Source organism: Phacochoerus africanus, chromosome 15 (genome assembly GCF_016906955.1).
Source record: "Phacochoerus africanus isolate WHEZ1 chromosome 15, ROS_Pafr_v1, whole genome shotgun sequence".
In the NCBI taxonomy this organism is placed as follows: Eukaryota; Metazoa; Chordata; class Mammalia; order Artiodactyla; family Suidae; genus Phacochoerus; species Phacochoerus africanus.
Window position 1 is genome coordinate 59,954,495 of NC_062558.1, and position 143,433 is coordinate 60,097,927.

The 143,433-nt window shown below is 47.5% G+C and overlaps 3 protein-coding genes across 4 annotated transcripts; 1 reads left to right on the top strand and 2 right to left on the bottom strand.

Annotated features, from left to right (window-relative positions):
* Positions 1-1,112: 1,112 nt before the first annotated feature.
* GNPAT (glyceronephosphate O-acyltransferase) lies at positions 1,113-37,540 on the bottom strand. The gene is made up of 16 exons (XM_047760016.1): positions 37,413-37,540; positions 28,366-28,548; positions 20,487-20,663; positions 17,876-18,005; positions 13,952-14,079; positions 13,565-13,640; positions 12,636-12,787; positions 12,388-12,518; positions 10,348-10,571; positions 7,433-7,675; positions 6,003-6,082; positions 4,983-5,123; positions 3,759-3,858; positions 3,586-3,679; positions 2,776-2,837; positions 1,113-1,586 (listed from the first exon to the last, which is right to left on the bottom strand). The coding sequence occupies exons 1-16, from the start codon at positions 37,488-37,490 to the stop codon at positions 1,543-1,545; spliced, it is 2,043 nt and encodes a 680-aa protein (XP_047615972.1). The 5' UTR covers positions 37,491-37,540; the 3' UTR covers positions 1,113-1,542.
* Positions 37,530-52,995, top strand: C15H1orf131 (chromosome 15 C1orf131 homolog; the record flags this gene model as incomplete). The annotated part of the gene is made up of 7 exons (XM_047762659.1): positions 37,530-37,848; positions 40,096-40,442; positions 48,400-48,456; positions 49,444-49,539; positions 49,670-49,756; positions 50,792-50,844; positions 52,421-52,995. Coding segments are annotated over 7 exons (1,098 nt in total), but the record flags the coding sequence as incomplete, so codon positions are not given.
* Positions 52,996-63,063: 10,068 nt separating this feature from the next.
* TRIM67 (tripartite motif containing 67) lies at positions 63,064-100,281 on the bottom strand. 2 transcript variants are annotated; one of them, XM_047760838.1, is made up of 12 exons: positions 100,161-100,281; positions 99,526-100,034; positions 99,235-99,462; positions 79,718-79,813; positions 77,379-77,501; positions 76,255-76,365; positions 74,670-74,829; positions 71,799-71,944; positions 68,663-68,801; positions 67,193-67,496; positions 64,608-64,770; positions 63,064-63,226 (listed from the first exon to the last, which is right to left on the bottom strand). In XM_047760838.1, exons 1-12 carry the CDS (start codon positions 100,279-100,281, stop codon positions 63,161-63,163), a joined length of 2,166 nt encoding a protein of 721 aa, XP_047616794.1. In that variant the 3' UTR covers positions 63,064-63,160. The 2 variants fall into 2 exon arrangements, with proteins under 2 accessions (XP_047616794.1, XP_047616793.1); XM_047760837.1 differs by having other exon boundaries at positions 99,235-100,281.
* Positions 100,282-143,433: the final 43,152 nt, after the last annotated feature.

A 143,433-nucleotide genomic window follows, 5' to 3' on the forward strand; every position in this document is an offset into this window, starting at 1 on the left:
TCACATCTTACAAGTGTTTCTTTCTTTCTTTTTATTTATTTATTTATTTTTAATTTTTTTTTTGTCTTTTTGCCATTTCTTGGGCCGCTCCCGGGGCATATGGGAGGTTCCCAGGCTAGGGGTCTAATCGGAGCTGTAGCCACCGGCCTATGCCAGAGCCACAACAACGTGGGATCCAAGCCGAGTCTGCGACCTACACCACAGCTCATGGCAACGCCGGAGCAAGGGCAGGGACCGAACCCGCAACCTCATGGGCAGGGCAAGGGCAGGGACCGAACCCGCAACCTCATGGTTCCTAGTCAGATTCGTTAACCACTGCACCATGACAGGAACTCCCCTTACAAGTGTTTCTAAGCCACTGTATATGTTGAGCCCTGCTGCTGTGGACTGAAGGAAGCCCTCAATTTCAGACAGTGACACCCTAATCCCCAGTGTGAGCTTATCTGGAGATGGAGCCTTTGGGAAGTAATTAGGGCCAGATGGGGTAACAGGGGTGGGGCTCTCATCTGACGGGATTAGTGCCCTTACAAGAAGAGCCACCAGAGACTGTTCTCTTTCTAGATGCACAAAGACAGTGGCCCAGGAAAGAGGATTCAGAGTGAAAGCTACCTTAGTGGCATCTTGGCCTTGGACTTTCAGCCTCCATAACTGTGAGAAAACCAATTTTTGCTGTTTACACCACCTACTCTGGTTATTTTATCGTGGCAGCTCAGGCAGACATCTGCCTTTCTTTTTCATGTCACTTCCCACAACTCCGTTTCGGCCACAGTGGTCTTTCAGGTCCTTCGGAACCAACCCCAGGACATTTGGTCATTATTCTCTGGCAGGCTCCACCCCTCTGTCACCTCAACCCCACACACAGAGGATGACTGGCTCCTCTCATGCTAACCTCTTAAACGTCACTGCAAGGTGTGGCCGGCTGTCAAGATTTTTACTCTTCACCCAACTTATTTCAAACTTTTCTTCCCCTGAGTCGTTAACCCTATTTGTGATTCATCTCATCACTTCTCTCTGTTGCACACTTTTTCTAATTCAGTTTTACTGATTAAGGCCCTTGGGTGGCAAAATGTAATGTGAGATAGCAACGCCGTAATATTTCTCTGTCAATCAGGTACTTGTGAGAGGCAACTTTAATTAAAGCCAAGGAGTGTAAGTTAAGCCCTTTCCAGGAGTTTTCTCAGCCAGAGCCTTCAGAGATGATGCTGTGCACTTTAACTCACAAGTCAACAGAAGACTTTAACACGTGTCATAAGTTGAAAAGTGTTCGTTAACAGGAGCTGGGCTTTGTTTTTCCAAACATGTTTCCAAAAGGCTATTTTATTTTAAAACACACACAAAGTTGGATACAAATGCCTTTTAAACCATGGTGAAGGAGAGGATTTCACTGACTGCTTAAGCTGATCATCTCTTCCTCTCTCCCGAGTCCGCTGTCCTCGAAGCCTTATGAAGGACAAGGAGATGGGTCTCCTCCTTTGCTGCCTTGTTTGTTGTCACACGAGGCTTGGATGATGGACCAATTTTTCTGGAACCACTTGGCAATCATTAAAGCTTTGCAGTTACTGGTTTTCCTATGGGTGTCTTACAGCCTTAGGTGAAAAGAGACAACTCATGAGATGACATGGAGTCTACCTTCCCTATACAACTGCTCACGCAAGAGAAACCCCTGATCCTTGCAGAGTTCTAGAGGCTCCAACACCTAGAGAAAGCACCAACAGAGACACCAGCACCCTTTGCAGCAGCTTCTGAAAGAGCAAGGGCATGGCCAGCACCCCCGGCTGGGGCAGAGCCAGAATTCCAATCCATTCAAGTTTTCTAAACTTCAAGTCCTGTATGTTCTAGTGGGTTCGCACTCACACATTTGCCTTCTGAGATTAAGAAATGAATTCCAGGAGTTCCCGTCATGGCTCAGTGGTTAATGAATCCGACTAGGAACCATGAGGTTGCAGGTTCGATCCCTGGCCTCACTCATTAGGTTAAAGATCTGGCATTGCTGTGAGCTGTGGTGTAGGTCGCAGACGAGGCTTGGATCCTGTGTTGCTGTGGCTGTGGCATAGGCCAGCAGCTACAGTTCCGATTGGACCCCTAGCCTGGGAACCTCCGTATGCTTCGGGGTGTGGCCCTAGAAAAAGACAAAAAAAAAAAAGGAAATGAATTCCATCATCCCTAGAATGAAGGTTTTGGGGTCTGTTTTAGCTTCATGTCTCTCTTACCAGATTCAAATTCAGTTTTTTCTTTTTTTTTTTTTTTTTTTTTTGTCCTATTAGGGCTGCACGTGAGGCATATGGAGGTTCCCAGGCCAGGGGTCCAATCGGAGCTGTAGCTGCCGGCCTACGCCACAGGCACAGCAATGCCAGATCGGAGCTGCACCTGCAACCTACACCACAGCTCAAGGCAATGCTGGATCCTTAACCCACTGAGCGAGGCCAGGGACCGAACCTGCAACCTCATGGCTCATAGTCAGATTCGTTTCTGCTGTGCCACGACGGGAACTCCTAAAATTCAGTTTTTTGTTTTTTGGTTTTAAGAAAAAAAGTTCGCAGGCTAGGGATTGAATCAGAACTGCAGCTGCCAGCCTATGCCATAGCCACAGCAACAAAGGATTTGATTTCCTTAGTTTCCTTGAGAAATTGCTATGTGATAGAAATGGCTCTCTGAATATATTAAACTCTACTCCTGTTCATCTCGATGAAGTGTTTGGTGCCATACTTTCTTGTTTTACTATATGTTGATAAATACAATGTGAAAATCCACCAAATTTTATTAAGCTGTACTTACCAAGCATTTCTTCTAACTTTGTTGCGGCAGGTTCATTCACATTAAACACAGTATCACTATTTCTAGGAGAAAAAGTAACAAGCTTCCTTATAGCATAAACTAGGAGGAAAAGACAATTTTCATTATTTATACAGTAAGACTACTTTTAAATAGTCTTTCTCAAGACCAACCTTAAATAGCTGAATATATAAGGTGCATGTGTGTGTATGCGTGTCAATACTGTGTGTATAGTACATATATTTTTATATACATAAGAATACACACACACACACACACAAACACTACAGGTCCCCACAAATCTTTCTTATAATTAACCTATAAATTTCAATATTAGGTCAAAGCCAAAATGCTGGCCTAAAGCACTTCCTTTCTTAGCTTCGATATAATTTTTACTCAACCATATAAAATTTGCATGGTGGAGTTCCCATCTTGGCGCTGCAGAAACAAATCCGACTAGGAACCATGAAGTTGAAGGTCGGATCCCTGGCCTTGCTCAGTGGGTTATGGATCTGGTGTTGCCATGAGTTGTGGTATAGGTCGCAGACGCGGCTCAGATCCTGTGTTGCTGTGGCTGTGGTGTAGGCTGGCAGCAACAGCTCTGTTTAGACCCCTAGGCTTCGAACCTCCATATGCCACGGGTGCGGCCCTAAAAAGACAAAAGACAAAAATAAAATAAATTTGCATAGTAACGCATGGTGAGCTGACTCAGCAGGAGATGGAAGAGTGAGGCACAGTGTGACGGTCACTAGGTGAGACACTCCCACGCCTCTCTCTGGACCTGAGGCCCGTGGTACCGTGCACAGTACTTACACCTTCTTCTTGTCCACCACACCGAACCGCACAAATGCCGCTAAGGCGTTCTTCTGCACGTCGGAAGATAATACATCGTAACATTGCGAGATGCCTAAAATTGGGGAAGGGAGAGTGAGTAGACTAGTCTCTTCTTAACTGTGGAAATCACTAACCACAGGGCTTTAACTCACCGTGATCGAGAAGCTGACTAGTGAATTTCCTAACTTTCACCAGGTACTGTTTCTCAGTGAAGGAGTCTTCTTCTTCGTTCAGGAGGTATTTGCAAATTATCTGATTTTAAGAGGGAGGATGAGAGGAACAGAAAGGGGAAGAAAAAGAGAAAAAGATAAACAATAATTTTACCCTGCCCCTTCTAACAGCATGATACTATATTAGAGCAGAATAAAGACACCCCCACCACCCCAGCACCTCCAAAGATTTGAGTATAGAAAAGTTGCGGAATTTTTAGATCTCTCTTGATCTTATATTACTTTTTAGAATTAGAAAAAGAAAGCTGGAAATAATATTGACATTATCAAATGTCATTATAGTTTTTCACTTTTACAAAGTGCAAGTTCAGTAAATTAAGTAAATTTCTATTTCCTTAACGTAACGCTGCTTAGGAAGAGAGGGGCCAGAGTTTTTGCAGCTTTTTTTGCTCTGAAAACACCTGGCAACATGCTAGGCCCTAAAACACTGATGATCTGCACTGTAGGAAGGTGCTCAAGGCAGAAGCAGCGTTCATCCAGTACTACTAAGTGTCCGACTTGGTGCCAGGAGGCTGACAGCGGGTCACTCATGGCCCTCAGCCCTGCTGTGCAGGAAGCTGGTCCCGGTGCCTCTGAGCAGCATTTGGAGGGAGGTCACAGGGCCCTCTTCTGGCAGATACATATGGGTCCTCTCGAGGCTACGCCTCACACTCCCTGACTCCCCTGGAATCCCCACACAACTCCTCTGGGCACAGACACCATCCCCTCTCTGCACCTGCTCCTGAGAGCTCTCACTCCTTCAGATATTTGCACTTGAACTTTTTCCTTCTCTTCCAACATCACCACTTGGTGGTAATATAAGTAACTGACTTTACCTGTCATTTGAATTCTTAGTTTATTGCATACCTACTGTGTACCTTACTACATGCTAAGAACAAAAGACGTAAGATACAGTCTGCAGGTGTTGGGGTGTAACTGTGCTCCTGGCATCATAGAGCTGTTACCCTCTCAGGCCTGTGACAGACCAAGGTCCAATGTAAGGGAGCAAGGTTTCACCTGAGAGGGGAAATCATCCATCCTAGTCACTAATCTCTCTAGCTGTACCATCCACCTGGGGAAGACACTTGCCCTTCAGACCAGAAATAAGTACACGGTGGAAATCTAAGCATGAGAGGGTGAAGGCAAACTTGCAAAAGATTTACACACCTGATAAGATTCCACAAAAGGTTTAAAGAGACCTATTAAAAATTCTAACAAAGCGTTTCCTTTTTCTGTAACTAGGATGTCCCTTGTCGTCACTTCTATGGCCTCACTTTTAGAAAGCAGGTAACAGCCTTCTTCAAAGTCCTGGAAGGGGAAGGGAGAAGACAGAATGCATCCACCAATTCATAACCGAGTCAACAATCGGCTGTGAGGCTCAGGATACGCAGCCATGTGCTCTCAGAACAGGAAAAAAAAAAAAAAAAAACCCAAAAAAGAAAAAACACCAGCTATTTCCACAACCCATCCCAGATGGTTCTGGCTGTTAAGAGCCAGAGAAGCATGGTGCCAACACTCAAAACGTTGAACTTTGAATACAGCAAACATGTGGAAAACTGATAAGCCTTAAAAATCATGACCCGGGCGATAGATTTCTTTCATTTCGCACAGCCGTGCTCCTCACATTTAAGTGAAAGTGCGTGCAGCAAGTCTGAAAAATACTGAGAATCATGCTGCACTCAGAGACAGCTGTCCTCATTGCCTACTGAAGAAATCTGCGCCCCTCAGCTCAATGACAGACACCTAGCCCATGTGTGGGTCCTGGCACTGCCCTGCCCCCCGGGAGCCGGCAGGCCAGCTCTGGGAACCCGATCCCTTACCACTGTCTACACTCCCAGGCAAGACCAATGTTCTCTCATCTCGAAGCAAAAGGCCCAACTCATTCCGACAAGTTGTGCTGGAAACTGTGTGCTGGTTGGTAAATGCACAACATAACAGAGTTGGTTTATTTACAGTGGCTGCATTAATGGTTCAAAGATGGGGTTCCTCTCACCAAATGATCCCTAAATTATTGATTAAACGTGACTGAGAATTAAAATAGGGTGTGCTGAACTGTGTGTGAGCACATTTTCTTTAGTTCTGCCACAAGCAGCCTTGAAGGAAGGGAAAGCACCCTTGTGAATCCAAGCCCAATGTCTCCAGAACTCACCCCACAAGCACACCTGCTCTCTGGCAGCAACGACTTACCTTCAGTGCATTTCCTGGCAGAAAGATGAACTCATCTGAAAACACACTGCATAGGAAGCGAAAGCAACTGTAGACATCCTCTGGAAATAAATTCATTATATAAAATTATAACTGCTTTGTAAATGTCCAGGGGGTACCTGGAAGTCCGTGGTACTCTAAAATGCAGTATATACATATATATAGATAGATTAGTTCTCATCCCTGCCACATGAATAACATGTTATTCATGTGGCAGGGATGAGAACTAAGGCCCCAAAGGAAGCTAGAACCAATCCAGATTTTACCTACAGAGACACCATCGTTTCAATGGTGGAGACTCAATTACAACCAGGCCTCTAAGCAGTTGGTCCGGTAATGAGCAAGAGACCACACTGCCCAGAAGCCAGGGTCCTTCGTTTTCCCTAAATAATGGTTCTCTAGCAGAGAAGGAAAGGAGCGGCTATTTATTCCCTCCCACACTCACGTTTGCTGATGTCTGTAACGGCTTTAGCACCAGAACCCACTGGCACACAATAACAAACTACTGCTTATCCCTCGGACACTGGGGCAACCCTGCCCATTGGCTATAGACCTCTTTCATCTTTCCAACACGTGCTATGAATTTTCTCATCACAAAAACACAGACATATGGGCACAAATGGTTACCCCCAATTTCAGGATGTTCACAACACTCTAGAAGACCACATATGTTGAATCCTGATGTAAGAAGCCTCAGAGAGAACTAAGATCATGATCTGAGTTTTCTGTGTCCTGAACTAGGTTATCTGACCTCCCTGGGCCCTGGTTTCCTCATTCATAAAACCCTGGATCCCTGAGGTTCCTTCTAAGGCTTAAAGGTCTGGAGCAGAGCTCAGTGTGGCTCAACTCTGGCTTTTCCTTGCAATTATCTACAGAGCTTTGAATAACAAAAACAAAAACCACATTGGCCCACACCCCAGACCAATGGAATCAGAAACCTTCTGGGGTGGAGCTCAGCCTCCCATAACTCTCAAGTGCAGCCTGGGTGGACCACCCCTTCCCCCTCCCCTGCCCCACCCCCCCAGCCTCGACCACAGGCCTTCATGGAGGAGCTATTTCACTCACTGTGAAGTCCTCAAAGGACAGCACTCGCATATCTGTGCGGCCACTCACCTGCCCATCTGCTTCCGAGGGAACTGACCCCAGAACAAGAGCCCCCGCCCGAGAAAGGCAGCGCTGTACTCTAGCCCCAGATCCTTCCTTAAGTAAGTGGGAGCCCAATTTTCCTTATTTATAAAATGAGGGATTGAGACTAGACAGCTTCCCAGGTCCCTCACGGTTCCCCAATTCTAAGCAGACGGCCCTTCGCTGGCCTGGGGTCTGCACACCACAAGGCTTCCAACACTGTTCCCTACATGGAGCTGAATGGCCAGGACTCTTCTAGAATGCAAGACCACACTCCCGATGGTCACCTTTACGGAACCCGGGTGTCATCTGCAGTGCCACGGCCACTAAAGAAGGTCGGACAAAGACGTTGAGCAACTGGTTCCTGTAAGCCGAGCACATGAGGAGGGTGACATGCTGGAAAATCAGTCCATCGACCACATCTGTGGCTCCAGAGTCCACTTTCAGAGCCACCTGGTCTCTGAGGAGGCTGACAATGTTGGAGTGCAGAAGGATGCTGGACTGGACAACTTCCTCAGCAGGTTCACTGTCTGCAACAAAGACAATTCGCTCAGGCAAACGGCCAAGAAATGGTAGGGGTTGCTGTGGGGGATCTTAGGCCCAGTTTGAATCAACGCCAGTGACCCAACACATTTATTTTCAAGTGCCTGGTCCTGGTCTTAGGCTCTATCCATTGAGGTCATGATATCATAGGTGAGGAATAATGTATGCATTTATTTATTGCTTCTTTAGGGCTGCACCTACAGCATACGGAAGTGCCCAGGCTAGGTGTCAAATTGGAACTGCGGGCCTATACCAGAGCCACAGCAACACCAGACCTGAGTGATGTCTGCAACCTACACCACAGCTCATGTCAATGCCGGATCCTTAACCCACTGAGTGAGGCCAGGGATCGAACCCGCAACCTCATATGGATAGTAGTCGGGTTTGTCACCACTGAGCCACATTGGGAACTCCTGTGAAGGATATTTTAAACACACCATTTCATAACAACTCTAAGGACGTAGAACATACTTTCTTATCTAGCCCCAATCTGTCAGCCATTCTGAAATGCACTTCAGTTCCCACACTGAACAACCACACTTCCTTAGGAACTGAGGGTATCCAAAGGTTTTGTGATAGCAAGTTACATGACCAGAAAATCACATGTGTGTGAACTTAACAATACTAAGATGAGAAGGCAACACCCCCTCCCCTGCTCAGACCAATTCCAAGATGTCAAGGATGTCGCTTGGCAACTCTGCAGGTAAACCACAGGGCAACCCAAGAGGGGCTATGTCAGCATCAGGTCGCCCCCAGCAGAGGATTGCCAAGGAGGTGTTCTGGTTCCCTACATCAAAGATGACTGAGGGAGTTCCCGGCATGGTTCAGTGGTTAACGAATCCAACTAGGAACCATGAGGTTGCGGGTTCGATCCCTGGCCTCCCTCAGTGGGTTAAGGATCCGGTGTTGCCGTGAGCTGTGGTGTAGGTCGCAGGCATGGCTCGGATCTGGCTTTGCTGTGGCTGTGGTGTAGGTTGGCGACTACAGCTCCGATTGGACCCCTAGCATGGGAACCTCCATATGCCACGGGTGTGGCCCCAGAAAAGACAAAAAGAGAAATAAAAGAAAAAAAAAGATGCATACGGAAGTGCCCAGGCTAGGTGTCAAAGAAGTGGACCCATAACAGCTCCTGGCAGGTCATCCCCTGACAATGCACTGGCTGAGAGATAGCCAAGGATTTAGAATTAGAGAAGTGTAATAAAGATAGTATATTTAACACATACCCTTGGCCAGGGAAGTAATTTTACTGTTACCTGAGCCAAGGAGCTGGCTGACAGGTGTACAAAGCAGGCACACTGCTCCAGCTGGGCAACATGTCCTTTGCCTGCTGTCAGACCATGGCAATCCTGGGAACAGATGCTGATTCATCTTCCCTGCTGGTGACCAGCACTTAGCTGGGTGGCACTTCTGCGGGTAATTCTTCCTAAGCCTCTCCGCCTCCCCCTGCTCCGCTGCCACTCACCTCAAGCCCCGCAAGTGCTCCCCTGGGCATACCAGCCTTCCAGCTTGTCCTGCTGCCTCTGGTCTCTCCCACTGTGGTCCATCTTTAAAGCTGAGACCAGGTGGTTTTCTACAGGCCAACCCGTCACCCCTCCCTGCCTAAGATGCACAAATGCTCCCAAGACCTAGAGACGCCAGTCCAGACCTCAAGGCCTTTATGATCCAGCTGCTATCTGTGTCTCCACCTTCCATCACTCCCTTCCCAGACCCAACATTCTAGCATTACCCACCACGTGCAGGTCAAGGGGTGCCCGGTGCTGTCCTGACTCCTACAACTGCAGGGCTCTACCCCATCAGTCATCTGGAAGAGCTCCTGCCTTCCCAACAAGACGGGTTCCCAAGTTACATGTACGAAATCCTCCCTGAGGCGGGCCTTTCCTTCGCGCTGCAGCGCGGCGTAGTCTCAGTAACCCCCTGCAGTCTGAATTTCTATGAACCCACTCTTGTAGTTTACACATCACCACCCAGCCCTGTCTTCGACAGCCCAGCAGCGGCTACACCTCGTTCACCTTCGTACCCCTGGTACTCCCCAGCAACCACTAGGTGCTCAGAATTTAATGAGTGCACGGTAGCTACTTGACCATCAGTAATTATCTGGTCTTAGAAAGACGGCATGTCCACCTGGAGTTTCTGCAATTTTCAATCAAAGAGACTGAAAACAACTTAAGCGAACTATTGCCATATACGTCCCAAACTCCCAGCACAGCATTCATAAAGCCAGGGAGGTTTTTACAAGATTGCTATTCTCAGAGGCTCATGTGAAGTTCTACAAGACCAGCCGGTTAGTCCTTACAATCCAGTGAAGCAAATGAGATGCAAACATAATGTGGTAAAAAGAGGGAGGTAGAAAGGGAAGGCTATGTGGAGTGCTACCAGATTCATCATTTACCCCCTCCCTACGAGGTACCTGGGGAGGGGAGGCACTCAAGTCCTCTAGCTAGTCCGCGCCTCCCAGGGAGGAAAGACGTGTGAGCAATTGTTCTCAAACAAGCCACATGCTGCGCTCCATGCCCGACAGTGATAAGGACACATTAGGCTGTCTTTCTCTGAGCAGGCTTTGCTCAAAGTCCGTTTGAGCTTTTCATGGCTAGGCTACAACTTCTCCAAATGAAGGAATAAAAAAGCAAGCCTTCTCATCATGTACATTCCATATACGTACCAGGCCAAGTGACAAAGCCTCCAAAGGCCTGGGCTAAGCCTTTCAGCCACAATGTCTTCTCCACCAGAGCATCAAAGTCCATGGATGGCCGGTTCTGAAGCAGAACAGCAACTATTAGTGGCCATGGGTTGAGAACCAGGTTCTGAATCTGCAGAAGCTGCATTTTGTAGGCCACTTCAGTGACAAAGGCATGCATGTCTTCTGACTGTTTCTGAGGAATATATCTAAAAGGAAGAAAAGGGAACAACAGATTACAGTTCTGTTACTCAGACACATGTGAACGGAGAGGGAATGCGAGAAGACAGACCCTTTAGAAGGCCTCTCACACTTTCCATCAACTGAATTCTCTTGGGTGACACTGCAAGGACATACCTTCCCTTTACCATATTCAACTCGAGGGTATGCTCTTGAGAGGTGACAAAAAACACTCAAGGTAACAGGGTTCTACTATTCCTTTCCAGGACCAAAAAAAAAAAAAAAAAAAAGAAGTACCCCAAACCAACACCACTTGTGTTACTTTGTAAACAGGAGATATCATTTCTTCTATGAAAACTGATGCCTCCCCCACAGAATAAATCCATCGTTTGTGAACACGTCTCTTGTATACCACATGCATCAGGTTATGACGTGCCTTGTGACAACCGCTAGTGCCTGCTCTGGGTGGGCTGTACAGTTTGCCTGATGGCCACACTGCCCTTCTGAGAAGCTTTAGGGCTTCTGCCAATACTGCCAGGTTCCTTGCCTGATGGATCCCTCGCATGTCATCACCAAACATTGAATCAGATGCTATCGGTTACCTACACAGAGCTGGCTGGAGCAAAGAGAACACGTGACCTATGACCAGCCACATAATAAGGCGACTTAACATGAATGCCGTAGCCAGTGAGGACCCCCTGTAATAGACAAGTGGCTAACCCAGGTTTAGATCTACAGGGTGAAAGTGTATGGCTGCAAAATGCTAACATCTGCTTCTGACGGTGAATGAAGCTGGAAGCGAGGGCGCCACTAGCTGCTGATGCTTCAGATAAAGTGCGAATGATGCTGCATCACTGAGGCCTGGCTGGGCAGATGCTTGTCTCCCTTACTTCCCTGGATGTGGTGTATGTCTCCTCATTAAGAAAATCCAAATGGGGACTTCCCTGGTGGCCCAGCAGTTAAGGTTCCAGCATTGTCACTGCTGTGGCATGGATTCGATCCCCGACCTGGGAATTTCTGCATGCTGTGGGCGTGGCCAAAAAATAAATAAATTTTAAAAAACCCCAAAGTGTATCTGTACCTGCATACTAAAAAAACCTGACACTCGGAGTTCCTGTTGTGGCTCAGTGGTTAACGAATACAACTAGGAACCATGAGGTTGCGGGTTTGATCCCTGGCCTCACTCAGCGGGTTAAGGATCCGGCATTGACGTGAGCTGTGGTGTAGGGTGCAAATGCGGCTCGGATCCAGCATTGCTGTGGCTGTGGCCTAGGCCGGTGGCCACAGCTCCGAAAGATCCCTAGCCTGGGAACCTCCATATGCTGTGGGTGCAGCCCTAGAAAAGACAATCAATCAATCAATCAATGAACCTAATACATCTTCTTGCCCATAAAACTATACTCTTCTTGGGAACAGAGACTCACTACTATTAAACAATCCTTTCTAGTATTACAAATAATATGTAGTACATACTCTGGCTGGCCTACCAAGAGAGCTCAATAGTTCCCATACATGCGCTTGTTGACAATGGCTTATTTTTTCCCACTTTCAGTTACTAGGATACTGGCTAGGGGGCGGATAGGCTGGGAACAGAAATCAAGAGGAGCATTTACTGCTCAGAGAGTAGGCAGTGGATTTCATGTGTTTGAGCATAGTCTGCCTTTGCATGTTTAACATATATATCCCCACAGCTGTCTGGTGAACATATTTAACTGAAGCTTTCTGCTTCTCTGGTATGTGATCTCAGATAACCAAGTTTCAGCTCTAGAAGTGGTTGACTCAAGGGTCACAAATGACTCATTCATCCCTGTTTCTATGTCAGTTATGAAGACGCAGGCCTTGCACCTGGGCACCAGGTTGTACGGGCTCCGGCTCATCCTCCCAGCTGCCAGAGACCGAAGTGACACAGGGTCTCCAAAGTATATGTGAACGTTTCCAAACTTTTCAGAGAGAATCCTTCTGGCTTTCAACAATCCCTAATAGCATCAGAACAGGGAAAAAGAAAACAGGAATACATTCAGAAATTAGTTGATGCGCAAACTAGCATTTTCCTCAAATCCCAATAACATCAAGTTGGGCTATCCTTTACGTACAGTTGTAGACTCTTTTGGCTTAGGGACCCCTAGAAGCTCATATGCATATAGAGTTTCTTCCAAGATCCTATCATAACTGATGCTGATTGGGACAAGGTAGGTATCAAAAACTTCTCTTTTAAAAAATGGTTCCATCACAATATTCAGAAGACCTGCAAACATAGGGAGAAATGGTTTTTCTTTTTCTTTTTTTTTGGGTGGGGGGTTCTTTTTAGGGCCACACCCGAGGCATATGGAGGTTCCCAGGCTAGGGGTCAAATAGGAGCTGCAGCCACCCAGCCTACACCATAGCCGTAGCAACGAGGGATCTGAGCCGCATCCGTGACCTACACCACAGATCATAGCAATGCTGGATCCTTAACCCACTGAGCGAGGCCAGGGATCGAACCTGCGTCCTCATGGATACTAGTCAGAATCACTTCCATTGAGCCATGATGGGAACTCTGAGAAATGGTTTTTCATACACATTTTAAAGCAGAGCAGGAGTTCCCGTCGTGGCTCAGTGGTTAATGAACTCGATTAGTATCCATGAGGATGTGGGTCCAATCCTTGGCCCAGCTCAGTGGGTTAAGGATCTGGCATTGCCGTGAGCTGTGGTGTAGGCTGGCAGCTACAGGTCCGATTCAACCCCTAGCCTGGGAACCTCCATATGCCACTGGGAACCTCCATGTGCCACAGGAGCGGCCCTAAAAAAAAGGCCAAAAAAAAAAAAAAAAAAAAGCAGAGCAAACAAGAGGACATAAACAGGAAGATACTAAAAGCATGTACATTGTATTCTAAGCCCATAAATATAAACAATTAAACTTAAAGAAACACTTATAAAGAAAAGAATATCTTGCAAAAAAAGGGTCAAGTTCTATTCAGCAGCTATGACACTGCAGCCAAGGCCTTTGGGTTTGTATTCTTCCTCCAATCTGTAAGGAACCTACCAAATTTAGGAGTCAATGTCTTGGCAGAGCGGCTTCTTGTCCCTTCGAGGAAAAATTCAACAGGAGCATAACCATTCTTTAAAGAGAAAACACAAACAAACAAAACAAAACACAAAACCCATTGCCTACTCTCAAAGTGAAAAATCCTTCCTCTGATTCCTCTTCCCAGCCCCGTTCCCCAGCCCTCTAAACACACTGCTCAGAGTGAAACTTCAACAAGAGAGTCACACAGAGAAAACAGACCACTGACGTTCTGCGCATTCCACAAGAAGAAAATAAACAGCCAACCAGCCCATTCAGAAGTGGAGAATTTAAATAAGGCCTTAGAGCAAACTTCAGTGAACAGAAAAGGCAGCTTGAAAGTACTTGGCAATCATCTGCATTTACCCGTAACATAGTTTTCACGTATTCAGAGAACACGGCCCAGTAGAGTCTATTGCCACCAAAGGTGCGCCGCATGAAAAAGGCCCCTGACCTGCGCAGCAGCTCACTGACCATTTTCATTCCCAGGAAGTCTGCAAGAGAAGGAGTGGTTAATATTTATTTGCAGACCTTGAAACTTTCTATAAATATCTCAACTCAAATTGTATTAGGAGATGTCAGGTATGTTGGGCATCCCTAATCTTAAGAAGAAACATCTAACCGAATTATGGAACAGAAGGGCCCCTGGGCAGGTGCCTGCTGGGAGGTGACCCTGGCATCCAGCCTCCTCAGTCGCCTCTGCATTTACAACCAGACTAGCCAGAGTCTGGGGCCTGGGCAGGCAACATGACAGTCTTAACCATGTCATTGTGCTGATTTCTTTAGCCAGCTGCTGACCTTGATGACACATCAACATACATCCTCCATGCTCTGGATGGTCAGGCCCAACTGGCCCTCACCATTCCTTTTTATGTGTCAGGTAAAAAACATCAATCTTCTTTTAGTGGCACAAATTTAAAAAGAAAACCAAATCCAGAATGAGAGAAAGAGGCCCACTATCATTTTTTTTTCTGTTTTTTTTTTGTTTGTTTTTTGCTTTTTAGGGAGTGCCACACCCCCAGTATATGGAGGTTCCCAGGCTAGGGGTCCAATCGGAGCTGAAGCTTTGGCCTTCACCACAGCTACAGCAATGTGGAATCTGAGCTCCCTCTGTGACCTACACCACAGCTCACAGCAACGCCAGATCCTTAACCCACTGATCAAGGCCAGGGATCGAACCCACAACCTCATGGTTCCTAGTCAGATTCACTTTTGCTGCACCACGATGGGAACCCCTCTACTATCAGTTTTGAGATAGTTCTTCCTTTCCCTGTCCCCTAATTTTCAAATAACTTCATCACGTATCTATATAGATGGAAATGTTTTCAAAGCGCTTAAGTCCCTGGTTGTTTTTACTTTTCTGTTTTCTACGTTTATTCGTGAAGCTGTACACTTGAACCTCAGCTTTCCTGGCTGCCTCATAAAGGAGACGATCATTTATTTCCCTTAGTAACTCTACTTTTAGGACTCAATCCTACAGAAATAAAAGCACCAATACGAAAATACACTAAAAACTTGTGTGTAACAGCAAAACTACATTATGATACCCTCATGAATGTTACATGGCAATAAAAATGTTAGACATAACTTGGAACCTTACAAAAGTCACACTACCTACAAAAAAAATAATTCAAGATAGATCAAAGACCTAAATATAACACCTAAGACTATAAAGCTCAGAAGATAACATAGGAGAAAAGTTTATTGACATTGGATTTGGTAATGATTTCTACAGGGGCAGGGGGGAGTCCATGAGGGATTGATTCCAGGACTCCACATGGACACCAAAACCCTTGGGTGCTCAGGTCCCTTATATAAAAGGGCACAGTGTTTGCATATAACTTAGCACGTATACATTATTTATTTTGGCCGCACCCACGGCATGCAGAAGTTCCCGGGCCAGGGAATGAACCTGAGCCACAGCAGTGACAACGCCAAGTCTGTTAACCACTAGGCCACCAGGGAACTCCCTATACATTTTTTAAAATCCTCGTATACTTTAAATCATCTCAATTATATTACTTTTAATTCCTAACACAATGTAAATACTCTACAAATAGTTTCATGTGAGTGGCAAATCCAAGTATTGCTTTTTGGAACCTTCTGGAATTTTGTTTTGGAATATTTTGGATCTGCAGTTGATTGAATCCGTGGATGTGGAACCCAGGAACACAGAGGGCAGACTGGGTATCAAAACTGAAAACTTCTGCTCATCAAAGAATACCATCAACAGAGTGAAAGTCAATCCAAGGGATGGGAGAAAGTATTTGCAAATCACACATCTGAGAAGGGGTTAATATCCAGAACATATAAAGAACTCCTATAACTCAGCAACAAAGAAAACACACAGCTCAAAGGACCTGAACATTCCTCAAAGATATAGAATTGGCCAAAAAGAATTGAAAAGATGCTCAATATCACTAATCACCAGAGAAATGCAAATCAAAACCATGATGAGATACCACTTCACAACCACTAGGATGGCTATTATTAAAACCAAAACCCAGAAAATCAGAAAATAACAAGTGTTGATGAGGATATGGAGAAATGGAACCCTTGTGCACTGTTGGTAGGACTGTAAAATGGTGCAGCCACTGCAGAAAACAAGTGGCAATTCCTCGAAAAACTAAAAATCAAATTACTGTACGCATCCTCTGCGTGTATGCATATATATACCTGGAAGAACTGAAAGCAGAGACTCAGATATTTGCACACCTGTGTGCACTGCAGCACAATAGCCAAAAAGTGGAAGCAACCCAAGTGTCCAGGGATGGATGAGTGAATAGAAACAATGTGGAGGAGTTCCTGCTGTGGTGCAATGGCATCGTCAGTGTCCTTACAGCGCTGGCATGCAGGTTCAATCCCCGGCCTGGCACAGTAGGTTAAGTATCCAGCACTGACGAAGGTGTGGTGTAGGTCACAACTGCAGCTCGGATCTGATCCCTGGCCCGGAAACTCCATATGCTGCTGGTACGGCCAAAATAGGGGGGAAAGGGGAACATTATTGAGCCTTAAAAAGGAAAATTTTGATATAAGCTACAATATGGCTGAACTTTGAGGACACTGTACTGAGTGAAATAAGTGAGCAACAAAAGGACAAATCCTGTTTGATACCACTTATAGGAGGTACCTAGAGCAGTCAAATCCACAGAGATAGAAAGTTGAATGGGGGGAGTTCCTGTTGTGGCGCAGCATAAACAAATCCGACTGGGAACCATGAGGTTGTGGGTTCCATCCCTGGCCTTGCTCAGTGGGTTAAGGATCTGGCATTGCTGTGAGCTATGGTGTAGGTCGCAGACACGGCTTGGATCTGCCAGCGTTGCTGTGACTGTGGCGTAGGCCGGCAGCTGTACCTCCAATTGGACCTCTCATCTAGGAACCTCCATATGCCGTGGAGGCAGCCCTAAAAAAGTAATTAGTTAATTAATTACTTAATTAATAAAATAAAAATTAAAAAAAAAGTAGAATGGGGTTGCCAGGGGTTTGGGGGGGAGAACAGAATGAGGAATTTCAGTTTTGCAAGATGAAAAGATTTCCGTGGATGGATGGTAGTTACAGTGGGTAGCACAACAATGTAAACATTGTTTACATTGAATGCACCCTGAATGCACACTTAAAAATGACTAAGATGGTAAATTTTATGTTTTGCATATCATGCCACAATTAAAAAAAATAAGTAAAAAGAATGTCAGATTTATTTATTGACTTAGAGAGATAGCTACTGCTATATTGTCAAAACAAAGAAATAAACAAACAAAAATATCCACCCGGCAGGTAATACATATAAGTAGTATAATCTCATTTTTCAACCACACCTCCAAGCCCTATGTGCTTACGTCTGTTAAGGCAGAGTGAAGTACAGTATAGAAGGGTATAATCCAAACTATTAAACACTGGGACTGGACTGGAAGGAAGAAGGGAGAGGCAATTTTCCTCCTTTTCTCCGAATGCAATGGTATTATTAAAATCATACCAGTGACCACTTTTTTATAATTAAAAAAAAGTAGGGAGTTCCTGCCATGGCTCAGGGGGAAACGAATCTGACTAGCATCTATGAGGATGAAGGTTCAATTCTTGGCCTCACTCAGAGATTAAGGATCTGGCGTAGCCATGATCCGTGGTGTAGGTCGCAGACATGGCTCAGATCTGGTGCTGCGGTGAATGTGGCATAGGCTGGTGGCTACGGCTCCAATTCTACCCCTAGCCTGGAAACCTCCATATGTTCAGGTGCGGCCCCAAAAAGACAAAAAAAATAATAATAATAAAATAAAGTAGAAAACCAATGCATACCCATTCCTGCAGCTATGACCGGCACAGGTAATTCGTAGTTGTATAAAAGGAAAGACAGCATCAGGAAGTCAATGTAACTTCTATGACTGGGCAGCAGAACAACGGGATGTTCCTGGATGGCCCGCTGTAGCTTTAAGACAAATGGTACATTTTGAATAATTTGAGCTTTCATGTTATGAAAATCGTATCTTAACTCAAGAAAACAGAAGACTGTGTAGATGTACACAGGGAGCACTAATGTTCTTCTGCCTCCCCTACTACATACACAACACTTATTTCAGAGCTGTGGTTAAATAATCTCACATAATGCAAGAATGTTAGAAGTGTAAACTGTATGGATCATAACAGCAATGGAGACGATCACTAACGTATATTAATCAGGCACCATATTAAAAACGTTCCAGGCCTTGTTCAATACCATGTATTTGTAAATAAGCCCTAAGCCTGAACTTCCTTGTTTGCAACATGGTCCTGCCTCTAAGAAATGGTGGAGTTAGGACTGGATCTAAAGTCAGTGTGAATTAAAAAGTCAACTGTTAACCATTGCACTAGACTGACTGGTGGTCTTCAGTAAGACAGAACCAAACTTCTCCCAGGGAGATTAGAACATTAGGAATTGCTAAGCCAAATGAAAGATAGGTATGTCTCTATGCACCAGCCTCACTGCCAGAGAGAATGGATGCCATGCCGTTGGGAGGGATGCATCTGAGCTCCCCAATGTGGTCCTCAGGTCAGTAACCTCTAATTACTCACTATGCAATGTGCTATCTGTCCCTCTGAAATCTACATATATAACCAACTGAGGCAAGGTGGTCTGTGATCCATCAAGACATGGCCAGCCATTGCCACAGCTGTGGCTCAGGAACTTTATTCAATATGCCGTTGGTGCGGCCAAAAGAGAGTAATTTTTAATAATTTTTTTCTTTTTTTGGTCTTTTTGCTATTTCTTTGGGCCGCTCCCGCGGCATATGGAGGTTCCCAGGCTAGGGGTCGAATCGGAGCCGTAGCCACCGGCCTACGCCAGAGCCACAGCAACGCGGGATCCGAGCCGCGTCTGCAACCTACACCACAGCTCACGTCAATGCCGGATCGTTAACCCACTGAGCAAGGGCAGGGACCGAACCCGCAACCTCATGGTTCCTAGTCGGATTCGTTAACCACTGCGCCATGACGGGAACTCCTAATAATTGTTTTAATTTAAAATAAAAAACATGGAGTTCCCGTCGTGGCGCAGTGGTTAACGAATCCGACTAGGAACCATGAGGTTGCGGGTTCGGTCCCTGCCTTTGCTCAGTGGGTTAACGATCCGGCATTGACGTGAGCTGTGGTGTAGGTTGCAGACGCGGCTCGGATCCCGCGTTGCTGTGGCTCTGGCGTAGGCCGGTGGCTACGGCTCCGATTCGACCCCTAGCCTGGGAACCTCCATATGCCGCGGGAGCGGCCCAAAGAAATAGCAAAAAGACCAAAAAAAGAAAAAAAAAAAGAATAAAAATAATCTTCAGAGGGAAAGCTCTTCCTTTCCAAAAAGAGTAAATTATTAAATGACAGGAGTGACGGAATTTAAAAAAATCATCATTTGGCAATCATTAGAGTAACAGCTGATTCAAGCAAAAATCGTCAGTGGGTATAAAAACTAGAAGAGGAAAGTAAGATGAAAAACAGGACAATGAACCATTTTTAAAGTCTCTCTTCCCAAGATATTTACGAATTACAGAGGAACAAAGAGCAGGCAGATGGTGGGGAAACCTGGCAGATGGCACCGTAACCAAATGACAAAAGTGCCCTTCACCAGGACGGGGCAAAGAGACGCCATGTGCTACTGGTTTGATACAATGGGGAGGATACAACCTGAGCCTAATCGAGAAAACATGAGTCAAACCCAAATCAAGGGACACCACAAAATAACTAGTCTGTCTCCTTCAAAAGCAAGAGCATGAAACACAAACCAAGACTAAGGAATTGTTCCAGATTAAGAGTCTAAAGAGATATGGAAGCTGAATGTAACACAGGAGGTAGGACTTTCTTTTCCTATACGTGATACACCTGGGACAATTGGTGAAAGATACATAAGATCTGCATTACCAGCATCCTATCAGTGTTAATTTGTTGTTTTGATAATTACACTATAAGAAAAGGTTCTTGGTTTTTTGGTGGTGGTGGGGTTTGCTTTTGCTGCATCCTCAGCATGTAGAAGTTCCTGGGCCAGGGATTGAACCCGAGCCACTGCAGTGATCCAAGCCACAGCAGTGACAAGCTCTTGGTAGATCCTTAGCCCTTGGCACCACAAGGGAACTCCAAGAACATTCCTGTTATAGGAAAAACACACCAGAAAGGTGTGTGAGGAAAGGAAAAAGAAAATGTTGTAGGTGAATCTATAGAAATGTGTTTTACTACTTCTGTAACTTTGGTGCACATGTGGTATTAGATTAGTCTATAAAGTCTGTAACCAAGTGACGAAGTTAGTTCTGAGGTCTGAAGGTCTGAAGGTGAAAGCTCAGGCTGGAGGCCGCCTGGTGACTGGGGCCTGCTCATTTAGTGTGAGGTGAGATGCATGAGGGCTGATTAAATCAGGAGGGAGCGAAGGAGAGTCTCTTAACAGAGCGATACTCACTTTCTGAATACCTTCTTCATTTACACACACTTTCGAGAAAATCTGTTTAAATATTTTGCTCAGGGCAAAGGCGAAAAACCGAATGGCTCCCAGATGCAGTTTGTGGCTCATCTCATCGAGGATCTCACAGGCCTCTTCTTGGAGGACCTCCACAGACTGGAGGGATTCCCTGCAAAGCTGAAAGGAAGAGGGAAAGCAGGGACATGTTTCGGAAAAAGAAAAGTCAACATTCTTCCTGCTCAAATCAGTATGACCAGTTCCAAATGACCGATGTTATACATGTTTTCCTCTTATTTTAAACTGACATAATGCAAGCTTCCACCCAAATTCTCTAAAATAAGTTGCTGCTCAAGATCTAGTACTCTAGAACCTATACTTAGCAGTTACTTTCAGTGGACTGCTGCAGCTCTTTGTCTGCTTGCTCCATGCTCCTAGGAGGTAACATCCAGGTAAAAACATAGGAGTCTACTGAAATAACTATCCACTGTATCAGACATGCAGAACACTGGGAATCAGTGACACCCAAGAGCTCACATGGACTGTTCCCCCCTCACACGGCACACAACACCCCATCTGTCTGTGCAGAGAACAAAATGCTGGCTGTGTGCTGGGACTGCCAATGCCTGGAGGGGAATAAGTCAGGTTCTGTCCTCAAACTAACTGGACCTTTTTTTTTTTTTTTTTGGCTTTTGTCTTTTGAGGGCCGCACCCATGCCACATGGAGGTTCCCAGGTTAGGGATCTAATTGGAGCTATATAGCTGCCGGCCTACACCAGAGCCACAGCAACGCCAGATCCGAGCCACGTCTGCGACTTACACCATAGCCCATGGCAATGCTGGACCCTTAACCCACTGAGCGAGGCCAGGGATGGAACCCGTGTCCTTGGAGTTCCTAGTCAGGTTCGTTAACCACTAAGCCATGATGGGAACTCCCACCTGGATCCTTTAACTTCCCCCTGAGCAAGCACCTTGAAAAAGAGTGAGGTCTATATGATAAATAATATTTATCCTTCCCACAGGCGAGTGCTCTGCTTTGGGAAGAGGGGATGCTGGAGTTACCTGCAGCAAGGGAGTGGCTTCCCTTTTTCAAAAAACTGAAGTGAAATTAACATAACCCATGAAATACCATTTCAAAGTAAACAGTTCACAAATGTTGCAGAGTGATCCTCTACCTAGCTCCAGATCTTGACTTTAAAGGGGCAGGCCCAAGAGTGTGGGACTAGGATAAACTGTTTCCTCTGAATCTGTACTCCCTTATTTGACTCAGAGCTCATCTGAAATAGTGATATAGCAAGAAAGGTTCGGTAATATGGTCAGAACAGAATCCAAACTGAATATAAACAGACTGAAGACTGAATGAACAGAGGTGGGGAAATAGACAGTGGCTACAGAATGAATAACTGAGAAGTCTGAATGAGGAGGAGAGAGAGGATTAACAGTTAAGGCAAAAATGCTTTACCAAGTTGGAAAGCCTTGGATCTGTTTGTGTTGGACTGTTTGTTTTGTTTTATTTTTTTGCTTTTTAAGGACACACCCATGGCATCTGGAAGTTCCCAGGCTAAGGGTCGAATTGGAGCTAGAGCTGCGGGCCTACGCCGCAGCCACAGCAACGCAGGATCCGAGCCGCATCTGCAACCTACACCACAGCTCACAGTAACACTGGACCCTTAACCCAGTGAGCGAGGCCAGGGAATGAACCTGCATCTTCATAGATGCTAGTCAGGTTTGTTGCCACTGAGCCATGAAGGGAACTCTTGTTTTGTTTTGTTTTTGTCTTTTTATCTCATTCCATCTTTTAAAATTATAATAAAATATACACAACATAAAATTTACCATTTTAACCATCTTTGTGTACAGTTCAGTGGCCTTGGACTTGATTATAGGCTAAAGGGAAGAGGTCAACAGAGAAAGGCTGAAGACAGGGAAAGGGAGAGGATGCCTGCCAAAGGTCTCAGAAGAAGTTGAAAGGGATGGATGGCTTCAGGATAGACACAGGCACATCTCAACCAGGATAGTAGAGGCCCTGTCTCAGGCCCAGACTAAAAAGCACACGTGAAGAGGGTGCAGACATGGATCCATTTGAAGACATGGAATGGTAATTGGAGAAAGATAATTTCTAATACTTTTCATTATCCCAAAGGAAAAAAATAAACTGGTCTGCTAATGGAAAGAGGGGTAGAGTCTATAAGCTCGTAAGGCAACATGAGGTTTGGGAGGGCTGAGGAGAAGGGAGAGGACTGACTTAAGAGGGGGTCCTGGGAGTTCCCGTCGTGGCGCAGTGGTTAACGAATCCGACTAGGAACCATGAGGTTGTGGGTTCGGTCCCTGCCCTTGCTCAGTAGGTTAACGATCCGGCGTTGCCGTGAGCTGTGGTGTAGGTTGCAGATGCGGCTCAGATCCTGCGTTGCTGTGGCTCTGGCGTAGGCCAGTGGCTACAGCTCCGATTGGACCCCTAGCCAGGGAACCTCCATATGCCGCAGAAGTGGCCCAAAGAAATAGCAAAAAGACCAAAAAATAAATAAAATATAAAATAAAATTCCTATTTAAAAAAAAAAAAAGAGGGGGTCCTGAGTCTGGAGACTACTGACCTGCCAGCTCTGCCCATCCTCCCAGGAGCAGCCAGGGACTTGTGACATGAACAGAGAGGCAGCTGGACAGCAGACAGGGGCATGGGAGAATTAAGGACACTGGTGAGACAGTTACATAGATCATCCTGACAAAGGCTGGGGAGGAAGAGCAGGCAGAAGTGGACAGAGGGAGAAGGGAGAAATCCAGAGACTGGCGTGAAGGATGGATTTCAGGAAAGAAGCCTGGGAGAGGGAGTACGTTTGGGAAACTAACAAAATAGTGCAGGCCAGAGATGGAAAAGGCCCAAACGATGGTGATAATAGGTGCTGAAGAGAAGGGTAAGGGCAGAATGAGGCTTAATTTTGTTTCAGGCCACAGAATGGATGGTGGGATCATTCTCCAAAAGAGGGAACCACCCACCAGGGCAGAAGGCGGTGCGGTGCAGGGATTAAGAAGTCAGATACGTGGAGTTCCCATTGTGGCGCAGCAGAAATGAATCCGACTAGGAATCATGAGGTTGCGGGTTTGATCCCTGGCCTCGCTCAGTGGGTTAAGGATCTGGTGTTGCCGTGAGGTGTGGTGTAGGTCGCAGGCGCGGCTCAGATCCTGTGTTGCTGTGGCTGTGGCGCAGGCCAGTGGCTACAGCTCTAATTAGACCCCTAGCCTGGGAGCCTCCATGTGCCTCGGGTGCGGCCCTAAAAAGAAGACAAAAAAAGACCCCCCTCCAAAAAAAAAAAGAAGTCAGATATGTGAATTTTGGGTGCTCTTGAGACATATAAATTAGATGACCAGCAGGGAACAGGACTGTTGAAGATAAAAGTCTGAACCCCAATAATCTAGCCAAGACTAGAGATTTGTTTGGGTATCAGTAGACTAGAGAACTGGAACAATAAAGAACAGATAAAATGGATCAGGGACAGAGTTTCCTGGCAGCACAGTGCATTAAGGATCTGGCATTGTCACCGCTGTGGCAGAGATTTGATCCCTGGCCCAGGAACTTCTGCATGACATGGGCATGGCTGAAGAAAAGTAAAATTAAAGGATCAGGGAAACTGTAGGGAGGAAGAGAGAAAGGCTGAAGATGCAATCCTGAGAAACACTGGCAGAAGGAAGAACTTACAAGACATTAAAAAGGAAGCTCTAAGAGGAGAACCATCACATATGTGTGATGCCACAGATGTCAAGGTAAGCGACAGCACAGCATAACTGCCAAAGTGGGAACCAAAAGGGCCCCTTGTCCTGGGTCGCCTAGAGCCCCACAGTAAGCATTACTGGGTGAGGCACAGCAGTCCTCCGAAACCAGGTGTGAAGAGGACATCCTACACTTCTGAGGAGTCAGGAGGAGGGAACAGGAGCATGAAAAACAAAGAATCCGTGGCCAGGAGAGGACATCCTCCAGACAGGAGAGGCCTCCAGACAGGAGAGGCCTACGCCAGCTTGGGCGGATGGGGAAGGCTGAGGGGCAGGTACGAGACCCCTGGGGACAGGGTGGAATTGGGCAGATGAAGAGCCCAGGGACCAGGCTGATGTCAGAGAAGGGGGCATCTCCAAGGCCCTGGGAGAAAGCAGAGAAGCGGAAAACGACCTGACCTCGTATTCTAGGCAACTGCCCAAGGGCTATCCTGTCCCTTCAGACCCTCTCCCGGGAAACTTAAGACAAGCCACACTCTCGGGACACCTCCTCCCAGTCTTGTCCCTCTCCAGTCTGTCCTCCACATGGCACACCCAAGCACTCTCCTGAACACGGAAGCCATCACAGCTCTCCCTGGCTAAAGCCTGCCAACAGCTGCCACTGTGTTCTGTGACACAAGGCAACCTGAGATAGAGGGGTGGCTGCAGAGCTGGGAAGAGACAGACAAGCGCTATTTTTAGGACAGCAAAGCGGCAGCTCTCAGTGACTGACACAGCACGTAAGAGGAGAGCAAGATGCTGGAGATGGCATCCAGGTATGGGTCTGAGCAACTACCACACAGGGGCCACTCCTGGAGGAGGGAAATCTGGGTAGTGTACTTCACAGGGCTGGGGCAGGAGATCAAAGAGTCTGATTTAGACATCCTGAACATAAGTGCTTTGGGATTTTCCGAGTGGCTATTCCAGGAGATGTATAAAAATATGTGTATGAAATTCAAAAGAGATCTGGGTGGAAGCAATAAATCCTAATCTGTATGATTTACTCTATTAATACACATTATTACATAGTAATATTACAATGCAGAGACAGCAGCCTAAGGAAGGTACAATTCTGGCAATGAGTAAAAGTGCCCAGAGAGTGGGTAGAATGAGAAGTGGGCAGAATGAGAAGGGCCAGAACAAAACCTTGAGGAACAACAGCATGTCAAGAGACAGGCAAAGGAGGAGAGGCCATAAAGACAACTGATGGGTAATCAAAGAGATGTGGTGGGTGAGGAGAAGAGAGGGTCATGGAAAAAAAGGAGAGCGTGGGCCAAAAGCTCTCAAGGATTCACAGGAGGTTGATTTCAGCCGCAAGGAAGGAAGTCATTCACAATCCCAGGAAGTGCTACTACAGCAGGTGGAAAGCAGATTCCAGTGAGCTGAGTGGTATGTGAAGGGTGAGAAGGAAGGACAGCAGGCTTAGAAAACACAGCCAACTTCTTCCAAAAGTGGAGCAGAAGTGGGAAGAGGAGGTGGGCAGTAAGCAGAGAAGGAGGTCCATTTAAGCTGGAAGAGAAGTACGCATGTCCAATGCTGATGGTGAAGAGCTGACAAAGAGGAAGAAGTTGAGACAGAAGGGAACAGACAATAGAGCAAGGCCCTTGAGCAGGAGCAAGAGGTGGGATTCAGAGGAGAGGTGTAGGGATTAAACCCAAACAGTAGGGGATCCGTCTTCCTTGTTAATAGGCGAGAAGAAGAAAATGACAAGTATTAGATGTAGGTAAATGAGTAGCCTGATCACAGGAAGCTGAGCAAGTTCTCACTTAACGGTTAAAATGTTGTGAAGTTGTAAGGAAAGTAAGAGAAGGAAGTAGGGCTGGAGGTTCAAGAAGGATGGGGCAACTAAAACTGCCATTCTGGAGACAGGGAGAGAGCTCACCAGGGAAACAGAATTACTGGGTAAAACAGCCCAATTGTGCTGCATAATCAAGAACAGGTGGGAGTTGCTGTCGTGGCTCAGCAGTTAACAAATACAACTAGTATCCATGAGGATGCAGATTTGATCCCTGGACTTGCTCAGTGGGTTAAGGATCTGGGGTTCTGATTCGACCCCTAGCCTGGGAACCTCCATATGGCATGGGTACAGCCCTAAAAAGACCAAAAAAAAAAAGAATTTATAACACTTCAAATCTATCTAGACCATACGATTTTTCTCAGCAGCCCAGCCAAGTTTGGAAGACACCGGCCTACACCAGTCACATTCAACTACGCTGGGCATTAGAATTACTTAGGGAACTTTTAAAAAAGAAGAGAGGAGTTCCAATTGTGGCTCATCGGTAACAAAAACTAGTATCCATGAGGATGTGGGTTCCATCCCTGGCCTCGATCAGTGGGATAAGGATCCTGGCATTGCCATGAGCTGTGGTGTAGGTTGCAGACGCGGCTCGGATCCCTCATTACTATGGTGTAGCCTGGCAGCTGCAGCTCTAATTCGACCCCTAGCCTGGGAACTTCCAGATGTCGCAGGTACAGCCCTTAAAAAAAAAAAGGGCAAAAAATAAAATAAAAATAAATTTTAAAATTTAAAAAAAAAAAGAAGAAAAAGAGAGATTCCTGGTGCCTGGGTCCTGACCCAGACCAATTAAATCAGAATCTCTGTGGATACGGCCGAAGTATTTTTTTCTTTCATTAATTCGAAAAATACCTGTTGAATGTGTACTATGTGCTAGGCACCAAGAATGCAGCAATAAAAGAAAAAAAGGAGAAATAAAAATTCTTGTGTTCACAGTAGTTTACATACTCGTGGATAATAATTAACTTGTGCAAAAGTTCTCTATGCAAGTCTAACAAAGAACCACTGTCTAACTGACAAAGACACTTAACTTATGAAATTGGCCCAATCAGAGAAGACCAACAGTTTCTCCAAGGTAGATCATGGCAGATCAAAACAAAAGGATTATAGCACAAGTCATTTGTCCAAATCAGAAGAAAACAGGAAGCAGAATCAAGATAATAAAGAATTTCCCCAAGGCCCCGACCCTGACTAAACTCCTAGCTGAAAGTCAAAGCAGGATCTCTACATGTAAACCCCAAAACTAATCATGACACACTCCAACTCAAAACCCTTCAGTGGCTTTGCACTCTATGCAGAATGAAATCTAATTCCTTTAGATGGCTTACAAAGCCCTTCACAATGTGGCCCCTGCCAACCTCTCTGGTCTCAAATCCTGTCTTCTTTGCTCTCTTCAGTCCAGTCCCACTGAACTACTTCCAGATTCATGAACAAAAGTGCCCTCTACTCCTTAAAATTAGTGGGTGGTCCCCAAACTTCACTATACCTTGGAATTGACTGGACTTTATTTTTATTTTTTTGGCCTTTTAGGGCCACATCCATGACCTATAGAGGTTCCAGGGCTAGGGGTTGAATTGGAGCTGCAGCTGCTGGCCTACACCACAGCCACAGCAACACAGGATCCAAGCCGCATCTGCAACTTACACCACAGGTCAGGGCAACACCGGATCCTTAACCCACTGAGCGAGGCAAGGGATCGAACCCGCAACCTCATGGTTACTAGTTGCATTCATTTCCGCAGAGCCACAACAGGAACTTCTTGACTGGGCTTTTGAGAAACTGCTGATGTCTGGTTCTTTACTCCTGAATTTATTTTAATTGGTATGGGGGGGGGGGCACAGGGATTTTTAAAAGCTCCCTGAATAATTCTGATGTGTCATGAGGTTAGAAAACCCCAGGGAAAAAGTGATCTACTCTACCAGGAACACTCTTCTTCACCCACTTCACCTGGAAGACCCCTAAACCTCTCTCAGGCCTCATTAAAAAAAATCACTTCTCTAACTCCCTACACAAAATTAGTTGCCCTTGTATCTAATTAATGCCCCTGTACACTGGCCTCCCACTTCTGTGTCTTGTATCATATTTCACCGATTACACAACAGTCATCATCTCCTATTAGACTACACACTTAAGAGGTCAAGCATTCAGCTCAACTTGCTCTCTCTTAATATCTAGCAAAGGGGCTAACACACATTATGGGTACAACAAACATTTGATGAATGTGCTGAATGGAGCAAAAGCTAAAAATCACATTGAAAACAGCAAAATAAATTCATAGACTCAAGAAGAGAAAGGACTTGCTGACAAAGGACAAATCTGGCTACAGCTGAAGTGGGAGTCACTTACCTGTTTAATGACATAATGAACCTCTTCAGAATTGAGAACACTGTATTTAATGTCACTTGGCTTGCAAGGAGTAATTCCCTTATAGACTAGAGGTGTGTAGCATTTCATTGCAAATTTCAAGTCACTGACATGCCTCCTCTCCTCCAAAATATCTTCAAACTCATCCCACTTTTTGCGCTCCTTCTGTGGATAAGGCAAATGAAAGGAAGTAATGCACATGCTATAAAATAAATTAGGACATGTTGGGAACTACACTGGTAAAGTCTCATCTTTGCCAAATTTTTATTCCCTGACATATGAACAAAAGCAGAGTGTTCTTATGTTAGATTTTCATGTAGAAAGAAAACGAAATGGAGCTATTACTAGAATCAGTGAATTGATATTGAATTATACCATTTTACACCCCAGGAATAACTAACTACTCCTTTAAAAAAATTTTTTTTATTTAAGTATAGTTGATTTACAACATTGTGCTAATTTCACCTGTACAGCAAAGTGATTCAGTTATATATATATATATGCTCTTTAAAAAAATATGTTCTTTTCCATTATGGTTTATTATGAGACACTGAAGGAATAACTACTCTTTTTTTCATCTTTTGTCTTTTTAGGGTTGCACCCGCGGCACATGGAGGTTCCCAGGCTAGGGGTCAAATAGGATTTGTAGCTGCCGGCCTACACCAGAGCCACAGCAATGAAGGATCTGAGCCGCATCTGCGACCTACACCACAGCTCACAGCAACGCCGGATCCTTAACCCACTAAGCAAGGTCAGGGATCGAACCCGAAACCTCATGGTTCCTAGTCGGATTCGTTAACCACTGTGCCACGACAGGAACTCCTAAAAAAATATTTTTAAATTTAAAACATGGGCCATATCAAATACAGTTTATCTTGCCTTTTCAACTGTATTATGAATACCTCCTTATGTTAAATATTATTTTAAAATATTTCAGTGACTGCATATTCACTTTTATATTCTCTAATTTCTTAATATAATTTTTCTAATTTCCAAAGTGATACACATCCATTATAAAATTTCAGAAGATACACCCAAAGCACAAAGAAAATTAAAATCATTTGGCACCCAATGAGCCAAAGACCATTTCAGAGAATGTTTTTTTTTCCTTTTTTTTTTCTTATTCTATGCCCATGGATACATTCCCTCCCCTACCACACATAACTTTTGACTTGCCGCTTTATTTATTTATTTATTTATTTATGTCAATTTAGGGCTGTACTTGTGGCATATGGAGTTTCCCAGACTAGGGGTCGAATCGAAGCTGTAGCTGCCGGCCCTCATCACAACCACAGCAAAGTGGGATCCGAGCTGCATCTGCAACCTACACCTCAGCTCACAGTAACGCCGGATCCTTAACAGATCCTTAACACACTGAGTGAGGCCAGGGATCGAACCTGCGTCCTCGTGGATACGAGTCGGGTTTGTTAACCAATGAGTCACAACGGGAGCTCCGACTTTTTTTTTTTTTAAATTAATGTTATAAACACTCCTCTATGTCATTTAAGTTTCTCCCACAATACTATTTTCAATGTTGGAAGTTTGGACTATTTTTCATTCAATGCTATGATACAAAAGTGTAACAAATATTAACATTTCTTTCAAATCTAATCATGAAACCCTGGCTCTTTCTATTTTCCATCCTCCAGACCTCCCCACAGTGTGACATCACTCTCAAGCACCCCCTCCTTTCCCTACCTACAAATATCCTGAAATGTCCCTATTGTGGCTTCTAACTCATGACTCTTGTTACAGCGGAAAAGCCACCTCAGTTCCCTAATTCAGAGATTCTCAACCCAGGGGAAATTTTCCTCCCCAAACTACAAATAGGTCGTCTTTTCTCCCACTTCCCTTAATAGATGTTAACACCTCCAGCCCTTCCTTTTGCTCCACACCCTGCTGAGTACTATCTGAGGACTATCTCTGCTACTTTCAAATACACAGGCTTCTGAATCCCATGTTCCATCCCTCCATCTTTATCTCCCATTTGGCCTCTCCAAAATGGAACTTATCGAACCCGAAACCTCATGGTTCCTAGTCGGATTCGTTAACCACTGTGCCACGACAGGAACTCCTAAAAAAATATTTTTAAATTTAAAACATGGGCCATATCAAATACAGTTTATCTTGCCTTTTCAACTGTATTATGAATACCTCCTTATGTTAAATATTATTTAACCGCACAGCCTGACGACCTGATTATTTCCCTGCATCTCAATACACACCCCATGCCATCCATTTCCCCGTATCCATCACTCTAGACCACTCCCCCCTCACCCTTTATACTGGCCCGTTCCATCCTGTGAAGCGGCCTTTGAGAATCTTTCACATCTTCCCCTCATTCACATGTCCAGCCTGTGCTCTGGATCTCTGGCCTCCTTGCCCCTCTGAATCAGTCTTCAGTGCCACCAAGTACCCTCTGCAAAACAGTTCTGGCCAGATTCTGCCTTAAATATTGACCTGACTCCACACCTCCTTCAGAATAAGATCTAAGCCACTCCCAGCATCACACGAGGACCTCTGTGACTTGGCCTTTCCTCCTCATGCACTCATGGTCCATCAAACAGGAGGCGGTCTGAGTCCCCAGCATGGCTCACTGCGGACACCCCTCTGGGCTCTGCACTCGTCTGCCTCTGCCTGGCATGGCCTTCTGTTCCCATCATGCCTGCTTAGGCATCACTCTCCCTGAGTTCCTGGCATGGCACCACTCTGCCTTGTTCATCGGGATCCCTTATCATCATTACATCCACTACGGTATGTATCCCACACCACGGAATTGTCCGCATGTCTGTCTCCCTACTAAAGAGCCATTACCTTCAGGACAGGATAGTTCGTGTCCTCTTTGTATTTCCAACATCTAGCTGTGTTTGGAAGATAGCATAATTGATCAATAGTTGAATGCCTAAATGTCAAGATAATAAAAAAAAAAACCCAGAATGATAAACTAGACCACAATTAGGCTAATGAGAATATAGACAGAAGCTAAGGGCACTTATGAGGAGTTTAAGTACAAAAGGGTAGCATGTAAAACATGCAAAGTATGCAAAATATGACACTTTTATGCCCACCCATGTAAGTAAAGAGATTATATGGGGGGAAAAATCTTCTCACTGTTGGAATTCTGGTTTAAGACTACAGTCATTGTGAGGTGTCACAACGTTGTGCACATACGCTTGCTTTTAGGGCTGAAGAACCTCAAATTTCAATTTCTCATTAATAAAGTAATAGTATAAGTTACATAGGTTCAGCCTTGATAGAATGCCACAAATTACCATCAAAAATGATATAATTTTAGGAATAAAAGAGATTTAGAGTCTTCCTATTTAGTGGTCCTGAGTGTGGGAGAAGGATCAGAATCAGCTGGGGAGGTGTGTGTGTGTTTGAGAGAGGAAGAGAGAGAAGAGAGAGGCGGTCCTCAGAACAAGAGCCCTTAAGGGAGAGTGGCAGGTATATATACTTTGATTGTCTACAATCCTCCCATGATTCTGTTAGCTGCAGGATCAAAGCTCACGCTTCTGAGCATATGACGCGGCTATACAAAGACCTACAGTTCCGTAATCGGGCTATCTCATGGCTCAGCCCCTATCTCATGGCTTCCACATCTTTGTTCAAGTTGCCTCTAAGAACGGCATTCTTTATCAAGCAATGAGCACCTGTTATATGCTTTGCACTGTGGTATGTGTTGGGAATCTTTGCTGTGAGACCAAGACAGACAGACACAGCCTCTCCTGTGAGTAACCAGGCGCACAGTGGTACCAGTCCCTGAGATAGGGCGCTTACACACAGCCCTTCCCTGCTGTTCACCTGGAAGGTGCTGAGCCATCAGCCACAGCTCCATATGCCTCCTCTGTGTACCGTTACCAGACTCTCCCTCTAACTGAGACCAAACTGGCCACCATCTCCTTAGGGTCTCCAGGGAGCCCTTGATATGTTTTTGTCCAGAACACTTCAATAAACTTCTACCTGGTGCCGCCCCTACACGATTTCGAACTTCTTGTCATGTGTCTTAAATATTTTTGTATTCCCCATTCCTGGTAGAAACTCAATCACTGTTCGGAGAATGAAAAAATAAATGACTAAATGAAGCCCCTTCTTGAGTCCGGCTGACGACAGCTCTTCAATACTCACAGGTTAAAGTTTAATTAAACTTCTCCCAATCTGCTCTAACTCAATGTCTAAAACCACAGTTCTTAACCCAGGCTGCACATAAAAAGAACTGAGGGCACTTAAAAAAATCTTGCTATCCAACACTGCCCCCCTTCCTCCCTCCTCGCCAGCAAAGATTCTTGGTTAATGTGGTCTGTGAGTGGTACCTGGGTATCAGAAGTATTTTTGAAAGTATTCTTTAAGTGATTCCTACAGGCAGCCAGCACTGAGTGTTACTGCTCATTAAGTGACCTTCCCTACTCCATGCTGGAGAAAGGTTTACTATCAGAAGATAAATACCCAGGAACAAGAAGAACCCAAGTAACCCAAGTAAGAAGATTCAGGTGAGGTGTTTTCCCTCTCTTACTTTGCACAGCAGGCCTCTCCTTGTACCTCCATTGCAACTGCTCTGAGGGACTTAACAGATAGTTAATGAGAGCCCCAAATGTCCCAGGCACTGCTCTGCAGGCTAAGAATACTGTGTGAACAAGGTGGACAAAGAAGCGTCCTGAGGCAGCTCATCATCCCTTAAGGAAAGGCAGACAACAAAGAGACAAGGTTAAATTCACTTGAGGGAACCATCCGCAGCATAGTGGTAAATGTTCTACTATGGGAGAGTCCTGAGTCACAGCATTTGCCAGTTTCTGTGGTATATACGCTCCCATCATGGCAGAATGCAATATGCCCTTGCTGAACATGTGGCTGGGAAGAGAGGCAAGCAGCCACTGTTCTAGAAGATTTCCACCTTCGAGTGCAATAGACAAAATCTCAAGAGCGTAAATAACAGTGACAGTAAAACAATTAAGAACTGCTGAATCTTGAGTATTTACCTTTAACATAATTTATTTAATTGTAAATTTATACAATCTCTAATTTTTAATGATGGCTGTGTTTTAACAACAGCCTCGCAAATGTCATAAAAATTAAACAATCAGCTTGGACAGCCAGTATGACTGCTGGGGCACAACACTGCAGAGAGAATAGAAAGAAAGTGAAACAGAATGAAGATGGACTGGACAGCTACTTTAGATTGAGTGGTGGGGAAAGGCCTCTCCGAGGAGGTGATATTTGAGCTGGGACCTCACTGATAACAAAGGCAGACAATGCAAAGTCCTGGGACCACTCAGCAGGCCACACAGAGGGGACTACAGGTAGTCGGAGGAGAAAGCATGCCCAACCCTGCAAAATACAAGGAAGTGTGGCTGAAGCCCAGGGAGCAGGATTAGCAACCTCGGAGAGGAGCAGAATCTTGCAGGACACTATAAAGACTCTAGATTTTTATTCCCACTGAACAGGAAGCCATCATGCGAGTTATGCGTGCACCAGGGATTACCTGGCTCCACTCTTCATCTGTGGTCTCCCTGAAAGAGTTCAAGCCAACCTCTGGCTTCAGATACAACCTACTTACTGATGGCTGCCATATCCACATATTTAGGCCAGACCTCCCTCTTTGGCTCTGGCACTGGATTTCTAACTGTATGGGGATGTTTCTCCAACATTTCTGATATACCTGGTCCATGACGTGATAAACCGCAAGTTAAAAATCATGATCTTGCCTCTCACATCTCAAACACAACAAACCCCAAACTGAAATGATTGCTACCCCAACTAAACCTGCTCCTCTTTCTCTTTCTTATCAGTGAAAGGCATCATCATCTGCCCAATTGCCAAATCACAGAAACCAGGAGTCAACAGAGACTGTTGCCTTTCTCAGCCACCACGTCCAACTGTCTTGAATATCCTAGCAACTGGGCTGGCTCCCTTCTCCGCAGACGCACATGGCTCCCCTGTCCCCGCTTCCCCAGGTTACTGCAGCAGTGTCCTAACTGCTCTCCAGGTTCCAATATCCAGAGTCCCCCCCAACCAGGTTCTTCCCCCAGTTTCTGCTTAAGTAAAAGCAGTTAGCCACAGTTACACCAGAAACCCAATGGTCTTCTTATATTCTCAAAAATACGAATCCAATCATTCTGCAGTGGTGCCTGATAAGGTTAAGATTTTATCCTTAAACACAACATATTAAGAAATTCCTGGAGTTCCTGTTGTGGCGCAGTGGAAAAGGATCTGACTAGAAACCATGGGGTTGTGGGTTCAATCCCTGGCCTCACTCAGTGGGATAAGATTCTGGCGTTGCCATGGGCTGTGGTGTAGGTCGCAGATGCAGCTCAGATCTGGTGTTGCTGTGGCAGTGGTGTAGGCGGGCTGCTGTAGCTCCAATTGGACACATAGCCTGGGAACCTCCATATGCCGCAGGTGTGGCCCTAAAAAGCAAAAAAAAGAAAGAAAGAAATTCCTTTAGGAAACGTCCTCTGCCTGCTTCCTTAGTTTTGTTTCTCATGTCTCTTTTATTCCACCTTTACCTAACTTGGTTCCCCCAAACATGCAAGGGAGTGGCTGGTTGCCTTACAGTGATGCCTAAAACAGTATTCTTCTCCCTCACCTCCCTTCATCTTCCATGCATACCTCAAAACCTCAGCTCAGGGGTCAGAGTCTCCAAGTCCCCAAACAGGTCAGGTGCTCCTCCTCAGCCCTCCCACAACAGAGCATGCAAGCTTTAATCACTGTGCTTGTCTCATTTAACTGTAACTATCTGTTTATTTTCATGACCTCCTTTGAAGTCCTTAAAGTCAAGGGCTGGATCTTTAACTTCCACATCTTGGACATTGAGAATATGGACTAGGACACTGTAGGGACCCACTGCTGTTATGTCTGCTGCAATCAGCAGTATCTTAAATATCTCTAAGCTTAGGAGTTCCCATCGTGGCACAATGGTTAACGAACCTGACTAGGAACCATGAGGTTGCAGGTTCGATCCCTGGCCTCGCTCAGTGGGTTAAGGATGCCACCTTGCTGTGGCTGTGGTGTAGCCTGGCAGCTACAGCTCCGATTAGACCCCTACCCTGGGAACCTCCATATGCTGTGGGAGCAGCCCTAGAAAAGGCAAAAAGACAAAAAAAAAAAATCTCTAAGCTTAGAGCATTAGAGTGTGGCTGAGGAAATAATTAAGGACAGTCTGAAACAGTAAGAAAAGTTCAGCTTAACATGAAAGTAAAAACTACAGTCACTACAAGTGAGGGTTGCTGTCCAGCTTCAGAAGTAGTAACAGCTAATACGCAATTGCTTTAGTCTTTTCACACGAAAAAGTTGATCATAATCTTATCACTGTGAATGGGGAAATTAAAAAAAAGATCAGTCCTTTCTTTTAATACACATGAGGAAAACTGCCGTTAATTCACAAACTAGTTTAGGGCTGAAAGAGCTACCTATGGGGAGTCAGGGCTACACAGCAACCCTCTTCCCTACATTCCAAGGCAGAAATATTTCACCACCGAACTGTGCAGAGAGGTCAACAAGGGGAGAGGTTGAAGTGATCGATCTTAGGGTGGTAGACAATCAGCACCAACTATAACCCCAGAACACTCGACAGCAAGAGAACAGAGTTTCCCCATGGTCCAAAGAATACTGGGTTCCCAATTTTTAAGCAGCCACGTGAATATACATTCTCGGCCTTTTTTTTTTTTTTTTTTTTTTTAGGGCCGCAAGTGCAGCATATGGAAGTTCCCAGGCTAGTAGGGGTCAAATCGGAGCTGTGGCTGCCGGCCTACGCCACAGCCACAGCAACTCTGTGATCTGAGCTATGTCTGCAACCTACACCACAGCTCATGGCAATGCTGGATCCTTAACCCACTGAGTGAGGCCAGGGATGGAATGCACATCCTTATGGATACTAGCTGGATTCGTTACTGCTGAGCCACAACAGGAACTCTCTATATATTCTCTTTTGAAACTAGTTTGCTGGGAGTTCTCTGGTGATCTAACGGCTAGGACTTGGTGCTTTCACTGCTGTGTTGGGGTTCAATCCCTGTCTGTGAACTGAAATTTCATATCAAGCCATTGCTCCTTGTGGCCAACAAAAAGAAAAGAAATAAAGAAACTAGGTTATCTTGCTCTTTTGTTTTCCTGTTACCCCTTCCTACATAAATTAACATTATATTTAAGCCAGTACAAGGTAATATGCCTTTAAAGTGCATTCTTTTATTTCCTCCTAAAGTAAATAAAAACTAATTTAGTGGTTTCACAAAAAAAAAAGTCAGTTGCCCAGGGTTGTGCAATCCTGAGAGCTACAAAGCTTCCACCTAAGAATTTCTCTACAAAAATTGTGAATGACCAACATTCCGTTGGTTAAAAACAAAACAAAACAAAAAAACAAAACAAACAAAAAAAGGCCGGCTAAAGTCAGGAAAGGGGATTGGGGTGGGTGGTGAAAGGACAAATTGTAGACAGACTGGGTGGCATTAGTTGTCTTCCAAAACGACTTGTGGAAAAAGTGCAATGAGGATGGAAGACAAAAACACGATAGAAATTTCCAGAAGTTCCAAATCTTCTTAGGTTAAAAACATAAAGAATGTCGATGCCCACCCTCAAGCCAAATACTTTTCCTCCCGGGAATATCACAGCCACAAAAGAGCGGCGTGGACAGCCACTGGCTAGCTGAGGCGGAGTCAGACTGCAGGCTTCTCACGTTTGCCCAGAAGGTAGCCCGACACGCCCGGGCTGCAGACGGAGAGACCCCAGATCCCTCCTCTCGTCCGTGGGTCAGGTGCTTCTGAAGGCCCAGCGCCAGGCGGAGTGAAAGGGAACGAACGAGTGGAAAGGAACCAGAGGAACCATCACCGGGAGAAACTTCTAAAAGCACATTGACATCACACACGCGGCGATACACCGTCGCCTTGGAAACCAAATGAACCACCTAACCCCTCCAGGGGGTTTCTGGACCCACTCTTTTGGGCTAGGGGGTCGCAGCCCCGAGGCAGTCGGGAACGGGAGGAGGGAGGGGTCGTCTCTCGCGGCCCCGCCCGGGACCTTGTGCTACTCTGGGTACCTACCGAATAGAGGAGCAAGACAGCGCCGGGACTGGTGGAGCCAACGGAGAAACAAGAGTTGGATGAACTGGAAGAATCCATACTGCGGCTGCAGTTCCGGGCGTGAACTGGAATTCTTAGCTAGACGGTGGTGCTACTGCCGCTGGGGGCGGTTCTTCCGCGCGGGGCGGCCCGACCTCGTCTCGGGCGGCAGCACCCTCTGCAGCCGCTCCAAGACACCCCGGGCGCCGCCATCTTAGCCAGGACGGAAGCCGCGCGGGGACTTGTGGCGCGCGCGCAGCTCGTCAGACCCCGGAAGCTGGGCGCCGCACGGCGCGAGTCGGGGGCTCCTTCCTCGCGGCCGGCCCCACGATGGCGCAGGATCCGGGCCTACCCGCCCCCGCGTCTCCCGGATCTCAGACCCTGCTGGATGCTCTGCTCCAGAACCTCTACGATTTTGGTGAGTGCGGGGCCTCGGAACCCACGTGGAGAGCGAACTTGAGAAGCCGAGGGTCTCCAGTGCGCACCGAATTGGGCCGGCGCCCTCTCTCAAGCTAAAGATCAGCTCCTCCAAACTGGTTCCGACAGTGGGTCCGTCTGAGATCACCCTTATCCTTCCCCCACGACCCGGCTCTGTTGAGTTGTCTTTATGAATCAAACCTCCCAACTCGTCCCTGACTGTGGGGACCAATCCGCTTGCCTGTGGGAAGCGCCAGACCTTTCTGACCTAACGGGGAGATGTCCACAGAACCTTGGGCTCTCGAAATAGCATCTTTTTCACTTATTCCGGACTTCTGGGAAGCCCTCTTTCCCCCACGCCACCCCACAGACCCGCCTGACCCTGGGGCATGATGCCACCTTGTCCTGAGGGCCTCATCCTTTGGTGTTCCCTGCCATCGTTTGCACATGAAGCTTTTCACGACCTTTCACCCATAAGTTGGCCGACTTATGCTCTCCTTTATCTTGATTGGGGGAGAGGAAAATAAAAAGGCTTACCACTGAATATACAGGCGCTTGGCACACTCTGAAGAACTTGCCCCAGGGAAGGTGACATCACTTGTTCCTGCACAACAGGTAATCTTAAGGGAAAAGTGCCTTTAAAAGCCAAACATGTTTCTTCAATTTGTAGTGTGATCTTACTAGTTTATTTTGGGGCCATGGCTCAAAATTCTAAGCTCATTAATCAGTGGGAATAATAGCTTCAAAAGTATTGCGCATTTACCATATACTCCATGTTTTTCATGTATTTTCCATTTAGTTTCCACAGCAATCCTAGGAAACAGATATTGCCATTAAGACCATTACTACAAAACAGGCGTTCCTGTCGTGGTGCAGCAGAAACGAATTGGACTAGGAACCATGAGGTTGTGGGTTTGATCCCTGGCCTCCCTCAGTGGGTTAAGGATCCGGCGTTGCCGTGAGCTGTGGTGTAGGTCACAGACGTGGCTCTGATCTGGCGTTGCTGTGTCTGTGGCGTAGGCCAGCAGCTGTAGCTCCAATTCAGCCCCTAGCCTGGGAACCTCCATATGCTGTGTGTGCGGCCCTAAAAAGACAAAAAGACAAAAAAAAAAAAGACCATTACTACAAAATTGATCCCATTGTTGTAGAAACAAGCACTAAAGATCAAATAACTTGCTGAACTTCATCCAGCTAGTCGTTTGCAGAGCCTGAGTCCCAAGCCCCACACTGTCTGGTTCCACTCCCTGAACTTGTATTGACTTGGGCAGTGGACAGAATATCTGTATGCCCTTGTGAATGTTAGAAGATAGAGAAGACTTACTTTCTGACCTTGAGAAGACCTAGGAGAAAAGACTATTCTGCAAAATCCTCAATAGAGTTAACACTGGCTGGAAATTATGCTCAGAGCCCTGAAGGCATGGGCTATAGCCACTCAGTTTTGTATCTCTATTGCTGAAGTGTAGTCGAGTTGACTCTTAGTATGTATTTATTGAACAAAAGACAGAGTACATAGAAGCAAACATAAATGGTCAGCTGATATTTAGAGAGCTCTGTGATGTTCATACTGTAGGTGAGTTATGAGGCCTAAAATTCTTGTCAGAACCTTCAGATGACTGGTCAGAATTTGAACAGCTGAAACAGGATATACGAGATTTAGTGGAAAATAAAGACATTCAAATTAATCCACCTGTCTTAGGTTCATCTTACTTCGTAACTGTGAAAGGAGATAGGAAGACTGCGGTACCTACCGGCAAACTTAGAAAGAGTTAGAAAGAAACACTGGCTGCAGTGACACATGTACTATTTTTAGTGAAAAATGTAAACCAACTGGGATTACCAGATCCTGGGCTATTGCCATAATGATGCTTTTAATAAAGGTGAGGACTAAAGTAATTCTGCTAAAATAGTCGACATAAATACAGGAGTTCCCTGGTGGCCTGGTGATTAAGGAGCCAGGATTATCACTGCTATGGTGTGGGTTCTTATCCCTGAGCCGGGAACTTCTGCAAGCCTCGGGCATGGCCAAAAAACGAAAACAAAAGATGTAAGTGTAATATGTTACCTGGAAAAAAGATGACTGTGGGTTTTGGATTCTATAGATTGTTCAAACACACCCCGATTTGAAGAAAAATGAATGTTTTTTTTTTCTTTGTGTGTATTTTGGGATGTTTATAGCTGTGACATGTGCACTCAGGTGCTCTGGGATTGGTGAATATGTGTTTTTTCCTTTTTGTGTTTGAACAAACAGGAGAGACAGAAGATAAAGCAGAACAGAAAAGGGTCAGAAAGAAGAGAGAAAGTAAGAAGAGAGATACAGGGACTCCAGCAGCCTCTGGGACAGAGCCAGCTCCCTTGCCTGAAGCTCTTGGAAGAGGCCAGAGGAAGAACGCTTCCACCTTCTTCAAGGAACTCAGAGAAGAGCTGCACGGGGCTCCTGCTGGGACCCCCAGTGACCTCCCTCCAGGACCTTTTGGCTCTGATGCTGCAGAATCCCCCTCCTCCCTGAAGAACAAGAGGGAGCCAGTGGAAGTGGTAGAATTTCACAGCAGAAATACAAAAAGAAAACAGAAGCCAGATCAAGATGAGCACGTAAAGGTAATGAATTGGTTTCTACGGTGAAAACCCTGGTATTGTGGTATTAGGTAAATATCTCCAGTTACAACTTAATTACAGCCAGAGGATACAGAGTACAATCTACAGAGGGCAAAGTTGCAGGGGGCGGAGTCTGGAGGAAGCCAGGTGCAAGCATCCAGTGTCCCCACTCAGTGGAGTTGTGTGGGATGTACCTCACTCCCCCAGCAGTGACATGTGCCAGCTTGTGCACAGTGTTCTGCATCAGGTCCAGAGTTTTTACTGGGAGTCAGTCATGTAGGCATTGACCTACATGACTGATCTTGGTTATTCAAGCTGTAGACACCCAGAGATAAAGCATGACTCTCCTTGTTGGTGGAAACAATGTGGGCACACTGGATGCAGCATGGCTCAAGACCTCAGGGGTGTAGAAACACTCTTACCAGACAATATCTAAGTGCTTGGATCCCAGGAACCGAGGGCCGTCATGAAAACAAGATTTTCTTGGGGCTTGACAAACTCAAGCCTGCAGCGTTATTAACCTTTTCACACATAGAAGCCTTCTCAGTCATTCAGCAGCTATTTCCTGCCACTGTTCTGGGCACTGGGATATAACAATGAACAAAATAGGCAAAAGCTCCTTTCTCCCAAAGAACTTAGATTCTCGTGGAAAATGGATTGATTTTGCTGAGCAGCAATCTCAGACTGAGTTTGTAAGTCTTAAAACCGGCAGAATGTGTCTCAGGGCTTGGTAAAGTGTAACTTCCTCTGTCTCTGTCATGGAGAAAACTCAATGAGAGGCAGAGTGACAGGTAGGAGAGAGTTTATTAGGACAGGACTCTTCCTCCATCTGCGCACAGTCTTCTTCCCTGTGTGTCTGAGTCTCCAGTCTCCTGCCTCTCTCACGAGGACACCTGTCATTGGATGGAGGGCCACCTTAAATCGAGGATGGATCTCATCAGGAGATCCTGAAGTTAATTGCACCACAGAGATGCTTTTTCCAAATAAGGTCACCCTGCTGATTTCTTGGGATTAGAGCATGACATCTGTTTTTGGAGACCATGATTCAACCCACTTCAAAGACAGGCTTCCATGGATTTTTTTTTTTTTGGAACCTGTGAACACATGGTAATGCCCGGTATTTACCGCTGCTTTTCTAGAATTTAAGTAACGCTATATGTCAAGCTCACCAGCATCTCTTCCTCAAAGATTATTAATGCAGTCTGTAAACATATTTACCTTATTTTAGGATGCTAGATCAGCTTTTGAATTATTTATTTATTTACTTATTTATTTATTTGCTGTACCCAAGGCACTCAAGAGTTCCCTGGGGATCTAACCCACATCACAGCAGTGACGTGAGCCATAGCAATGACAATGCCAGATCCTTTACCTGCTAACCACCAGGGGACTCCACCTTTCCCATTCTTACAATATTCGAAATACTGAGGCATTGGGGCCCATTATAGGCAGACCGAGAAATGGATTCCCTCAGCCTTTGCAGCCAGAGCCCTGTTAGAGGCCAGTTCTCGCAGCCAGGGAGTATACATCCCGATCGGAGAGGGACACGGCGTCGGCGAATGTACAACACGGAGACAGCCTCTTTGTCCCTTCTTTCAGGGCGCTGGACTGCTCACACTTTATTGGCAATAGTAGTTGATTATATAGACAGTTTTTCATTACTGATTACACCACAGTGTTAAAAGTACATTGGTTAACTATTACATGGTATAGCAGCTATGCATCCTGTTTTAAGATCTCTATTTTAACTAAATTTAGTGAGTACTTTGAAGAGGCCATAAAACACAAGAATTTGGCATTTACAGACTTTGTAGACTGGTGCTTATCTTCAAAGCGTTATGGCAGGGAGACAGTGTAAGTAAATATAAACCAACTTAATTAAACTAGCTATCACTAAAAAGCTTTTAAAATCAAAGACAAAACTCACAGCTAGGTTTTTTGGATAAGATATGGCTAACTTCTATGGACCTCATTAAAATCCTAACTCTAAAGTTCTTATTATATTATTGTTGTAACTTTGTTAAATCACACATCACCACAGGAAAATAAGAATAAGTAAATAATCAGGAAAGACTGGGGAAACCTGAATAACAAATAAAACAACAGGAAAGACTAGGTCACCTGAGAAACAGTCCATGTTCTCCAGTGCAAACATGGAAATTGTTTTCCCAGGAAAGCCCCAGTTCTTTCCCCACCAACTTCAAAATGAGAGCTGTGTAACCTGAGGCCTGCCCTTCGCTTGTACCGTACAGGCAGGCTTTTTATCCTGACCAGAAGCCCACCTTCGGCTTGTACTGTTCAGGTATCTGCCTTCAGGGTTTTTTTTGCCATCAGGCAAGGTCCTTGTTTTGAGTCCCTGCATTTTCTCAGCTCCCTGGAGAGCCCCCCAGCCAGCCAGCCAGGGAGCTTCCCCTGATGGGTGTTACTGCTGTGTAGCAGAACCAGCCTGGTGAATATTAGTGTCTTGTGTGTGTGTGCCAACACTGCTTTGCGGAGCAGTTGTGCATGTGGAGAATTTAACTGACGTAAAGCATCTGGTCCCTCGGTTCCTCAGATCCCTCGCTCTTCAGTTTCTTCTTTTACTTGCTTGTGTTCCTCTTTTTGGAATAGAAATTTTATTTCTAGTAGAAAGGACAAAAAAGGTGGCATTGAGTGCATCCAAGTCTCCCTGTCTCTTAGTAATAGAACATGAGCGGCAGGCTATTGAATTTGTTTGGACTTCCTCATCTTTTTTTTTTTTTTTTTTTTTAAAGCTTTTTAGGGCCACACCCATGGCATGTGGAAGTTCTCAGGCTAGGGGGCAAATTGGAGATACGACTGCCCCCCTACACCACAGCAACTCGGGATCTGAGCTGCATCTGCGACCTATACCGCAGCTCACGGCAACCCTGGATCCTTAACCCACTGAGCAAGACCAGGGATCAAACCCAAATCCTCATGGATACCAGTCAGGCTCGTTACCACTGAGCCACAATGGGAACTTCCTGGACTTCCTCATCTAAATGAAAGTTTTTAGCTCTCCTTGGTGTTCTGCCCTTTTCTCCTTTTTAAAATTTAACTTTTTCAATGTGAATGTGTCTGACTAAGGAAAAACTGTGAACACAATAAAAGCACATATGCCCATAGAAAGACTTTAGAATACTGACAGTGCAACACATAAATAACTACAAATTAATATAAAGCTAATGATATGGCTCTCCTAGGTATAGGGTAGGCCAGGCAAAGAACAGTCAGCTGGGGGTAATTAGGACACATAATGTGTACATAACTCAGTGGGTTAAGGATCCGGTGTTGCCGTGAGCTGTGGTGTAGGTCGAAGATGGGGCTCGGATCTGGCGTTGCTGTGGCTGTGATGCAGGCCAGCTGCTACTGCTCCAATTCCACCCCTAGCACGGGGACCTCATAAGTTTGTGTAACTTGGTAACATATGCATGTTGTGGCCCCTGCTCTCCGAAAGCTTTCAGGTCATCATAGGACTGTTCAAACAGACGGGAATCAGTAAAAATACGTGATAAAATTATGATGGCTCCCAGTGACTAATCATGGCATCAGCTGATCATCTTTGAAGTATTCTCGAGAAGACAGGAGGAACTGACATGTGAATGACCTTTTCCCAGAATTTAGGCCTGTGCCCTAAATTATGATCAAACAGCATTGTGTATTAGAACAGAGTTCCATGGGGTGATATGGTGATTTATAATAAGAAATACATGTTTGGGGGAGTTCCCATTGTGGCTCAGTGGAAATGAATCTGACTAGCATCCATGAGGACAAAGGTTCAATCCCTGGCCTCACTCAGTGGGTTAAGGATCCGGTGTTGCCGTGAGCTGTGGTGTAGGTCGAAGATGGGGCTCGGATCTGGCGTTGCTGTGGCTGTGGTGCAGGCCAGCTGCTACTGCTCCAGTTCCACCCCTAGCATGGGGACCTCCATATGCTGTGGGTACAGCCCTAAAAAGACCAAAAAAGAAAGAAAGGAAGGAAGGAAAGAAAGAGAGGAAAGGAAAGAAAGAAAGAAAGAAATACATGTTTGATCTTTGTCCCTCTTTCTGGGACAGAGCTCCTGAAACCCTTGGTGTTTCCTAAGAGAGGAGAGCCGTAAAGGTGCCATTTGTCCCACTAGTGAAGTGACTTGGAAAGTGTCATCAGTGGGGACTGGTGGCCAGGAGAGCCAAACTTATGATGAGTGGGTTGGAACTTTCTGTCCTACCCTGTGACCTCCTGGGAGGAGAGAGGAGTAGAGATCAAATCAGTCGCTGGTGGGTGATTTAATCCACAGAGCCTGTGTGTTGAAACCTCTGAAAGCCCACAAGGACGGGGTTGGGTTTGGAGAGCCTCCAGGCTGGTGGGGACATGGAGAGAGCACCCCACTCCCCACAGAGGGTGTGGAAGCTCTGCCCCCTTCCCACATGCCATGCCCTCTGCCCCTCTTAAGGCTAGCTATTCTCTCCCAGCTTAGCTGTTTGCTACTTAGGCATGTTCCCCTTTCCTCATAAGCTGGTGGCTTAGGAAGTAGGTGGGTCTCTTGAGTTCTGTGAGCCACTCTGGTGAATCAGTGAACCCACAGAGGCATCTTGGGCACTTCCAGCCTGGGCGGTCGGTCAGAGGCACTGCGGCTGACAAGCTGGCCTCTGGGCGGGGATACTTTGTAGGGCCGAGCCCTTCCACGGTGGGCTCCGATGCCATCTCTGGAGGATGGTGTCAGAACTGAACTGAATTGTAGAGCACTCAGCTGGTGTTGGAGCCTTGCTTCCTGGACATGTGTGGGGCAGTTGGGGACCAGAACCCCTCTGAATGGACTTAGCTGGGGACTTTGCCGCCATTTGTATACTTTCCCCACTCCAAATATCTCCTATCTGAGCGTGTCCCATTAGCAAAACTGTAGCTGTGGAAGAAGCCTGACAAGAAATAGTAGGCAAGGGGTCATTCATTCACAAATGATGGCCTAGCTATTTGCCAGGCCCAGGAGGTCCCAGAGTAAACAAGATACACTTGTCCTCTGCTTTCATGGAGTGTACCGTTTACTAGCGGAGTCCTGAGACCCCTGGATGCATTAATAGCATAGTTGGAAAGCATTGTAAACACTCCGAAGGGAAGACTTAGGGTGCTGAGGGTATCAGGCAGAACCTCTTTTTAAGCAGGTGGTTGGGAAGCGTCCAAGGGGGTGACTTGAGGCCATTGCTCTGGTAAAGGGTGCTGGTAAGAGGAGAGGAGCAGCACTACAGATGTCCCAAGGCGATTGGGACCGGGAGGTGGTTTCCTAGGAGCAGGGGACTAGTGGCAGTGGGACCAGAGGAGAAGGGTGTGAGCTGCCAGAGTGTCACCCGGCTGAGGCCATCCAGCTCCAGGGCCTGGAGGCAGCAGGGCCTTTGGATCTGAGTTTAAAGGATGGGAAAAGCTACCAAAGATTGTTCTTTTTTTTTTTTTTTTTTTTTTTTTTTGCTTTTTAGGGCTGCACCTGAGGCCTGTGGAAGTTCCCAGGCTAGGGATCGAACTGAAGCTTCAGCTGCCAGCCACAGTCACAGTCACTGCAACATGGTATCCAAGCCGTGTCTGCAGCCTACACCACAGCTCACAGCAATGCCGGATCCCCAACCCACTGAGCAAGGCCAGGGATCAAACCCACATCCTCATAGATCCTAATCAGGTTTGTTAACCACTGATCCATGAAGGGAACTCCAAAAAATTCTTTTGGTCAGCAGGTCAGCCCATCAGAAAGTTCACTGAGCCTGTGGACTGCCTGCCTTTACCCCTCGCCCCTACGCATTTCTCTCTAACGGTTCCTTCTTTCTATAACTTGCTTTCTTCTTCTTGCCTAACATACAAGTTCTCAAAATTTCCCAACATTTCTGTCTCGTGTGTGGGACAGTAAGGCTTTATCAGTCAGGGTAGGTGAGCTGGTGGTTTGATAATAAGTAGTCCCTAACATCTCAGTGGTTTAAAGGCAAAACTTAATTTTCTTCTGATGTTAACCTGTGAATCAGAATTGACAGGGGCAGGATGCTGAGGTCCATATCACTCTGACTTGGGGACCCAGGGTGGCAGGGGCTCCCTGCAGAAGGGGCGTACTTTCCTCTACTCACCTTTCTTCATCTAGAAAGTCACTTGGCCCTGCCTAGGGTTCAGATGGGCAGCAAAGCCTGGTTCTCTTGTGAGCTTAGAAGTAGGAAGGGCCCAGTGTTGCCTGTAGGTAGTGCTCCTGAAACAGGAAACCACTGATTGCTTTGAAATGCAGGGGATGTGTTGTGAATAATGCACTAAAGTGTCTTACTTTCTTTTTTAAGGCCTGCACCCAGGGCCTATGGAGGTTCCCAGGCTAGGGATCAAATCAGAGCTACAGCTGCTGACCTACGCCACAGCCGCAGCAACGCAGGATCCAAGCCTTGTCTGCAACCTACACCACAGCTCAGAGCAATGCCAGATCCTTAACCCACTGAGCAAGGCCAGGGATCGAACCCGAAACCTTATGGTTCCTAGTCGGATTCCTTTCTGCTGCGCCATTATGGGAACTCCCAAAGTTTTAAAGGTAAAAATAGAAATTCAAGTTAGGTTGTGGTGGGGTCGTGCTTCGTGACATAATTAGCCAAGAAATCTCTTCCATGTGCTTGGTTTTGTTATAGAGAAGCATCTACTACCAGACCAGGTCCATCTGCCTGACCTGCAGCAAGTCGAACTTTATTCACAAAGCAGCTAAGAGAGGAGATGGCAGAACAAGTCTCAGATCACCTCCCTGAGGGCAAGGGGCTCGGGGTCCTCACAGAATCGGCAGGGTGGTCTTGGGTGGAGAAAGGTGATCGGAGGTAGGGGAGAAGGTGAGCAGTACCTGCTGCATGTCAGGCAGATTCACCTGGGTTACTACACTAAGCGTGCTGGTGGTGCTTAGCATGACCTGCAGGTGTTTTCCAGCCTTGGGCTTCCACAGGCCCCTTTTTAGGGGTGCTGATCCCAGCTGAGGGCAGGAACTGACGCCCAAGTTCCCGTAAAACAGCTGGGCTGCTTGAAGCTAGGAGGGTATACAGTTAATGAGGAGAAGGGAAAGAAGGACAAAATAACTACAGCGCACCTCATCTTCGAAGGCAGGTGACAAGCAGAGGGGTTTTAGTAAGCTGTGCCCTTCTCTGTTACCAGGGCTGCGTCTCCAGATACTGCACAGCTGGTACAGCCTGCTTCTTGTCAGCTCTGGGTCTGGGGCTGCAGTTGAGCTGTTGACCGCTGTCCTTGGCCAGATCTGACATATAGTTTCCTTAAAGTCTCAAGCTTTTGGTTAACTCTACGTGTTGGTAGTCACAGCTGGGGGATATATTGATGTAAAGAGTCATGTTTTGGTGGCATTTGCGGTATCATCTTCTGTTGGGAATTATAAACCCTATCTGCAGCATTTCTTGAAATCAGATGTTCCTGAAGAAATTTTCAACTCAAGAGACTTCATTAGCCATTATTCCAATAGTTGAACATGAGGAAAGAAATGAGAGAATTATTTAAATATGACTTTTTTACCTTCTAAAATCCCTGCTCAGACAGTTACCCTTTTCTAAACCCCCCACCAAACAGAATTTCCCACATGTGGTGCACAGGGTGCAAATACTGGTTTCTGTAGTACTGTTTTCTTTTTTATTAGTTTCTCATCAGTCTTGTCTTAAGCTCTGCAACCTTAAATTTATTTTCTCCACTTTTATTAGGTTTTTGTTTTTTTTTTCTCGCTCCCACAGCATGTGGAAATTTCAGGGCCAGGGATCAAACCTGTGCCACAGCAGTGACCTGAGCCATAGCAGTGACAATGCTGGATCCTTAACCTACTCAGCCACGAGGGAGCTCATCTTGTATTAGTTGTTAGTTAGGCTTATTGCCTGTAGCTTAGGCATCTGGGCCAGTTTCAAGGCTTTTAAAAACATGAGTAGTCTCTTGGTGTGATGGATACAAACAGATGACCTTAATAAGATTTTTTTTTTTTTTTCCTTTTCAGACCAAAACTAGTATCCTTGAGAAAGATGTGAATGTACAAGAATTTAACTTGGAAAAGGTATGTATTTTCAAATTACTAATTTTTTCGTCTTTATAATATCCAAAATGAATATTATTGTCCAGTGGTTGAGGAAATGGTTAAGCAAATCACACTACCTTTACTTGATTGAATCTTGTGCAGTTATTTAAACCACTTCAGTTCTGTGACAGTGGTGTCAGCAACACAATGGTAAATACTCAAAGTAGGGATGTGTGTGTTCTTTGGTTGTAACTAGGTTTTTTTTTTTTTTTTTTTTCCTTAGGGCCACACTTGCAGCACATGGAGGCTCCTAGGCTAGGGGTCTAATCAGAGCTATAGCTACCTGCCCACGCCACAGCCACAGCAACGCAGGATCCAAGCTTCGTCTGCGACCTACACCACAGTTCAGGGCAACGCCGGATCCTTAACCCACTGAGCGAGGCCAGGGATCGAACCCTCAACCTCATGGTTCCTAGTTGGATTCATTTCCACTGCATCATGACGGAAACTCCGTAACTAGGTTTTTAAAAAGAGTGAGAACGAAGAAAGTAATTCAGCTGCCAGGAGTGGGGTATTGGTGACTTTTCTCTCCTGTGATAGCTTTTTAAAGAGGACATGTGGATCTGTGTTTGAAGCTGCTGTGATAAAGGGATCCTAGGTGGGTGTATATGTGTGGGGAGATACTTTGAATCATTGCCTTTATGAGCCCTCGCCTGTCTTTGGGTGCGTCCCGAGCTACTGCACGGCTCTGCAGATGATGCTCTTGTCACTGATTTCCGCAGAGAAAAGCCCCCGCTTCTGCCACCCATGTTAAGGGTGGGAGAGTGGAGTTGTGAGGTTACAGGTTTTCCCGAGGGCCCTCCACAGAGCCTAAACACGCCACGACAGAAGTCCTGGGAGGTGTGGCTGCTGCAGGCCACACACGACAGTGTTGGGTGACCAGCAGCTCCCATCCAACGGGCCACACTCCCTGGGCTATGTTTCCTCTTGGACAGCATGAAGTCTGACCCTGCTTTGTGTCTGCAGGCCCGTTTAGAAGTGCACCGATTTGGGATCACAGGTTATGGAAAAGGAAAGGAAAGAGTCCTGGAGCAGGAACGTGCCATTATGCTGGGCGCTAAGGTGAGCAGCTGCCTCTGCTTTCCACCCCAGACAGGTTATGGAAAGGGAGCGCCTAGGGCCAGCAGGGCAAGGGACACTGGGACATTTTTGCAACATAGAAAGTAATGATCTGTGTCCTCTTTGATTTCAGCCTCCCAAAAATAGTTACGTCAATTATAAGGTTTTACAAGAGCAAATCAAGGAGAAAAAGGCAGCAAAGGAAGAAGAAAAGAGAATGGTAGGTGTAATAACCTTCTCTTTATTTAACTGGAACGGAAAGATGGTTGCAGTTTGCTGCCGTGGAATGCTGGACCCCGCTGCTTGGAAAGCAGTCTAGACAACAGCACATTTAGAGTTAAATGAGCATTCTTTCCACCTCTTTAAGTCAGCTCCACTTTGTAATACCAGCCAAATAATCTGGTTTATTTACAGGAAAGGTTCAGTTTGAAATAGTCAACTCCTTTTCAGATACTATGAGCTACTCTGATCTTTTTCCCATATTTAGTGTTTTGTTTTTTGTTTGTTTGTCTTTTACATTGTCTAGAACACACAGGCATATGAAAAACCTCAGGGGAATAGATGTTATAATTCCAGTTTTTCACCCAAAATGGAAGCTTTGACATTTATTTATTCACTTACTTACTTATTTTGCTTTTTAGGGCTGCACATGCAGCATATGGAAGTTCCCAGGCTAGCGGCTGAATTGGAATTGCAGCTCCCAGCCTACACCACAGCCACAGAAACACTGTATCCGAACCGTGTCTGTGACCTACACTGCAACTCACAACGCTGGATCCTTAACCCACTGATTGAGGCCAGGGATCGAGCCCTCATCCTCATGGGTACTAGTTGGGTTCATTCCCTCTGAGCCACAAAAGGAACTCCAGATTTGACGTTTCTACTGTCCTTTTTCTCTGAATGACCTTTCATATTTTTGAAAAGGTCTTAGGGTGAACCTTTGAGTCTGTTATGTTTCATGTGCCTACTTGTGGAGTTCCCTGTTGACCCAGTGGGTAAAGGATCCAGCACTGTCACCGCAGTGGCTCGGGTCACTGCGGTGGTACAGGGTCACTGCAGTGGTACAGGTTGGATACCTGGCCCAGGAACTTCCATATGCCACCATGCGGGGGCGGGGGGGGGGGGAATATATATATATATGTCTACTCAAAAAAAAAAATGGCGTCTCTGTAGCTTTGGTCACAAATCTCTAGCCTCTTTTTGAATCTCCATCATGTATTACTGATTCATATATTTTCTTTAATTCTGAAATCAGGCCCAGGAAACAGATATTTTCAAGAGAAAGAAGAGGAAAGGGCAGGAAGACAGGTGAGTGATACCATCAGGCACTAGGGTAGAATGGTTTGGATGAAGCTCTTGGTTGGTTCTGAAAATAATACCTTGGGGTCGATGTGATGTCTCTAGCCTGTTAGGGTGTTGCACTGTCTCTCCTGCATCCTAACCAAGCCCATGACCGGGAGACAGGAGTTAGCAGATTGCCCACAATTGGACAACTCCCTCAGAACTGAATTAGGAACCTTCTCCAGTTTCCCATCTTCAAAGACCAGACATGTGCAGCGACTGGTCGAAAAACTGAACTTGACGTCTCCAGCAAGACTTCTGTTCCCTCCTAAGAGAGCCTGCTGTGGGGACAGCATGGTCTGGGTCTGTGCTGCCCGCCACGTAAGGGAAGGCATCGGGGTTTTGAGTAGTGGAATGCTGACCTCTGGCTTTATGCCTCTTTCTTTCTCTCTTTCTCCTTTTCTTTCCTTCTTCCTTTCCCTCCCTCTTTCTTTCTTTCCCTCCCTCTTTCTTTCTTTCCCTCCCTCTTTCTTTCTTCTTTCTTTCTTTTCTTTCTTTCTTTCTTTCTTTCTTTCTTTCTTTCTTTTTCTTTCTTTTCTTTCTTTCTTTCTTTCTTTCTTTTTCTTTCTTTCTTTCTTTCTTTCTTTCTTTCTTTCTTTCTTTCTTTCTTTCTTCTTTCTTTCTTTCTGTCTTTCTGTCTTTCTATTTCTTTCTTTTTCCTTATAGGGCTTTCTTTTTCCTTACAGGGCTGCACTGGCAGCATATGGAAGTTCCCAGGCTAGGGGTCGAATCAGAACTGTAGCTGCCAGCCTACACCACAGCCACAGCCACACCAGATCTGAGCCATGTCTGCAACCTGCACCACAGCTCACGGCAGTGCCAGATCCTCAACCCACTGAGTGGGGTCAGGGATCAAACCCACATCCTCACAGATACTGTGTTGGGTTCTTAACTTGCTGAGCCACAATGGGAACTCCTGTGCTTGTTTCAAAGCTTTTGTTGAAGTACTCCTTTTTCTCTCCTCGAATTACCATTTCAAAATCAATTTCTTTGGTCTTAACCTTTTTCTTGGACCCCTAGTAGGCTTCCACATGCTGGAAAATGACCAATTGTTCTGGTCGTGTCTCTGCCGAGGGCCTGCTGTAGGCACATAGGTGTCTTAGGTGTTGGGGGTACCGCCATGATCACACTCAGAGTATCCCCATTCTGGAGGAACCTATGTTATAGTGAGGGAAACACACCCAAACAGACAGGGCCTGTTGGGTACCAGCAGGTTCTGTGAAGAGGTTGAAATAGAGCACCGTGAGAGAAAATCTCGAGTTGAGGGTGCTTGCATGTATTCTAAGGGGTGACTTTTGAGTTGAGAACTGAGTAAAGAGGAAAAGACAGCCTGGAAAGATCCAGTAGCAGAATATTCAGCGAGACAGAAAGCAGTGCAAAGGCCTGGAGGCAGGAGGGTGACTGGCATGTTTTAGGAACCACAGGAAGGCTTGTGGCGGGGGCAGTGGGGCAGGAGGCCAGGGCTGCAGGGAGACCTCAATGGTTGGTGGTGCTGAAATCTGCTTTGCGAGCTTATAGTTTCTTTCTTTCCCTTTAAATGTAGGAAATCCAAAAAGAAGAAATCAGCTCCCAGTATTTTGTCAAGTGGACGGATTGGGCAGGTTGGAAAATTCAAAAATGGGACATTGATTTTGAGCCAAGTTGATATCAAGAAAATAAATTCTTCCAGAGTGGCCAAATGAAATATTTTATAAAGAGCAAAATGGGAAAGTGCCACTGTCCTGGAACTGGACCCCAACAGGACTTCCAGATTGTTCTTATTTATTTCAGAGTCTGCTTTTTTATTAGGGGAAAACAGTCAATTCAAAATAATAATGTTTCTAGCTGTGGAAGTGTCTCTTTCCACGTTGGGCCAATTGCAAGGTGAAGATAAAGTAAAACTGAGAAGAGTATTTAAGTATTTGTTCTCCAGCAAGATTCACTTGTATTTCACCTTCACTGGTGTTTTATGCATTTGCTCATAAACATTTCATAGTTCTACTCATTTGTAGAACTGAGAATGTGATGTGTTGGTTGTTTGGGGAAAAGCAGTTTCAATTTTCACCTTACCTAAAGTGTATAAAATCTACTTTGTAAGAAGTTGTGTAAATAAAATACAACTTTTGTGGTCTCTGTGAACATGACTGTTCAGTAACACAGTAGGAGTTTAACTCATATCCTTGTACCTACATTTGAGCAAATGTTACCTTCTTCAAAGTCATCACCTTGGGGAGCCATACATATATTTTTTTTAATAACAATGCCCTTGCTGGAGTTCCCGTCGTGGTGCAGCGGAAACAAACCTGACTAGGAACCATGAGGTTGCCGGTTCGATACCTGCCCTCACTCAGTGGGTTAAGGATCCGTTTTTGCTGTGAGCTGTGGTGTAGGTTGCAGACAAGGCTCAGATCCTGCGTTGCTGTGGCTCTGGCGCAGGTCAGCAGCTATAGCTCTGATTAGACTTCTAGCTTGGGAACCTCCATGTTCTGCTGGTGCGGCCCTTAAAAAAACAACAACAACAACAAAAAATAGTGCCCCTGCTGAAGCTTGTGGCACTTAAGAAAAGTCTTCAATGATGGTAATCTGTTTTGGCTTTTTTTTTTCCATTGCCAAAAAATCCAGATCCAGACCTAGTAAAGTTTTGGTGAAAAGAGAGGAGTATTTTCATCTCTGGCAAACTTCCTTATATGACTCATAAGTTGACTCTGAAGGCATTGCCATGGTTCAAAACATGTTTTAATTGGACCAAAATTGCAAGTTTTATTTTTTTATTAAAACATTGGAAATGTTTTCCAAGTTTATTTTGAAAGGCAGTGTATGTATTTTGGCAGGTTTTTTTTATTTTTGTTTTGTTTTTTTTTGTCTTTTTGCCATTTCTTGGGCCAGTCCCATGACATATGGAGATTCCCAGACTAGGGATTGAATCGGAGCTGTAGCTGCTGGCCTATGCCAGAGCCACAGCAACGTGGGATCCGAGCCAAGTCTGCAACTTACACCACAGCTCACGGCAATGCTGGATCCTTAACGCACTGAGCAAGGCCAGGGATTGAACCCGCAACCTCATGGTTCCTCGTTGGATTCGTTAACCACTGCGCCACAATGGGAACTCCAATATTTTGGCAGTTTTTAAGAGTAGTTTCTTAAAAGGTATAGAAGGGAGTTCCCTGGTGGCTCATCAGGTTAAGGATCCAGCATTGCCACTACTGTGGCACGGGATTCAATCCCTGGCCGGGGAACTCGCACATGCCTCAGGCACAGCCAAAAAAAAAAGAAAAAAATAGTGGGTAGAAGACCCCAAACACCAAAGTCCTAAGAAAAATCTCAGGTGCTAGAAATGACCCATTGGAGTGGGAACTGGATTAGTTAGTTCCCTTTCCACACACATCAGAAGAGCCAAGTGGGCCCTCCTCGCCCCACCTCCCGTGAGCCCCTGTGGCTCAGATTACAGAGCACCTGACCATACTCTGGACCAAGCCCCAGCCTAATAAATCCTGCAAAAGCATGCAAATTCCTAGTATAAATTGCTTACCTTGTTTTTGTTTCACCTTTTAATTTACAGAGTAAATACATTTGTTTTTTTCTTTTTTGGCCACCCCATGACATATGGAGTTCCTGGGCCAGGGATCATATCTGAGCCACAGCTGCAGCAACGTAGGATCCTTAACCCACTCTACTGAGCCAGGCGTGGATCAAACCTGTGTGCAAGTGCTCCAAAGATGCTGCTGATCCCATTGCACCACAGCGGGAACTCCCTACGGAGTATACATTTACAGAGCAGTTTCGTGATCACCAGGTGCTCTGGAGACCCTCGAACGAGGTCTAGGAGCTACAAAGCTACCTGTCCAGCAAGGACCAACAGTCACACTTAAGACCATGCTTTTTATTTCCCTCTTGATGAAGTTCCCTCCTGCCTGGTTAGCAGCAGAGAGGACAATGGAAAACAGTCCTCCAATGGAAGACACCAGTCGTGGCTGAGATTCTGGCAGCAGCCACTAAAGGAGGAGCGTGGCTCCGGCGAGCTGGGTAAAGGTTTTCTTGCTGTGCCTGCCATGCATACCGCCATTCCCCGTTGGCAGGGACGTCTCCCCAGTCGTGGACACATCTATGTGGATGGGACCCTGCTCCTCACTACACCCCCACCTACCCTTACTCCTGGTGACCCGCTTCCAGAACGACCCTTGGCCTCGTGGACCTAGAGACGCTGCTTTGCAAAGGGGGCAGCAGAGGACAGAGCCAGATCTCACTGACCCAAGGCTGTTGCCTGGGCAAGGAGGGCTTCCACCTGGCGGGGGTGATTGACGCTGAATAACAAGAGCAGGTAGGGCTGTGTCACCCAGGCATCTCTGATGCCCCCTCTCCCCACTTTTGGTAAATGGACGTGTGCAGGAAACCTGGGCTGAGAAGGGCCTGGTCACCTGGGGTGCAGGACCACGATGAGCTGAGGCAAAGGGGTCTAGGATGGGGAGAGGAGGCAGACAGTGAGCGTGGTGCAGTTCAAATGACCCTCCTGACAGTCCTGGTCTAAGGTCCCTCGCTGAAGCTCTGGGAGGGCCCCTCCCTGCACTTGAGTGAAGCACACATCTGTGGCCCAGGGGGTGGACACTTGGGCCCTAGGGGGTCCCCTCAGATCCCCTTCAGGAATAAGGACTTCCTCCCTCTCTCAGCTGCTGAGAGTGCAGAGTGCACAGCCTTCAGGGTTAGGGCTCCAGGGACCACCCAGTGCTGCTTGGGGTGGCCCAGGGGCAGTGCTGGCTGGTGTGAGGGTGTTGAAGCCCAGGCCTGTCATTAACACAGAGGATTTTTTTTTTTTTTTTTCCTTTTTAGGGCTGCACCTGCAGCATAAGGAAGTTCCCAGGCTAGGGATCGAATCAGAGCTGCAGCTGCCAGCCTACACCACAGCCACGCCACACCAGATCTGAACCACCTCTGTGACCTACATACACTGCCGCTCATGGCAATGTTGGATCCTTAACCCTCTGATTGAGGCCAGGGATCGAACCTGCATCCTCATGCATACTAGTCAGGTTCATTACAGCTGAGCCACCATGGAAACTCTAACACAGAGGATTTTTAAGGCCATGAAAATTCTCTGTATGATCCTCTAATGATGGGTACAGCTCAATGTACATTTGTCCAAACCTACAGATTGTCTGACATGAAGAGCGAACCCTCGTGTAAATAAATGATCGACCTGGAGTGATGACGATGTATCAGTGTAGCTTCACTGATGGTGACGTGTGTGCTACTGTGGTGGGGACGTTAATAACGGAAGAGGCTGCGTGCGTGAGGGGTGGGGGGTGTGAACTCTCTGCACCCTCCCCATACTTCCGCCATAAATCCAAAACTGCTCTTAAAAAATTGTCTCTCTTAAAAAAGCATCTACTGGAGTTCCCTGGTGGCCTAGTGGTCAAGGACCCAGTGTTGTCAGTGCTGTGGCCCAGATCACTGCTGTGGCTCTGGTTCGATCCCTGGCCTAGGAACTTCTGCATGCTGTGGGTGTGGCCAAAAAAAAAATCATCTACTTAGTGTCTGAACTAGACCTCAAATCTAGACTATTGTGTGTAACTTGCTCTCTGAGTAACTCTTTGCTTGGGTACCCCCAGAAGTGGGCCTCAAGACAAACCCATTAGGAGGTTTATCCTGGGAAGCACAGGAAAGGATGATGCGGGGTCAGGGGCAGAGAAAGGAGAAGAGCGACTTGAGTGGAGTTGCAGAGGGAGACCTTTGCTGGGTCTCCCTTGGCCCAGTTCTGCTTCCTTCTTTTTGTGCTTTTAATTTTTTTGCCATGCCCAGGGCATGCAGAAGTTGCCCCACCTGGGATTGAACCCATGCCACAGCAGTGACAACACTGGATCTTTTAACCGATAGCCCCCAGCTTTGTGTTGATGTCAAGAGCTCCCTCTGGCAGACATCCTCGCTGCTCTCAGAGTCTGCACCTGCCCCCCACACCCAGCTAGGCCACTCCATGGTCTGGCAGGTGACTGATGGTTGAGGCTGCAGGGGGCATGTGACATGGCTGCTCTGGACGAAAGTAACAAGGGACAGTTTCCAGTCAGATGCCGGGGCTGGTCAGTCTCCTTGATGCCCCTCAGTCACTTCCTGAGGATATTTGCCCCAAATCTTGGCTTCCGCTTGTAACCCGTAAACAATTTTTCATTCATGAATTTATCTTAACCATGTGTTAACTGTTGTCAATTTCTAGCCTTGCAAAAATGAATTCCATGAACCATTTGAGATGGTGTCTTATCACTGAGAGTCATATGCAAGCACCTTAAGATTTCCTGGGAACACACAGCAGAAGCACATGGACACCCCACCACCACCACCTCCTACAGCTTCTGCCCCATCCAGCTGGCACTTAGGGCCACTTTGGAGGATGGCAGACCTTGATGCTATGCAGTCATTACAGACCACACCTTGTCTTCAGTTGCTGGCAGTGTCAAAAGAATTTATTTCAAATCTGCTTAAGACTGTGGTAAAACTCAGGTTTTCCAAAAGGCAATACACAAAATTCAACCAACCCCCAAAGACCAGAAAACACAGTGTTTGCAATTCAAAAAATACAAACGCTTGGGATACCGATACAAAAATTAGAAAAAAGTTGCATACCTTCCCACCCCCCACCCCCACTGCCCTCCTCAGTGTTTCCAGTGGAGCTTGGACACCAATGGGACCGAGAGCTGCCACCAAACACCAACAACTAGTGACAGGAAGTGGGTGTGATGGGGGAGGGGTTGGGGGAAGGGAGGAAGCGGGGTAAAGAAAGACTGGAAAGTGGAGGTTCGCTCCACGGCCAAAACAAGAACACGAAGCTTTTTGCTATTTTTGAAATTCCCTTGCCAACGTGAAACACACATCTCTCATGCTTCATACAACAGTTTAGTGGGAAAGCAGCAATTCTACATCATGCATTTAACGTTTCTTGCTTTGCTCACTCTGCATTTCCTCTTGGTGCTGAGAAAGTCCGGGGCTTGGCATGTCCAGTCACCAGGCATGAGGGATCCAAAAGGCTGTCCCCAGGCCAGAGCCTCACCCAGGCAGCACCTGCCAGGCTCCTGTTTCCACAGCCGTGAGCAGGCACTTGTTCCAAACCCAAAGCCTGTCTGGGACTCTCCCTGGAGCCTTCTGAAGGGCTGGCCCAGGGAGCAGTACCCACCTCGATGGCCCAAGAGCCCCTGGGTCTCCCCAGGACGGAGCCAGGCAGTTGGGGCCCACAGCGAGCCGTGCCCTATGAGAGAAAGCAATGCCTCTGGGCCTAGAGACTTGCCTGCAGTCTCAGCTCCCAGCTCCTTCTCTGACCCAAGACGGCGTCATTCATCGCAAGAGCCAGGAGACCCCTCCCCAGATCATGCGAGTCAGTCCCAGTCTCTGATGGCCACCAGCCCTCCAGACAGCAGTTCAGTTGCAGGCCATCTTAGTCTTGTTTTATTTTGACCGTGTCCACAGCTTGTGGAAATCCCGTGGCCAGGGATCAAGTCTGTGCCGCAGCTGTGACGTGAGCCACAGCAGTGACAAAACCAGATCCTTAACCCACTAAGCCACCCACTAAGCCACCGGGGAACTCCCTATCTTACTCTTAGACATTGATTTTCAAAGTTGCTCCCTTTGCCGAGCTCTTTGGAAACAAAGGAGACGCGTCGTGGATTGGGGGCCCCTGTTAGATACTAGAACTGAGTTAACCAAGGAGGCAGAAGGCAGTCCCTCTTTTTCCATGTTTCAAGGGGGCTTCTGTGTGCATTGAGAATGCTGAGGCACAGCCTGTTTAGAGCGCTTCATACAAAGTAGCAGTGACGCAGGCTGCACATCCACCGTGCTTCCTGCTTCATGAAGCCAGATTTCCCTGTCAACTTCTCCCCTCACAGCAGGCAGCTCCTGGTAAGGGGACTTGACTGGAAGACGCTGTGGTCAGTGACACTTGGGAAGGTCACCATACTCGTTCTGCCTGTTGAATGCAAACTATGAGCCTGGACTCCATGGATGAAAGGCTCCACTTTTTCCTTTAAGAAGCCTTGCTCTTTAATCCCCACAATGCACCGGAGGAGGTAGGTTAGTGTGACTGGTCTCATTTTCAGGCAGGGTGGGAGGGGTACTGAGGCACAGAAAGCCCCACCTGTATCTTGAACCAATATCCATGGAAGCCAGATTGAAAGAGGGCGGTTTCTGAGGGCTGAACTTGGTGTCCCGCTCCAGACCTGCTGATCTACAACCCGTTTAAAGCGACAGCCGTGGCTCAAGGAATGGGATTGATGAAAACAGCTCCCGGCTCACTGGCGAAAGAAAAGCCGGGACCTCTCAAGATCCTCATGGACCTTGAACGTCTTCTGATGACACCTGTTTAGATATTTGTCCCATTGGAAGCCACACACCCACCAAGACTTTTCTGTTGCCTCTAGTCAAAAGCAGCCAGGAAAAACACAGGTGACGATCTGTTTTCTAGGGATGGGGGTGGCGGTGGGGGCATCTTCGTGCGGACAACGGGAGACCTGACAGGCTGGCGGCTGTGAGCCTCCCTCCATTTTCCTGACACCATCCACCCACCCCATCCCCCACCACCATCTGGCAGGACTCTGCAGACCCGGGAAGTCCGGGTCTTGGGGGTCAAGATGCAGGCCCGCAGCCTTGTGGCGCAGGCTCTCCCAGACTCCCCAGATGCATGTGGACACCCCACATCGACATGTGACAAACCATGATCACAGCACCCTTGGTTCTCAGCCATGGAATCCCCTCCCTGGGCCACTCCTGGCAGTGTCTGCAGACACCTTCGGTTGTCACAGCTAACCTGGGGGTGCCACTGGGGTCTCATGGGTGGAGGCCAAGGACCTCTGCTAAACATCCTAAAGCACGCGCGCAGGACAGGCCCTCACAACAGAGAACTCCCCCTCCCCCTGCCCCGCAAAGTGCTGAGGGCGGGACTCTGACATCCTCTGAGGGACAGTGTTTCTCAGCATTCACCTCTGAGTCCCCAGGGGTGGTGTCCACCGTCACCACCTCACAGCCAGCAGGTGTCCCCAAGCTCACCTGTCCTGAAACACGCCTTCTCAGGGGACCAAGCCTTTCACTCACAATTGGATTGTAGGTTTAAGTACAAATATCTTTGCAGAAGTGCAGGCAGATCTGCATCCTGGCCCCTTCCTGAGAGTGCCCTGGTGGGCAGAGAGGGGCGGGGGGAGCAGCAGGAGGGTGGGGCGGTCCCAGGCCCCAAGAGCAAGGAGGGGGAGGGGCCTGTTCCCTTTGTTCTCAGGGAGCTCCTGCTCGGCCCAGGCCCGCCCTCTAAGCATGATCTTCCCCAATCTTGGGGCGCCCGAGAACACTGTCCCAACTAAGACTATGCAGAGAGCTGAAAAGCCAGCCTGAAATACCCATAGTTTTATGGTTTTTAGGTCAGTTACCTGTGCATCAGGATTCCTGACGCCTACTTGACCTGGAATCACTGTTTTCCCACACAGGACAAAGGGGGAAAGCAGGCCTGTGTGTGATGTCTTACCTTGGTCTGAATTCAGGACTAGGATGCTGTGCAGTGAGATGCTATTGGATATTTTCTTTAAAGAGATTAATTCTAAAAGGAAAGGCGTACACTTGGACCAGACTTGCTCACGAGCAAAGAACAAACTGCAGAACTACATTATGGGAGGGCGGCATTATTTACAATGAAATGGAACCTGACATTTTAAATTACTTTGAATCCCTTTCTCACTGAAACTGCTTTGTCCACCATCACCAAGGTATCCTTCTGCCAGCCCAACCACAGCATCACCTTGATACAATGTTTATGCACAAAAGCATCAGTGCGTAGTGAAGGAATGGTGAACTCGGTGGCAGATGAGCAGCCTGTGACCTGTCACTTTGACCTCAAATCCCAGGCTTCCTGGGGGGAGAGGTGTGATACAAGGCCACAGGTTGGTGATGAGTCCTTTCTTTGTCCTGCTGGTCCTTCGAGAACTCAGGTGTGCAGCACGGACCCACCTTCTCCCTGAGGTCCGTTCTTGTTCCTGGATGGTGTTTTGTGCTGAGGGCAGGAGAGGTGGCTGGAGGACAGCGTGACTCGGTCCCAACCCAGCGTATTGCTTCTGGGCCCCTGGAGGAGCCAGGAAAGTTAGATGCTTGCCAGCTCCTGGTATTCACAGTACCTCAAGGCTGCTGCAGGTGGGGAGGGGGTCCTGGTGGCTTCTCTCTGAGCTGCAGGTCATGTTCTTTCCAAAGAGGTGCCCTGAAGGGGTGAGAACCTGACTTCTCCCTTTCCCATATCCCTCTGAACCAGGTGCCAGCTTTCCCAAGGATGTCACCAGGTCCAGGCTGACCCAGAGCAGTTCCTTCTCAAAGATTCACACCCAGGGCCACATGGTCACCCAGCTTCGACCTGCATCCAGACTCCACTGAAAAGGGTCACTTCCACCAGGCGGTCCTGCCTCACCACCCTCTCACTCTCTGTGTGCTGGCCTCCTCTTTCCCAAAGGACGTTTCCCAAAACCGATGCATCAGGACCCGCCACCATGCCACGGCTTTCTTAGCCCCAGGATGGCTGTGGCTCCTCTGTGTCCTCCCATCTTCAGGAACCTTCCCTATCTTCCAAGCCGGGTCCACAGGGCTGTGGCCAAGGAGCAAGATCAGAGGGAAGTGGGAGCGGAGAAGAGATAGGCGTGTGCGGATGAGGGCTGTGCAGCCAGGGCCTTGGGCATCACCTGCAGGGCTCAGGCTGGAGCTTGGGTACCGAGCGCCCTGGGAACCACCTGCAGGATGAGAGTGAGGAGGCAAGACCTCGACTCTGCTGAGCAGATGGTTGCCAGAACCTGGGTGGCAGAGGCTTGGACACAGCACCGGCAGCTCCCGCAGATGCCGGGCGGCTGGCCTTGCTGGCCACACCTGGTCCGGGAGCTTGGGCTTGAGGTAGGATTGTCGGATCTGCTGAATAGAGGGCGGGAGCTGCACTGGCCGGGCTGACTCGGAGACCAAGTGCAGCATCTAAACAAGCAGGTAGAACTGAGTAAACACAGTTGGTGCCGGTTGACGGGCTAAGTTTTATAAAAATCCGATCCAGCAAATAGACAGCTCCTCAACCTCAAAAATAAAATGCTTGATAAAATAGATTCTTTTAAAGAGGAGAGAGAAAGGCTGACTACCAACTGGAGATAGAAGTGGCAGGTGACGAGGAAGAAGAGGAAAAAGAGATGGGAGAGGTGCTCTGGGGATAGCGTGGTAGCAGGCTTCCGGCTCTTTCCAAGAGGCACCTCGTGGAACGCAAAGGAGGTGAGGGTTCCCAGCAGGGAGGGGAGGGCTGGCCACGTGGACTCAGCACACCCAGGCTCTCTGGGAAGCAAGGAGACCAGGAATGTGACATTGTCATTTGTCTCCTGCAGAGCTGCCCCTGCCATCCCGTCCAGTTCCTGTTTTCATGATGCTTTCAGGATGACAGTAGATGGACTTCCCCAGGCTTCCCCAGGGTCTCCCACCTCCTAGGCTCATGAGTCTGAGAGCCACACAGCTAGGAAGGGCAGCTCAGGCTTGCAGGTAGCCTTTGGGGAACCAGATCCCGAAAAAAAACCATCACCAGGTGGAGATTCGTCACAGTTATTCAGATTCCAGTATTTTCTTTTGTGTTTAAGAACTGAGTGAAAGGATTTTAGCAGACTGGTGTGTGTGTGTATGTGCGTGTGTGTGTGTGTGTGTGTGTGTGAGAGAGAGAGAGAGAGAGAGAGAGAGAGGAGAGAGATTGGATGATTAGTGAAGGACCTAAGGAAACCATTTTTAAATGGTTCAACAAGAGAGGCCAAGATCAAGGTTAAGGATTAATGTCCTCTATCCATCCTGGATTATGTCTGCATGTGGCCTGACATACTGAAGACTCCAGGATTAGAAACCTAAAGGATAACTCCCTGGCAGAGATGGGAGCCTGCACCCTTGGTTCGGCGGAAGGGGTGGCATCCAGCAAAGGCTTGACACTGAGGACACGGGACTCTGGAGTATCCCCCTGCCTCCTGCCCTTAGGAGGTCCATCTCCAAGTCTCTCTCCTCTCGCCCCCAAAAGACAAGCTTTGAAAACAGAAGGCAGGAAACAAAGGAAACCCCCAAATGCTTCCTTGCTCCCTTGAGAAAGGTCCTCCCTTGTATTTGGAATGAGGGGAAACACGCACCCACATTCACCACTGAGAACGGCCTCCACACGCACGGCCTGCAGGCCATTCCCCATCCCCCAAAGAAAACGGTTCATAGATACTCAGTGGCTGCTGCGTTGGAGACAAGGTCACGCTGCCCTCGGGGGCCATGAGAGCGCGGTGAGGGATGGCCGTGCAGAGCAGGAGCTGGGAGGCTAGTTGCCTGACAGCTTTGGCCTCCCCAGGTTGCTTGGCACTTCTAATCCCGTGTGCAGGGTGACCTGGAAAAGAAGATGGGGTGAGTGAGGCCAGGGGCAGCCGCCCATGAACCCTGAGCATGCAGACAGCTGGGCAGCCGTGTGCCACTCTCTGCTCCAGGGTCACCAGGAGCAGCAGCCTGCACCACTCTGCACTGTGGGGTCTGCTGTTTATCGTGCCACTCAGTATCGCTTCAGGTCAGGGCCAGGGGTTTGCTGCAAGGAGCCTATCTTCACCTCTTTCCTCCCAGGGAGAACTGCACAGCTGCCTGGTTCCCAAGGGGCCCCAGCCGCCAGGACCACCCGGCCAGGCTGACCTGCCCTCGCAGTAACGGGGCTGGCATTTTTCCCCCCTCTTTTTAGGGGCACACCTGCAGCTATGGAAGTTCCCAGGCCAAGGGCTGAATCAGAGCTGGAGCCACCAGCCTACACCACGGCAACACCAGATCTGAGTCGCATCTGGGACCTACACCACAGCTCGTGGTAACATGGGATCCTTAACCCACTGAGCTAGGCCAGGAATTGAACCCACATCCTCATGGTTACTAGTCGGGTTCTCTACCGATGAGTCACGTGGGAGCTCCCAGGGGCTCACGGTTTACATTCATTTCTGCTTTCCTTCCATGGCCCTCTTTCCGGTCCTACATCTGTCCTGTGACCCCCCATGGAAGAACAGCCCATATCTTATGCTGCCTCCAAGCCCTTTTGCAGATGAGCTGGGGTGCAAATCAATCAATAAGTGATAATTCTCAGGGTCAGTGCACCCCGCAAAGCGGGTCTCTGCCCCTCCCCGTGCTTCCCAGGAGCAGCACCGTTCCGGAAACAAAGGTTGCTGTCTCTCTCCATCCCCCACACCATCACTGCACCCCTGGGCCATCCGAGCTCCCTGAGGACTGGGCCCGGCCCTGAGATGCTGCCGGCTTCATGCAGGAGCCCAAGAGGGGTCAGGAGGGTGAGAAGGAACAACTTCAGGGTAGTATCTCCCCAGCTCTCTTTCTCCTCTGGGGTGGGGTGTGGGGGGGTGAGGCCACATGGAGGCTCAGCATCCCACCCAAAGCCCGGCACACTCCTGGCCACTAGGGCCCAAGCTGGGCACTGCCTCTCCTGACTGCACAGCTTCTCTCAGTGGCAGCTCGCCCAGAAGGTGGCACGGCTACTTGCCTCCCTCCTCCACCCTCTCTGCCCCTCCCCCACTGCGACTCCCTTAGAGCCTCTGCTTATTTCAGGGGACAAGTAAGACTACATCACTCCAGAGAGGCTGGCCTCCAGAGGATGCCCAGGGGGGCCCAGGGTAAGCTTTCTCCCTGGCTAGGAAGCATCGCTGTCACCTTCTTTACAGCCCTCTCTGCCCACATGCACTTTGGAGGCTCATGGGCAGCAGGGGGCACCAGATGGGCTCCCATACCTGCACGTTGCGGTTGAGGCTGAGGGCTGGCATGAAGACCCCGTCCACGTGGCTGAAGGCCGTGGGGCCCTGCTGCTGCCCGTTGATGAAGAAAGTCAGCGTGTGTTTGTTCAGGTCCAGCAGCACGCCCACGGTGGCCCCCTTGCTCACACCGCCTTCTGTCCTGGGAAGAGAAGCCCCGGGAAGCCCTGTCACCTCACCCAGCCCGGGCTAGTGGTGAGGACACCTAAGGATGCTGGGAAGGCTTCCCCTCAAAACACAGAGCCCACTCCCAAGCCCCTGTCGGTGGAGGGAGCTGGTCCTCACAGTGACCTGCAGGGGAGCATGGGGACATGAGTGTGGTGCTCTTGGTAACTGTTATGATGCTACATTTCCTGGTGGTTGGGATTCACATCCACTGGGTGGGGGAATCTTTAGGTGGACAGCACCCTCCCCCGCCTCCTCCCTGGGAGTGGGGGGTGGGTGCAGAGTCCATCAGACCCTCCCCTCCCTTAGCTGAGTTGAGGTCAGGCTTGACCAAGGCTGCTCCACTCTTATAAGAAAACCATTTTGGGGAATTCCCGTCGTGGGTCAGCGGAAAGGAATCTGACAGCATCTATGAGGATGCAGGTTTGATCTCTGGCCTCACTCAGTTGGTTAAGAATCCCGAGTTGCTGTGGCTGCAGTGTAGGCCAGCAGCTGCAGCTCTGATTCGACCCCTAGCCTGGGAACCTCCATATGCTGTGGGTGCAGCCTAAAAGACAAACAAACAAACAAACCATTTTTGGAGTTCCTGCTGGTGCACAATGGGACTGAAGGCATCTCAGGAACCCTGGGACACAGGTTTGATTCCTGGCCCAGGACGGTGTGTTAAGGGTCTGGTGTTGCTGCAGCTGGGGCTTAGGTCCCAGCTATGGCTTGGATCTGAGCCCTGGCCTGGAAACTCTATATGCCATGGGGCGGCCGAAAAGAAAAAAAGAAAGAAGAGAACCATTTTTTCTTTTTTTTTTTTTTTGGCTTCACCATTGGCATGCAGGAGTTCCTGAGCCAGGGATTGAACCCAAGCCACAGCAGTGACGTGAGCTACAGCAGTGAAAACACTGGATCCTTAACCTGCTGAGCCACTGGGAACTCCTAGAAAACCATGTTTGTCCTTTTTTGATTGGGAGTGAGTTGGTCAGCTGGAGTGCATGGTGGGCTGAAAGCACAGGAAATTGATGAGAAGCACGGGGCAGGGGGTGTTTCCAAGTTGATCAGAGGGCAGGTTCCCCAGGGGCCGTGTTGGGACCCAGAGTCCAAAACTGCACCAGTTGGTGCTATTCAGACACTGACTACCGGGTGGCAGTAATGACCAGTCTGAGGCACAGGAATGATTCCCACCCAAAAGCAGTCCCCCTTCAGGTCTCCAGGCTACCTGATCCCCCTCCTCAAACTACCTGCCCTCTTCCCCTCCTCCTCCTCACCCCTCTTCCTGCCCCTGCCTCTGAATTGCAGCCAGGATCCTGGGTTAAACCCTGACGCCACCGTTAATTAGCCCTGTGACTTGGGCCACAGTTAACCCTTCTAAAGAAGCCCCAATATTATAATTGGCAAAATGTCGAAATGGCAGTACTTTTGTGAGTTTAAAGTGAAATCATGGGAGTTCCCATCATGGCTCAGTGGTTAACACATCCCACTAGGAACCATGAGGTTGTGGGTTCGATCCCTGGCCTCGCTCAGCGGGTTAAGATCTGGCATTGCTGTGAGCTGTGGTGTAGACTGGCTACAGCTCTGATTAGACCCCTAGCCTGGGAACCTCCATATGCCACAGGTGTGGCCCTAGAAAAGACAAACAAACAAAAAACCAAACAAAACCAAAGTGAAGTCATGCACACCAGTTGCTTCACAGCATAAGTGCAGTAAATGCTCCCTGGGGTTACTCCCCTGCTGTGTATCTGGGTGCCCATTTGCCCTAAGCAAGCAGAGATGGAGCTGGTGCCCTGGACTCAGCCCCTATGTGGCCTGTGAGCTGGGGGCTGGGGTAGGCGCAGTACCCAGTCAGCCTGCAGCACCCAATCAGCCCTGGAAGAGGGATAGAGCTGCCTGCTTACCCAGGCCTCTGGAGAGAGGGGTCACTGCCAGTGAAAAGGGGGGTATGTGTGTGTGAGGAGGGGGCAGCCTGCCTCCAGCTCCCCCGGGGATCCTCAGGCAAGGCCTTGCTCCAGACCAGCCCTCTTAGGGCCACTTGTAGGAGCTGCAGGTGACCTTGCCCAGAGGTGGAGCCCAGTGAGGTTGGTCCTCAGGTCCCTCGTCTCTCCTGTCCCTGGGGAGACAGCCCTCAGCAGACCCAGGAGACTCCAGAGCAAGGAGGCGGTTCTGACGGCCATCCCCTCCATTTCCAGGCTCCTTGGCCAGGGCTGACCTTGAGGATTATCCATCCCCTTCCCCAGTGCGCGCACACATGCGCACACGCGCGTACACACACACACACACACACACACACACACACAGAGGCCAGGCGTGAGCACAGAATCCCTGGGAGAGAGGAAGGGGAGCATGGAGCTGGGTTGGGGGCGGGCCACTGATTCTGTGTCCCTGGAAAGGGTGCCGGGGCACAGGGCGCGCACCTGTTGGTGTGAGAGTTGCAGTGCATGAACCAGCTGCGGTTGTTGTCCACATACATGGCCCAGGCCTTGTCATCCTTGCCCAGCATCATGTCCTTGACCACGCTGGCCCTGGCCACTCCAAACGCAGGGTCTGGGTGGTTGTCGTAGCGGTCCACATGCAGCTCCCAGTAGTGCGCACCCTTGGAGAAGGCTGCTGTGCCCAGCACCACCCGGTCGTCATAGCTGCTGCAGGTGGCCGTCTGGTTGTCATTGGACAAAATGATGTCCCGGTGCCCGGAGTTGGGGTCAAACGTGAACCAGGCAACTGGAAAGGAAGGGGGCAAGAGGCGTAGGGTCAGGGGACCTGGGCTCAGAGACACTCACTGGAATCTTGCGGGAAATGGGCACTAGGCATCACATGTTCTTCCTTGCATAATTCAAACACACACACACACACACACTCACTCACACACTCACGCTCCCTCCTCTACACTCATCCAAGCTCCCAATCTGTGAACCCAACTTTGCCGAGGAACACGGGGTGCAGGCCCCCCACCTAAATGCTTCACACAGAGTCTTGGTTTCTAAAGCCCATTTGCCCACAGGACAGTATATGTGAGAGGGGAGTAGAGACCCCCACCCCACCCTATGGCTGGGGGATTTGGGACACAGAGAGGGGCTTCCCAAAGCTGGCTCATAGCCTGTTGGGTGGCCCTTAGTCTAAAGTCCTGACCACAAGGCCCAGGTCAAGAGCTGCCAGCTGCAGCAAGGCCCTTGGGGTACCCAGCAGGTGAACCCTTCCCAGTTGACAACATCTCTGCTTCCGACCCCGGGAGACAATCCAGGCACAACACATTTTCCTAAGGCCATCAGAGGATGTATGGGGTAAAGGAGGATGCTGAACACAGGGTTGGCACCAGCCTGGGCCCCTGCAGCCCGGTGGGCACATGCCCAGCTTAGCAGGGCTGAACCTACCCCACGGGTCAGCACCAAGGACATCCCTCATGTCCATGTGCTCGTGGAGCCTGAAACCTGCAAGGATGCAAACCTTGGGTGTGCAAACCTTGGATCTGAGCTCTTGGCGGGCTGGGGGTTCAAGGGCTCTGTTCCCACCTTGAAGAAGGCATGTGCCTCCTGGCAGCCAGGTGCTGGCTCTTCTCTGGGGCCATGCCACTGCCTCAGCCCCTCGGAACTGGGAGTTTAGACTCCCTGAGCCTCTGAGTCCTAGTCTCCCTTCCCAGGCCCAACCTCTGGAGTGAAGGGATGGTTTTCCTTTGTGGCTGGTGGGGCAGGTGGTAAGGCAGGGAGTGAGGTGAGCAGAGGAGGGACAGAGCTGGAGGAGCCAGAAGATCATGCCTCACAGCTGCCTCATTCTTTGACTCCCTCAGGCCTCAGCTTCAGCCTGTCCATTCACGGGGCAAAATGTGGCTTGGGCCTGTGGAACTTTCCCAAAGTGCCGGATTCTGTCCCCCGAGACACCTCAGTGCTCACCATCAGACGTCTGCAGAACCACAGTCTTGCTGTAGGGTCCGACGCCCGAGGAGTTGAAAGCCTTGACCCTGGCGTTGTAGGTGCTGTTGAAATGGAGCCCATCGATGGTGCACAGGGTCTCCTTGCCGACGTACACCTCCTACAAGAGACCCAGATGCTCACTGAATGCCTCTGTTACATGGACAGTTTCTCTTAGCCACTGTTGACCTCAGAAGTGCTGCTGCTAAGTTTTGGTTGTGGCTCACCGGGTTATCCATGAGGAGGCAGGTTTGATCCCTGGCCTTGATCAGTGGGTTAAGGACCCAGCATTGCTGTGAGCTGGGGTGTAGGTCATAGATGCGGCTCAGATCCAGCGTTGGCTGTGACTGTGGTGTAGGCCAGCAGTTGCAGCTCTGATTCAGCCCCTAGCCTGGGAACATCCATAGGCCGTGAGTGCAGCCCAAAAAAGCAAAAAAAAAAAAAAAAAAAAGTGCTGCTGCTGCAACAGAGTTATCAGTAAGGAGATTTTGGATGAGTGGTGGCTGCCACACAGGCTACATCCAAGTTGGACATGAACCCTTCCAGGCTGATGGGCCACCTCTGCCCTTGAAGGTGGGAGGTGCTGCAGCTAAGAGGCTGTTCCAGACCGTCCTGTGTCTGCAAGGGGAAGAGCTCTGGAGCCCCCTCCCTGGGATGGGGTCCAGGAAATCTCACTTCCTTCTCGGCTGGAGCAAGAGGAGATTGTTGGTTTCCAATGGGAATTTAAGTTAGAAAACATGAGCCAGGCATTGAATAAACAAAATAAACAATACTTTTAAAAGGAGGGTCATCACACTTGATGGGAACAAGCAGACAGAGGGAGGGTGTGGCCGAGCACAGGGGATTGGGGGGATTTGGGCTGAGCTCATTTCAAGGGTAAGAGGGGTGCTCCACCCGCACACCTGCTCCCACAGCTGAGGTTGGCACCTTCCTTCTCTTTGGACCCCCTGGAGCTGCTTATTTCCTGGCCTCCCTGGAAGGTGGGACCCCAAAGATCCTTTTCTAGAGCATTTATTTTGTTGCCCATGTACTTCAAACCTAGCCTTGTCCTATCAGCTTCCCCAAAGACAGAGCTCCACACCTCACCCGTCATTACCATCAGCTTAGGTTTCCTAAAACATCTTTCCTGTCTGATTACTTAGCAGTGTAAATCTTCATTTGTCTTTCCAAGTTACTGATAACAATAGCCATGCACCAGGCATTGCACAAGGCATCCTAATCCTCTCACAATCCTGGGGCATTGTTATTTTTGAAATGTTGCTTATGAGGACTCCAAAAGGGTAGAAAACTTGCCCAAAGTTGCAGTTAATCTGTTTAGAAGCCGGGGTTCACATGAGATTGCAGGTTCAATCCCTGGCCTCGCTCAGTGGGTTAAGGATCCGGCATGGCCGTGAGCTGTGGTGTAGGTCACAGACATGGCTCGGATCCTGTGTTGCTGTGGCTGTGGTGTAGGCTGGCGGCTACAGCTCGGATTAGACCCCTAGTCTGGGAACCACCATATGCCGCAGGAGCAGCCCTAGAAAAGACAAAAAAAAAAAAAAAAGCAGCCAGGGTTCAAATCTGGGTTCTTCTGCATTCAGAGTCCACACTTTTCTCAACAGAACGCATGGCTCTGCACAGTTTCTAGTCCTAGGCTCTCGTTTTTGTCTTGTCTCAAAGGGGAGAAGGTATCTTCTTGGTGGCTGCTTCTTTCAATATCTCTAAACAATCTTCTCTCCTTTCCCATTTCAAACCCACAAGTTCCCCTCCTGGTTTTTGGTTAGTCAAGGGGCTCTTTTAGTTCCTGGCTCATCTGTACAACCGCAATGACTGAGGTTCTAGATTTAGGGCATGACCCGCGATTCCTCAAAGCGACCTCAGTGTCTCACTTCCCTAAAGAGCCCCTATTCCAAGGGACTCAGTAATTCCCAAGGGAGGACTGCAGCTATTTCCCTGACCTTACATTCTTTACTATTTTATATATACAGGCTTTTTAGGGCCATACCCGCGGCATATGGAGGTTCCCAGGTTAATCGGAGCTGTAGCTGCCAGCCTACACCACAGCCACAGCAAAGCAGGATCCAAGCTGTGTCTGCGACCCACACCACAGCTCACGGCAACACCAGATCCTTAACCCACTGAGGGAGGCCAGGGATCAAACCTGCGTCCTCATGGATGCTAGTCAGATTCATTAACTGTTGAGCCACGACAGGAACCCCCCTGCCCTTACATTCTTGTGGGTTATCTTTGAAACAAAAAAGGCAAAGACAGGGATAGCCCCTTTGAGGGAAACAAAAGGAATATTGACCTTTGGTGAGCCTTGTTGAATGGGTGCCACTTCCCAAGAGAAGAAATATGAGAATTGTTACTGTGTCGGTTTGTTAGAAAGAGGCTATTTTAGTCTTCTTGGGGGCAGGAAGGTGGCGCTGTCAGCAGGCCCAGAGTGAGTGCTCCCTGGTGTTCGTGTCCACAGAACAACTGGACAGGACCCTGAATGTCCTGTGTGCGATCTCAAGGGAGAGTTCTGTTAGGGGGTCTGGGTTGGGTTGGGGAGCTGTCCAGGGTTGCTCCTACATGGCCAGCTAGAAGATGGATTTCTGGCTCGCCAAGAGCCTCTATTGTCCCCAGGTATTTCATCACTGGGGACATAAATGTAGAAAGTCATCCCAACCCAACAACCATGAGTATTAAGTGTCTTCCCAAGAGAAACACCTTGCCAGGTAAACTGCTGAATGGAGCAAGGCAAGGTGTGATAGAATATCAAGGGAGCATTAGAGGGAGGGGTGGGGTGTGGGAGTGATGACTAGTTAAGACTGAGTGGCTTGGGCCAATGGGAAGTAGGTATGTGTTGGTGACACTTTTTGGGAGCTCCACCTCAGCCTCTGACCTGTGGCAGTCTTCACAGAAAAGCTATCCTGAACTTTCTATGGCTGCCTGCCTGTCCAGACCCAGCCCTCGGTAGAGAAGCCCCATGTCCCCAACACCCAGCCCACCAGCCCTCTGTCGTGGGGACTGATGCCCTCTGTGATGACATCAGACCTAAGGGCAGGAGCTCGGGCTGGTCCAGAGGCCAGGGTGGTGCGAGCCCCTCCAGCCTCCGAGTTAGGATCCCCTCCCCAAACAAGCAGTGGGGCCTCACCCGGAACTGCCCCCCATCGCCATCGTCAAGCTCCAGGATGTAGCCGTCCACGGGGCTGTGGGTGAAGGGCGGCGTCCTCCAGGCCAGCGTGACACTGTTGTTACGTGTGCAGCACTTTTCCAGCTGCAGCAGGGGGACAGGTGGCACTGTGACAGGGACAGGCGGGCTTTAGTGCACAAACCCCCGCAGGGCAGAGGGACACAAGGGGACGCCAGCCCCAACCCAGAAGGAAAGGTGGCCCCCTGTGGTCACTCCCAGCTGCTCATGTGCACAGTTCAGCCCTGAAGCCTCCATCTCCAGGCATGCTGGGGTGACTGTGCTTCTCAACCCTAGAGGGGGTCCTGGAACCTGGGGATGGGCAGGAGGAGAGGAGAGGCAGGTGCCATCACCTCTCTGATCTGCAGCCCTAAGGAAGAGGGATCCGTACCTCACCCACTCAATGAGAAACACGGGTTTTGACTCTTAGCCCCACAAGGAGCTCAGGAGGTCTTTTGGCAGAGCTGGATCCCAGGTGCCTCCCAGCATAGCAGGGTGTCCACGCACCCTCCCCAGGGGCCAGCCTGCAGCTTTCCTGGGGCTGGGAAAGTACTGCTGGGGGGTGGTGGCAAAATGCAAAGACACCTTTAAACCTTTGGCTGGGAGCACGTTAAAGCCCAGGGAACTGGATCCCTGAAGGAGAGGCAATAGAGTATCAGGCAGTCAACCCACGGAATTGGGGCTTTGAATCAAATGTATCAGAATCAGAAGTTCTATTGAGGGGAGATTGGGAGAATGTTTTTATTCTCCAGCTATATTCAGGCTCAAGAGATTTTAGAAATACAAATAGCCCACTCTGACATTTTTCAAAGGGAAAATTGCAACATTAGTTTTGTAAAGACTACAGATTTTGATTTGCGTCCCAATATTAGGGCAAATATTCCACATTTCAGTGGAAGTTTGGTTGGGTATAAACCCGTGCTGTTGCAGACGTGGTCTCCGGGCTGGCTCGGCGCAGCCTTCTCCTCCCGGACCTCGGGTTACTGGTGAGGAAGGCTCCTTTCTCCATCCCTGGGCTCTGCTGCTTGCTCCCCCACACCCCCTGTGGATCCCACTACCCCATCCCGTCTGGAGCGGCACCTGGACTAGCTCCAAGTTGCCTCCTTTCCAGAGTGCCCCACCTCTGCCAGGCTCCTCCGGCTTCCAGCGCCAAGTCTCATTGACACCTGGGGCAGATGGCATTTCCAAACCTCACCCAAGGTGCAGAGTGTGGGAGTGAGCACAAAGGCACACAAAAAGAGACTTGCTGTTTGGGATTTTAAAACGGCCACATATTTTGCGAGTAAGATTTTTCCTGAATTCACAGATTCTGTAGATGTGGTACTCTGCCCTTTGATATTCTAATTTTAAAAAATCAAAAAGGAATTCCTTGGTGGTCTAGTGGATCTGGCATTGTCACTGCTGTGTTAGAGCTGTGGCCTGGTTTCGATCCTTGGTCTGGGAACTTCTGCATGGCATGAGCATGGCCAAGATAAAAATAAAAAAATAAATACAACAAAAACCCAAAGAGCTGGAGTTCCTTGTGGCTCAGCGGTAATGAACCCAGCTAGGATCCATGAGGACTTGGGTTTGATCCTTGGCCTTGTTCAGTGGCTTAAGGATCCGGCATTGCCATCAGCTGTGATACACGTCACAGACGCGGCTCAGATCCGGCATTGCTGTGGCGTAGGCAGAATGACCTCGCTTGCTCATTTTGTAACCCAGAGTTATGCAAACTTTACTTAACTGAGTCTCCCATGGCTCTCTGAACTCAACTCTACTGGCTGCTGCTTTTTTTTTTTTTTTTTGTCTTTTCTACGGCCACACCCGCGGCATATGGAGGTTCCCAGGCTAGGGGTCTAATCAGAGCTGTAGCCACCAGCCTACGCCATAGCCACAGCAACGCCAGATCCTTAACCCACTGAGCAGGGACAGAGATCTAACCTGCAACCTCATGGTTCCTAGTTGGAGTCATTTCCGCTGTGCCACAACGGGAACTCCTGCTCCTGCTTTCATTGTGTTCTCCCCTCTGACTTTATTGCACTTTGAGGAATGAAGAAAACTTATTCCTGCCTTAGGGCCTTTGCTCTTGCCATCCCCCTGCCTCCTGTGATATTCTTCCCTTGCTTTGCATAGCTCTCCTCCTCACCACAAAATACCACCTCCCGTGTGTCTACCCAAGTCCCTCTCAAAAAGCACCTTGTTTGTCAAACTTGCCGCCATCAGGTCACCATATGTCATCAGTTGCATGGTATATAGATGTGTTTGCATGCTGTCTATTCCCTCCCTTTTTCTTTGTCTTTTTAGGGCCATACCTGCAGCATATGGAGGTTCCCAGTTTAGGGATCCAATCAGTGCTGCAGCTGCCAGTCTACACCACAGCTCACAGTAACTCCAGATCCTTAACCCACAGAGCGAAGTCAGGGATCGAACCTGTGTCCTCATAGATACAGGTTTGTTAACCACTTAGCCACAACGGGAACTCCTGTCTTTTCCTTCTCTAGTACCTTAGCTCAGGCTTGGAAGGGAGGCTGCAGAGTTGTTCAGGGCTGTGTCCTGAGCACCTAGGACGGTGCCGAGCACATAGTAGACAACTCGACAGGTGTCTCTGAAAGCACAAACTGTCCTCTGTCACAAAGAGGAACAGTCTGGCCCAGGCAGGGTGCCACCTGTCCCAGGTCACCTGACTGGAGGGCAGCCCAGCTGGGACCCGACCCCAGGTTTGTGACACAGGTCCCTCCCTCTCCCTTAGCCTCACACCAGGGTTACAAGTCTTGCGACGGCACTAAGCTGCCCTGCAGAGTCGATGCCGCTTCCGGAAGAGGCACCGACTGAACTGGGCCAACCACGGCTCACCCCTACATTTCATCTGGATGAAGTCCAGCTGGTGGATGGCCTGCAGCAGTGGCTCGCTGTCCAAGGTCAGCTCAAACTCCGCAGACACTTTGGGCTCCAGGGCGCCTTTGACCCACTGTTCCTGGGATACCTGGACACGTTTGATCAGGGCATCTGAGATCTTCAAGGAAGCATAGGGTTGAGGGGTTATCGATGTGCAAAGAAAAAAACCACGCAGCAGGTGGGGAGGAAGGGAAGAGGCTTTGTCTCTGTGGGCTCAGAGGCCGGAGAGCAGGGCTAGGCTCAGGCACTGAAGGTCTGAATGGTCAGGACTTTCTGGCAGAGAAAAGCAGAGCTGTCTACATGAGCCCTGCCAGTGGGACTCAGGGCATATAAAAGGCACTGTGTTATTTATTTATTTCTAATTTTTTTTTCCGTTTTTTAGGGCTGCACCCTGGGTATATGGAAGTTCCCAGGCTAGGGGTCACATGGGAGCTGTAGCTGCTGGCCTGTATCACAGCCACAGCAACCCCAGATCTAAGCCAAGTCTACGATGTACACCACAGCTCACAGCAATGCTGGATCCTTAACCCAGCGAGCAAGGCCAGGGATCGAACCCACATCCTCATGCTAGGAGAACTCCATGGCACTGTATTGTTTAAATCATCTTTTAGGTGTTCCTCTGGTGGGTCAGCGGGTTACAAACCCAACAGGCATCCAAGAGGACGAGGGTTCGATCCCTGGCCTCACTCAGAGGGTTAAGGATCCAGTGTTGCCATAAGCTGTGGTGAAGCTTGCAGACCTGGTTCGGATCTGGCATTGCTGTGGCTGTGGTGTGTGCCGGCAGCTGCAGCTCCGATTCTACCCCTAGCCTGGGAACCTCCATATGCCACAGGTGTGGCCCTAAAAAGAAAAAAAAAAAACCCATCTTTTAACAGCTCAGTCATGTTAAACGTAAAAAAGCACTCGCTCTTTTAGGTCAAACCCTTTTGTGAAGTAAATGATACTTTTTAAAAACATACAAGCATTCCTCACTATACCTCTTTTACCAGGTCTAGCGTCTTGCAACGTCAAACAAACCAGTGGTCTTTCCCAGGTCGGAAAGCCCCTCTTCATCCCCAGACTTGCGAAGCTCCCACCCTCCCCATGTGTCTCCTCCACCTTGTTCTGCAGCTTCTGCTCCAAACTCTCACAACATTGAACCCACAGCTCTACCCTGCTCTGCAGGAGAGTCCTGCTCATTCAAACATTTACCTGTGTCCCTGTGGAGCCATGATCCTGGGTACCCCTCCTGGGGACCAATCAAGGGGAGTCCTCGTCTTTCCCACAGATGGAAGACTGAGCTCCTGAATCACAGCATGTGAAAGCCTGGCATTTCAGCCCGAGAGATCATGCCCCTCAACCGATGACACAAAGCCACAGTCACAGCTAGTGACCAGCAGGGCCAAGAAGAGAAGCTATATCTTCTGGAATCTCTGAGCAGAGGTTCTGCTCAATGTCAAACCACTGGGAAGGAGCTTCCTAGGCCCTGGGCTGGTCTGGGGAGTGGGGGTGGAGTTGGAGGAAAGATGCCCAGCCCGCCCAACATCCCCCAGAGCTGGCTCACCTGCAGGAACCCGGAGGGGTCGTTCTCCTTGATCACCTCCAGGCAGTACTCCATCAGCCCCGTGGACTGACGCAGCTTCAATGTGCAGTGATTGATCTGGTCCCAAACCATCTGCCATGAAAGGAATCCCCAGTAACCATCTCAGCAGAGGAGGAGCAGCAGGGCTGCAGTGGGAGGCGGCCTTGGTCAGGACTGCCTTGCACCCCCCTCTTCCCACTCTGTTCCTGAGCTCTGTGCTCCAGAGTTACTGGGGACCCACATCCCAACAAGCAGGGCCACCACACCCAACCAAAGGCCCTGAACCCTGGATGGAAAAGCAGAGAAAAGGAGTTCCCGTTGTGGTTCAGTGAGTTAAGAACCCCACATAGTGTCCGTGAGAATGCGGGTTCGATCCTTGGCCTCGATCAGATGGTTAAGGATCCGGCTTGGTTGTTGTGGTGTAGGCCGGCAGCTGCAGCTCTATTTCAACCCCTAGCCTGGGAATTTCCATATGCTGCAGGTGCGGCCCTAAAAAGAAAAAAGGAAAAAAAAAAAAAGAAAAGAAAAGAAAAGCAGAGAAAGCGCACAATCTGGACTCTCCGTGGGACCAGTGTGTGCCCGCTCCTCATGTGTGGGTGGAAACTCAGCTTGGCTGCTTTGCGTATAAACCGAGAACCAGCCCCATACATCCCTTCTTTCCTTGAAAGGAATATTCTCTGATCCCGTTGGGAAGTGTCTGTAAAAGAGACTGCGCCCTGGACAAGGAAAGAAGTGGTTTTCATCCAGGCAGCATGTTCACAGGGCACCTGCCTGGACCAGGAGCCCAGAAAGCCTGAGGAAGGGGCAGAGCCTGAGCCCTGAGCAGCACAAGGCCTGTTTACCTGCTGCAGGCCCCTCTGCTCTGCAAAAGGAGAACAGGGAAGGGGACCTAGAGAAGACGGAAGGCAACAGGTGCTGATGGGTCCACGGAAAGTGATACGAGTGTAAGCAGGCCCTGGGCAGCTTGCTCAGTCCTTCCTTACCTCATTTGTTCATTCATTTCATTCATTCACTGGGTCAACTAACGCTGTCCCTGTGTCTACACCGAATACTCCTCCCCCAGGGCAGAGGCTGTGATGGGACTGAGGGTCACCAGGGGCACCTACCTTGACCTTGTGCTCCCTCTCTTTGGTCACCTTGGTGAGCAGCTTGGCTTTCTGTCGCGTGAGAGCGTCAACCAGAGCATCACACTGAGCCACCAGGCAGGCCTCGTAGTCCAGGCCATTCTCCTGGGGAAGCAGAGAGCTTTAGGAAGGAGACAGGCTGAAACATGGCGAAGGCTGGAGACACAGGGGTGCTTCAGCCAGCTCATCCCAGCATGCGACTGGGGACGTGCAGATATGCATCTCAGCACATCTGTGGGGGAATGAACAACCGAAGTCATCCCAACCTGCCAGTGAAGGTCAATGGGGTGGGAAAAGCTCATGAGAGACTGTTAAGGAAAAAAGCTGCTACATGTGTGTGCAGCATAATCGCATACAGGCTGTGTGTGTGTGTGTCCCCAAAGTAATGGAACAACATGTCAAAATGGTGAGGTGATCACCTCAGGGGGGTGAGATCTTGGGAAACTTTTTCTTCTGTTACTACCTACTTTTCAAAATTTCTCTAGCACATACTTCTGCTTTTTATAATCAAAAAAAAGTAAAACAAGAAAAGAACAAACAAACAAAAAACACTTCCCAAAACCTAGTGTTCTTGCTGTAGGATCTCTCTCAATTGTAAAAGAATCCTTCTAGATCTCAGATTGGCCTGATTCAGACGTTGGGTCATGAGCCAAATGGGTTCGTCCCTTCCTCTCACCTCACCCCAAATTCCCATGTTGAAGCCCTCACCCCCGCCATCTCAGAATGGGCTGTGTTTGGAGACAGGGCCTTGAAAGAGCTGAGAAAGTTAAAGGTGGGCCCTCATCCAATCTGACTGTGTCCTTAGAAGAGGAGACCAGGCAGACCAGACACAGACACGCATGCTGGGAGGAGGGTGTGAGGACTCAGGGGGAAAACGGCCGTCAAAAAACCCAGGAGGAGGGACTTCCCATCATGGTGCAGCAGAAACAAACCTGCCTAGGAATCATGAGGTTGCGGGTTTGATCCTTGGCCTTGCTCAGTGGGTTAAGGATCTGGCGTTGCCGTTAGCTGTGGTGTAGATCGAAGATGCAGCTTGGATCTGGAGTTGCTGTGGCTGTGGTGTAGACTGGCAGCTAGAGCTCCAATTAGACCCCTAACCTGGGAACCTCCACATGCCATGGGTGTGGCCCTAAAAAGACAAAAAGACCAGAGAAAAAAAATCCAAACAAACCAGGAGGAGTACCCATCATTTCTCAGTGGGAACCTAAAAAGACAAAAAAAAAGGAAGGAAGGAAGGAAGGAAGGAAGGAAGGAAAGAAAGAAAGAAGGAAAGAAAGAAAGATCAAGCCCAGGAGAGAGGCCTCAGAAGGAACTATCCCTGCTGACCCCTTGACCTTGAACATCCAGCCTCCCGAACCGTGAGAACAGAAGTTAGTGCTGCTGAAGCCACTTAATCTATGGTACTCTGTGACAGCAGCCCCACCAAACTGATACATCTGGTGTCCTTGAAGCATCAGAAACAGGACAGGAAATGCCTGGTGGCTGAATTCTGCACTTTAACTCATTAGGAAGTACTATCTATCTATCTATCTATCTATCTATCTATCTATCTATCTATCTATCTATCTATCCTAAGGGCAGCACATGCGGTGCATGGAAGTTCCCAGGCTATGGGTCGAATTGGAGCTGCAGCTGCTGGCCTACACCACAGCCACAGCAACACAGGATCTTTTATGCACTGAGCGGGGCCTGGGATCCAACGCACATCCTCATGGATACTAGTTGGGTTTGTTTCCACTGAGCCACAAGGGGAAGGACAGTTTTCATTGGCCAGTTAGGGATTCAGCGCTCTCACTCCCTCTTCTCCATCCAGACACTGGGATGTTTGATGGGTTCACCGTCTCCAGGTGTGCATTTCTACAGAACACAGGTGTGTCGCTCTCTCCCCTCAGGCAGAGCTCCTGGGCCAGAGATTGCACCGTGCTGATCTGCATTGGGCTCAGTATGTGACCCAACATGGGTGCTCAGTAAATACATATATTTCATCGTTGCTGCTTTTGTATTCCGATGCATCGGTATAGAGGCACTGTGAACAGGTACCGCGTGGGGGTTTGGTGGCCATGCAGAGGCCTGCATTATTTGTGTCCAGTTCTCTTTTTACGATTCTCTCTGCATTCATGTAAAATCCCTCTCCTAGCAGATATTGCATGGGTGTCAGTGCATAGAGTGTGCAGTAAATGCAACATCTGAGGCTGGACAGTGGGACAGTTAGGCCTTCTCATATTCAAGACCGAAAAATGTCTGCTTGGGGATCTCTCCCTTCCTCTCCATGTCTCTCATGCTTCCTGAATAGACTCGCCTCCCACCCGAGCTATGCTCACCTGGATCTGCTGCAGAATATTCTTTAGCTGAACCAGGAACTCCTTTGCTTCCTTTGCCTTATCGGACACGCCATTTAAGGCTTGAGACAGTTGGGCCTGAAAGACATCACAGGTTGACAAGGAAAATTAGACATCTAAGGCACACAGTCTGCACTTCATCACAGAGGATTGTCTTTATAAACAGAGGGGGCAGAACTGCCCTCAGGCATGAGCCATCCTTGTCTATGAGGAACCCGTCTTGACTCATGGTCTTCCCAGCATGTGCTTATTTTTCCAGCTGTAGTGGATATGGTGTTGGGTGACCCACACCCTTCTGTCTGGACCCCAAAGCTGGATAGAAGGAAGGAGCACTGGCTCATTAGTTCAGGCTGACAGGTCCGCCCATGTTTGTTTTTGTCTTTTTGTCTCTTTAGGGCCACACCCAAGGCATATGGAGGTTCCCAGGCTAAGGGTCTATGGGAGCTGTAGCCGCCGGCCTACACCACAGCCACAGCCACAACAATGCCAGATCCGAGCCACATCTGCAACCTACACCACAGCTCATGGCAACGCTAGATCCTTAACCCACCAATCGAGGCCAGGGATCGAAACCACAACCTCACTGTTCCTAGTCAGATTCATTTCTGATGCGCCATGACAGGAACTCCAGGTCTGCCCACCCTTGATCTTTGCAGGACCCAGGACAAGAAGGCAAGTAGTAGAGCCTTGGCCAGGCCTGGCTCCCTCCCTTCCCAAGGCTGCTCTACCGCCCCCCATAGGACACTCGGACATCTATGCATGATTTCCCAGGTCCCTGGCCACATGCTGTCCACCATACACAGTCACCTTCTGGCCTGAGGAGGGGTGGGCAGGAAAGAGACCTGGAAATGGGCTGGAGCCAGATGGACTCAGGGGTCCCAAGGCATCATTTGGAAGGGGATTCGGGCTGCTGGTGGCCTCTCCCTTTGTCCTGGAGACTCCTTACACAGCTCATTGCCAGGACCCAAAGGTGAAGCTGCAGACTATAAAAGCTATAGTCTTTACCTTAGGCTTCTTTTGGTTTGTCTTTTTTTTTCTGGCTGCACCAGGCACAAGCTCCCCAGGCCAGGGATCGAACCCATACCACAGCAGCGTTCCAAGTCACAGTAGTGACAATGCAGGGTCTTTAACTCACTGAGCCACCGGGGAACTCCATCAGGCTTCTTTTTAATGAAACACATGTAACCAAATTTGTCTTCAAAACCTTGCGATTGGAGTTCCTGTCGTGGCGCATTGTAAACAAATCTGATTAGGAACCATGAGGTTGCGGGTTCGATCCCTGGCCTCACTCAGTGGGTTAAGGATCTGGTGTTGCCGTGAGCTGTGGTGTAGGTCACAGACACAGCTCAGATCTGGCGTTGCAGTGGCTGAGGTGTAGGCCGGCAGCTATAGCTCTGATTAGACCCTTAGCCTGGGAACCTCCATGTGCCACAGGTGTGGCCCTAAAAGGACAAAAGACAAAAATAAAATAAAATAAAAACCCTTGCAATTGAGTAAACTGATGCCCTCATTTTTAATATGACCTCATTTTTCAGATTAAAAAGCCAAGGATGAACAACAATGGGTCCAGAAAGGCCAGGATTACACCTGCCCTCCACTTTTTAAGGTCTCTGTTCAAATATCACCCATCAGTGAGGCCTCTCCTCGCTTTATTTTTCTTCGTAACGTTCATCACCATCTGATACAGGTATGTTTATACAGTCTGTCTCCCCTCCGAGACACCCTGCCTGGGTGTTCACATCCAGGAAGCCCCTGGCATGTTAAACAAATATTTGTTGAATGAATGAATCAATGCATATTATCTATTTGAACTATATCAATGGTTTTCAAAGTGTGGTCCCTGGACCAGCACCCTCAGCCTCATCTAGGAATTTGTTAGACGTGCAAATTCTCTGGCCTCACCCCAGTCTTACTGATCAGAAATTGGGGGCGAAGCCCAGGAGTCGGTCCTTTAGCAAACCCTCCAGGGGTTGAGATCCACCGGATGGTACAAACACGGCTCAGGTAAAGACGGCCAATGAAGCCATGGTCTGGATGAGAAGATACAGGAGACGCATGCAAAGAGAAGGCCAGGGCCTCAGGCTGGGGGCACTGACATGCAAGGCGAGGTCAAGATGAGGTCTGGGCTCTGTCCTGCTGGGGGAGGGTTGGGTGCCTTGGGCATGACTCAGCTGAGAGGCAGCTCCCAAGGAAGCCCTTCCTTCATTGGCTTCCCTGCCCTTCCCCCTCTGGGTCGGCCCCTCCCCTCCACACTCACCCAGCGCAGACCACACCCTGTTGCAATTATCTGTACCTGAAGAATATTGCTAGAACTTATGGGAGGAGCAGAGTGTTCTGTGTCTGCCCCGTCCACCTTGGCTGCCACCAGCATGGGTGGCTCTGAGCACTTAAAAGGTAGTTCAGGAGCTGGATTTAAATTTTATTTAGTTTATGGCCATCATTGACACATCTACAAATAACAATGTAGGGGAGGGTGTGGAGAAAAGGGGACCCTTCTTACACAGCTGGTGGGAATATAAATTGGTACAAGCACTATGGAAAACAGTATGGAGGTACTTCAGAAAACTAAATACAGAACTACCATATGACCCAGCAATCCCACTTTGGGCATATATCCAGACAAAACTTTCCTTAAAAAAGACACATGCACCCATATATTCATTTCAGCACTATTCACAATAGCCAAGACATGGAAGCAACATAAATGTCCATCTACAGATGAATGGATTAAGAAAATGTGGTATATGTACACAATGGAATACTACTCAGCCATAAAAAGAATACAATAATGCCATTTGCAGTAACATGGATGCAACTAGAGAGTCTCATACTAAGTGAAGTAAGTCAGAAAGAGAAAGACAAATATGATATCACTCATAGGTGGAATCTAAAATATGGCACAAATGAACCTATCTGCAAAAGAGAAACACACTCACAGACATAGAAAACAGACGTGGTTGCTGGGGGCGGGGGGAGTGGTATGGACTGGGAGTTTGGGGTTAGTAGTTGCCAGCTATTGCATTTAGAATGGATAGACGATGAGGTCCTACCGTACAGCACAGGAAACTATATCCAGTCTCTTGGAGTAGAACATGATGGAAGAAAATATAAGAAAAGGAATATATATATATATATATGAGTGGGTCACTTTGCTGTACAGCAGAAATTGGCACAACATTGTAAATCAACTATAATTTTAAAAAATGGAAGAAATTTTTATGTAGTTTACATTTTCAGCTGACATGTGTGGCTTGTGATTGCTGTTCTGGGCAAACCAAACCTTTGGGCCCATCCTTAGAGGAGGGCAGGTCCTGCGGCAACTCAGCCCATCCCTGCTAACTGCACTCAGGAGGAGATGGAGGGGTCAGCATCATTCAGCCCCCCGAGGGGCATCTTCAATGACACAGATTTTCAAATTGAAGTTTAGACAAGTCCAGAAAGGAGTAGCAGGGAGTTCCTGCTGTGGTGCAGCGGAAACGAATCCCACTAGTATCCACGAGGCTGCAAGTTCAATCCCTTGCTTCATTCAGCATTGCTGTGAGCTGTGATGCAGCTCGCAGACACAACTCGGATCTGGCGTTACTATGGCTGTGGTGTAGACTGGCAGCTACAGCTCCAATTCGACCCTTAGCCTGGGAACTCCCGTATGCCACCAGTGTGGCCCTAAAAAGCAAAAAAAAAAAAAAAAAAAAAAGAGAGAGAGAGAAAGAAAAAAAGAAAAGAAAAAAACACCAAAGAGTAGCACATCTCTCCCTACCATTCTCACCAGAGCATGGAGCCCACCTGCTCCCTCCCTAGGAACCTATCCAGTCCTATGGTGGGTTCTTGTCTTTTGTCTTTGCCTTTCTAGCCAAGCCCTGGCACAAGGCAGCGGCTCCACAACTGCCCACTGGCTGAACAAAAAACAAAGGGACCATTCCAGCAGAAGCGGATGCTGAGCACATAGGCCCCAGAAGATCCATTGCCTTTGCTGAGTTAGTAAGGGTCCTCCCCTTCACTCTGGCACTGCAGATAGTGTAGCTCTGTCCCCACCAGCACCAGTCCCCAGCGGCCCAGCCCACCCCACTGCCAGCTGACCTGCTTCCTGCTTGGCAAGCAGACAGAGGATCTTGGCCAGAAGCCCAGAAGAGAGTGATCCTGAAGGCCTCCGGCGACCTTGAGCGAACACCCAGCTGAAAGGGGAATGATCTCACAGCCCAGCCCCCAGACTCACCTGATCTCTCCCTCTGTGTCACCTCTATGCACCCCAACCCTGTCCCCACATGTGCTTATCCCCACACAGACCCCTGTCCTGGTCTCCTGGTCCCCCGGGAGAGCCTGGGTGCTGTGTGAGGGCCGGTCGCCACTAGGGGATATCCCAGCACCCACTGTACCATTCTCGACCCTTGTGTCACCTCTCCTTGCCTAGGGGACAGAACTGTGGAAACTGAGCCTGGTTATTCCGGTGGAAAAGCAGCCAGGACTTGGGGCGGGGGGCAAGGTGGGAACCATTTCTCAGGGTACAAATGGCTCACTTATTGGCAATGTGACACCGTGACAGGGATTGACAGCACACTGTATTTGGCTTTAGTTTTTTGGTATGTTTTTTTTTTGTTTTTCAGCCACCACGTGGCATGTGGAGTTCTCCAGTGAGTGATTGGATCCAAACCACAGCAACACCGGATCCTGAACCCATTGTGCTAGGCCAGGGATTGAACCTACGTCCTTCTGCTGCTGAGATGCCTCCAATACCGTTGCACCACAGCAGGAACTCCTGACTTCAGTTTGAGACATCGTCCTCTTTTCCATAAAGACTATCCAGAGGGCTTGCCGGGGACACTGAAAATTGTGTCTTTATGGTCTGAGGGAAGAGCCTGCAGCCTGAGAAATGAGAATGGACTGTTCCATCACTGTGTATGTTAATTACACCATAGTCTTCAAAGAAGGAAATATCCAGACAGAAGATGAATTAAATGAAAGAATGGATTTTTTTTTTTGCTTTTTCTCAGAGCTGCACCTGCAGCATATAGAAGTTCCCAAGCTAGGAGTCGAATCAGAGCTGCAGCTGCCGGCCTATGCCACAGCCACAGCTGGGATCCTTAACCAACTTGGTGAGGCCAGAGATCAAACCCTCATCCTCATGGATACTATGTCGGGTTCATAACCCACTGAGCCACAATGGGAACTCCCTAATATGGGTTTTTCCTAGACAGATAGTTATGGTCTGTATGTGTCTCCCCAACAGTCATATGTTGAAGCCTTCGCCCCCAATATGATGGGGTTGGGAGGTGAGGTCTTTGGGGGTTGATGAGGTCATGAGGGTGAAGCCCAGAGGATGGGATCAGCACCCTTATAAGAAAAAACGTGGGAGAGATCTTTCCTCTCATGTGCACTGAGCAAAGGCCATGTGAGGACACACGAGAAGGTGGCCGTCTGCAGGGCAGGAAGGGAGCCTTGCCAGGAATGAAGTTGGCCGGCAGCCAGGTCCTGGATGTTCAGCCACCAGAACTGGGAGAAATAACTCTCTATTGTTTAAGCCACTCAGTCTACGGTATTTTGTTATAGAAACCTGAGCAGACTAATACATAAATTATCTAAACTACCTGACCAGGAGCTCCCATTGTGACTCAGCAGTAACAAACCCGACTGGTATCCGTGAGGATGTGGGTTCAATCCCTGGCCTCACTCAGTGGGCTAAGTAAGGACTGATGTGTGGCGTAGGTCACAGACGCAGCTCGGATCCAGAGTTGCTGTGCTGTGGTGTAGGCTGGCAGCTGTAGCTCCAATTTGACCCCTAGCCGGGGAACTTCCATTTGCTGCAGGTGCAGCCTTAAAAAGACAAAAATATAAATAAATAAAAATAAACTACTCAACTAGGACCTCCCTGCACTTTCAGTTCGCACAGCCTCAGAGATAGTTCTTGTGTTTGCCGCAGTCTCTGTGGAGAAGCCCCTGTAGGGTCTCCTTTGAAACCCAGTCTTTGTTCTCAGGATTACCCTGGTTGATGAGCAGGTTAGACACCAAGGACCTAGAAATGGCTCCCAAATGCCACCTCCTCTTGAAGCTTTTGCACCCTCCCCAAATGGGACATGCCCTTTGAACTCCTTCTCGGGCATATCTCACTTGCTGTCCAGGAGAGGGGAGGCCCAGGGGGGATGCGTCAGCTCTCCTGTCCTTCCAGTTGCCTGGGCCCCTCTGCAGGGGCAGCACGGGGCCTCATACCTAGCATGGCTCCGCAGAGCCCCACGTCAGTGAACTGATTTGTCCTTGACCTTGTCTGATATTCAAGTCTCAGTGCTCTCACACACGGGGCTTAATTAAAAGGGCCATGTGGTGCTGGCACTGGCAGTCCAGCCGTACCCTGCGGGTTGAAGCTCTTCTCACGACTTCTGGTGTTAACTGTTTCTGGTTAATGGTGGATCCTGCCCCAGTTCAGTCCTAGTACACAAAACCTCTGAGGCTCTGCCTCTGCCCGAACACCAGAGGGTTCCTGCACCCAGCCCCGCTCCCCCTTTCCTGAGCCACCTGCCAACTGGAAAAGCCCTGGAGCAGAGCCCCTGCACCAAGAACCCAGGAACCAATATACATTCGACTGCCCTCGTGGTCAGCCTAAGCTAAGGTTCAGAGGTTGCTCTCACTATTGAGGCAGATGTGGTGACAAGGCTGGAAACTGGACACAGAGAACTGGATGCACGGAAACTACTCCACTCCCAGGGACCATGCCTGGGGATGGGAGAAGGGCAGGGGAGGCAGGAGAAATGGGCACGTGGAGGTCCTAGAGTGGGCGAGGTTGGGACTCATGCAAAACGCATGAGGTAGTGTGACAGCAGGCAGAGAGTTGACATGAGCAGATAGAGTGGGGCCATGGCCAGGGGGCAGGAAACCAGGCATCATGGAAACAGTGGGGTCCACGGACAAAGAAAAGCAGGAACCTCCAGAATGACAGGAAACCACACTTTTTGGAGTGTGAGTGCCCTGGAGACAAAGAAAGGTGGAAGAGGGTGCGAATCTCTAGCAACTTGTTGCTTATTATGCCCTCATTATAATAAAATCAGCTATGCAGATAAGAAGTTCCCATCATGCACCATGGCCATGAACCTTTCGATCAAGGCTAAATAAGGACAAAAATCCCTCCTCCCTTCTGGAAGTGGAGCTGGGATGAAAATCAGAGAATATGACTCCAAGCCCCTCCTTCCCAGTGAATATTCCACCTCTTCATTTGTGCGCCCCTCATTACCAGTGCCAAAGAAACGCAGGGCAGCTACACACCTGTCTGCCCACCTCCCTTCTGGGGGTATATTTCTCAAATAAATCCTCACTTCACTTTCTCAGTTTCCATTTCTGAATTCCTTCTGAGACAAGACTCTTTCTCCAGGAACAGTAGTGGAATCAACATGCACCCCACAAAGACCCACCCCCTAAGGCCAGAACAGGATAATTCCTTGGTGCTTACAATGGTGTGTGGAATGACACTGGCGTTGAAGAGTTAAGTGTTAACTGAATAAGTAATTAGGTGAATTGAAGAATAAATACTCCTTAGGGGCGTAAGCTCAGAGAAAAGGACTTACTGGTTAAGAGGCATCATCAATTATTAAGTTATCCATAGTAAGTGCTAGAGATTACGTTATGTGGGTACATAGCTGATGAGTAAAGCCAAACATTCAGTAACTCATAATTTAGGGAGTGAATGGTAAGCCACAGTATTCTGTTTCAAAAAGGTTGGTCATTTCTTTTTTTGGGTTTTTTTAGGGCTGCACCCGAGGCATATTGAGGTTCCCAGGCTAGGGGTCAAATCGGAGCTACAACTGCCGGCCTACACCACAGCCACAGCAACGAGGATCCGAGCCGCGTCTGTGACCTACACGACGGCTCACCGCAACGCCGGATCCCTAACCCATTGAGTGAGGCCATGGATCAAACCCGAAACCTCATGGTTCCTAGTCAGATTGTTTCTGCTGCCCTACGACAGGAACTCCGTCATTTCTGATTATTCACATTTTATAGGTTTCCTGAATCCAAGAAGTGGGAGATGGGATGAGTACAGATATTTGCCTAAATTTCCTAACACAACCTTGACCTATTTTTCTAAACTAGGCACTGTCTGGACAGATTTTTCAGATGACATGTGACCAAGGCTCAGCCCCTCCTGCTGGAGTGAGTGCTGGAGGGCTCTGTATCCCTGTCCATTGTTTCTGTCACTTAGACCCCTTCTGACGCCTGACGCCTGAGCTAACGAGCCCCAACTCACTGGCTTCTGTCCCTTGTGAATCTTTCCTGACTCTCTCTTCCCTGTGAACTACTTCTTCCCTCTGTAGCCACGTGGAAAAAGAAGAGGCAGTGCTGTTTGATCTCTAGATTCCCTCCAGCCTGCAACCTCTTTTACTTGCTCTAGACAGGATGCTTTGTCTCCTCCTCACCCTTTTATCTCCCTTCCCTGCTGCCCATTGCAGTTGGCTGCGGGAGGGGTTGTGTCCCACCCTCTGCCCTCACCTTCTGGAGTAGCTGGCAGCGAACCCTTTATTTTTTCCATTCATAATTACTCTTTTTTTTTTTTAAATGACCACACCCACAAGCCTATGGAAGTTCCCAGGCCAGGGATTGAATCCGAGCTACAGCTGTGACCTATGCCACAGTTGTGGCAAAGCTGGATCCTTTTAACCCAGGGCGCCAGGCCGGAGATCAAACTGGTACCTCTACAGCAAGGTGAGCCATGACGTCAGATTCCTAACCCACAGCGCCATAGGGGGAACTCCCATAATTACTCTTTAGGGATGCTGTATGAATCTGTTTTGGGTCTGTTTGCATTCTGTTACATTTTTAGAGTTAATCAAAATCTATAAGGAAAGGGAGTTCCCTTCATGGCTCAGTGGTAATGAATCCGACAGGATCCATGAGGACATGGGTTCAATTCCCGGCCTTGCCCAGTGGGTTGAGGATCTGTCATTGCTTTGAGCTGTGGTGTATGTCAAAGATGTGGTCAGGTCTGGCATTGCTGTGGCTTTGGTGTAGGCTGGCAGCTGTACCTCCAATTAGACCCTCTAGCCTGGGAAATTCCATATGCCACAGGTGGGGTGCTAAAGAGCAAAAAAAAAAAAAAAAAAAATCTACAGGAGAAAACTCAATTATCTTTTCACAGAATCATTTTGCAACTTTCTGTGCAACTATAGCAGGCCTTGTGGCCTCCTGTTCCTTATTTGCCGAAGAAGGAGGAGGAGTGTATGATCTCTTTAGGAAACAGCCTATCCCTGAAAGAGGGAATTCCAAGCAGCAAGGGGTGAATTGAGGAGAGCCCCCCAGTGTGTGCCTGGACTTAATTAATTTATTTATTTAGTCTTTTTAGGGCCACACCCATGGCATATGGAAGTTCCCAGGCTAGGGGTCAAACCAGGGCTATCGCCACCAGCCTATACCACAGTCACAGCAATGCCTGATCCGAGCTGCATCTGTGACCTACACCACAGCTCATGGCAATGCCGGATCCTTAACTCACTGAGTGGGGATCGAGCCCACATCCTCATGGGTACTAGTCGAGTTCCTTACTGCTACGCCACACAGGAACTCCTGCCTGTATTCTCTCTTGTCTGCTCCTTTAGGTTCCATGGTTCTGGGGATTCCAACCTTCCCTCTTCCCTGGGCATGAGAGAGAATACTAACTCAAGGAGTTAGTGTAGGAGCATGCGCTCCGATACATTCTTTTGATATGGATGTTGATTAACATTTGTGGCTTAAGGGCTCCAGGGAGTAACACCTCCACAGGCCTTGTTTTATTATAGGAAATGTGTATTCCCCACAGGCTTCGTTTACTATAGGAAATGCGAATCTCTAGCCCATTCCTCAGCTGATAAAGAAGGAATGAGGAGTTCCTGGTGTGGCTCAGTGGTTAACGAATCCGACTGGGAAACATGAGGTTGCAGGTTCGCTCCCTGGCCATGCCCAGTGGGTTGGGGATCTGGCATTGTCGTGACCTGTGGTGTAGGTTGCAGACATGGCTCGGATCCTGCGTTGCTGTGGCTCTGGCTTAGGCCAGCGGCTACAGCTCCAATTAGACCCCTAGCCTGGGAGCCTCCATGTGCTGCGAGTGTGGCCCAATTAGACCCCTAGCCTGGGAGCCTCCATATGCTGCGAATTTGGCCCTAGAAAAGGCAAAAAGACAAAAAAAAAAAAGAAGGAATGAGAGGAATGGTGACAATCTAAGGAAAGAAAATGACAAAGAAGCCATAAAACTTACATGGGACATTCCCACTCCTAAGACCCCTACTGGACAAGGACTGATATAGGTAATTGAGCAAGGCCAATGGGAGAAAACCACATCTTTCTGGACCCCACGTTGGTACCCCCGCCCCACCTTTAAGAGATAAAAATCCCTATAGGACAATAAAGAAGGGGGCTCTTCTCCCCCCTCCCACCTGTCTTGGGAGCTATTTGCTTTTCTTTAATAAAGACTTTGCTTGCTTGCTGCCTGTGTGTTCATGGAATTCATTATTTGACTGCTGTGAACAAGAACCCGGATTCCAGTATCATCTTTTGGGCATCAGTCAGACCTTTCAAAACTGGCGGAAGAGTAGAGAAAGCACTCTCTTTGCTTCTTTGTAGAATGACGAAGACATAAACCAAAAGGAAACCCAGAAATACACCCAGCAGTAAATACATTTCTGTTCAACCCTAGAGAAGCAGCAAAGAGGATTTATCCAGAATCTCCTTCTTATGAGACCCCTATGTTCTGGCACGGGAGGTCTCAGACAGCACCACCACCCCTCAGAGGCTCCTGCCTGACTTGGGGCCAGGTGGCCTCTGAGCACCATATTGCCTCCTGGCTCCTCAAATTTGTTGAACCTGAAGATTCTGGGGACCTGAAGTTTCCCGGGGTAACTAAGACTCTCCGGTTCAAACCTCTATGTAGTAGAGAAGAATAAATCTGACTCCGTGTAGAACAAATCTGACGCTACATTGGATCAGTTTCTTTCACTTTAACCTTGTATTCTATTGCTTTGGCTACCAGTGAATCACTGAAAGGATATTGCCTACAGCTTAAAGTATACAGAATGGTCTGTCTCCAGGAAGTCTGCCTCCTATGCTTAAGTGTTAAGCTAAAATACCTTTGTTTAAGCTCACAGGAAACATACTGACCAGGCCCACCTGTGAATGGCTGCAGGAAAGAAGAAATTAACACACCCACTGTGGAACCAGGAAATGCCTGGGACAACTTATCACCTCTTTACTTTACCGTCTCACCTCGACCTCTTTGTTCTGTAAAACAAACCAGCATGAGAACCTGGGCAAGACGTTTCTTTGGGACACAAGTCCACCATCTTCCTGGTGTGCTGGCTTTCCAAATAAAGTTGCCCCTCTTTGCCCCAGCAACTCTTCTCTTGGTTTGTTGGGCTGTCCTGCCTGGAGCAGTGTGAGCAAGGAGAGCCCACTAACTGAGTATCAGCTTCAGGCTGAGGGCTCACACCACTTCTCAGGTGACTTGCACAGTGAGAGTGATGGGCCCAGAACCCTGGAGCCCCCAAAGCATGCCCATTAGGGTTTCTTACACTTGAATATCTGTCCAAGTCAAGTAGAGATCTTGCTAAATTCAAATCCTGAGTCAGTAGGACTAGTCTGTATTTCCATCAAGTTCCCAGGGCTGCAGACCACACTTTGAGTCCCCAGTCCAGAAGTCAGCACTTTTTTATTCCATAAAGAACCAGAGAGCAGGAGTTCCCGTCATGGCTCAGTGGTTAATGAATCCAACTAGGAACCATGAGGTTGTGGGTTCCATCCCTGGCCTCCCTCAGTGGGTTAAGGAACCGGTATGGCCATAAGCTGTGGTATAAGTCGTAGATGCAGCTCGGATCCCGTGTTTCTGTGGCTGTGGTGTAGGCCGGTGGCTACAGCTCCGACTAGACCCCTAACCTGGGAACCTCCATAAGCCGCAGGAGCGGCCCTAGAAAAGGCAAAAAGACCAAAAAAAAAAAAAAAAGGAAGCAGAGAGCAAATATTTTCAGCTTTTTAGGTCACAGATGTCTGTCCCAACTATTCAGCTCCACCAAGAGCCACTGGAGCCAAAAGCTGCCATCGGCAACGTGGAAATACACAAGCATAGCTATGTTCCAATAAAACTTCACTTATAGAAACAGGCGGTGTACCAGTTTGTGGATCCTTCTAGTCTGTCTCAGAGATTAAGAGATCCCTCTGCTCTAGGAGGAGGTGTATCTCCTTCAGAGCCACAAGTAAGGTCCCATCACCACGAATGTTGACCCAGATAAAGGCTGAAACTGTAGCACTTTAAACTTGGAGTGACCGCCTGATCATACAGTATGAAATACAGTCGTCAGTGTTCTCCTCAACCCAAACCCTACACTCTATAAACAGTCTTCAAAGAGAAGAGTAAAGCAATTCAAGATGACAGACTCTTGCCTTCTCTCAAACCCACTTTTTATCTTCCTGATGTGTGGAGTGGTGAGGAATGCTTGTACTTCAAACCTTATAACATAGAGGCTCTTTCTTTTTCTTTTTCTTTTTTTTCTTTTTAGGGCCACACCTGAGGTATATGGAAGGTCCCAGGCTAGGGGTCAAATTGGAGTTGTAGCTATCAGCCTATGCCACAGCCACAGCAACGCCAGTCCCAAGCCATGTCTGTGACCTACAGCACAGCTCATGGCAATGCTGGATCTTCAACCCACTGAGCAAAGCCAGGGATCAAACCTGCAACCTCATGGATATTAGCCAGGTTCCTTACCATTAAGCCATGATGGGAACTCCCCACAGGGTCTCTTTCTAATAGTTGTTCCTGAATTACTGACCTGCTTGGAATTAAACCCAAGCACCGGGCAGCCTACGGCCCAGGTGGCTTTAAAGATAGGGACGATGTTAACACAGAGGGTGGTTTCAGAGGACGTGGCAGAGTCAGCTTTTGTTCCCAAAGGATGGCCATTGGTTCTTAGCCAGTCTGGGGCAGAGGGAACTGAAGCCAGCTTTTGCATTTCATTTTCTAGAACTTCAGAGTTGGTGAAAGATTCAACTTCTCAAAAAATCCAGGCTTCCATTAATTCCCTGCCACATGCTTTGAGGGCCCTAATGCATTTCTGTTTAGTAACTCAGTTTGGAATGATCAGCCACAGAGCTGGGCACTTCAGACCTTCCAGAAGATTTCTATCAAGGACGCCTCTCTACCTAGCTCACTTTTCCCCCGTTTAACCTCACTGGAAAGTGTTGTTGTTGTTTTGCTCTTTAGGGAAGTTCCCAGGCTAGGGGTAGAATGGGATGGAGCTGCATCTATGACCTCCACCACAGCTCACAGCAATGCTGGATCCTTAACCCACTGAGGGAGGTCAGGGATTGAACCCACGTCCTCATGGATACTAGTGAGGTTCATTGCTGCTGAACCACAATGGGAACCCCTCAAAAGTGTTTTAGATGGACCCTGAAGGCTTGGTCTTTTTATGGGCCTTAAAATCCAAGAAGGAATATTTAGGAAATAGTTGTGCATATTATACTAATTTTTGAGAGAAGGCAGATCACTAACTGTAGTTAAAAATATAAAAATCTAGGAGTTCCCATCATGGCTCAGTGGAAACGAATCTGACTAGTATCCATGAGGATGCAAGTTCTATCCCTTGCCTTGCTCAGTTAAGGATCCGGCGTTGCTGTGAGCTGTGGTGTAGGTCGCAGGTGCAGCTTGGATCCTGCATTGCTGTGGCTCTGGCATAGGTCAGCAGCTACAGCTTCGATTCGACCCTTAGCCTGGGAACCTCCATAAGCCACGGGGATGGCCCTAAAAAGAAAAACAAAAAATCTAGATACTTTTGGTCCTCTTTTTAAAAATAGTTCTAACAATAATCTAGTGAAACTAACAAAAAATAATTACTAGAAACAAGACAATTCACTTTGCTTTCCTCCAAGGTCCCTGTCTACATGAATTTTTAATTTTTACAAAATGTTGCCATTGGGAGATAAAATAAGTATTAAACATTATGGAAGGCAACTTGGCAACATTAATCAGATATCTTAAAGCCAGATCTCCTATGATAAAGTAACTCCATATTTAGAAGTTTAACCTAGGAAATAATTCAAGAGTATGTATAGGCTTAGATTTAACTTGAAAAGCATTTATAACAGCAGAAGACTGAAAACAACCTGAAGTCCACCATCGCAGCATGGATCCAATAAAATAACAAATCCTTACAGTGGAATCACATGCAGCCATCCAAAATGACAGATAGAAATGGACAGGAAAGATATTTATATTATATTATTTAATAAAAAAAGATAGTTATGAAATAAATACACAAGAGGATTCTAGAGGAAAAAACTCCAAAATGTTAGAAATTTTTTTCTCTGTAAAGTGGAATTTGAGGGTGATATTTAATTTCTACATCTCTGCTCTATAATTCTAATTCTTTTTTTTCCTTTTGGCCACACACGCAGCATATGGAAGTCCCCAGGCCAGGGAATCAAATCCAAGCCATAGCCATGACCTGAGCCACCGCAGAGACATTCCCTGTGTTATACTGCAGGTATTCAATAAGCATACTTCTGATTGTATACTGTTAGAATTACACTTTCTGCCTTCATCATTTATGTATAATCTCTTTTAATGGAAGAAGTCTTTCCTCTGAGGCTTTAAAGGCTAAAAGCCTTTCTTTATGTCTTTTATAAAAGAAGGTAAGACCAGGCTGCTGAGAAACCAGATGCCCTCTGGCAGTTTCTTAGGACCTGGGAGTAACCTGAAGTCCTGTCTTTCCTGTGATTTCCAGACCTCACCTCCTTTGCTCTTCAAAGTGCTGACTCATTGGGAAGAGTAGTCCTGGGAAACCAATGAGATATTTTTGTTGTCATTTTGTCTTTTTAGGGCTGCATATGGAAGTTCCCAGACTGGGGGTTGAATTGGAGCTATAGCTGCCAGCCTTCCCCACAGCCACAGCAATGCAGGATCTGAGCCACATCTACAACCTACACCACAGCTCACAGCAACACCAGATCCTCTACCTACTGGAGAGGCCAGGGATCGAACTTGAGTCCTCATGGATACTAGTGGGATTTACCCCCATTGAGCCACAATGGGAACTCCCTTAATGAGACTTTGTCTTGATTCTCTTCTGTTGTCCATGGTTCTCAAAAGACTTCTGGAGATGGGCTTATCCAGCAGTCCCTACCTTAGCTCAAGAATCAAACTTCTACCCATTTCATTCATTCATTCATTCATTTTTTGCTTTTTAGGGCCACACCTGCAGCATATGGAAGCTCCCAGGCTAGGGGTCCAATGGGAGCTGTAGCTGCTGGCCTATACCACAGCCACAGCAACACCAGATCCGAGCCATGTCTGCAACCTTCACTGCAGCTCACAGCAATGCCGGATCCTTAACCCAATGAGCGAGGTCGGGGATCAAACCCACATCCTCATGGATACTAGTTGGGTTCATTACCTCTGAGCCATGACGGGAACTCCAACTTCTACCCATCTTAATTCAGGGTTGACTCTGTATCCACAGGAATTTCAGTGGTTGCTGATATTCTGAGACATGTCACACTAGGAAGAGTTACGTCCCACAGTGACCTTCTCCCTCTGGTTTAAGGAAAATTAGAATTCCATAGTCCATAGGCAAAAGGACAAAAGCTCTCATGAAGGAATTCCCATTGTGGTACAGCAGGATAAACAGTGTCTCTGCAGCTGCAGGGATGTGGGTTCAATCCCTGGCCCAGGAATTCCAATTTGCTGCAGGGTGCCCAAAAAAGAAAAAAAAAAAGTTCTTATGGAAAGCTTCTCCTCCCTATCCTATCTTTCACAATACAGTTTCTTCACATCAGAAGTTCTTTGAAATTATTCATCCTCTTCCCGGAGAATCATCTCAAAATGTGTTTGGCCAAGACCAAAAGTGTTTAGGCTGTTTTTGAAAGGTGATAACCAGTCTTGTTTCAAAATAGATTTCAGTGTCACTTACATGTCTCTTTCCCTAAGAATCACTAATTAGATGGCAAGTCCCAGTCACACAAGAGAGTAAACAAATCTTTGATTAAGGCTTCTCTGATCATAGGAATGTTAGGGAAATGTTTCTGTCCCAATTCTAGTGCTGGCAGTGCACGAAGCTCTGTCAAAGCTCCTGAGATTTTAGATGATAACAACAACATCCAGAGACTAGAAGTCTTACTAAAGAATTTCAACTGCCATGGTGGGAGCGTGAAATTGAGTGCTCTAGTTTATCTTTCAAAAGTAGCCACCTTCACAGCTCACAAAGGGGGTCTATTTTCCTGCAAGACCAAAGGGTCTCCAGGGCACACTTGGTTATCTTTTCCTTTTATCTCCAGCCCCTAGCTGAGATGCTCATAAGTGCTCAGTGATGTCCCTTTCTGCAGAAAAGAGCACCTGCTGAGAGAGAACAGCAGAACTGCTCACTCTTGAAAACAGGTTTTCACAGAAGAATCTCATGGAATTCCTTCTGGATTTAGGAGTCGGTCTTAGTTCTCTGAAGCCGTGACATTAAATTGAGACACTGGATTTGCATAGCTGTGTTCCCCATAGATAACTGACCCACTCTATTGAGCAAATGTCACATATTTCCTCCTATAGAAATGTTGTAAAACTGCTGCGAACATCACATCAAGGAGGACCGATGCTTCTCCTGCATAATTTCCATTCTTGAAACCGTAGCTCATTATCCAACGCACTTTTCCAGATAAAGAGCTTCAATCTCTTTTAGGACTGCAGACTCATCTTAACTCATTTCATTTTCCACTCATCGCTAAGTCTACAGATTTGGGTGGCAACCCCCCAGAATTAGTTCTAGCCTTCTAGGTTGTGAAAATCTGAATGTGAATTTATATACTTCTCGTCTTGGTAATGGATCACTGACTTTTGGCTAAAGTTTTTTTGTTTTTTTGGGGTTTTTTTTTTAATGATGTCTCTACTTGAAGAGGAAATAAGCAAGGCAGTTACAATTATAGTGAAGCAATATGCAACAAAATGTCAGATGAATGATAACTCACTCAACCATACATTCTCATTTAGCTCAAAGCTATTTTAGGACTCAACATAAACACTATCAGTTCATGTTTTCTTCAGGTTACCAAGCCACTGAGGTCAAATAAGCACTCTTTGCTGCTGCCCTGTAGCTTTCTGTGTGTTTATGGTTTTAAGTGTTAGGACCGTAATAATAATAAATAATATATTTTGGTTAGTGAGAATCAGGTACTGTGTTAGAGGCTAAACACACAGCATTATACTTACTCCTGATAACAATTACCTGAGTTAGATATTCTTATTCAGGGGCTTGAAAATTGTGTCTAAATACTTACAGCAAGTGAATTACAATCCCTGAGGTTTAGAACAGCATGGTTTCTCTGCAGAGGCACTGTTGATATTTTTCTGGGTAATTGTTTTGGGGGAGGTTTCCAGGACACTGTATGCTGTTTAGCAGTCTCCGTGACCTCTACCCTGTGACGCCAGTAGTGACCCCCTAAGTGTGAAAACCAAAATCATCTCCACACACTGGCAATGTCCTGAAGGGGGAATGAAATTGTCCCCAAATGAGAACCACTGCTCTAGAATTAGTAAGTTGACTCCAGATAGCCCTTTTCTGGCCTACTATGTAAATCTCCCTCTCCAAGGTGGATTTAGAAAGTGTTCTTCATTTGTTTTCTTTCCTAACTCTTTTATTTGAAAATGTTGAGTTACAGTAATAACATACATGTTTTAGCAAGTGAAATTATATAGCAACAGTATATAACAAATCTACAGTATAAATGGTTGGTACCATGTTCTCCTCCCATCTATGCCGCCCTTTCTGTTTGTTTCCAGCTGGATGATAGGAGAGAACCATGACTGTCTTTCCTTCTCAATCAGAATACATACTTCCAGATACTCATGTTGCAACAGAACAAATGGTGGGGGAAAAAATGTAATTGTAATGTATACATGTAAGGATAACCTGACCCCCTTGCTGTACAGTGGGAAAATTAAAAAATTATAAAAAAAAGAAAAATAATTTGGAAACAATTGATTTTGAAAAAAAAAAAAAGAATACATACTTCCTAGAAGATCTAAACAGATATTTCTCCAAAGACATACAGATGTCCAAAAAACACAGGAAAGGGTGCTTAACACCACTAATTATTAAAGAAATACAAGCCCAAACTACCATGAGGTATCACCTCACACCAGTCAAAATGGCCATCATCAAAAAGTCTACAAACAGAAGTTCCCATTGTGGCACAGTGGAAACGAATCCAACTAGGACACATGAGGTTGTGGGTCTGATTCCTGGCCTCGCTCAGTGGGTTAAGGATCCAGTGTTGCCGTGAGCTGTGGTGTAGGCCGACAGCTGTAGCTCCGATTAGACTCCTAGTCTGGGAACCCCCATATGCCTTAAAAAGCAAAAAAAAAAAAAGTCTACAAACAGTAAATGCTGGAGAGGGTGTGGAGAAAAGGGAACCCTCCTTACACAGCTGGTGGGAATGTAAATTGGTGCAACCACTATGGAGAACAGAATGGAAGCACCTTAAAAAACTAAATATAGAACTACTGTATGATCCAGCAATTCCATTCCTGGGCATCTACCTGGAGAAAACCATAATTTGAAAAGATCCATGCACCCCTATGTTCACTGCAACACTATTTAGAATACATACTTCCGGCTGGGCTATTTGCCCCTTTTTGGGGTGAGCTTTTACCAGAAAGAGGACACTCCAAATTTGCAGATGCAGTTGGGGGAGTTGTGTGTCTTCAAATAAGGGACCCGGCTCCCTGACCTCAGCAATGAGTTTGGTTGATTAGCCTGGCCTTTGATTAGGAAGTTAAGGGGATGGCTTGTTAGAAAAACATCCCTTTCTTGCCTTGGGGCCGGGTCAAGGGCCTGACCTGATTTTGAAGGCTTCTCTCCTTTTGTGTCAGACATGAGGACACATTGGTAGCCACAAGCATATGCCATTCCCACTTGGGAGGTGAGAGGTGCCACCCCAGGCAAGTCCCTGGGGAAGACAGGTTGCTGGCAGCCCACACGTGGATGTACCTGGCTGTCTTCCTAGGACCTTACTCTACAACCCCGCAATGCTCCCACTGATCAGAGCCCCGTTAAAAGAAGGTCTCTGGGGGAGAATGCTGCTCCCTTCTTAAAAGGGCACACACCTAAATTATCGAATAAAGCACGAGAGGAATTATATCTTTCCTTTAAGCTGCCCTCAGGGATTAACAAAGCGCTGATACTATCAGACATTTTCCTGCAGGCAGGTGGTAACATTTGCACTTAAAAAAAAAAAAAAAGACAAAAACTTTTGAGGAGGAAGGGGTCCTAGGTGCCATAAATCAACAGGGATCAAGGTAGTGTGTTGGTCAACTTTGGGAGTGAAAGGGTCCTGCTTCAGCATTCAGGATGATTTTTGTTTAGAATCATAAAATACTGGGGGGAGGGGACCTCGTATGTCATCTCTCCATGCCCTTTCCATCTCCAGCGCCCAGCTTAGAGTACCTGGAGTTCATGTCATTAAGGGGAGCACCCTTTTCTTTGCACCCGCGCCACGCGACCTGCCCAGAGGGCGCTCACCTTGTGCTGTTTCCACATGGCCCCCAGCGGCTTCACCTCGTGTTTGCCGTGCCGCCCTTCCTCCAGACACAGGTAGCACACCGGGGTCCGGCAGCTCACGCAGTACATGCTGTAGTTCTCCATGTCGTGTTCGGGGCACGTAGGGTACTTGCGGGCCGCGCCGCCCCCGGCAGCTCCCGCCCCGGTGCCTCCTGGGCTCCTGCAGCCGCCACCTCCGCTGGGGGCGCCCTGGGCGGTGCCTGGGGACGCAGAGGCGGCCTCGGCGGGAGCTGGAGGTGGCGGCGGCTGCACCAGGCGATGCTTAGCGAAGGGTCCCCGGGATGGATGGCACTTGAGCTGGCAGGCAGCGCAGTAGAGCACATCGCACTGCTCGCAGAGCGTGGCGGCGGGCTCAGGCGGGGTGCGGTCGCACAGCTGGCAGATGGCCACTGCAGCGGCTGCGGACGCCCCCTGCAACGCCCCGCGGCCCTGCTGATACCGCTGCACGATGGCCTCGAGCAGTCGGTTGCGCTGGAAGCCTCGCAGGCCACGGTGGTCCAGGGAGGCGCTGCGGTGGCACTGCGGGCACGTGATGGAGCTTGAGGAGGACGAGGACAGCGAGGAGCAGGCGGCACCCCGGGCCGCCGCGGCCGAGGAGCCGGGTGGCGCGGGCACCATGGGCAGCACGCGAACCCCGTTGGGGGACTTGAGGCTCGGGGTGTAAGAGCCATAGCCGCTGTCTGTCTCACTATACAAGCTCAGCTTGTCCGCGTGGTCGCCGCCACCTCCCGCGCCGCCGCCCAAGCCACCAGCTGTGCCCCCTCCCCCGCCGCTGCAGGCCGGGCCAGCCGCCGCCTCGTGGTCCAGAGGGGGTGCGGCAGCGGCGGCGCCTGCGGGCAGCCCTGTGCCCCGGGAGTGCAGGAGCGGCTGGGGCAGGTGTTGCTCACCGTCCGGGGTCTGCACCGCGATGGTACGAGCGCAAGGCAGGCAGACGTTGTGGGAACAGGGCAAGATGATGGGCTCCCGAAACAGGGAGCCGCACACAGGGCACTTCAGCTCCTCCTCCATCGCCGCACCGGCAGAGAGCTGCTCAGGGCGGAGGTCGGAATGGCCCAGGCTCCGGAGACAGGTGGAGAACAAGTGTGGTTAGCACCAGTGAGACCGGAGGTGGGAGCATCACACCGGCATGACTACTTCACACCCCGGGGGCACGCCCCTCTCTCTGTCCTGAGGCTACCGCCCATAGACAACTGGGGGCAAGAGAAAGGAGGGGGTCCTCACCTCCTGCCGGCGAGGGTCCTGCACCAGTGGCTTCAACCTGCGGCCAGAGTCCGGAGCAGGTCGACTGCCCTGGCGGTGGCCTGCTAGATGCTCTAGGTGATGAATCAGCACTAGCGCCGCCGCCGGCTGCAGCGCGCGTCTCCTCTTCACATCAGGACCAGCTGCCCGGCTGCGGTTCGCTGGCTCTCTTGTTTCAGCCCCTCGGCTCCAGTGAGCAGCTGCCCAGGGGCTCTCTTAGCCCTAGCCCCGCCCCCAGTCGGGGAGATCTGTTGGTAAGAAGGCAGGTCAGCAGGCCGCTTGGTGGTAGGGCTGGGTTCAGCACCGCGAGGAGATGGACAGCGCCTGGGAGCCGAAGGTGGAGCTCCACCGAAGGTGGAGCCCCAGACCCAGGGGCCCCCACCTGCCCGGTCTCTGTGCCAGCGACTGTCTCAGCAGGGCCCCGCCGGCCCGGAGACCTTCGTTCGCCTCCTTCTCTGGCGGCTGCTGACGCGGGACGAATGCGCCTGGGGCTTTCTCCCCGCGGCCAGGATTGACCCGCCGCTCCGGTTTGTAGCTGCTGCTCCTGCGGCGCCTCTGACCTTGGGTGCGAGACGCTGCAGCCAGCGGGCGGAGGGCGAGTGCCCGGCTGGCTCGGGAATCCCCTCCCGCCTCCCTTCCGCCGCCGCCTCCTCCCGGCCCCGCGCGCCGAGGAGTTGTAATTTCCAGAGCAGAGAGTAGTGGCGGAGAGGAAGAAAGGAGGAGCCGGGAGGAGTCGGCTCGGCGAATGAGGGCTCGCCTCTTGCTGCTAGGGGAGTCAACGGGCAATTTTAAGGGTTCGCAGAGAGGATCATTGTTAATAACAATCTATTATTTGGATGAAGATTGCATCTTGAATTAGTACAACGACCTGTCCCGCCCCGGTCCTACCATCATCTCCCGGCCCACTCCCTTGCTCCCACCCACCACCATAAAAGGGTAAAAAGAGGGAATTAAAAAGCCAGTTGTTTTACAAATGGAGAGGTAGCACGGTGGACAGTCGCCACCTAAATCTGTGATAAAGCAAAGAAATGCAAGTTACAAAATGTCGGACAACCTAAAGTCAAAGGGTAAGGTTTTATTTATGGGTTGAACCACAAGCCATTTTGTCTCTTCAATCAAGAGTGCTCCTCCACAGGCGATGTCAGTCGTCTATGCAGAGTGAGCACAGGGCACGGGGTTTTTAAAATGGGACTTCTTGGCGAAATGCCAAAAGGAGCCACTTTAGGCCGGTTGGCCTTCGGTACTGAGTCCTCGGACCCAGACCTATCCTGCTGCGGGTGAGGCGGTAGGTGGTGGGGGTGGGGGAGGCAGCGACCAGGGATACTAGTTTTATGAATGAAAAAAATCTCCACATTGTGCCACGCCAGCCACGAGAAGAGCCTCCCACCCGCGGCCGGGGCTGCTTCGTCTGCGCTGCTGTTTTTCCTCTGCCGCCAAGAAGGTTGGGTGGGGAGGCCGCTGGCACCGTGGGTGGGGATTGGCAGAAGGAAGGGCTCGCAGCGCATCAGGCTCTGCCTACGGACGTTTCACGCTGGCATGAAACAGACACAAATTAGGAAATCGTTTGTTTGAAAACGACATGAATATTGAAGTCACGCCTCCCCCTGTTCTCGGTTCTCCAGCGCTCCAAACAAAGACAAGAGAGGCGCCGCAGCGCCAGGCGGGGACCCTCGGCGGCGCCTGACAGTCACCGGGCGAGGGAGCCGCGCCGGCTGGCGGGGCACCGCGGGAGAGAGATGCGGCCTGGCAGGGGCTGGTGCCTCAGGGACCGGGACCGCGCGCGGGGAGAGCTCTGGGGGAGAGGCGTGGTGATGCTCTCCTGACCCAACCATGGGAGTCAGGATCCACTGACTCCACCCTGAGCCCGTTTGCTTATGTTTTTTTTTTTTCTTTCTTTCTTTTCAATTTATTATAGTTGATCTACAATGTTCTGTCAATTTCTGCTGTACAGCATAGTGACCCAGTCATACATATATACATTCTTCTCTTCATTATCTTACATCACGTTCTGTCACAGTGATTGGATATAGTTCCCTGTGCTACATATACAGTAGGACCTCATTGCTTATCCATTCTAAATGTAATAGTTTGCATCTACTAACTCCAAACTCCCAGTCTATCCCACTCCCCCCACCCCTTGGCAACCACAAGTCTGCTCTTCCTCTCTGTGAGTCTGCTGATGCTTTTCTGGTCTCCATCCGCATCTGTCAACGAGGATTATAATAATACTTTTGTGGGAGAACAGAATGAAGCCACGGTAAATACAGGTTGCGTTTCCTACTTCCTGCTCTAAAATCCTGTGACTGTTCAGTTCAGTTTTGCCCACTGTTGAGCAGCCTGCTTCCAGTTTGTCTTAAAGGTGAAGAGCAGGCCAACCAAGTGCCAGAGAAAGCAACCCAGAATTAAAAGACCTTCCCCTGGGCTGCAGGGAGCTTAGAATAATGTTTTAAGCAGGTGTCCATACCCCCAGATGGGGGATGGTGACAACCTTGTCCTAACCTGCCACAATAAGCCACAATGAGCTGCATCCTGCCTGCAATGCTCTGATAAGCCTTCAAGAAAGTTGCTACAGTGTAGCTGGCTGCCTTGTCAGAGATGCAGGAACATGAGTGGAGGTAGGTATGTGATGGAATCACTTAAAGATGCACTTCTTCCTATTCTAGCGGTGTCATCACTCACCCCAGCCCAGCTTAACCTCCTAGTAACAACAGGGAAAGTTATAGCTTCCTATGGTTTGACTGTGAACAGGCTTGCCTCCCACACCAACCCCCACCTCAACCAATGGTCACATGCCTGAGACACACCAGCTTTGTCATTTTCAGACCAAGATAAACTGCTTGGGGGTGGGGGTGAGGGTTCCTGTACAGCAGGACCTGCAATTCCAACAGCTCTGTCATTCAGCCTGAGTATGATTTTGTTTCCCATGGAGAGGAAGCTCATCTGATACTTTATAATTCTACATCAATGCATTTCCCACCTGCCCATCCCCAACCCCCAGATCCATGACCTAAATCATTTTAACCTTGCACTGCGCTGTTACTAAGACATTGTTCACTTAGGGGACTGACATCCAGCAGCTGCTACGTAGGAGCTGAGGTTACACAGCAGGTTCCAGTATTTCACTGTATATCGCCATAATTACTACCAATTGTCAATATCATCTATAAAAGTCCTTGTTTTATCCCCATTGAGTCATGTACCATGTGTATACAGAAAAATAATTTTATTTCTCTGAGCCTCATTTCTTTTTCTATTATACAATTTAAGGACAATTCACTGAATTGTAAATTTCCTTTTGGTTCTAAAAGTCTCTATACATTAGTTGTTAAGAATGACATATCCTGAGTTCCCATCGTGGCACAGTGGAAACGAATCTGACTAGGAACCATGAGGTTTTGTGTTCGATCCTTGGCCTCGCTCAGTGGGCTAAGGATCTGGTGTTGCTGTGGCTGTGGTGTAGGCCAAGACCTGTAGCTCAGATTTAACCCCTAGCCTGGGAAACTCCATGTGCCGTGGGTGTGGCCCTAAGAAAGACTATATATATCATCCCCATAACCTCCTGTGAAAAATTCCAATGGAGATTTTTTTCTGTGAAAGCTATCTACAGGTCCACAGGGAAAATTTCTCCTTTAAATTCGGAGGTTCAAATAGGTTACCTAGTTTTTGTTCTTTGGGTGTGTGTGTGTGTGTGTGTGTGTGTGTGAATGTGTGTGTGTGAGCACGAGCATCTTCCCTTAAATCCTTCCTTACTCTTGGTCTTCTTAGTTTTAACCTGATTGTTCTTATGTGGTTCTTTCTTCCTTGGTCATTTCTGTTTCTGTTCTAAACTACTCACAGATCTCAGAAAGATGGTCCCATATTTAATTTCTTGTTGCAAACATAATTCCCTCTAGTGTCATTCCAGTTACTCCATTTTACATGGCCCCTTTTCTTTTAAGAGAGAAACATTTAGACACATCTGAACAGCAGATTAATAATTAAAACTCTGTCATGCACTGTCATCAAGGCAGAGAAAAACACTCTTCAGTGAGTTATTTTGTGTTCTAGTGAGATTTTTATGCTTAAAGTCCCAGAAAACCTCAAGACATATTATGTTACCTCTCCTTCCCCCAAAACATAAATAAGTTAAATAATTTACTCTAGGTAACACAGCAAGTTACAAGGAAAACAATCAACCTGCTTTGCCCTTTGAATTTTAAGTACTTTGTGTAGAATGGAATTTAAGACGTTATCAGCAAAAATAGATACTGTAATCTCAAGCATAAGAACCCCTGGAACAAATTTTAAAAAGAAAGCTTGTATTTTTAAGTTTGTTTGTTTGTTTGTGTACAATGCAGGAGGAGTAGGGGAATTTAATGAAAATCTGCAGCCCAAGAACCATATGGTCTAAAATAATTTGCATTTAACTAGAAGAAAGCAGTCACATCCTGTTCTATGCACAGCACCCCAAAGCTTCTTTATGGCAAATTTAATGAGGAACAATTATCACTAGCAACACAAAGCATCCTCTCCAGGGTGGAATACCATTGGCTTCTTTTCCGGAAGACAGATTCTATAGAGGAAACTTAAAATCGAGCCACTTTCCCCTTCAAACATCCTTGATTGGTGGTTAACAACCTTCTACTTTTTTAGGATGCCGAATAATGACTGTCCCCATCTACCTGTAATTCTGAGACTCTTCCTCTCAAGAGATCAGAAGACCCGATCTAAGGAAGCTGGCTCTTCTCTCACTGCATCCTTTGCAAACAAAAGGGTTTAGAATAAAATCTCAGATGAAGCAAATAGATTTCAATTTACAGAACTCTATGTACCCAGGCTATCTTTATAATGCATGGAAACTAATATTATTACCACAAAAGCAATTTGAGCTTCAAATACTTTCCTTTGGTTACACATTTCAGCCATGAAAATTGTAATAGCACTTTCCTTTTTCATGGTACCTTTTCATGTATATTATCTAATCTGATCCTTACAGCAACACAGACTGGCCTGGGAGATGCTAAAACTGAAGGAGGGGCCCCAACCCACATGGTAGGTTCTCAGCAGCCATGCTAGTACAGCTTGACCCTGACCTAGGCACAATTGTTTAGACCAAGGGTTGCACCTGACCAGACTAAGCCACTCAGAATCTTTCCTTCCTGAAATGTACAGCTGAAACCAGAGAAGGGATCTGGATGGGCCTCTAACACCAAAGTTAAGGAGCTGCTGTGATCCTAGAAAAAGCAATACAAACAGAGAGTGAAGAATAAAGCAGAAATGCAGAATCAGCAAAATGAGAGGGCCTCTGAGGGTCCCACAACCTTGCACGTTTCTGAGACCCTGCTACACTCCTGCCTTGGGTTCCACAAAACACCCCTCTATACTAACAGTGTCATGATACTCGCATGTTCCTTTTAGAAAAGATAGGGGTTCAGGAGGGAGTTCAGAAAGATAAGATTGGGTTGATCCATGTGCCTGTTCAAAGTACCGAGGTCATACCCTCATTTAATTGAGTACTTTAGTCACCTCTTTCTGGGTGTTGAAATTGTTCTGCTCTTATTCTGTTGGATTTTGGCTTTGCCTGTTCTTTGGTTTTGCTCTTTTCATTCCTGGAAATGAAAAAGACATTCTTCCCATGTCTTGACTTTTTCAGTCTGCTGGTCTTCAGCACGCCCGCCGCCCCTTTGCTCTCACGGTAACTACCACTCTAATGGCCGTGGCCTCCCCTTTGGGGGACCCTGCTTCCTCTCCCTGACCATGGCTCCACCATGTTATTATTCTCTCCATTTGATGTCCTCTTAGACAGGAAATCAATGGGATGTTAGGATGTGCCTGCAAGTCCAGTAACCTCCCATATTAAGACAGAGGGCAAGGAGTTCCCATTATGGCTCAGTGGGTTACGAACCCAACTAGTATCCATGAGGATGCAGGTTCTATCCCTGGCCCTGCTCAGTGGGTTAAGGATCTGGCATTGCCATGAGCTGTGGTGTAGGTTGCAGAAGCAGCTTGGATGATTGGATGTGTTGCTGTGGTTGTGGCATAGGCCAGCAGCTGCAGCTCTGATATGCCACAGGTTTGGCCCTAAAAAGCAGGGGGGGGGGGGAACAGAGGGGCAAATATGAGTGTTTGTAAATAGTAGAATGTTATACATAGAAAGATAAGTTGGTTACTTGGTGGGAATGAGAGACATCAAAAGAAACTGGGGAATATTGTGTGGAAGTGATTTCAAACTCTTGACAACCTTATTCATCCAACTCTGCTACAAGGATACAGCACCAACGGGAAGGAACTCACAGGCCACCAGGCCACACGGCAGAGTGCTAAAGCCCAAACCATATCACCATCCAATTCACTCAATAGAAGCATTGCTTTTGACAGGGAAGTCACTACCCACTTAAATGGATGGTAGCTGCTAAACATTTGTCCTATTTGTTTTGTTTGTTCGTTTTTGTCATTTTTAGGGCCACACCTGGGACACATGGAAGTTCTCAGGCTAGGGGTCTAATCAGAGCTGCAGCTGCTGGCCTACACCACAGCCACAGCAACACAAGATCCTTAACCCACTGAGTGAGGCCGGGGATCGAACCTGCATCCTCTTGGATGCTAGTTGGGCTCGTAACCCCCTGAGCCAGGATGGGAAATCCAACGTGTGTCCTATTTGACTTAGTTCTACCTAAGAATCCCTTGCGTTTTGGTAGAAATTTGACAACTTGCTGGGGTCTGAGGCAGACTGGAGTTTAGGAGCGTGGCCTTTGGGCTGGAGTGGATGGATGGGCGGACTTTGGCAAGATCCTTAACCTCTCAGAGACTCCTATTCCCCAGCTGTAAAATGGAGATCACAGCAGCACAGACCTCAGAGGTTGGGGCAGCTTATGAAATAACCCGCTAGCAGGCAGAAGCATGCTCTCTACACTGCAGGCCCTTCTCGGTCCAGAGAAAGCTTATCGCTAGAGCAGACTCAAACAGGGTACCATACACAGAGTCTCAGGCTGTCCTGCAAAATAGGACACAGCAGATTCCGAGGGCAGACAAGATCTGGGATAGTCTGAGAGACGGGAAGGGGGGCAGGCTTACTCTGGAGCTGCAGGATGGTGGAAAGTATTCTGGATCAGGAACTCCCTGGAAGAGTCTGCATTTGTGTGGCTGTTTAGAATAAAAAAGGAATAATGAATTCTACACAAGAGGGTTTAGTCGCAGGCTAGGGGCCGCAGCTGTTGGGCTAGTTGCTTTAAATTTCATCTGCTAATGTCCTTATAGAGTACTAAGAACTTATTTACTGTGTAGTGTAGTAAACATCGAAATTTTATGAGATAAGTAATTCCCCCTCTTAGAAGCTGACTATTCAATTTGTTCACATTTTCCTGTGTGTGTGGCTCCACCCACAGCATCTGGAAGTTTCCAGGCCAGGGGTCAAATCTGAGCCACAACTGCAGCAATGCCAGATCTTTAACCCACTAGGCCAGGCCAGGGATTGAATCCACACTTCAGCAGAAACCCCAGCTGCCACAGAGACAACACCAGGTCCTTAACCTGTTGTGCCACAGTGGGATGTCCCACTTTTTCTTTTTTTGTAACAAGTATCAGACTATATAAAAATGAAAAGTTTACACTTTGGGGTTTTAGTTGAAAAAAGGGCAGCATGTAGTACTCACCAAACATTCTGTATTACTACTCTTCTACTTTTCTCACCCCCCGACATGTCATACCGTTGATTCTCAATAGGATTCATGAATAAATGAACCACAAGTAGACTATTTTGTCTGTATAGGGAAAGGGACCCACGTGTCTTACAGGAGTTGGAGGGGAAGATGGAAGAGCTGTCAGAACCAATCCATCAGGAAATGGCTGTAGTTCCCTGGAAACACCCAGTCTCTGCTCCAGAGGGGCTTCTGATCTAAGGCAGATGCCACAGTCTGAGCAGAGAAAACATAGAAGTGGAGAATGTGCTAAAAATAGACCACAGGAGGTTTGAAAGGAAACATGGAGAGACTTTCAAGCATTTGCATGTTGCATAGGCTAAGGGTTGAGCATGGATTTTAAAGCTTTTAGTGAAACTATGCTAAACAAAAAAATTGCAACCAACTCATACTTGTACAGCTTTTATATACATGTCACTGGATAATATTTTGATACCTTCATAAAAATAGTCTCAATATATTTTTTTTAATGGCTGCACCCACAGTACATGGAAGTTCCCAGGCCAGAGATGGAATCTGAGCCACAGCTGCAACCTACGCTGGATCCTTTAACACACTGCGCCCCAGCGGGAAGTCCAATATAGTCGCAAAATTTTTTTTTATTACTCAATGAATTTATTACATTTATAGCTGTACAGTGATCATCACAATCCAATTTTATAGGATTTCCATCCCACAACCCCAGTGCATCCCCCCAACCACCAAACTCTCTCCTTTGGAAATCATAAATTTTTCAAAGTCTGTGCGTCAGTATCTGTTCTGCAGAGAAGTTCATTGTGTCCTTTTTTCAGATTCCACATGTCAGTGAAAGTATTTGATGTTGGTGTCTCATTGTCTGACTTCATTCAGCATGATAATTTCTAGGTCCATTCATGTTGCTAAAAATGCCGGTATTTCGTTCCTTTTTATGGCTGAGTAATATTCCATTGTGTATATGTACCACATCTTCTTGATCCACTCCTCTGTCAACGTAGTCTCAAAAATTTTTTATTCAATCATTTATCTTTACTTCAAGGTCCTTTTATTGAAATGCTGTACTGATTACAAAGGCATGATAGTCATAGCAGAGTTAAGGAAGCAAAAAGAGAGTCAAGTATTGGCCTGTGACTCCCAAACAAGGTTTTTGCACTCAGGGCAAAGATGATATTTTAAGATAAAAAAATTGATTTTTACATTTTGAATATGAAAAAATTATGAGCTCTAAATAACTCGGGACACCTACCTTATGTCGTAAATAATAGTTTTGGAAGACTGGTGAGAATAAGTTTTTCCTGCCTCAGAAAAAAACAAAAACCAACCAAAAAAAGCATTCCTTATGGAAGGGGTACAGAGCTTGAAAGAAAGCTGAGAGGCTGGTTGGCCACCAGGAGGAAGTCACAAAGTTCTGTCCTCACACTGGCCCTGTGGGATGGAACAAAGGACAGTAGTCACTTCCTATAAGCCCAGGGATCAGAAAGAAAGGGGTCTTGGGAGTTCCTGTTGTGGCTCGGTGGTTAGCGAATCTGACTAGGAACCATGAGGTTGCGGGTTCGATCCCTGGCTTTGCTCAGTGGCATATGAACTCGGGGAGATCTTGACAAGGCTTTTTACTTCTGCAGAAAGGCTTGAGTGCCCAAAAAGCATGCACATAAGAGGGAAGCCTCCCCCCACCCTCGGCCCAATTATCCCTAATGGAGGTGGTATATCTGTCCCCTTCCCATTGGTCAGGTCAGGGCACATGTTCTTCTCAGTTAGCTAATTTGAAACAAATTGTTACTGGGAGAAGAGGGAAAGAGGGGAGAGGTGGAGGAGGGTGTCTCAGGCAAAGCAGGAACAAAATGGAGTAACCAAGGCTTCCTTTGATAGAGAAGACATATGTTGGTTCTCACGTTTGCCAGGCCAGAGATCGAAGCCACACCTCTGCAGTGATCTGAGCCACTGGAGTCGGATTGTTTTTGTGTGTGTGAGTGTGTGTGTATGTGTGTGTGTGTGTGTGTGTCTTTTCTAGGGCCACACCTGAGGCATATGGAGGTTCCTAGGCTAGGGGTCTAATTGGAGCTGTAGTCACCGGCCTACGCCACAGCCACAGCAACACCAGATCCGAGCCACATCTGCAAACTACACCACAGCTCAAGGCAACACCAGATCCTTAACCCACTGAACGAGGCCAGGGATCGAACCCACAACCTCATGGTTCCTAGTCGGATTCGTTAACCCCTGAGCCCTGAGAAAAAGAAATTAAAGGCGTGCAAATTAGAAAGGAAAAAGTAAAACTTTCTTTATTTGGATTTGACATGATTTTTACAACATAGAAAATCCCAGAGAATCTATTGGAAAGCTGTTAGAATAAGTGGGTTTAGCAATGTTGCAAAGATCAAGATACAAAGATTAATTGTATTTCTATATGCTAGCAATGAATAATTGGACATAAAGATTTAACTACCACTATACAGGTATCAACGAAATAAATATTTAAGGAAAATATTAGCCAAATATGCACAAGACCAGGACACTGAAAACTATAAAATGTTGTTGTCAGAAATTAAAGAAGGCCTAAATAAATGGAGAGATAGACTGTGTTCAACACTGTTAAGACACCATTTCTTCTCAAATAAGTCCATGGATTCAGTGCAATCCCAATCAAAATTGCCAAATGTTTTTTTTTCAATACACGACGAGCTGAATGTAAAATTTATATGGAAATGCAAAGGATCTAGAATGGCCAAAAGGATTTTGGAAAAAAAAAAAAAAAACAGTCCAAAGACTTAATGTGATACTACAGTATCCAAGAGTTAACGATTTAAAAATAGGTATACAGATACAAAGAATAAATTCACACATATGCAGTCAGTAGATTTTTTACAAAGATACAAAGGCATTTCAATGGAGAAAGGATACTCTTTTACTAAGTGGTTCTGAAACAACTGGATATTCATATGCAAAAAACAAACCCTTACCATTACCTTGCATCATATATAATACATTAGTTTTAAATTGATCATAAACTGAAATATAAGAGCTACTGGAGAGTTTTAAATTGATCATAAACTGAACTATAAGAGCTACTATTAGGAGAAAGGCTATGCGACCTTTATTTAGGCAAGATTTTTAAGATACGACTGAAAAAGCACAAACCATAAAAAAGTTGATAAACTGGGCTTCATCAGAATTAAAAATGCCTGTGCCCTTTAGATGACACTGTTAAGGAAATAAAAAGTCAAGGCATGAGCTGGAAGAAAACATTTGTAAATGCATAGCTGATAGAGGATTTGTATCTAGAATATTCCAAAAAAAAAAAAAAAGCGTAATGATTTGCATAGACACTTTACCAAGGAAGATGTACAGATGGCAAATAAGCACATGAAAAGAAGTTTCACAACATTAGACATTAGGGAAATATAAATTAAATTCTCAGGAGATACTACTGCTTACTCATATGAATGGTTAAAATTTATTTATTTTTAATTTTTTTTTGTCTTTTTGCCTTTTCTTGGGCCGCTCCCCCGGCATATGGAGATTCCCAAGCTAGGGGTCGAATCGGAGCTGTAGCCACCCGCCTACACCAGAGCCACAGCAACGCGGGATCCGAGCCGCGTCTGCAACCTACACCACAGCTCACGGCAACGCCGGATCCTTAACCCACTGAGCAAGGCCAGGGATGGAACCCGCAACCTCATGGTTCCTAGTCGGATTCGTTAACCACTGCACCACGACGGGAACTCCATGAATGGTTAAAATTTAAAAGTCTGACAGGGAGTTCCCGTCGTGGCGCAGTGGTTGACGAATCCGACTGGGAACCATGAGGTTGCGGGTTCGGTCCCTGGCCTTGCTCAGTGGGTTAAGGATCCGGTGTTGCCGTGAGCTGTGGTGTAGGTTGCAGACACGGCTCGGATCCCGAGTTGCTGTGGCTCTGGTGTAGGCCGGTGGCTACAGCTCCGATTCAACCCCTAGCCTGGGAACCTCCATATGCCGCGGGAGCAGCCCAAGAAATAGCAACAACAACAACAACAACAAAAAAGACAAAAGACAAAAAATAAAAAAAAATAAAAATAAAAGTCTGACAATACGAAGCATTGATGAGGATATAGGATAAATGAAACCCTCATCCATTTCTGATGAGACTGTGAAATGACACAGACACTTTGGAAAACAGTGTGGCAGTTTCTCCTAAGTGAAACACAAATATATCATACAGTCCGCACTCAGATATTTACCAAGAGAAGTAAAAACATATGTGTACACAACGACTTTCATGTAAATATTCAGAGCAGCTTTATTCCCAATTGCCAACAATTAAAAACAATTCAAACCTAAGTCAACAGGTGAAGAAATAAATTATGATATGTCCAAACCATGGAATATTACTCAGCAATAAAAGAATGACCTGATACATGTCACAACACAGAGGAATCTCAGAAGTATTAAATGAAATTAAACACAAAAGGCTATCAACTTTATGTTCCATTTATACGACATTCCAGAAAAGGCAAAAAATGATAGGAACAACAGTTCCTGTCCTGGCTCAGTGGAAGCGAATCCGACTAGCACCCATGAAGACACAGGTTCGATCCCTGGCCTTGCTCCATGGGTTAAGGATCCAGCTTTGCCTTGAGCTGTGGTGTAGTTCACAGATGTTGCTCGCATCTGGCGTTGCTGTGGCTGTGGTATAGGCCAGCGACTACAGCTCCAATTCCACCCAAGCCTAGGAACCTCCATATACCACGGGCGTGGCCCTAAAAAGACAAAAGACAAAAAAAAAAAAAATGATAGGAACAAAAAACAGTTCAGAAGCTAGGGACTGAGGAGGAGAACTTGAGGAGTGATGGAAATGGCTCTACTTGTTGGTGATGATGGTGGTTGCATGACAACCATTTATCAAACCTCACTTAGCTGACAACTTAAACATGAATTTATTTTATGTGGGTTATAGCTGTTAGTTTTCTATTGCTCACAATGCACCACCAACGCACCCTTTGGGCTCAGGGTTCTGTGTGTCCGAAGTCCGCTGTGATGTGGCTGGGTTCTTATTTCAGGGTACCAAGAGGCAGAAGCCAGGAGTCAGCCAGCCGGGTTCTCTTCTGGAGGCTCTGGAGAAAAATCCATTTCCAAGGTCATTCTTGTCATCGACGGAATTTAATTCCTTGAGGTATAGGAAGGCGGTCCCCATTTTCTTGTTGGCTATCAGGTGGGTCACCCCTTGGGTCCTAGAGAACACCTGTTGTCCTTGTCACGTGGCCTCTCTGTGTCAAGTCTCTGACTTCCTCCTCTGTGACCAGCCAGAGAAAATGCTCCGCTTTATTTTGCTACTTTTTATTTTAATTTTTTTTTCTTTTTAGGGCCTTGCCTGCAGCATATGGAAGTTCCCAGGCTAGGGGTCGAATGGGAGCTGCAGCTGCTGGCCTACACCACAGCCACAGAAATGCAAGATCCTTAACCCAATGAGTAAGGCCAGGGATTAAACCCACATCCTCATGGATACCCTAACCCGCTGAGCTACTATGGGACTCTCCACTTTGAAAGGCTCATGCAACAAGGGCAGACCCACCTGGATAATCTCCCTATTTTAAGATCAACTGTGCCTGATGACAAGATTAAAATTTCTTAGGTACAGTCCTGGGGATTAGAAAGGGCCTATATGGGTGTGGAGGTGGGACAAGAATTCCTGGGGGCTGTCATAGAATTCTTCCTGCTACAATACCAGAGTAAATCTTTCTTTACAAATTAATGTCATGTAGTTATACATCTTAAATGTCACCTTTTTTTTTTTTTTTTTTTAAAGGCTGCACCTGCAGCAGATAGAAGTTCCAGGGCCAGGGGTCGAATCAGATCAGCAGCTGCCAGCCTATGCCCCAGCTATGGCGAAACTGAATCTGTAACCCACTGAGTAAGGCCAGGGATCGAACCCACATCCTCACAGATACAACACTGACTCCTTAACCCGCTGAGCCATAACAGGAACTCCTAAAATGTCACCTTTTAGAAAAGGATAAAATGATTTAAAAGTGGGCCTATCCCAAAAAACCTGATCTATACAGCTGCCGTATGATTTTCCGGCTCTGTCCTGTTAGGCTAGGACAGCGGGGGACTAAGCTAACAGGTTTGAATGTACCATGTGCTAGACACATGCTAGACATTTTACATAAATAAAGCATCAAAGGGCCTCTGATTCAAAGGGAATGATGGGCATGAGGGGGAGGGGGGCCAGGAGGCAGACACAATTTCTCAACACAGAGCCAAGAGAGTGGAAAAACCAAGTCATTCTGGGATTCTATCCCCAGCAAGGCTGAGAAGAATGAAACCAAAATTGGGGCAGAGGAGTGGGGTGGGCAGAGGTAAACCTACAGGTGCCCCTGTCTAGGTGTTCTTGGGGCAGAGCTTCCCAGTGGGTGACAGGAGACAGGGGCCTGGGAAGGCCAGAGCCTCCTCTGTTGACCGCTGCAAGCCGTACCTGTGTCATCAATGAAAAAATGGGCTTTCAGGGTAAAAAAGCTCCGAGGAGCATGGTCTGGGGTATAAGACAAGCCTGCAGCAGAATGAGAAAGAAGCGGGGACCTAGGCAGAACAGAATTCTGGTTCTGGGCTGGGGCTCTGTCCTTCAAAGTGTTAGTACATCTTTCCTAAGCCATAAATCTGCAGAAATTTCTGGGGTTTAAGTGTTGAAAGACCAAGGGTTATTGATATGCTCCCCCCTCTGCAGATCACAGAGAAAGGAAGAGGACTGCCCTGCGAGCAGGCTGGAGAGCAGGCTGAATGGTGACCTGCCTGCTACTGCTGCTGCCTGGCCACTGACCCCAAAGCCCCCTCAGCACTGAGCCTCTCCTGCACAATAAGCCCAGTCCAGCCCTGAGCTCAGCCCACCCTGGTGAGGTTCTGAGGTGGGTGGGGCAAGGATTCTGGAGGGAGACTCCCCTGAGGTCCCTTCCTGATTCCACTTCTTCCCAGCTTTGTGTCCCAGAGGAGCCGGCCACTGCTTGGAGGCTGTGTCCATCTCTGCAGATGGGGCTACAGGAGTCCCTACCTCATGGGGTGGTGGTGAGCACTCCTGGAAGCTGCTGTCTGTTACGACACCTCACAAGTGGTGGGCACTCTGAATGGGAGCTTGGATACACCCAGTGGAGAGGTTTGCCGTTACTGTGGCCTGGGGTGTGGGGAGGGTGCCTTTTGGAGACGGGAGAGACCACATACCTTTCCTCTGCTGGGTTGACCCGATCTGCCTATGAGGACTTTCTTTCCTATCCTGTTCTTGCTGGTCTCATTTCCTCTCCCATGGGGTTGGACCCCGTCTGCTGTCCTCGTGCCTGCTCACTAGTGTTCTGCTTCCAATAAGACCATCTCTCAGAAGCGCAAGGATGCTGTACCTGAGCTTGCTCCATCACTGGTTTTTATCCCTCCATTCCAAGGTCAAGATTTTCCACACTTCATGGGGTTTTTAGGATTCTGCTGGTGGCTGTGCTTTGGGAGACCTTTTCTTTAGGACCAGCTCCCCTGGCTGTTTCTTTCCCTCTTTCTCCATCCCGTGTGGCCAGATTGCAGTGTGCTTGATGCATGCTGAGGGTCAAGAAGCAAGTGAAGGCAGAAACCAGCTTGCACAGTTCACTCCTCAGCCTGGAAGGAGAGCAGCCCCGAGGGAGTGGTGGGCTGGGAAAGAAGGGGTGGAGCCACGCAGACCTGGCACCCACCCTGGGAGCCCCTGCTGCCTTGAATCTCCTGTTTCCTCTCAAAGCTGCCCTGCTCCCCCTTACTGCTTTGCTAGGATAGATTCCCACCCCCAGGTTATTTCCATTTCAGAAAGTTGCACAATCAGCCTCCCAGTTGCTTATGGAAAAACCCAGTGCTCTCCTCAGATTCCTTATCTTTATCTCACGTCCCAGTTCGCCCCCAAGTCCTGTTGGTTCTACTAGTAAACCTGATCTGTTATCAGCCCACTCTCCCCCCGCCTTCCAGCCTCATTCCTCTGGCCCAGTCCACTGTCCTCTTTCCCTTGGACCATCCCAACATCCCCTCTCCTTTTTTTTCCCCCTTTTGTGGCCACCCTGCGGCATATGGAGTTCCCAGGCCAGGGATCAGATCTAAGCTGCAGTTCTGACCTAAGCCACCGCTTCGGTTGAAATCGAATCCTTAACCCACCGTGCTGGCCAGGGATCGAACCTGTGTCCCAGTGCTCCCAAGACACCGCCAATCCCGTTGTGCCACAGCAGGAACTCCCCAGCACCCCCCAACTGATCTCCCTAAGTTCCCTCTTGCCTCCTTACCCCGCCTCTATTCCCACCTCTATTTAGTCAATACAGTGATTTAAAACCCACCCATTCACACATGGCATCACTCTCATCACTGCTTAAAATCCTTCTATTGCTTCCCCTGCTCTTGCTATAAATTGCAAGGCCCATCAGGGCATCAGCCAGCTGCGTGGGGACTCAGCCCATGCTGACTCACCCTGCGTCTCCAGTCCTTCTCCCTCTTCCTCCTTGGCGCCTGCCCCATGGGCCCCCTTGCTGCTCCCAGGACACTGCAAGCCCTTCCTAGCTCCCACCCTGCACTTTGGGTCCCACTGCTGGGAACCCCACCCCCACCTGGCTCCTGGAGTGCCTTCTCTGACCACCCACAGAAGGAGCACAGCCCTTCTTTACACTATTTATCCTGGGTTTTGTTTTTATTTACTTATTTTTATTATTTTATTTTTTTATGGCTGCACCCAAGGCCTATGGAAGTTCCCTGGGCCAGGGATTGAATCCGAGCCCCAGATGCGACCTATGCCACAGCTGTGGCAACACTGGATCCTTCAATCCACTGCACTGGGCGGGGGATTGAACCCAAGACTCAGCAGTGACCTGAGCCATAGCAGAGACAACACCATATCCTTAACCTGCTGTGCCACAGCTGGAACTCCTGCTTTTGTTTTTCTTTAAAGTACTTTTCACAATCTGCTGTTATCTTGCTTTCTGTTTATTGACTTTTCTGTGGTTTGGAAGGCAGAGACCACGTCTATTCAGTTTACCGTTCTATCCACAGAGCCTAGCACAGCATGTGGGGCATAGTAGGAACTAAAGGACACCTGTTGTTGACTGAGCCAGTGAATGAGGACAGATATGTAAGTGGGATAAAGTGCTGACCTGGGGTGTTGCTCAGGGCCTGTGTCACCTACATTCTTTTATTATTATTATTATTTTGTTTTGTGCTTTGTAGGGCTGTACCTGTGGCATATGGAGGTTCCTTGAGCCACAGCTGCCAGCCTATACCACAGCCACATCAGATTTGAGCCACATTGGTGACCTACACCACAGCTCACAGCAATGCCAGATCCCTAACCCACTGAGCAAGGTCAGGGATCGAACCAGCAACCTCATGGTTCCTAGTCCAATTGGTTTCCGCTGCGCCACCACAGGAACTCCCACCTACATTCTTGAACACAAGGGGGAGGCCAAGGCATGGCCTGGGAGAAAGGGGCTGTACCTGCCCACCCTAAGGGGACACAGTGTGTCCCCAGCCCACTAAGGGGTCCCCTCCTCTATGCCATGCTTCCTGGCTCTGGTGCCAGCGGGAGTCTCAGTTCACCAGTAGCCTGGCGGAGACTGGAACCGAGCCCCTGGGGACCCACTAAGCAGCTTAGCCCCAGACATTCCAGCCCTTTCCTCTCACCCTTCCCACTGGCCTGCAGCAGAGGCACACTCATAAAGACCTCTTTCACCACACACACACACATACGCGAGCACGCGCGTGTGCGCTCATGCATGCACACATTGTGCCTACTGGCTTCAGGCTACTTAAGTAGGACCTAGAACTGGCTGCTTTTCAAAGACGAAGAGATTCTGATATTTATAGCTTTAGTGAGGGCTTTGGACCTTTGGGATAGAAAACACAAGTAAACTTCAGCTCTTAGAGTTCAGTTCTCTGGATGTTACTGCATAGAAAGTGCAGTTTAGGGAGTTCCTGTTGTGTCTCAGTGGGAACAGACCCGACTGGTATTCATGAGGACTCGGATTCCATCTCTGGCCTTACTCTGTGGGTTAAGGATCCTGCCTTGCCATGAGCTGTGGTGTAGGTTGCAGATAGGCTCAGATCTGGCATTGCTGTGGCTCTGGTGTAGGCCGGCAGCTGCCGCTCTGATTCCACCCCTAGCCTGGGAACTTCCATATGCCATGGGCATGGCTCAAAAAAAAAAAGGAAAAAAAGAAAAAAAAATCATGGTAAGGATATATTACATTTTATTTATCCATTTACATGTCAATGGACACGAATTGTTTTTACCTTTTGAATATTATGAATAATGCTGCTGTGAACATATTTATACTGATATCTGTTTGAGTCCCTGCTTTCAAGTCTTTGGGATATATGCCTGGGGGTGAAATTGCTGGATCATGGGGTAATTCTATGTTTAATTTTTTGGGAAACTGCATACTGTTTTCCATAGTGACTGCAGTATCTTACATTCCCACCAACAGTATGGAAAGGTTCCAGTTTCACCCCCTGCCCCAACACTTGTTATATCAGGTTTTTGTTTGTTTTTGATAATAGCCATCCTAATGAGTGTGAGGTGATATTTCACTGTGGTTTTGATTTGCACTTCCCTAATGTCTAATAATGTTGGGCATCTTTTCATGTGCTTAGTGGCCACTTCTATATCTTCTTTGGAGAAACGTCTACTCAAGTCCTTCGCCCGTTTTTGAGTTGGGTTGTTTTGTTGTTGTTGTTGACTTCAGGTATTGAAAAGCTGGACAAATGCTTAGTATTTACCATGCAAGAGCCCCCTTAAGTAGTGGGGAATACAAAATGAATGAGACACTGGCTCCCATGCAACTTAACCCTGTGGTTCCCACTGTGTGGGGAAGCGCAAGTCAACAACTCACTCTGGACAGGGAGGTGTGGGGAAAGGGGGAGGGGGAACAGGGCAAGTTCCATTCAAAAGAAGATGGCATTTGGCCTGGTGGTGAAGGGTAACTGGGCTTTCAATAGACATGGTGCAGAGAAACAGTGGCCCAGAGAACACACGAGCAGAGGAACGATTCAGTTATGTTTATTTACTAGTTGGAATGTTTGATGGACACATTCAACTCAAAGGGATGTAAGTGAAATGGGGAATCGATTAGCTCGTGCAATTAAAAAGCCCAGAAGTAACATTTTTCTTTAGCATGAAAAACGTGTTAGTATTTTCCTTTTTTCTTCTTTTTTGTAGTGCAGGTTTATTGGTGATAAAGTCCTTCAGGTTTTGATTGTCTGTAATGCTTTATTTTGCCTTTGTTTTTGATGGAGAGCATATGGAATCCGTGATCGACACATTTTTTTTCCTTCAAGCACCTTATATATGTCTTTCAAATGTCTTCTGGCCTCCGTCATTTCTGATAAGAAGTGAGCTATGTCTCCTCCTTCATTTTTCCCTTGTCCTTACAGGGTGCCGTCTTGATTGATCTTTCAGCTCCAAAGGAGGAGATATTGAAGTCTTTAACCATAGTTGTGGGCTAGTCTATTTCTCCCATCAGTTCTATCAGTTTTTGCCTCACATATTTTGATGCTCCGTTATTATACAGATACACACGTGGGATTGTTAGGTCGGTCTGCCCGGAGAATCGACTCTTTCATCATGATGTAATGCTCCTCTTTACCTTGGAAGATTTTTCGTGTTCTGAGGTCACTTTGTTGGAAATTAAAATAGCATTTCCAGCTTGATTTTCTTCTTCTTCTTTTTTTTTTGGCCATACCCACAGTGTGCAAGTGTTCCCAGGATAGGGATAGAGCCCTCACCACAGCAGTGACAATGCCAGATTCTTAACCTTCTGAGCCCAGAGAACTCCAATTCCAGCTTTCTTTTGATTAGTATTCTCATGGTGTATCTTTCTCTGTCCCTTTACTTTTACCTATCTGAATCTTTACTTAGGTGAGTTTTTTGGAGTTCCCACTGTGGCTCAGTGAGTTAAGGACCCAGCGTTGTCTCTGTGAGGACATGGGTTCCATCCCTGACCTCGCTCATTGTGTTAAGGATCTGGTGTTGCTGCAAACTGCAGTGTAGGTTGTGGATATGGCTCGGATCTGGCATTGCTGTGGCTGTGGTGTAGGCAGCAGCTGCAGCTCTGATTCAACCCCTAGCCTGGGAATTTCCATGTGCCACAGGTACAGCCGTAAAAAGAAAAAAAATAAAATAAGATGAGTTTCTTATAGAAAACATATAGGTGGGTCTTGTTTTTTGTCATCCGCTCTGGCAATCTCTTTTCATTAGATCATTTGCGTAGTGGATAATACCTACTATGTTCATAGCTATTTTCTAGTCATTGCCCTTATTCTCTGTTTCTTTCCTCCCCTCTCTCATTCTGCCTCAGCTGATTTTAATTGAGCATTTTGATTCCATTATGTCTCTTCTATTAGCATGTAAATTATACATCTTTTAAAAAATTCTAATGGTTGCCCTAGAGTTTGCAGTATATGTTTTTTTTTTTTTTTGGTCTTTTTTGTCTTTTTTTCTAGGGCTGTGCCCACAGCATATGGAGGTTCCCAGGCTAGGGGTCCAACTGGAGCTGCTGCCGCCAGCCTACTCCAGAGCCACAACAACGCCAGATCTGAGCCACATCCGGAGCCTACACCACAGCTCACGGCAACACCGGATCTTTAACCCACTGAGTGAGGCCAGGGATCAAACCCAAAACCTCATGGTTCCTAGTCAGATTCGTTTCCACTGAGCCACGACAGGAACTTCATGCAATATACATTTTAAAATGCATACTTAAAACATATTTTATTTTATTTTATTTTATTTTATTTTTTGTCTTTTTGCTATTTCGTGGGCTGCTCTCGTGGCATATGGAGGTTCCCAGGCTAGGGGTCGAATCGGAGCTATAGTTGCCAGCCTACATCAGAGCCACAGCAACGCAGGATCCGAGCCGCGTCTGCGACCTACACCACAGCTCATGGCAACGCCGGATCGTTAACCCACTGAGCAAGGGCAGGGATCGAACCAGCAACCTCATGGTTCCTAGTCGGATTCGTTAACCACTGCGCCACGACGGGAACTCCAAAACATATTTTAGATGGACGTCAAAACCCATCTTCAGATGAAATTACACTGCTTCACATGTAATGCAGGTACCTTATAACAGAGTATTTCTAACTCCTCCCTATGGCCCTTCTCACATCGCTGTCTGCCATCTCACTTAACTATGTGCTATAATCACCCCAAACCCTGTCACTATTATTACTTTTTTTTTTGTCTTTTTAGGGCCACACCTGTAGCATATGGAGGTTCCCAGGCTAGGGGTCTAATCAGAGCTGCAGCTTCTGGTCTACACCAGAGCCACATAGCAACACCAAATTCGAGCCGTGTCTGCGACCTACACCACAGCTCACAGCAACACCGGATCCTTAACCCACTGAGAAAGGCCAGGGATCGAACCAGCAACCTCATGGTTCCCAGTCGGATTCGTTTCCACTGTACCATGATGAGAACTCCACTATTATTACTTTAACTGCTAGCTTTTAGATCAATAGAAATATTTTATTTTACCTTCATTCACTCCTTCTCCAACATTCTTTCTTTATGTAGATTCAGGTTTCTGAGCTATACTCTTTTTATGGCAGCACCCGTGGCATACGGAAGTTCCTGGGCCAGGGGTTGAATCTGAGCAGCAGCTGTGCCCTATGCCACAGCTATGGCAATACCAGATTCGGTATTTAACACTTCTTCAACAAGGAAGGTTAAGCTCTAAGCACCATTCTAGACTCATCCAAGACACCCATCCCAGTGTTGGGGGCTCAGCTTGGGAAATGTCTCTAGCGTGAAATCTGAGGAATCAGAATACCTTGGGAAGAGGACGACTTTCTCCAAGGATAGGAACCCCATTATAGAGTGTGACTCAGAGAGGAAACCACCTCTCATGTGATTGGATGACTGTTGCCTGGGCAAGCTGATGGGGTCTGCACCAAAGCCAGCAGGTCCACACGGCAACACCTGTGGCAATGGCAGATGTCCTGCTGCATTGGCCAGAGGGACCACAGACCTTGGGCCCCCTACAGCGGAGGCAGCCCAGGTGGTCTTGAAGCTGAGGTCAGCAGACACTGGAGGCTGCACTGGAGCGGCCACTCTGGTGGATGTAGGACAAGTTCAAGCTCCTCCTCCTTCACTCCTCATCAGGCAGCAGCAGCTCTTGTGAGCCTGCCTCGGATTTCTCACATGTATCTGGGAGAGCTGATCCTCTGGAAAACTCTGCTTTTCTTACTAGTCATATAAGTGGCTTACAGAAGCATCAAGATTTGTGATATCAATGTAGAAAAGACCTGACCAGTAGTTAGTGGCCACATTAAGGGAAGCACATTAGTCATTTTTACAGCCCTTTTCTGAGTCTCTGGGCTGCAGCCAAGAGGGGAAATGTGCTTTTTAAAAATGAAAACATCATTTTCATGCAGGAAGTGCTCCAACACCTCCTGTTTCCTCACAGTCCTTCAGCCCGTCAGGTTGCTGCCTTATCATCCCATTTGAAGGACGATGGTGCAGCTGGCTTCAGAGGAACACACAAAGAAAGCCGGTTGGGAGCTGAAAGATCTCACTGGTGTTGGCAACACGTTGCCTGATTCCCACCTTCATTTTCTGGGAGCAAGAGGAGAGCTGGATCTTTGAATGCTCTGCATGTCGGCACCTGTCACAGATCCCAGAGTACAAGTGTCTCCTGTGCATGAGCAGCAGCCCTGCCATTGCTGATTCCGACTTAGCATTGGTCGGATGAAGGATGAAATTCTTCTTTCCTTTGTTGCCTCAAGAAAGCTCCCCCTCAGGGAAGTAGGGGCAACGACTCTTCATGGACCCAAGACCTCTAACAAGATGGAAAGAAGTAACACCACTGCCTCCTGCCGTCTTAGGTGGATTCCTTAGGAAGAGGAAGGTGTGCCATTTTGGTGGAGAGTAGATGGGAGCCATATGTAGTCATCCAGGGACACGTTTGACTTTATAGAAAATGCAGGTAATTTTTAGCTCTGGTTTTCTCTCCTAAAGGTGGTCTCTTTCCATTACTGCCCATAGCTTGAAGCCAGGCCTCATGGAGGAGACCTACAATCTTGTATTCCATCTTGCAGTAATTACGCTGTGTTCAGGCAGTGGCTTTACTGTTGAGAGTCATCTTTCTACAATGCAAGTCTGATCTTGCCCCACAGGTTAGAGGCCTGACCTCTGTGTCCTTGTGATGTAGCCACACTCTTAGCAGCTCTGTATTAAAACCCTGAATCCTTGTCTGTCTTCTCTACTTGACTGTGAACTTCACAAGGATGAGGGCTACCTATTATTCATCTTACAATCCAACATGGGACCTGAAACAGAGTTGGTCCTCTGTTAGTTAAATGAAGGATTGACTAAAGGAATGAATGTATGAATGAATGACTAATCCATGACGTTTTATTCTTTTTTTTTTCTCTTTTCTTTTTAGAACTGCACATGCGGCCTATGGAAGTTCCCAGACTAGGGGACGAATCGGAGCTGCAGTTGCCAGCCTACACCACAGCCACAGTGACACCAGATCCCAGACATGGCCGTGACCTACACCTCAACTCATGACAATGCCAGATACTTAAATCACTGAGCAAGACCAGGGATCGAACCCACATGTTCATGGATACTAATCGGGTTCGTGACTCACTGAGCTACAACGGGAACCCCGTTTTGTTTTTAAATAAACATAATTTTAGAATAATTTACAGAAAATTGTGACGACAGTTGAGTTCCCATTTCTCCACACCCAGTTGCGCCTATTGTTAACATCCTACGTTAATACTGTACATTTGTCACGATTTATGAACTAATATCAATACATTACTCTTATTAAAGTCTGTACTTGATTCACAGTGCAATTTTTACCTAATATCCCTTTTCTATCCTAGGATCCCATCCAGGACATAGCATTAATTTTATTTATTTATTTATTTAGTCTTTTTAGGGCTGCACCCACAGCATATGGAGGTTCCCAGGCTAGGGGTCTAATCAGAGCTGTAGCCACCAGCCTATGCCACAGTCACAGCAACACGGGATCTGAGCCACGTCTGCAACCTACACCACAGGTCACAGCAACGCTGGATCCTTAACCCACTGAGCGGGGCCAGGTATCAAACCTGCATCCTCATGGATGCCAGTCAGGTTCACTAACCACTGAGCCAGGATGGGAACACCACTGCTTTACTTTTAGATGCATGACTTTTTATTCTGAATGACAATTCAACATGGTAACGCCCGCTTACTTCCTAAGTGTTCAGGCATAAAGGTTCAATTAAGCTCAGTAAATATTTATAGGACACTTCCCTATGTGCCAATCCAGCACAAGCACTGTACGTACTTAAGTAGCACAGTGCCAGGAAGCAACAGGTGGCTCCCAGCTTGGAAAGTGTTGCTGCCAACAGCCCTATGGCATGTAAGTTCCATAGGCTAAAGCAGCCTGACATCAGACTAGGTCCGTTTTTCCGCCAGAAGGAGTCTGCCGAGGTCAGGGTCATCTGCTGAGTAAATGTGTTATGAAGACAGTAGATGACCTTTTCCAGCTGTGCTCACTGATCAAGAACAGGTCTGGCACAGTGGAAATGAATCTGACTAGAAACCATGAGGTTTCGGGTTCGATCTCTGGCCTTGCTCATTGGGTTAAGAATCTGGTGTTGATGTGGCTGTGGCTGGCAGCTGTAGCTCTGATTAGACTCCTAGCCTGGGAACCTCCATATGCCACAGGTGCAGCCCCAAGAAGCAAAAAAAAAAAAAAAAAAAAAAAGACAGGTCTGGGCTCAGCAGTGCAGCTGTGGGTGTCCTGCCACGGAACATAGTGACTCTGGCACAGAAGTGGTCTGGCTGGAAGGGACCAAGTGGGCTGGTGGAGAGGGTGGGGTTGTGAGGCTGTGTTTCCCTCCAAGCTCAGACCAGACAGCATGGATGTTCAGAAGGATTTTTGGTGAGTCTTTCTTTTTTTGGCCACGTGCATGGCACATGAAATTTCCTTGGCCAGGGATCAAACCCGAGCCCCTGCAGCAAAAATGCTAGATCCTTAACCCACTGCACCACATGGGAACTTCCCGGTGACTCTTCCAGAGGGGTGTTGGTAGAATAATGGGAACCCCAGAACCTCTAAAGCCACTAACAGTGCCACCATGGGACTGAAAGATTTTGTCCCCACTAGGGTACCGCATGTTCCTGTGGCGGGTGAGACAGTGTGAATTTGGAGGCGTAATACCCTTCCCAGCATCTCAGAAATCACACAGAGTGAAAGGATATTGGCTGGAAAGGGTCTTTTTCGTTTTCATTTTACTAGCTTCAGAAGCTAGTAAAAACTAATAGGGATAACCATTAGTTCACTCAAATGCTTTCTATGCTTTAGTCTTTTTATTATTATTATTATTATTATTATTTTGGTCTTTTTAGGGCTGCACTCCCAGCATATGGAGATTCCCAGGCTAGGAGTCAAATCAGAGCTACCACTGCCGGCCTACACCACAGCCACAGCAACACCAGATCCTTAACCCACTGAGCGAGGCCAGAGATCGAACCTGAAACCTCATGATTCCTAGGCAGATTCGTTTCTGCTGCACCACGACAGGAACTCCTGCTTTAATCTTATATGCATAACTCCATTCCCCTGTCACAGTTCCTCCTGCACTTTCAGTCACCAAATTCAGGAGAGAAGGTGAAGGGTCATAGGAGAGCTGTACATAGCTCAGCTCTGGTTGGGACATTCAGTCCCAGATGAGAGAGTGACTAAGGGTGAGACCCAATTTCCAGTTTAAACCTGGTAGAAGCTTCTCACTGCTTCCCCCTTGCAAGAGGCTTTAACAGAGCAAGTGCACACGTGATGAGAGAGAGGAGAGATGATGGGGAGGGGAGCTCTTTGAAAGCCTGGTATGATTCTGTCATGTTGTATCATCATCACAAAAGGACCAAATATGAAGTAAAAACTGGCAAAGACTCAGAGAAAATAAGTCATGCGAACTCCGTAACGACCTAATTAAAAAGCTCCTTTCTCTGCTGCCATGTTCTATTTATAGCTGAAATATGAGTGTTCCTGACAGGAACTATAAATTCGAGCAAACCTAAGATTTTAAGACGGTAGGTTTGGGTTTGCTTAATAAAGTCTCCCTATGCCTGTGAGGTTTGATATTTCTATTCATACGATTTTTCTATTTTAATGAAAGTATTAGTCAAATTCTCTTTTCTCCATGAGAGAACGTTCTCGGGATGTGTTATTTGGGCCTTGGGGGAGAGAAGGAAAATGACCCTTTTGTATGAAGCATTTTGCTAAATTCGCATGAACTTCACACATGCACCATTGCCCTCAACATATCTTGATGCTTGTTCACAATGGTTGGGTTTTCAAGTTCCATTGGAGGGCTATTTTTTCAAAAATCGTCATATATAACTTTATTATGTTTTTACTGAAATCTTCACAAAAACCAAACCAATAAGAAAAAATCTTGGAGATCCTGCTGGGGCACAGTGGATTAAAATTTCGATTGCAGGAGTTCCCATTGTGGTTAAGAACCCAACTAGTATTCATGAGGATGAGGGTTCTATCCCTGGCCTTGCTCAGTGGGTTAAGGATCCCAAGCTGCTGCAAGCTGCAGGGTAGATCACGGATACGGCTCAGATCCCCAGTTGCTCTGGCTGTGGCATAGGCCGGCAGCTGTAGCTCTGATTCCACCCCTAGCCTGGGACCTTCCATATGTGTGGGGGTATGGCCCTAAAAAGACAAAAAAAAAAAAAAAATCCAATTGCAGGAGCTCGGAGTTACTGTGGAGGATAGAGTTCCATCCCCAGCCTGGCACAGTGGGTTAAGGATCTGGCATTGCTGCAGCTGTGGCATAGATCACAGCTTCGACTCGTATCCAGTCCCTGGCCCAGGAACTTCCAGATGCTGTGGGTGCGGCCATTAAAAAAGAAAGAAAGAAAAATCTTTTAACAAGAAGGATCTAGAGCTTTATACTAAATGTTAAGAGAAAAAAGCAGAATACATTTTGTGTGAGTAATCAGGCTCACATTTCTGAAACCTTGGAATCCAGGACCTTGACTGGGGTGCCAGCAAGACCTTCCCTGTACCAGGAGCAGGGGCAGAACCCATCTTTCACAGAAGACTGCTTTAACTGAGCTTTCAGGTCTGTAAACAATGTTCTTTAACCTGAGAATAGTTCAGATGTTTTTAAAAGAAAAAAAAAAAAAGTAAAAAATCCCTCCCCCCACCCCCATGCTGATTTGAGATGTTTTTATTATAGTGCTATAAATATAGGTGTTGAAAACAATATCTGAAGTCTTAATCCTTGTGGCTCTTGTGTGATGCTAAAACCAAAACAAGTTGTGATGTTTCATATCATGTGTCAATTTGGCTAGGCCACAGTACCTACATATTTAGTGAAACTCCAGCGTAAATGTCACTGTGAAAATATTTTTAGATGAGATTAATATTTAGATCAGCAGACTCTGAATAATCAGATTACCTTCCACAATGTGGGTGGGCCTCATCTAATCAGGTGAAGGCCTTCAAAGGAAAGACTGAGGTCCCCTGAGGAATTTTGGGAATTCTGCCTCCAGATGGCCTCTGGACTTAAGCTGCAACATCATTTCTTCCCTGGGTCTCTAGCTTGCCTGCCCACCCTGCAGATTTTAGATGCCAGCTCCCATTGTCTCCTGAATTCCTTACAAATTTCTCTGTCTGTTTCTGTTTCGCCCCCCCACCACCCTGTTGGTTCTATTTCTCTAGAGAACCCTGATTAATACACAAACCCACAAGTTAAATAACCCATAACCTCAAACGACAAAACCAATGAAACTGAAATGAACAACTCTAACACACTGTGATGGATGATGTCAGTTTGGCGGCATTTTTGATGTTGGGTTTCACGGCGGAAATATGGCTTCTCAGAACTACTTCAATTTTTCATCTGTTTCTATATCTGACTTTAAAAACACTGATGTCAGGAAAAGTTCCTTATACAAATGCATTGTATAAAACAATATAAATAACTTTAAGCTTTTATTTTTGCAAGTCCTGGAAAGTTAGACCTCACTCAGTGGGTTAAGGATCTGACATTGCCATGAGCTGTGGTGTAGGCTGGCAGCTACAGATTCGGTTGGACCTCTAGCCTAGGAACTTCCATATGATGCAGGTGTGAGCCTAAAAAGAAAAAACAATATAACAATAAGCATTTTTCAAATAGTAATTCTATAATGCTGTTTAATTCACTGGCAGGTAAAATTAGAGGTGTAGTATTACTTAAACCTACATTAAATATCTAACTCAGTGATTGCCAGAGCTGGGAAGAAAAACATTCTTTTTTCTTTTTTACAGACACACCTGTGGCTCATGGAAGTTCCCAGGCTAGGGGTTGAATCAGAGCTGCAGCTGCCAGCCTACACCACAGCCACAGCAACATGGGATCCGAGCCGTGTCTGCAAACTACACCACAGCTCAAGGCAACACCGGATTCTTAACCCACTGAGCGAGGCCAGGGACAAATACTCATCTTCAGGGATACTAGTCGAGTTTGTTACTGCTGAGCCACAATGAGAACTCCAAAAAACATTCTTCATTGTACATAAACTGCTTTAAGTTGATGCATACAAATACAGGACACTCAATTCAACCACTCTTAAATATGAACACGGCACTCACTGCCCAAAAGCAAGATCTTTACATGCAGCATACTTGTAATATCATATGTGCTACAGGTCCTTCATTCATACATTGGGCCATGATAGCATGGGGCTTTGGTTTACAAACTTCACGAATGCAAACGTAGGCATTAAACGTTCTTGCTGCTCCTTTTTTGGAAAAATGATATTAACTTTTTGAAAAAAAATTTTTAGTATCTTTTTTTTGGCCATGCCGATGGCATGTAGAAGTTCCTGAGCCAGGAATCTAACTTGAGCCACAGCAGTGACCTGAGCTGCTGCAGTGATGCTGCTGGATGTTTGACCCTGTGCTGCCAGGGGAATCCCTTTCTTTTTTTAATATCTTTAGTGTTTTGTTTTATTTTTTAATTTTTTAAAGTTTTATTGGAGCTCCCATTGTGGGCTCAGTGGAAACAAATCCAGCTAGGAACCATGAGGTTGCGGGTTTGATCCCTGGCTTCTCTCAGTGTGTTAAGGATCCAGTGTCGCTGTGAGCTGTGGTGTAGGTCGAAGATGTGGCTCAGATCTGGTGTTGCTGAGGCTGTGGTGTAGGCCGGCAGCTGTAGCTCCCATTAGACCCCTAGCCTGGAAACCTCCATATGCTGTGGGTACAGCCCTAAAAAGGACAAAAGACTAAATAAATAAATACATAAATAAATTTTGTTGAAGTCGAGTTGATTTACAATGTTGTGATTTTTTCTTGGTGTACAACAAAGTGGTTAAGTGATTCAGTTATACATACACACACATCCGTTCTTTCTTGCCAGTCCTTGTTTACAATCTAATACACCTAATAAAAAACACTTTTTTTATTTTTTATTTTTGTTCTTTTTCTTTCTTTTTTTTTTTTTAGGGCTGCACCCATGGCATATGGAGGTTCCAGGCTAGGGGTTGAATTGGAGCTGTAGCTTCTGGCCTACACCACAGCCACAGCAACCTTTAGAACCAAGCTGCGACTGTGACCTACACCACAGCTCACAGCAATGCCGGATCCTTAACCCAATGAAGGAGGCCAGGGATCAAACCTTCATCTTCATGGCTGCTAGTCAGATTTGTTTCCACTGAGCCATGATGGGAACTCTGTAGAATACTTTATTTTTTAAAAATGATCATTGAAATGAAAGCACCATATATTTAAAATAATCATATATCTTTGTATGTCAAGCGCTCTTAAATATTAGTAAAAAAAATAAGTAATCTTATTGGCAAACAGAGAAAGAATGTGATAGGTAGGTCACAAAAAATGAAATAAAATGGCCTAGGAGTTTCATGGTGGCTCAGCAGGTTAAGGATCTGCTGTTATCACTGCAGCGGCTCAAGTTGGTACTGTGGTGAGGGTTTGAGCCCTGGCCCAGGAACATTCGCATGCCACGGGCATGCCCAAAAAGAAAAAAAATCTTTCAAAATTATGGCAAAATGCCCATAACAAAATTTACAATCTTAACCATTTTATTTTATTTATTTTTTCTTTTTAGGGCTGCATCTGCGGCATATGGAAGTTCCCATGCCAGGGGTAAAATCGAAGCTACAGCTGCCAGCCTCCACCACAGCCATAGCAACTTGGGATTTGAGCCCTGTGACCTATCCCACAGCTCATGGCAATGCTAGATCCCTGACCCACTGAGTGAGGCCAGGGATCTAACCCACATCCTCATGGATACCAGTGGGATTTGTTTCTGCTGTTCCACCTTTTTTTTTTTTTTTAAACTTCGCCCATGGCATGCAGAAGTTCCCAGGCCAGAGACTGAACTCAACACACAGCAGCAACCCAAGCTATTGCAGGGACAACAGCAGATCTTTAAAGCTGCTGAACCACCAGGGAACTCCCTAATCTTAACCATTTTTAAGTGTCCCCCATCTGCTTATCTCTGCTGGACTTCATTTTCTCCTTTCACTTCTTTCACTTTCTATAATAGGATCCAGAATCTCCTTATTCCAAATCCAAGATTTGAGAGCAAAGAGACACCCCATCAGCTCCAGCAGAAAAACAACAAAAAAGAGCCCTAACGGGCTTGTTCCTGGACCAATCACTGTACCCAAGGGGCTGGATGCTGGGAATGGTCAAGGACTGGATCCGTTTCCAGAACAAGAGGAGGGATAAAGGCAAGATCAGACACCACGGTGACTTCAGTGGAGTATAAAGTGGTATAGAAACATGACTTGTTAATATTCTTTTTTTTTTTTTTTTTTTCAGATCCATAGGCCAAGACAGGCCTTTGAATATTGTTCACAGGCGAAGATGTGTTGATGTCTCCCTGGACACTTCAGGGGTGGGCAGCTCAGGACACCAGCTGTGCTCTAAGCATGAATCACAGCGGGAGGAGCACCCCGGGGAAGGCTGAAGAAATGCCCTTCTCTCCCCTGCAGGCCTCTTGGCTTTTCTCGAATTAGGATGCCCTCCCCTGCATGGGACAGGAAAACCCACACTCTGACACCCCGTGCTTTCAGATTCCGCGGGCAGATCACCCCCTGTGTTAGTAAGACTTGTATTCAGTGTGGGGTTATCAAAGCTGGTTAGGGCCACATTGGAAGGTCTCTTTGGTCCTGAGAACATGAGCTGCTCACCTCCTGGACCTAATGCTCTTCAGTAACAAACACAGAAACTCCCTCCTGGGGCACTGCTGTGTTTGTTTTCCATGCATTTCTCTCTCAAAAGGTGCTTCTTCCTCAAGTCCCAAGTCTCTCCTTGCAAGGTCACCATTTGTGAAGTCCGGCCTTGACAGGAGCTGGGCAGTGGTGGGACAGCCTCAACCTTAACAAAGAGGGCTCTTGAACACACAGCAGCCAGAGTGGTGTTGTGAAGCAGGAAAATCCGCTTTGTGTCCTCACATCTTTCTTATCCACCCCCACCCCCTGCAAAATGCCAAAGCCAAGTGTGAAAGGAAATGCTGAGACCACTCAGAACCACTTGCTTTTATAAAACAGACAGTTTCCCAAAGCAAACACCCGAACGAGCTGGCCTGATTGCTGGTGGATATGTGTCTGATGGCTGACTCACTTACTAATTGGATCATCCAGATGCAACTTTCCTAGAGTTTTGTCACCCTGGCTGTTTAGACTCTGAAATTCTAGAATCACTAGGCATTATTTCCGGCATAACCAGGAGCAGATGCAGGGTTGGAGATTTTTGTCTAATGTCCTGTGGGGAAAAGCTGCATTTGCTATTTTTTTTTGTTGTTGTTGTTGTTGGCTGCACCTATAGCATGTGGAAGTTCCTAGGCCTGGGATCAAACCCTCACCACAGCAGCGACTTGAACCGCTACAGTGACAATGCCAGATCCTTAACCCGCTGAGCCACAAAGGAACCTAAAGCTGCACTTTTTATATTTACTTGGGTTTTTTGGTTGTTGTCTTTTTTGTCTTTTTAGGGCCACACTTATGGTATATGGAAGTTCCCAGGTTAGGGGTTTAATTGGAGCTATAGCTGCCAGCCTACACCACAGCCACAGCAACACCCGATATGAGCCATGTCTGCGACCTATACCACAGCTCATGGCAACACTGGATCCTTAACCCACTCAGCGAGGCCAGGAATCGAACCCACAACTTCATGGTTCCTAATTGGATTAGTTTCCACTGTGCCACGACGGGAACTCCTATATTTACTTGTAATGAGTGAAATTCTAGAGTTGGAAACACTCAGGACCATCATGGAAATTTGTGAACTCTGCTTATTTTGAAGAAGTATTTGGTTCAAGGTAAAATTATGAGTAATTTTAGTGTGCTTTAAACATGGAAAGGCTTGGAATACTCTATTAAAAGTCCAGGGATGGGAGTTCCCATTGTGGCTCAGTGGTAACGAACCCAGCTAGCATCCATGAGGATGAGGGTTGGGTCCCTGGCCTCGCTCAGTTGGTTGAGGATCCGGCGTTGCTGTGAGCTGTGCTGTAGTTTGCAGACGTGGCTCGGATCACACGTTGCTGTGGCTGTGGTGCACATGATGGCAGCTGCAGCTCCCCCAATTTTTTTTTCTTTGTCTTTTTGCCTTTTCTAGGGCCGCTCCCGAGGCACATGGAGGTTCCCAGGCTAGGGGTCCAGTCAGAGCTGTTGCTGCCAGCCTACACCACAGCCACAGCAACGCAGGATCCGAGCCGAATCTGCGACCTACACCCCAGCTCACGGCAACTCCGGATCCTTAACCTATTGAGCAAGGCCAGGGATCAAACCCGAAACCTCATGGTTCCTAGTCAGATTGGTTAACCACTGAGCCATGACAGGAACTCCTGCAGCTCCAATTTGACCCTTAGCCTGGGAATTTCTACATGCCATGGGTACAGCCCTAAAAAGACAAAAATTAAAAATTAAAAAAAAATTAAAAGTCCAGAGTTGTGAGGTTTGTTTTGTTCCTTACCTTTGGACATCCCCAAATTGAATTGAAATGAATTGAATTCAACTACATTCAATAGATATTGTATTTGAAGACTCATTCAGAGCATACAGTGTACATGCACATGAACGAACACACACACACACACACACACACACACACACACACACACACACAGCTAGTGATTTTCCAGGCTGCATTTCCAGAGGAAATCAGGTTTTAAAAGGTCTCAACCAGACTCACATCAATCAAAATGCCGCAGAGCATCTGGACCAATTCAGAGCAGCATGGTACCTGCCAGTCAGGTCCTATCTCCCGCATGGGAGTCTGATGGGAATTTCTGCCTGAGTGGGAGCCTGGGACAGAGGGCAGCAGGGGGTCACCAGTCCTGGGAGCAGCCTGGGAGTGCGTGGAGCAGGCTCCACCTGCAGGAAGCCCTCGGAGACTGGAGAAACAGGGAAGGGAGGAGAAAAGAGTGGGGATTTGTAAAGCTAAGAGGCCCAGGTGAGGTGCTTGGGTGTTTTTCCTTCAAGAATGAATTGTAATATATACATGTAAGGATGACCTGACCCCCTTGCTGTACAGTGGGAAAAAAAAAATTTATAATAAAAAAAAAAATTTATAATAAGAATGAAGTGCCGGGAGTTCCCGTTGTGGCACAGCAGAAACGAATCCAGTTAGGAACCATGAGGTTTTGGGTTTGATCCCTGGCCTCGTTTAGTGGGTTAAGGATCTGGCATTGCCATGCACTGTGGTGTAGGTCACAGACCCAACTCAGATCCCGCATTGCTGTGGCTGTGGCGTAGGCTGGCAGCTGTAGCTCCGATTAGACCCCTAGACTGGAAACCTCCATACGTCACAGGTGCGGCCCTAAAAAGCAAAAAAAAAAGAAAGAAAGAAAAAATGAAGTGCAGGTCCCTGGGTCCACCTTTCTAACATCCTTAGAAGGCTGATAATGATGTCAGCCACCCTGAGGTGAAGTGCCCACCAGTATTACTTTCCTGGATGTCCTTTTCCCTAGATCTGGGGGTCAGATTGCCCAGTTAAGGGCTGTTGAGGGGAGAGACATAAAGGAAATCATGTGATGCTTAGCGATGTGATTTATACAGCACTTCCTTCTGGGATGAGGGAGCAGATGTGAGAAATGGACCCCGCTAAGGTCTCAGGAAGAGAATGCCTCCGTGATTGGATGGGGTCTAGAACTTCATTGAGGGGGTGCTTTATGTTGAAGGTGACCAGATAACTGGGCACTTCAACTTCCAACCCTTTGGTAATATTCAGCTGTTAACCCACACATTGTGACCTAAATCAGACTTTCATCTTTCCTTTTTTTTTTTTTTTCCCCTAAAGAGAAGGATGTTTAAGAGAGAAAATGATTTCCTTGGACACTGACATTCCTTCATTTCGGTAGCTAAACTTGGTTGCCAAGTTTGGGCTGCATCTTCTATGTAATTTTCTCAACCACAAATGAAGCATAACCGGTCCCATTTTATAGATGGGAAAAGCAAGGCATTAAATGAATGGGGAAAACCAAGGTGCAATTAAATAACTTACCAGTTTACAGCGCTAGTAACTGAGGAATACGGAATTTGACCCTGGTGTATTCTCCTCCATCCCACATGCACCTTCCTTTTCGCCTGCAGCCTCCACAAAATGTGCAAGGTCCTTTTCTCATTTAACTGGCTTTACATATACCTACACTCCACTTTAAGTAGAACCCCTTTAAGATCACAAATAAAGGCCGGGGAAATGTGTCAATTGCAGGCCCAACTCTCCAGCCGTTCCAAAGCAGAGTGAGCCCTGTTTTTGACAAAGCGGGGAGCAGCTTGGACTTTGGTGCTGTGGCCATGAGTTGGCTGTGGGGCTGACAGCCCACCTTCCTAGGCCCCTGAAATCCCTGCAGAGGATGCTAACCAACTTCTTGCTGTTTTGAGAAGCACAGATCTCACAGACACTGAACAGGAAGAATAGTCACCCCTGCAGAAGGAAAAGCAACACTTTCCTCCATCCTTGTCAATGGCAGCCAGACACCAGGCAGGCCCAGAGAGGGTTCTGTGGGACCAGTGGTCTGCACAGTGCCGAGACCACTCTCCTAAGCTACATGGAGATGGTAATGGCAGGTGCTCAGAGGGCATGCTTCTGAGTCATATCTCACTCGGCTCCATCTCCTCCTGGCTGTGTGGAATTTGTGCACACTATTATAAATATATATATTTCTTTAGGAGGTGGATCCAAAAAGATATTTCCTATAGGAGTTTTATGGTACCCAGTTTTACCCTTTAATCCATTTTGAGTTTATTTTTGTGTAGGGTATTAGAGAATGGTTTAATTTCATCCTTTTCCATGTAGCTGTGCAGTTCTCCCAGGACCATTTACTGAAGAGACTGTCTTTTCTCCATTGCATATTCTTGCCTCCTTTGTCATAGATTAGTTAGCCACATGTGTGTGGGTTTATTTCTGGGCTTTCTATCCTGTTCCATAGATCTATATTTCTGTTTCTGTTCCAGTACCATGCTGTTTTGATGACTGCAGCTTTGTAGTATAATCTGGAGTCAGGGAGCCTGATTTTTCCAGCTCCATTTTTCTTTCTCAAGATTGCCTTGTCTATTCAGGGTCTATGCTGTTTCCACACAAATTAAAAATTCTTTTTGGTTTTAGGTTTGTGAAGATGTCATTGGTAATTTAATAGCGATTTCATTGAATCTGTAGATTGCCTTGGGTAACATAGTAATTTTGACAATATTGATTCTTCTAATCCAAGAATTTGGTTTATTTTTCCATCTGTTTGTGTCATCTTCAATTTCTTTCATCAGCATTTTCATAGTACAGGTTTTTGCCTCCTTAAATAGGTTTATTCCTAGGTATTTTTTTCGTTTTGATGTAATGGTAAATAGGATTGTTTTCTTAATTTCTCTTTCTGACCTTTTGTTGTTAGTGTATTGAAATGCAATAGATTTCTGTGTATTAATTTTGTATCCTGCAACTTTAAAGAATTCCTTGATGAGCTCTAGTGGTTTTCTGATAGCATCTTTAGGGTTTTCTACGTAGTATCATACCATCTGCAAACAGTGACAGTTTTACTCCAACTTTTTTTTTTGTCTTTTTTTGTATTTTCTAGGGCCGATCCCCCAGCATATGGAGGTTCCCAGGCTAGGGGTCTAATCGGAGCTGTAGTCACCGGCCTATACCAGAGCCACAGCAACTCGGGATCCAAGCCGAATCTACAACCTACACCACAGCTCACGGCAATGCTGGATCCTTAACCAACTGAGCAAGGCCAGGGATCAAACCCAAAACCTCATGGTTCCTAGTCGGATTCATTAACCACTAAGCCACGATGGGAACTCCTACTTTTTCTATTTGAGTTCCTTTTATTTCTTTTCCTTCTCTGATTGTTGTGGCTAGAACTTCCAAAACTGTGTTGAATAAAAGTGCTAAGAATGGACATCCTTGTCTTGTTCCTGATCTTAGAGGAAATGCTTTGAGCTTTTTACTTCTGAGTACGATGCTATCTGTGGGTTTATCATGCATGGCCTTTATTATATTGAGGTAGGTTCCCTCTATTCCTACTTTCTGGATAATTTTTTTTATTATAAATAAGTGTTGAATTTTATCAAAAGCTTTTTCTTGGAGTTCCTACTGTGGTGCAGTGGGTTAATGCTCCAGCTTGTCTCTGTTGAGGCTCTGGTTTGATCCCTGGCCCAGTGCAGTGGGTTAAGGATCCAGCATTGCTGCAGCTGTGGCTCAGGTTTGATCCCTGGCCTGGGAACTGTTATATGCTGCAAGGGTGGCCATTAAAAAAAAGAAAAAACAGGAGTTCCGGTCATGGCTAAGTGGAAACGAATCCGACTAGGAACCATGAGGTTGTGGGTTCAATCCCTTGCCTTGTTCAGTGGGTTAAGGATCCAGCGTTGCCATGAGCTGTGGTGTGGGTTGCAGATGCAGCTCGGATCCAGCGTTGCTGTGGCTGTGGCTGTGGCGTAGGCTGGCAGTAACAGCTCTTATTAGACCCCTAGCCTGGGAACCTCCATATACCATGGGTGCGGCCCTAAAAAAAACAAAAGGCAAACAAATAAACAAACAAAAAAACACTTTTTTTGCATCTATTTATATGATCATACGGTTTCTATTCTTCAGTTTGTTAATGTGGTGTATCACACTGATTGATTTGGGGATATTAAAAAATCATTGCATCCCTGGGATAAATCCCGCTTGGTCATTGTGCATGATTCTTTTAATGTACGGCTGGATTCTGTTTGCAAGGATTTTTGCATTTATGTTCATCAGTGATATTGGCCTGTAATTCTTTCTCTCTCTCTTTTTTGCAAGCATCTTTGGTTTTGGTATCAGGGTGACGACATCCTCATAGAATGAATTTGGGAGTGTTCCTTCCTCTGCAAATTTTTGAAACTGTTTCAGAAAGATAGATCTTAACTCTTCTCTAAATATTTGATAGAATTCACCCGTGAAGCCATCTGGTCCTGGACTTTGGTTTGTTAGGAATTTTTAAATCATGGATTCAATTTTAGTACTTGTAATTGGTCCGTTCATATTTTCTATTTCTTCCTGGATCAGTCTTGGAAGACTGTACCTTTCTAAGAATTTGTCCATTTCTTCTAGGTTGTCCATCTTATGGGCATATAGTTGCCTGAGGAATCTGTATCCCATTGCAGGGCCCTCTTGGCATTCTGGAATCTTAGAATAGGCTCAAGTTTTCCAAAGGATAGAAATACTGCTTGAGTGGAAATATATGACTTGGGACTTTATCCCATTCCTCCATTAACAAAAAAACTATTATTCCTACCAGATGTATATACATCATCTTTTGGGGGTGGCCAGGAAGTATTTCTGTGATTCATTAGGTCCTAACAAATATTTTGGAAAAGAGGAAATAGCTGCCCCTTAAAAAAGACTATTTTATGCAAATCAGTGTTAATAAAGAAGATTTTTTTTTCAGCCATGCCCATGGCAGTCAGAAGTTCCCAGGCCAGGATCAAACTCTTGACACTGTAGCGACCTGAGCCACAGCAGTGACAACGCCGGATACTTAACTAGCTGAGCCACAAGGGAACTCTTAACTGTTTACAAAGAAGCTTTTAGGGAGTTTGCATTGTGGCTCAGTGGGTTAAGAACCCGACAAGTATCCATGAGGATGTGTCTGGCCTCGCTCAGTGAGTTAAGGATCCAGTGTTGTAGGAAGCATTGGTGTAGGTTGCAGATGCAACTTAGATTGGGGGTTGCTGTGGCTGTGGCCTAGGCCGGCAGCTGCAGCTCCAATTCAACTCCTAGCCCGGGAACTTCCATATGCTGAGGGTATGGTACTAAAAAAACAAACAAAAAAAAGTGTTTAAAAACCCAGAAGCTCTCTGAGTGTTTGCTTTTCTCAGCCTGTCTCTAAAGCCTCCATCAAAGTCAAGAGCAAAGCAGTCCCACACAAGCTACTCTCACCTCCCCCTCTCACCATGCTCCTGGAAGCTGTTGGCTCCCAGAAGCTTCTGCAGTCTCTGGGGATGAAAGGACTTGCTTCGTGAACCGCACACAGCGCATCTACGGTGCTTTTCAGCCACGCATTCAGGTGAGGCGGCTCTACTTCACTAGATAATGGGAAGAAGGAGAGCTCAGGAATTTCTGCCTGCAGGACTTCCCAATCCAGCCTAAAGGGGAGCCCAGATGTGAACAAATAAGGCGATGTGTTGTAGCCTAGTGTATGGGGCTGTATTGTGTCCCCCCCCCAAATTCACATGCTGAAGTCTTAACCCCTAGAAACTCAGAAAGTGACTGTATTTGAAGAAAATGTCTTTACATAAGTAAGAAGGTACAGTTAATGAGCAGGGCTGAGAAGAGGTGATTAGGGCACAGACACACCCAGAGGAAAGGCTGTGCAAGGACACAGGAAGAAGGTGGCATCTGCTTGCCATGGAGAGAGGCCTCAGCAGGGACCAGCCCTGCTGACACCTTGATCTGGGACTTTGAGCCTCCAGATTGTGAGACTATAAGGGTCTGTTGTTTAAGCCCTTCAGTCTTGTGGTGCTTGTTATAGCAGCCAGAACAAATACACACGGGGCTTCATTCATTCACTCATTCATTCATTCATTCATTCAAAGAAAACATGTGCAAGAGTTCCCTTGCAGCACAGCAAGTTAAGGATCTGGTGTTGTCACTTCAGTGACTTGAGTTGCTGCTATGGCTCTGATTCAATCCCTGGCCCAGGACCTTCCACATGCTGCTGGTGTGGCCCCCCCAAAAAAGAAAAGAAAAGATGCATAGCACCTATGGTGCAAAGCCCAGCATGTGTGGATTTGCCGCAGGCTCACAGCCTCTCTTCCCCATTGAGGCTAGGGGCCCACCCCTCACCCTTATGCCCTTGAAAGGGGTGAGGCTGTGGTCTGATTCTTTCCATCCAGCAGCAGAGATGGACAAGCCTTTCTACCGGGATCTTAGGGGGCTGCTTCTTCCAATAAAGTCTTCTGTTTGCTGATTGGCCTGAGTTCGTTTCTGCCACTTTCAACCAAAGAACCTTAACTAAAGCCTTTACTGAAATAAAATCTTATCTGGAGACCAACCGATGTAACCGAGGGCCCTGCAATCTTGTCCTCTGCCTGCCTCTCGTGTGTAGAAAAACTTTACCCTTGTGGGCCTTCCCTGAGTTCAAAGGAATATATTTAAACAGAAAGGTAAGAAAACGCAGAAACAGGAGTTCCCTCTGTAGCACAGCGGAAACATAATCCTAGTAGTATCCACAAGGATGCAGGTTTTATCCCTGGCCTCAGCGAGTCAAGGAATCCATCATTGCCATGAGATCACAGACTTGGCTCAGATCCTGCACTGCTGTGGCTGTGGTGCAGGCTGGCAGCACAATTTGACCCCTTGCCTTGGGTGCAGCCCTAAAAAGCAAAAAAAGAAAAAAGAAAAGAAAAGAAAATGCAGAAACAAAGCTGAACCATCAAGCAAGACAAAATAAATAATAATAGTTAGGCCGTTAATCAAGGACCTTCAGTTCCTCCTCCAGGGCTGTAGATCATATTCTGAGCCATGTCCTGTGAGCTATTTTGCAGGTACTGAAGCCCCCACCAGGTGGGAGAAGTTAACTGTGTGCTGCCCACCAGCACAGAGACCCCAGACCTTTTAGAACCAGAAGGTAGATGATATTGACTCCTGATGCCCTCACCACCAGCCAATCAGAACATCCACGTGCTGATCGATCACCCATCCTACAAGCCCCTTCCTTACCCAACTTTAAAACCCTTCCCCTGAAAGCTCTTGGGGAGTTGGGCTGTTCTGAGCACCAGCTGCCTGGACTTCTTGCCTGGTGCCTGCAATAAACACTGCACCTTCCTTCTCCATGACCCAGTGTCGGTAGGTCAGCTTTACGATGTGCAGGTGAGCAGACCCAAGTTTGGTTCCAGAACAAAGAGATGACATGGTGGCTGCTCTGTTGAAGGAGGAGAGGGGTGCTTCTGTCAGCTCCTTGTTTCCTCTCAGTGGGTGCCTTGGAGGGGCCACTTGGAGCCCCTGGGGATGAAAAACCACTGTGGTAGGAAAGGACTCCTGCATCAAGGGATTTGGGGTCACAGGTAATAACCGAGCTCCTCCTGGCCTCTAAACCTGGAGCAGACACGAGGGTGCAAGTGAAGCCACCTCATCAGCTTCACCATGGGGGCCTTCAGCTCTCTGCCTGATCCTACCAGCCTGCCCTGTGCAGTGGGTCATATGCTGACCCCAGCCCTGAACCTCCAGTGTGGTTCAACAGCAAACCAGCTGAAAGACACCCACAGATGTTGGTGTAACCTTGACAGTGAGGCTCCTGTGCCACTGGGAGTCCCAGCTTTTGTGCCAGGTTGGGAGGCATTGTATTTGGCTCCAGCCTCTTCACGACTCACCTGGGTAACAACCTCAGAGGCCCTGGCGCCCTCTCCTGGCAAGCGTCCCATCCTGGCTCTCTATTTGGTGAGCACATGGTTGCTGCTGTGGTGCCCGATGGGCCCCTGGCCAGCTGTGCGAGGTTGGGCCTCATATCACCTCGAGATTCAGGTGCACCGATGGGGCGGGGAGTGTGGGGAGGAGGGCTTGCACATGAGACTCCTTGGCTAAACTGACCTGGTTTCTGCGCTGGGACTCCTGCTTCCAGATGAGATTCCCACGGACCTGCTATCAGCACGTGGTGGGGTGAAGCTTCAAAGCCAGGTCTGGCCAGCTCCTCCAGGAAAATAGCCCCCGGTCCCCAGAACTGCTATCTCACTCCCTCTGGGGCTGTTTTCTTTGTTCTAAGGCTCCATCGTCAAAAAACGCCCTTTCCTCCCGGGTCTCCGGAGAGTTTCCTTTGTAACAAGGTTCATATTTTTGTGCTTGGTTCTTCGGAGTGTGGGCAGGCAGTCTCTGGGGCTTTCTCCTTCAGCTGGCCTTTTGCCCAGCTGGAGGCAGATGATGAAAGGAAGAGACTCCCCAACACCCTCTGGGGGTGCTTTGGGGGAAACTGGGAAAGACCAAGGTGACTGGCCCAAACAGAAGAATAATTTGGTCTTAGAAATCAGTTGAGGACATTAGCTCAGATTAGAACAGGACATCAGCTCAGATTAGAACAAGACATCAGGGAGTTCTTGCTGTGGCTCAGCCGGTTAAGAACCTGACTAGCATCCATGAAGATGCAGGTTTGATTGATCCCTGGCCTCACTCAATGGGTTAAGGATCCAGTGTTGCCGCAAGCTGGGGCGTAGGTCACAGATGTGGCTGGGATCCCACGTTGCTGTGGCAGTGGTATAGGCCAGCAGCTGCAGCTTCAATTCAACCCCTAGCCTGAGAACTTCCATATGCTATGGGTGTGGCCCTGAAAATAAAAAATAAAAAGAACAGGACATCAGCCAGGACAGTAGCAAGTCAAGGATGTGGGGAGACAGTGGTCAGAGAAGGAGAAAAGGGACACTTGATAGACATTCCTCTGCTGCCACCTGCCACCCCCTCCAATGCCCTCACACCTTACCAACCTGTAGTGAATGATTGCTGAGATTTTGGGTGGGAAGGGGGCAACATCACAGACCCACACCTCCAGACAGAGTCTCTGGGCAAGATGGGGGTTAACAGATGATGCGTCAAGATGCTGAGTGGGGAAGTGTGTCTCGTATCTTTTGATAGACATGTTAAAGAGATCCCCGGCTTAAAGAGAAGGGAAAGGAGGGAATGGGGGTGGGGAGGGAGGGAGGAAGGGAGAAAAAGAAGAACAGGAAAAAAAGAAAGCTGTCCAGAATTACAAATCATACAAATGAACCAATCTACGAAAGAGAAGCAGACGCACGGGCGAGCAGAACAGACACAACTCGTGGTTGCCAGGGAAAGGGGGGTTGGGGAGGGATGGGGTGGGAGGTGGGGGTAAGCAGATGTCAACTATGATGCATGGAGGGGATAAACCACCAGGTCCTACTGTACAGCACAGGGCACTCTGTTCAATGTCCTAGGAGAAACCATATGGAAAAGAGTAGAAAAAGCGTGTATGTATAATTGAATCACTTTGCTGTACAGCAGAAATTAACACAACATTGTACATCAAGTATACTTCAATTTTAAAAACCCACAAAATCACAAGCCATATAGAGGACAAAATATCTTACAACCCAGAGAACTATAACTGCATATGTCTTTGTCAAAACCCACTCCCTATTTTCCTGTAAAAAGCAAAGAGAGAAGAGCAACCAAATTAAAATTCCTTCCTGTTTGCTTCTGAAAGGGTCTTAATCTCCCCACAAAGACGAGAAACAGAGTTCTCTTTCAGCGAACACTGATTAGAGAAATCACATCCTTTTCAAACACAGGCCTATGGCTGGGCCGGCAGTGAGCATCTTGAGCCCTGACCCACCATCCTGCCCCCCCGCAACCCCCACCAGCCCCCACCTGCCTTGGATGTCTGCCTTTCCCTCTTGCCAGCAATTGCTTACAAATGGCACACTGAGACTGTGCCAAGTTACTGAGTTTTGACCAAAGAAAATCCGGGCAGAAGGCAAGGTGTATGGCGGACACATCTGCTTTTATTTGTAGCCTTCGCACAGATGGAGTTTCAGGTTCCCATTTCCTGCCTTCCTTTGAAAGCAGCTTTGTGTTTTTCCGGGACCGAGGCACTGCATTTGCTGTAATCCCTCAAGGATTTAAAGCCTCCATTTCCAAGGTGGCATCTGCTTTGAGGCTCACATCATGAAAACGTTGCAGGCCAGAACTGCCCCCCACCCTGCCCCAGGCCCCCCATACCTACCATGTGTTGGCTTATAGCCATGTATAGAGAGAAAATACTAGTTATTTGATGCCTTGGTCTGCTAGGACTGCCAGAACAAAGTGCCAGAGACTGGAGGGTTTAA

Excerpts from the sequence above, each read along its gene's own strand:
- GNPAT (XM_047760016.1), bottom strand. The coding sequence starts at position 37,490 with ATGGATTCTTCCAGTTCATCCAACTCTTGTTTCTCCGTTGGCTCCACC. Across the intron at positions 10,572-12,387 it reads CCGTACAACCTGGTGCCCAG|ATATATTCCTCAGAAACAGT; the intron begins GTGCAAGGCCTG and ends TCTTCCTTTTAG. Across the intron at positions 5,124-6,002 it reads TGCCAGGAAATGCACTGAAG|GACTTTGAAGAAGGCTGTTA; the intron begins GTAAGTCGTTGC and ends TTCCCCTTCCAG.
- TRIM67 (XM_047760837.1), bottom strand. The coding sequence starts at position 100,281 with ATGGAGGAGGAGCTGAAGTGCCCTGTGTGCGGCTCCCTGTTTCGGGAG. Across the intron at positions 79,814-99,234 it reads CCATGTGGAAACAGCACAAG|GCCCAACTGTCTCAAGCCTT; the intron begins GTGAGCGCCCTC and ends GATGTCTTTCAG. Across the intron at positions 74,830-76,254 it reads ACCCCTCCGGGTTCCTGCAG|ATCTCAGATGCCCTGATCAA; the intron begins GTGAGCCAGCTC and ends GCTTCCTTGAAG.